This window comes from Cibotium barometz, chromosome 22, assembly GCF_041138505.1.
Source record: "Cibotium barometz isolate CiBa-2024 chromosome 22, ASM4113850v1, whole genome shotgun sequence".
Lineage (NCBI taxonomy): Eukaryota > Viridiplantae > Streptophyta > Polypodiopsida > Cyatheales > Cibotiaceae > Cibotium > Cibotium barometz.
The window spans coordinates 8,077,628-8,221,806 of record NC_141067.1 but is presented as its reverse complement, the minus strand read 5'-3'; the positions used below and the strand labels follow the sequence as shown (position 1 = coordinate 8,221,806).

Below are 144,179 nucleotides of genomic sequence, written 5' to 3'. Positions count from 1 at the left end.
TTGCAAGGCATAGCACCTGGTTGATATCCAATGAAGACCTCAGACAACGCATCTCTCGTGATGTCTTGCAGTCTGTTGTGCCTGCTTATCATGGCTTCTTGCAAAAATACTCCCATTTTCTTCAACCCACGTCAACTGCCCATCAGCACCTTACCCCTAATGCTGCCAGCCACCATAATCAACTTGATAACGAAATCATGGAGTACACTCCCCAGGCCCCTAACAGTTCCAATCACTTTAATCAACTTGATAATAGCATCATCAAATACTTGCCCGAGGCTGTAGAGCACATGCTTACCAGCATCTTTGAGCCAGCATTCCAATATCAACACCTTCACCATGGTGCCAAAAAGAAGAACCATACCACCACCAACAAGAATAATAGTGCTCACTTCATAAGTGCCTTCATGTCTGATTATGATTCAGCCTCCCTCACCTCTAGCAGTGACCTCATAGCACCTCATCAAAGAAATTCCTTCCAAAACCCTTAGAATAGATCACTACATGTTATCTTGCCCCATCACCTACTTGTTCCAACCATTTGCTCACTTTTATTCTTGTGCAGCTGCATTCATATAGTGCTTCGCACACGACAGTGCAGGCATAGAAGTTCATAGAGTCACACCATCAAAAGCGCTATAAAAACCATTGCTGTACATAGTAAAAGCCCATATTGTATTACAATTCTTTGACTTCTACAATTGAACCCTCCCGTAAGGGTATACAATAATACAATCCTAGAGAAGTAAAATGCTAAGGATGTATGCTATGTCCACTAGATACTACCTCAAGCCATGTGCTTTCTAAAAGGATTTCTTTGATTGACAAGTGTATGGAGACTCTATGGATGTCATGTTTCAATTAATATAGATTTCAGAACTGTGTACACTTCTAAAGATTTTTCCCTATTTGTCTCTACTTTTTTAGAAAACGTACTTCTCATTGGTTATTAGGTTTCAAAGAAATTTCCGTGAAGGAAGTACTCTCCACACAGGATAGTACTTGAGAATTTGATTGAGATCCATAAGAAGTTAAAACAAGAACCGGCATGACTTTATTTTCAAAGAGAGAGAGAGTGAGAGAGAGAGGGCGGGGGTGCCTAGCATAAGGTAGTTGAGAGAAAGAGAGCCTAGAAAAGACATGGATAGAACCTTTATATTAGACTACTATTAAAAGGGTCATTCCTCACACCATAAGGTCCATAAGGAGTGTGATTAAAGAAACAAACCTCTCAAAAAAAAAAAGGTCATGAATCCACTCAAGAGAAAAAGAATAGGTTAGAAAACCATGAACATAAAACCCTCAAATTGAAAGCCATATCAAAAAAAAATCTCATAATATCTGTAATTTCTTCATTTACACTAAGATAAAACTAGAATATCCTCCCATGGTAGTCATTTCAATTTTGTTGAAAGATCTATTTCTGAGCTTGCACACGCCATGTAGAGATCAATCACTATCACGCAGTCACAAAAAAACGTGTTTCGTCCATTCGAAACCTTTGAAACATTTCAAAACGAAGTGTTTCTAAAAAAACCTCGAAAAAACTCTTGGCCAGGTAAGTTTCTATATATGTATGTATGCATGTATGTATGTATGTATGTGTATATGCATATGTATATATGTATGTATATATATGTACATGATTTTTCAAAACATGCGGTTTTTTTAGCGACCGCACGAAACTTAGAATCACATTTTTTCAACTTTTTTTTATTTTTTCGTGAATTGATCCATTTGTAGTAGCAACTTGAGTGCCCATGTGTATGTATATATGTATGTATATATATGTATATGCATGTATATGTATGTATGTATGCATGCATGTATATATGTGTACATATATATATGTATATATATATATGCATGTATATATATGTATATATATATGCATGTATATATATGTATATATGTATGTATATATATGTGCATAATTTTTCAAAACCTACGGTTTTTTAGCGATGCACGAAACTTGTCAAAAATGCCATAACTCTAATACTCCAAAGTGGCTATCACACAACTTGTCATCCATTGGCGGCATATCAACCGTAATCTCACCAACCATGCCAGGGGCATAAGTGTGGAAGCTATCACCCAGATGGGTCATCAATGTCCACCGTGGCACTAGTTGAGCTCAATATCTCAACACCAATGATATCTCAACACCGTGGCACTAGTTGAGCTCAATATCTCAACACCAATGATATTGAGGGTTTGACAAGACGGAGTGAGCGTTACCTGCTTTCTTTCCAAAAGAAAGCTTGGAAGACTAAGTCCATGATCGGCTCTATCTTCTACATTGATCCTAGCAAGGGAGCTTCCCTCTACGGTTAAGCATTAGGAGTTATTGCATTACTAGCAAACAAGGACAAACCAAAGGATTTGGAGATGGGGATTAGTATGTATGCAAGGATTGGGGTATGTACATAGTTGTTCACAATGATAAAGTGGATGCAGTACCTTGGAGCTACTTTTTGCGAAGATTATATTCTACCTTAGGGGTGCACTACTAAGAAACCCTATGTATCAAGTGTGTTCAAGGGGTATTTTAAAAAACTCTTACCTATAAATTTTTGAATTTAAAAACCCCTTCATTTGAACTCATGTGCTATGCTTACATATTTTTTGGTGAACCCCCCAAGTATTCTACGAAGATAAGGCTATATACAAGGTATGTAGTTTTTTAAGGACTAAGAAGCAACAGCGAAGATGGACAGTGAGGGTGGGGTTGATTGTAATGTGTGAAAGCCACACACACACACAGAGAGAGAGAGAGAGAGAGAGAGAGAGAGAGAGAGAGAGAGAGAGAGAGAGAGAGAGAGAGAGAGAGATAACTCGGATGGAAAAAGATGAAACACCAACATGAGGCAATAGTGAAAGCTTGTGTATTTGTTGTTGACATTGACAAACCTCTCTCTCTTCTTCAAAATTCTTCTTTTCATGGGCAACGGGATTTTGGTGGGATCTGTTGGATTTTTTTAATGTCCTAGTACCATAATATATATCATCATTCATAAAATTTAGTCAAATGCCCCCAGTAACATTAGTACACCCTCAATCTCTTATAATCCAGAAGCCATTTCTTTTTTCCTTCAAAGAAATGTTTTGGGCTCAAACAATCCATGAACGTCCCTTGAGAATTCATCCAAGGAATGGATCCGAGGCATACAACCTCTTCTTCCACTACTCCATCTTTGTTTGGCGCCAATGTTAACCACATTGGTTAACATTGTTTTTAAGCATGGTTACGCTTCATGTAACTCATTTTTATGTAACCATGCTCACTAAGCACTTCATGTAAAAGATGTATGGGATGACCGAGCTTACGACTTGTGTAATGTCGGCCATAAGAATAAGCCTAGGTGTACATAGAGCTAGGAGATCAGTTTTGGGCCCCAATTGTTAAATAGGAAGTCGACCATTGTAAAAAGAGAGCTCATGTATATAAGTGACTTATGAAATATGAAAAGGGACAATCACATTATCACATTGGAGTTTTCCTTCTCTCTCTCTCTCTCACTCTCTTGTGGCTATGGAGGTATACTTGTGTCGGTTTGTGCTTGCTTACTTGATTGTTGGTGTGTGCATGTAGCTGATGCTTCTTGGCTTGCTTCTTCTTCTCCCTCATCTTCACTCTTGCACACATGAAGGCATAGAGTAAGGGTTAATCTCTCCATAGCTCCCTTTCTCTTTGCTCATTACCTAGCTTGTGGAAGCCCCATTTGAGCAACACAAATGGTAGTGAAGTGAGCCCCTAGTGGCGGCCTCACATATCTCTTTGTACAAGGAAGCATGTTCAAGTTGGTGAACATCTTTGGCACTCAACGGGGAGAGAATTTAGCTTAGGGTCCTCCACACCCTATCACTTGTTACTAGAGTCTTGATTTGCCCGATTAAAATGCAAATCCCCCGGTAGGAGTATGTTTTAATATGCATGTTTTTTTAATTTGATCTTTTTTTCTTTCAACTAATAGAGTTCAATGGAGTATGAGGAGCTTGGGAGTCTTCATCAAAAGCAAGAGCTACAAGTAAGTGCCTAATCTTGTTCTTGAAGTTCATGAATTTCTTGTTTCCTCTTCAAAATTAGCTTTAAATCTACATAAGTAGCTTAATCTTATAATTAATCTTAGGACATTAGGTTTAGTCAAGCATTCTAGGAATTGTTAGATAGCTTGGGGTTAGCCCAAGCCATCCATAAAAAGAAAACCATAAAAAAATATCAAGAGAGGGCCAAAATCACAAAGATCTCAAGAGGGAAACTGGGCGCATTCCATTTCTGCTAGTCTCTCTAATGGTCATTCACTTCTTAGATGTATGGCCGTACACTTCTTTGCCATGACCGTTTACTTCTTAGATGTTCAGCCATATGCTTCTTACGCATGGCCGTTCACTCCTCCTGTCCAGATCCTCCCAGATCTGCCTCTCATCAATGAGAGCAAGGAGCATTAAAAAGGAATAAAGTGCATTAAAAGAAGCATAAAGAGCATTGAAGGAGTGTATAAAGAGGGTACAACTCTACTTTCAGGGGAATATCAAAGGGCAGCTGTTAGGAGACACGTTATTCGAGTGCATTCAAGAGACTTGTCAGCCCTTGAAAGTGAATGCTCGTACCTCCACTGACGTATGACCGAACCTTCATAAGCCACTTCCGTTCCACTCTAGCCGTTCCTTCCCTTAGCAAACGGCCGTTTCCTTATTAGTGCATGTGTGCTCCTTCTTAAGTGTACGCTCATTCTATACCTCTACTAACGTACACCCGTTCCTTCCACTAAGCCATGCTCATACCAACTTATACGTATGGCCATACCCTTTTTAAAAAAAAACACAAACCAACTAGAGAGTCCCATGTTCAAAGGGTGAGCAGTACTAGTAGTTGTCACATTCATACACCTACGTTCAGGAAAATTGATGCGAAACAACCCTCTGTTCGATGATGTTGAGCCTTCCTCCACGTAATCACTTATTGTGAGGTCTGACCCTTCGATCAACACAGAGTGGAGTCAAACGATGTTAGTCTTTGATAGCACTAGCGAGAGAAAAGAACATCCTAGCATGGGGCACACTACCCCCTGACCTAGAGGCAGGAGGGTTGGCTACCTAGTGGAAGGAGTGACTTCCGATCCTTGCACAAGACCCTGAATCCCCTACACATTCGCAAAGAAGTCTCGCCCGCAAGGCTTAGGAACTTTGTCCTAGGAAAAGCACAATCAAACAATCCTCATCCTCCCAGGGATAGAGGCATGCAACAACACTAACTAGAGAGTTGCCACACCACTACTACACCCTAGGTAGGAGATAGGGAAAAGCAAGAGTAACTCGATCCAGACCAATCCAACAGTCTAGGAAGCAATACCAACTATTGTGCAATGAACTATAATTGACCACTCAAAGCATGGAGTGGCAACATGGGTGTAGAGGAGCACCACATCCATGTGCAAGGAGAAGGGCAAGATTGCAATGAAAGCTTGTTAGCTTCTAATTTTTTATTAGTATGAGTTAATTATGATTAGTAGTTCAGATTGGCCTATATACCATATTGGCCCTCTTTTTACACATCTTATTAATATCCACCCTACTTGGCCTTTGGCCCATATGCCTATGTCCCTCACTCACACTTGGCCCCTTGGCCTAATACAAGTTACGCTTGGCCCTTGGCCTCCTATGTACAATTTGTGTCCACCGCTTCATTACAAATCATCCCCACCAAAATATGTTTCGTCCTCAAAACATGCACAAAGTAAAACCACAGTATGGATGATTTGCATAAGCATCAAAATGCACCAATTCACACTTCTTTGCCAAAGCTATCCAAAAGAGCATGATTTAAGCCTTTGAGACCTCCAAAACTTCACGTGATGCTCCCTTGTCAATCATGGGTGGCTAAGAAGTGTATATGTTAATTGCATCCATTTGAGCCTCTCTTATGCCTCATAACAGTAAATTATAGCAAGTTGTTTTTCATTATTTTGACTCAAAAATCCACCTCCCCTCCAACAACATAGAGGCAGGCTGCATGTTGCTTCATCGCATGAGGTAAACCTTTCCACTTGACAAGGTATTCACGCAAAGTGTGGTTGCGTAACACCTTCTTTCTTTCTCCCAACACCTTCTTAGGAATGTAGTCCACCATGCCATCTTCACTCATGGGTGGAAGCTCATCCAATACTTGCACCTCCGGCCCAACATATGCCTTCAAATCTGATACGTGAAAGACATCATGTATCCTTGCAGTACATAGAAGTAGCAATTGATATGCCACTTCACCAACCCTTCTCAATACTTTGTATGGCCCATAATAATGGTGTGCAAGCTTTGTGTTGGTACCATCTTTGAGAGATCCATATCAAGTCTTAAGTATCCTCAAGAACACAAAGTCCCCTTCTTTGAGTTCCAATGGTCTTCGATGTGCATTGTGAAAACCCTAAAGATCTCTCTAGCTAATCACTATGCATAAACCAGGCATATACTCATCCACCCAACCTGTTAGATTCTCATAACACCACTACGGGCGTTACCACAAGAGGGGCACCACCCAACCATAGAGGAAGAATGAGGATTGCCCCTCATCCCCCACCAGGCTATATAGTGTGTGGCCTGCCGTCTACACTAGCCTAGCCGCCCATGACTCCGCATGGGTGTCTCTCCCACTGAACCCCGGATGGCCACGTCCTTGGCCATCCGGTCTACCGTCAGTCTCACAGGCGTTACAACAGCCTACGTGACACAACCACCCCTGAGCCCAATGGTGCACACATTAATACAATAAAGTACCACATACCTAACCTTGGTGTCCCATACCACCAAGAGGTATGACTTCAATCCAGTAGCACATAGCTCTAGCATGAAATGACAAGAGAGTAGATACAATTCTCTACACAACAGAACATCTCTTGAGAGTGCCCCATGTCCCTATTATATAGGAGATCACTTAAGTGACTCTTGAATCTCCATTTCCATGTGTAACCCTTGGTTTCTTGACCCTAACCTCAACCCAAGGTTAGACCTAACCCTTGCCCCACTAGAGCATGTTCCCATGCTCCCATGCCTAGGGTGGGTTAGCCTCCTAATATATGCACATATAATGTGCACATAACATACATCTTTATAATGCTTCATCTTCTCTTTAGACTTCTTGATATTACCTTTGCATGTTTGCAAAAGAGTTTGCATTCTTTCTGCTTCCTCCCTTTCATGTGGATTTGAATTCTCTTGCTTGAATGCTACGATCGGTACATGCACCTTGTAGCCATACATAGCCTCAAAAGGCAACATTCCAATACTACTATGATAGGTGTTATTATAGGCGAACTCTGCCAAATGCAACCAATCATCCCATGCATGTTGTGTTTCATAGCAATAATGCCTTAAGTAAGTCTCAAGCCACTTATTGACCCTCTTGGTTTGATGATCGATTTCTGGGTGATAGGCCATGTAGGAGTGAACATGTTACCCATGCTATCAAACAATGTCAAAATGTGCCCATGAACTTCACATCCTGGTCATTCACTATTTGATGTGACATACCATGCAACTTGAATACATTTTCCATAAATTGGTGTGCCACCATAGATGTCGAGTGTCTCACTTTTATTGGTACAAAATGGACAGCTTTTATCAATCGGTCAGCCACCACATAGATGGTATCCCATCCCCTCTTGGTAGAAGGCAAGCCGGTAATAAGATCCATAGCAATATGTGCCCATTTACCCTCCGGAATAGGTAAGGGCTGAAGCAAACCACCGGGCTTATATGTGGGATCCTTGTTGAGTTGACAAGGCATACACTTAGCAACATACTCTTTGACTTCCCTCCATTGACCTTTCCAGAAAGCTCTTCCTTATGGCATCATAGGTTTTGAACAAACCCAAATGTCCCACCATGGGAGTAGAATAGATCTCATCCATACCTTTTTCTTGAAGCATGAGTGGGTAACAAGATACACCCTTTCCTTGTGATAGAGGAGACCGTTTTATAACCAAAAATTAGGTAAATCATCACGAACACCATGTTGTAATTTCTAGAATATTTGTGAAGCCTCATCTCATCAAGCATGTATTCCTCTTTAATCTCCTCAATCCAATCATTATGCACTTCCATGATGGCCGATAATGAACATGACCACATTCATATTGTTAAAGGGTTGCCAACCACCTTCTTTGCTTAAGTGAAAGATTTGATTGTGATAGGAAGAATTAAAGAATCTTATGGTCACTTCACACACATAAAATTTGCTTCCATAAAGATATTGATGCCATTTCTTGATTGCATGCAAGATAGCAATCATCTCTTGGTCATACACATGCATCTCCATCTCCTTCTCATCAAGTTTGCAGCTTTTATAAGCAATTACTCCATGGTCTTGATACAACACGGCACTGATGCCTCTTCCACATGCATCCGCGCTAATAGTGAAAGGCTTGGAGAAATTCAGGCATACCAAGATAGGTGCCAAAGTAAACATCCTTTTCATCCCATCAAAGCTCTTTTGTGCCATCGTTAATTCCCAAAATAATGTCTCCTTCTTCAACTTATCCATCAAAGGAGCCACTATATGTGCATACTTCTCAATGAACCGATACCTAAGAATCCCCTCACTTGAGTGAGATTGGTGGGAGTAGGCCAATTCTTCACACATTCCACCTTCTTGTGGTCCACCTTTATGCCATCAATGCTCTCACAATGTGACCAAGGTATTCCACCTCTTTTGCCATGAATGTATTGGTCTCTTTGGCATACAATAGGTTGGCTCAATGCATCAAATACTTCCTTCACATGAACCAAGTGCTCCTCTTCACTCTTGCTATACACCAATATATCATCGAAAAACACCAATACAAACTTGAAGAGGAATGGTTGTATCCCTTTGTTCATCGATGCTTGAAAAGTGGCGAGTGCATCACATAGCCCAAATGGCATCACCATGAAATGATAGAGACCTCTTTCGGTACTAAATGCCATCTTGTTCTCATCCCCACTTTTCATTCTTATTTGGTGGTAACCGGACCGCAAGTCAATCTTGGAGAAGAACGTGGCACCCTTCAATTCATCTAAGAGATCATCAATTGGGTAGCTATTCTTGATGGTGATTTTATTGACATCCTAATAATTTATGCACATTCTAAAAGTCCCATCCTTCTTCTTCACGAATAAAACGGGTGATACAAATGGTGATTGACTCGGTTCCACCCACCCTGTAGCTATGAGCTCTTTAACTTGCTTTGCCACTTCGTCTTTCTCCACTTTTGATAATCTATATGGAGGTTTATCGACCAACCTTGCATTTGGCTCTAACTTAACGGCATGATCTACCTCCCTCATTGGTTTGGCAAAAGCACTTGGGCATATGAAGCTGCAAAACATATATATAGCCACTCTTTTTCAATTCTCTCTTGATTTGTGTGCTATTAATCAAGGTTAACTTTGAGGTGCCAAAACCATGCAATGTAATGGTCTCCTTCCCATGCATAAACCTCAAAAATCTTTTGTTGCAAATTCATAGAGAAGGTTCTAAGAGTTAATAGCCAATCAGACCCCAAAACCATATGAATCGACCCCATATCTAGCACCAACGATTCAACTATGCAAGTGTACTCCTTTGAGAGCATCAATTCCACATTTTTGCAAATCATTGTGTGCAATCCATGTTATCCCTGTTTGCCTTTTCAACTTTTCCCTTCATTGCTAATTCCTCTGGGTACAACTTGAGATTTTCCAATGATTTGTAATTCACAAAACTGTGTGTGCTACCACTGTCCACCAACACAAATGCTCTCTTGACCTTAGCCTTGAATCTCAATGTATGTGCCCCTTTGCAACTGATATAGGATTCATTAGATATGGAACAAAGAGTAGCATTGTGTTCATATACATTTGTAGCACCTAAAGTCCACCAACACAAATGCTCTCTTGACCTTAGCCTTGAATCTCAATGTATGTGCCCCTTTGCAACTGATATAGGATTCATTAGATATGGAACAAAGAGTAGCATTGTGTTCATATACATTTGTAGCACCTAAAGTATGAGGTAATCCATCATCGTAATCATAAAAATCACCAAGAGAACCACTAGGGTCAAAAGGAAACTCCCCTTCCGATTCTAAAGAATTATTGGCATCCAAGAAACTCGTATGGCTCATCAAGTGGCTCCATTTCTTTGTCATTTGTCTCATATCGACCACTTCCAATTGTGGCCTTTGCACTCCTTCCAATGCTCTTTGTGATACTTCCCCCATTGATTTTGATATTGTGGCCTTTGCACTCCTTCCAATGCTCTTTGTGATACTTCCCACCACATTTGTAGCATAGATTTTTGACCCTCATCTCATTGATGCAGTCTTCCCTCACAAATTTAGTCTTGGTAACCCCATCATTGGTTGGCTTTGCACCCATTTGTGAAGGCTTTTGAGAAGTATTCACATTTTTGAAACCTCATGCATTGTATGGTTTAACACCACTATCGTAGATGGTAGGAAATTTTGGTACATTAAAAGTGGTAAAAGGTGGCTTTGTGAAAGCATTTGACCCATAATCTGGTTGACGATTCACCCATGTATTTGCATACTTTTCCTCATATACCTCGGCCAAGATCATTGCATCCTTGAGAGTTATTGGTCTTGCGCCTTCACATCCGTTCTTCCAATTGCATTCTTTAATCCCTTGATATACTTCGCTATTTTAAACTCTTCACTAAACCCTTCAACATGAAGCATAAGTTTGAGAAACTTATGTGTATACTTCTTCACACTCAAGTATCTTTGTTGTAGATCGTCCCATTCACAAACCATTTTATCTTTGTGCATCTTGGAAGTGAATACTTCTCTCATATCTGCCTTGAATGCATCTTTGTGCATCTTGGAAGTGAATACTTCTCTCGTATCTGCCTTGAATGCATCCCAACTTGTGACCTCGTAATCTTGTGATTGGAGATGCCTCCACCATGCATTAGCATACCCTTCCAAGTGTAAGGTAGCAAAGTAAACCTTAGTTTTCTCACTCTGAGGGTTCATCTCAAAATAGAGATCCAATTTGTTCACCCACTCCTCAAAGATTTCATGTTAGTTCCTTCAACCACTAAACTTTGGAAGGAAAATCTTATCTTTCACACCCTTGAATTCATATCCATCCCCATGATAGTCACCATGCCTACGCATAGGCCCATCCATATAATCATTGTTATCCTCAAACTCACCAACAAGATCTTCCTCAACATGAGGTCTTGAAGCACCGCCTTGATGATTATTCCCCTTGAATGGAACATGACCATCACTCCTTGGGAATCCTGAGCCTTCATTCCTTGGGTTTGGAAATCAATGACCCTTGCCTTTGGATTCATTGGGGGTGTGTATGGAAACATTGGATTGTGCATAGCACCATAAGTAGAATGAAAACTTGGGTGATGGTTCTCTTTGTCTTCAACATAAGCTTGTCTCAAACATTATGAGATGGTCCACCCTTATCTTCATCCTTGCTCTTTATGTCATCACAAATGCCCCTAATCTCTTGCACAATTGGTTGCATCATGCTTTCCACAAGTGGTTGCATCATGGTTTCCATCATGCTTCTCATCATCATCATCATTTGTGACATGCCATTTATCATAGTAGCGGCATTGCTGGTGCATTTGCTCCTCCCAATTGATTTGATGCATTGGGCCACATTTGTAAAACTTGGCCCAACTTGCACATTATTTGTCCTATGTGTCATATTTACGTTGTTAACCCTTGTAAATTCATGTCCTCTTCACCAGTCACCTCTACATGATCTTCATTCACCATTTCCCTATCTTCTCTTATCTCTTAAAGTCACATCGCTCGCTTGCTTGGATGAACGCCCCCTTGGCATAATGGCTGAAAGTAGAAAATGGCTCATAAAAGGCTCAAATGGTGTCAAAAATTGGTGATATAGAGCTCTATGGATAGCTCTTGTTGCGTAGTATCCAAATATGCAAGAACAAAAAAAATTTGGATAGCCCTAATATTCTCTGTTTTAGGGTTTGTACAACGGTATTAAAATTAGTAATTTGGCTCCAAAACCCTAAAATGAGGCCGGAATTTTATCGGCAATAGCTTTTTGGAAAGCTCTTGAGTGGTACTATCCCTAAATCAAATCCCATTGCTTGAGTCAAAGTGGAGGTATTCTCTATTTTGACTTTTGTGAAAAGTCAACTATGTGTGTTGACCAAGCATGTGGTACCCATTTTTTTGTGCCATTTGGTAGGTATTAGGGAGTACTATAAGCATATATCCAACACTTTTTTGAGCCTCCGAAACCCCTTGGACTAAATTAGGGTTTTATACATACAACTTGCAAGCATCCTATCCCCTAAGGAAGTCCCTTAACAAGCACATGCGCAACAAGGCACTCCCGAAAGAAAAAGGGCACAAAGATAGGAAAAGGGGATAGATGCGTGGCCATAAAGAGTGGATCCGATGATGGGACAACCACCAATGCATCGTCTTCCTCATCTAATGAGGAGAAGATTCTACCCTTAGTCCCTCTAGTAGCCAAAGGGTGAATAGATCCCAACCAGCTACCCCAAAAGCTAGTTGAATACCCAAACCATGTTTTGAAGAGAAGGAAAGATTGAAGGCTGCTCAGGAATTGGTCAAGGACTGTCAAGCTCACTTCGAGGAGGAACCTCAAGCAGCGCACCTTGTAGAATTTCCCCCTATGCCAGACATACGACCAATTGAGGGAACCCAAGAGCGTAACAAAGATCTCAATAACCAAGTACATCCCAAAAGTCCTCAAATAACAGAGCTAGCAGCCATGGCAACTTTGCATGTGAAGAAGATCTTTACGAAGTATCTAAGAACCTAAGAGACAATCTCCTAAGAAGAACGGACATAGAAGCTCATGTTTCGATACCCTATACTCATGAAAGCCTAATTACAAACAATGGCAATTCCACCTAGGGATATGTATCTATTCCAAGAGACATTACTGGTCTTTCCTCCTTTCTTTCTTCTCAAATCCAAATCCCCATTGGCACCTTACTTCAAGTCAGCTGCCCGAGCTTATGGAAAGATTTAAAATATTGGATGAAAGAATGCCTCAGAGCAGGAATGGAAAAGCTCGCGGAACTAAGAAGTTCCAAGGAAACCGATGAGGAAGGATTCGTAGAACCACAGGGAATCACCAGCATCCCCACGGTCCGAGTCAACAAATCGGGGAAATACTTTGAAGGAGATGAATTCAACACAAGCACTACCCCTAAATTTTGATGGCCTTCAAGTCACCCCATCCTAGATGGAGAAGCAAGAGTGAGCATTGTTACCAAACAATGCTGGGAGAAATAGTGAGCACCTACCATGGATGACACAGCCTTACTCGTGAAACTTGTTGATGGAGCCACCGCAAGGCCCATAGACCTCTTGTGGGATTTGAAGATAAAGATCCTCATAACCAACTTCCAACACACCCTCATGGTGATGAAATTTGGTCAACAGCATATTTCTTACGTGGTGATGATTGCATCCTAAGTCGTCCCTTCATGAGAGAAACCAAAATGATTCATGAACTATTGGGACACGAATCATATCTACATCTAAAAGAAAGATCAAACACTAAAGGTCAACTTGCACACTTGGAAAGTCCATCCTATGAGTGGCCGACCTTTTGTGAGGATTTGATAACAAAATGACTACATCCACTACAGTCCACTTGTGCCAAACATGCCATAAAATGATCGATGAAGAGAGAGATAGCATAGAATTTTCACCCCTTCCAAAGCTAGAAGACTCTGAGAATTGGATGCACATCCTTGCTACCTTGGACATACTTCCAAGACGCATGAGTACCGGATTTGCTACGGTGGTAGATTGGTAAGAAATCAAATCCTTAAACATGCTCAACGTCGTGTGTATGCCCGATGCCACAAGCCATGAGCTTAGGAATGGCAGTGTGACGGGAAAACCATTTACACAGAACTCATAAACCCAATGGTTTTCCAGGAAAAGAGCCATACATCTTCTCGACCAAGTCGGAAGAACATTAGCTGAGATACGTTGAGGCTATTGACACACATGGATATTTTTGCCATGCATGGCAAAAGTTGACAGTATCCCCATTCCAGCTCATACAAAAACCGCAAAGTTGGAAGAACCAATCGATTCCTATCCTAAACCTCAAAAGATTTGTCGCTCTTTTGCGCACAAAGCGTGAAACAAAAAGCTTGTGCCTAGCATAAAAAGAAGCCAAAAAACTGATGGAAGAAGAAAGCGCTAAAGTTGAGGAGACTAAACAAGTCCCCAAGCACTTTAGGGCCTTTAAAGTCGCAGACCATTTTGTACAATATGACACAACCCAAAGAACCCATGATGGGAAGACAATAACATCTTATGATGGTCCCCAACTAAAGTCAAGGAAATTAACATGGCAGGACCATGCAAAGATCCAAGACCCATCTACCTAGGGGAAGACCTCTTAGTTGAAGAAACCTAGTCTTTCTCCTCGTAGAGGAGTTTCAAGATTGCTTCGCATGGAAGTATACGGACATGAAGGGCATGCCTCCCAAAGTGGTCAAACATACCATCCCTATGGTAAAGGGATCTAGACCAATGAAACAAAGAGCCTACCCTATGAACCCCAAATACTCCAAGACAATCCGTGAGGAAATCAAACGAATTATAGATGTTGGATTCATCTATGAGATAGAGCACACAGAATGGGTTTCACTCATAGTGATAGTGCCCAAAAAGAATGGTAAAGTGCAAGAGTGCATGGACCTCAAAGAGGTCAATGCCACCACAATAAGGGATCACTATCCAGTACCTTTCTTCATAGAGCATGTGCTCGAGAGAGTCAAGAAAGGAAGCCTACACCTTACTTGACGGATTTTTTTAGTACAATCAAGTGTTGACTGATCCAAAAGATTAACATAAAATAAATTTTGCTACTGAATGAGGCATGTATGCATACTGACTCATGCCATTTGGGCTGACCAATACCCCATGCACCTTCCAACACCTAATGTGCATGGCCCATAATTAAGGAATATCTTCGAAAATTCCTTAAAGGCTTCATGGATGACCTCTGTGTCAACTCTACATGGAAAGCACATTTGTGGTGTCTACGGAAAGCGCTAGAGAGATGACAACTCTACAAGATCTCTCTCAACCCTCTCAAATACTAATTTTGGGTCCAACATGGGGTAATCTTGGGACAAGGACACATTGTCTCAAATTACGGAATCTCTACCAATGATAGCGAGGTGCGACTCATTCTTGAGCTGCCACACCCAACCAATTTCAAAGTAGTCTACCGATACCTGGGACATGTTGGATAGTATCGATGTTTCATCTTCATGTATGCCAATATTTCTTGTCCCCTTTATGGACTCTTGGTAATCTTTGAATGGACAGAGGAGTACTAACAAGCATATGATACCCTCAAGAAATCCTTGGCAAAAGCACCCCCATCTTGTGATCTCCAGATTGGGAGGTCATATTTCATGTTCACATTGATGCCTCCACCTTTGCAATTGGATGCGTACTGGCTCAACCCAGCAAACACAATAAGGATTTCCCTATTAGCTTTGCCAGTCTCGCCAGCTCAACAAGGTATAATGGAACTATACCACCACAAAAAGAGAAGGGTTAGCCATGGTCTACACATGGTTAAAAAGTTTTGCCATTATCTTTTGGTGACCAAGTTCATCTTCTTTGTGGACCATCAAGCTCTCCTTTACCTCGTAAATAAACCTATACCACTAACCGAATCACTAGATGATTGCTGATTCGACCCACTAGACCGCATGAAGTTTGAGCAAGCCCTCAATATCCTACTCGGTGGATAACTCCAACAAGTTCCCATCACCAAGCTTACGGACCATATGGACATACATGTTCTCTAGTCGTACCTCGACACCAAGCACAACACATGGAAGCACCAACATCTACACCGATAGCGTGGTTTAAGCATGGTTATGATTTATGTAACCACGCTAAGTGCTTCATGTAAAAGATAGATGGGATGATGACCAAGCTTATGACTTGTGTAATGCATGCCATAGAAAAAGCCTAGGTGTACATAAATCTAGGAGATCAGTTTTGGGCCTCCAACTGTTAAATGGGCAATCGGCCATTGTAAAAAGAGAGCTCATATGAGTATATAAGTGACTTATGAAATATGAAAAGGGAAAATCCCATTATCACATTTGAGTTTTCCTTCTCTCTCTCTCTCTCTCTCTCTCTCTCTCTCTCTCTCTCTCTCTCTCTCTCTCTCTCTCTCTCTCTCTCAGCTATGGTGGTAGGCTACTTACTTGATTGTTGGTGTATGCATATAGGTGATGGCTTCTTGGCTTGTTTCTTCTTCTCCCTCTTCTTGTCTTCTCTCTCATCTTCACTCTTACACACATGAAGGCATGGAGTAAGGGTTGATCTCTCCATAGCTCCCTTTCTCTTTACTCATTACCTAGCTTGTGGAAGCTCCACTTGAGTGACACAAGTGGTGGTGGAGTGAGCCCCTAGTGGCCTCACATAGGGGAGTTAACCCTCAGTTAACCCTCATTAGAGTTGGCTTATTTTTGCTTGTTCTTAAACCGACCCTTGCATGGTGTTCTTTCTCTTTTTTTCACCCTCTCTTCGTGCAAGGAAGCATGTTCAATTTGGTGAACAACCTACTTCACCGATTACTGGCAGGGTCAACCTCAAGGTTGTAAGCCAAACACCCTCATCTATTCCCACAAAGAGATATGGTTTAGTGTGGAGTTTGCTGCCAAAAATGTACAAGTACATAGTGTCCATTGCTAAGTCCAAGCTATTATATTACTCATTGCCAATGCTACAAGAACCATGCCACATTGGTCCAAAGGAAACCCAATAGGGTGGACTCTGGTATCATGCAAGATGGTCCACCCCACCATCCACACCTCAACCTACATAGGATCCAGAGCCTACCTATCAAAACTGTTTTTTGAGAGGTATGTATAGACCACCATAGGAGCACCATAGATGCTATATACCACATCAACAAGAGAGAGAGAGAGAGAGAGAGAGAGAGAGAGAGAGAGAGAGAGAGAAAGACCTAGAGAGAGAGAGAGAGAGAGAAAGACCTAAACGTTGGGTAGAGAATGTATTAATAGGGAAGTGGTATGCATGAAAGAAATGCACATTGATGCTTTGATATTGTATTTTAGCACTCCTACAGGTTGGAGATGGGGCGTTGGAGATGGGGCATGTCACTAGGTGTATATGTATCTCATGTCATAAACTTAATTTTGGAGAGAGAGATAAATGTTTTTTAAAATATACATTTTTTATATTATAAAGATAGTTTTAAAAATCTCCATGTCATTACTTTTTGTCCAACATGAGCATAGAAGTGAGAGAGAGTATTATGTTTTTTAACATAAATATTATTCATACTATAAAAGTAGTCATGAAAATCTATATGTCCTTACTTTGTCAAACATAAGCATACAAACAATGAAATTTTTGCCTATGTACAAAATTTCAATTGACAAATTTTTATTTTTTATATATTTTTGAAATCACGTGTTTTTATATACGTTGTTGCATACATGCACATATCACATCGACATACATGTCATACATCTTACTATATATGTATATATGTATGTATGTATATATATATATATACATACATACACACCCACACACATACACACACACACACACACATATACACATACATACATATACATACATATATATACATATACAATGGGGGATTCTTCTAAGAGAGAGAGAGAGAGAGAGAGAGAGAGAGAGAGAGAGAGAGAGAGAGAGAGCTATGAGAGAGTCTATATGTGTGTGTTTGTCGGGGGGGAGAGAGAGAGATAGCTCTAAGAGAGAATGTGACAATGCTAAAGGGGAGAGAAAAAGAGAGGGGGGGAGGATTGCAGCGTACACACACACACAAAGAGAGAGAGAGAGAGAGAGAGAGAGAGAGAGAGAGAGAGAGAGAGAGAGAACTGCATGCCAAAATGACTTCTTTATACAATTGTCTTTTGAATGGTGTACCATGTGCCCATTTCCTACCCGTTCGAGATAGGCCATTACGTTAGTAATAATTATTTGGCATCACCTTTTAAAAATGACAATATATGGCCTTTTTTCTTGGTGGGGTAACGGGTTACATTAAGAGCTACCTTTACAAATTTCTTACAATATTACATAGCTTTTGATTCAATCAAGCTCCATTCATTTGTATTTACAATAAGACTTCTTTTATTACATGTGCTCAAACTAGATGGTCCACTCTCTCAAATGCTGGCAGCATCATCTTGGACACAGACAATATATGGCTATGTATTGGTGGGGTTACATTGGGAGCTACCATTATAAATTTCCTACATCGATCAATTTTTCTTTATTTTTCTCCAGAACTAGGCTTTATCAGAATGAACTCTATCTCCATTGATCTCAAACTATTATTATTAGTTTGACATTTCTCAACGTGTTCTTTTTTTTGCGGGAACAATAAGTATTTATATTTATATTAACAAGACAAAAGCTACCATTTACAAAAGGTCCATTTTATACCTAACGTATCCATCCTACACCAATTCCCTATTGAGTAAATTACAAATTTGATCCCACCCTCGAAGGCCAACAAAGATACCTTCCCAGCTCCACAACAATGCTTCCCCACAACTTGTTGATGGAGTGTTCTTATCTCTTCTTTCCATAATTAAGCATGGCAAAAGCTATAAATATAATCCAGACCTCCCAACAATGAGTGAACACTACATGCACCAAAAAATAATGGATATGTTGTTGGATGCCTTATGTCATCTCTTATAGGATATTGATGAGCAATAGAAAGACACAGGACTCTTAACCCTGGCACATCACCTCTGACCCGTAAACCGTGCTCCTACAAACTGAGCAATGAGAATCTCTATTTCCTTCCAAATGAGTGCTTCACAACATTTTCTCTTTGATTTTTGGAAGGGGATCGAAATATCACCCTCTTTCTATGGCTACTGGCACACACAAGAGTTTGGTAGTCGGCACATGGTTGGCCATTTGAGGTCGACCAGCTGCTTGGTCGAGGTGCGGCCACCTTAGGAGTCTCAGTGACATTGTCTTTGGGATTGCCCGAAGGCTCAGCAATAGGTTTGGCACAGCAATTTCTCCACATTTTCACGATCCGCATCATTTCATGGGGCACTACCGCATGGGCCACTAAGGCTAATCTTTCCATGGCCTCCTACGAGGAGAAAAGTGCGAGGCTAATCTTTTCATGGGGCACTACCGCATGGGCCACTAAGGCTAATCTTTTCATGGCCTCCTACGAGGAGAAAAGTGCGAGGCTAGCCCTTCAAGTCTCTCACCTTCATATTTCGGCAATATCAGTCCTAGCCCCATCTATTGATCATTAGACTCTAAGCTTGTGCCTGAGATGGAAGATCTGCAGGCAACATTGCAGCTTGTTGGCACATTTCGCGAGCTAGATGTAGTGAAGCCATCGAAGAAGGCACCCACACTCCACCTACGGAGTCCATCAGGTGCATCTGGCTTCATATCATTCATACCCTCTGCAATCAATGGGGGAAGTTATAGGGTGGCTCTAACCGATGTGGAAGCCACGGGGAAGCCTTCTTGAGGCTCTCGCTTTGGCCCTTTTCTCACAAATACTTGACACTACAAACCACATGTGTGGTTATTCCCTCCCCCTCTCCCTATATGAGATAGCCTTCTCCTCATAGAGTACCCATCTAAAGGAGAAAAGAACATCTTTCTCCACCCCTTGTTTTCTTGATCCTCACCCTGCACATGGAGGTGAGTTTGTATCTAGCTCTTCGTGTGTATTTGGCCCTTTGTGGCTGTTTTTTGTTAACTAATAGAAGGATCTTTTTCTCATTTAAAAAAACTCATGAGATGTTATGTGTAAAGAGAGCTCTCTTTATGTATAGCCCATGAGAGCTCATGCATAGTTCTCATTATACATAAGAGAGCTCATGTATTGCTATAACAAGGGCTCATGCATAGCTCTCATTAGACATAAGAGAGCTTATGTATAATTCTCATTGTGCATAAGAGAGCTCATGCATAACTCATGAGAGGTTATGATAAAGAGAGCTAATGCATAGCACTTATGCAAAGTGTTATATGCATTGCTATAACAAGAGCTCATGCATAGCTCTTAATATGCATAAAAGAGCATATAAAAGCTCTCTTTTATAGGTAGCTCTTATGCATAATGGCTCTTGCAAGATCCCTTATTTGCAAGAGCTGTATGTAAGATCCCTTATACAAGAGCCTTTATGGAGCTCTAATGCAATATTCCTTATTGAAGAGCCCTTGCATGACTCCTCTTGCTTATGCAAGAGCTCTTATGCAAGATAATGCATAAGAGATAATGTATAAGAGCACTGATGCATAGCCCTTATACATAAGAGGTGAGCTCTTATGCATTCTCTCTTATAAATTCTTTTGCATAAGGTCTCTTCCATAAGAGAGAATCATAAGAGCTCTTATATGTAGCCCTTAATGAATAAGAGCTCTTATGTATTCTCTTGCATAAGGGTTCTTGCAAGAATCCTTATGCAAGAGCTCTTATGCTAGAGCCCTTATACGTAGCTATAATTTAATAGCTCTAATGCAATAGTTCTTGTATGAGTCCTCTTGTTTATGCAAGTGAATTCATAAGAGCTTATGCAGACCCTTATGCATAACGTCTATGCATAATAACTCTTATGTGTATCTCTTATGCATAAGATCTACGAATAAGCTCACTCTTTCATATAGATAGCTCTCATGTATAAGGAGAGTTATGCATATGAAGAGAGCTCTCATAAGCTCTCTTATGCATTAAGAGAGTCCTCATAAGGAGAGTTATGCATATGGAGAGCTCTCATAAGCTCTCACATAAGAAGAGTTTTGCATATAAAGAGAGCTCATCCATAGCTAATGAACTATCTAATGAGAGCTCATGAATAGCTCTCATTATTCTCTACTTGAAAAATTTGTAAATGACCAAAACGATAATTAGAATCATGAATCAACATTATACACAAAAAGCAATATATTCAAAAACTATACGAAAATGTGGTGCCCAAAATGCTTTACATACAAAAGTCCCCATAAGCCATATAGTGGTCAACAAAAAATCTCATAAATATATAGTTGTGCATACCATGGATTGTCTTCTCATGTCTAGTTGGGCAACAATGTTCCGACGTGATGATACAAACTACCATGGATTTGAAAATTATACACACCTGTATTTCTATACCAAATCTTTCCTCAACATGAGCACCGAGAGAAAAAAAGCTAAGGCATTATTGTAAGCTCGTATATTCTTTCAAAATAACTTGATTTTGGCATCATTATTGAGCAAAAGAGATTTTATAGCTCATGCAAAGCTCTCATTATCTTCTATACTCTATGAATCGTAGAGTATAGATTAGATTAGGGAGCTCATGCAAAGCTCTCATTATCTTCTATACTCTATGAATCGTAGAGTATAGATTAGGGAGCTCATGCATAGCTCTCATTATTCTTTAATACTCTATGAATAAAGTATAGAGTATAGATTATAGTGTAGGAAGATCATGAATAAATATAAATAATTAGAGACACAAGTAGGGTATCATGAGAGCTTACCTTAAGAGTATATGGTAAGGGAGAATAGAGGCCACACAAGATAAATGGAATACCTACACATCAAAGAAACATGAGTAATATAAAAAAATTTATTTGTAAGAGAGCTTACGAGAGCTCATGCATAACTAATGAGAGGTTATGCATAAAGAGAGATCTCTTTATGCATAGTTCATGATAGCTCTCATTATGCATAAGAGAGCTTATAAGATCTCACTTTTAAAAATATCTCATGCATAAAAGATCTCTCTTTATATTCCATGCATGCCCAACCAAAGGCATATAAATAATACTATGCATAGAGTAGAGAGCTAATGCATAAAGCATTCATGCACATTATAAGGATAAACATAGAACAAAAAAGCATATAACCATAAAATAAAAGAATTGGGTTTAGGGTTAGCTAGCTAAAGAGAGCATGCCCTAAAGAGGCTTTTACATTAACACAAACCCAAACACAAAAAGAATATTAAATCAATAGAAGAGTGAGGGGTTGGAGAGGAGAAAAGGAGAACATAGAAAATATAAACTTTTTCATTGAAAAACATAGAAGGGAGAGGAGACACATACCTTATGATTGAGAGCACTATGCTCATGGAAGAGCAAGGAAGGAAGAAGATCAAGGAAGGTAGCTAGGTCATACAACTATGAGAGGTAGCTAGGTCATGCATTTGGGAAAGACAATGCATCATGGCTCGGGCGAGAGAGAATTGATTTTTTCCCAATCAACATGGCAAATGTGTAGCTGACAACAACAATATTGGTACACATGCGAATGTTGATACTAGCTGTGCAAATAACCATGTCACGGTCAGTGCCTCTGCTATCCATATTTACACCACTCTCTCACTACTTTCTCCCACTATTCTACGGCTATGCTTTAACACTCTTGTAGTGTGAAAACAAATTTAAAATCCTAATACACACAAGGGTACTGCATGTTTACATTAATAAGGGAAATGAGGAGGATCAAAATCTCACTAAAGAGTTTATTACAAATTTGTGGAAAAGGGTTGTTTTCTACAAATACACTCCTTACAAAAATAAATAAAAAATATGTGCTAAACAAACTCCTATTTGAGAAAATAGGCATGCTTGAAAGTTTTACATAAACCCTACAAGCATAAACCCTACAAGCATAAAGAATTTATTACTTAAATATTAATAAGAGGAAGAAGAAAAATCTCTTTCTTAGAGAAGTTTTACATAAACCCTACAAGCATAAAGAATTTATTACTTAAATATTAATAAGAGGAAGAAGAAAAATCTCTTTCTTAGAGGAGCTCTTCTTGTTCTTCTTAAATAAGATGCATTAGCTCTTAGAAAAGTATATATGTAAATCCTAAAGAAAAGCTTAGATGAATTATAGATTGTGCATAGGTCTTATGTGTAAGAGCTAAGGTACTATCACTTATGTATAAAATATTATACATTAGCTTTTATGCTCTAAAAGAGTTTTATGTGTAAGAGCTAAAGCACTATCACTTTTGTATAAAATATTATACATTAGCTTTTATCCTCTAAAAGAGTTTTCATATAAGATCTATTACATTGTATTAAAATGGTAATGCATAAGCTCTATTGCATTATATTAAAGAGGTGATGCATAAACTCTATTGCATTGTATTAAAGTGGTAATGCATAAGCTTTAAGAGCTTATAATAATGGATAAGCATTAATCATAGCTCTTAAAGCTTTTGTGTTAGATCCAATTCTTATGATTGAATAAGCTCTAATGCATAAGAGCTTATGCATAATAAAGTAATGGATAATCACGTAATATGCAAAGGTGCTAATGCATTAGAGCTTGTTCCTAACCCTTGTGTGTGATGCATAAAAGCTTATGCATTTTCTTAATTTCATTATTCATCTATATTTAAAAAAGATTTCAGCCTCTAATGCAAAAAAGAGTACCTTGTTGATGATAAGAAAAAGAGAATAAAATTCTTATCGGAGATTTTTTAGCAAATTTGAAAGGTTCGTGAATACCTACAAACAAGAACTTATTTTATAACTTTATGCATAGTTTTATGCATTTAAAAATCAAATAAATAAATCTTTAATCTTTTTATATTAATATAAATACAATCTTTAATTCATATAATAAGTTATTATTATAACTTTATACATAGCTCTATGCATTTTAAAAAGCGTCAAATAAATAAAATATTTATTATTAAAGATTTATTTTTTGATAAATAAAATCTTAATTATTATTATTATATAAATCTTAACACCTCAAAGGGGATTTTACAGACAAGAAATGATAAAAATAATAATTAAATAAAATTAGCATTATCTAGTTTTTAAAAAAGGATTTAATACATTACGGAGAGAGAAAGAAAAGAAAAACAAATTCACCTTTGCTTGCAAGGATTCAGATATGATGAAAATATGTAGATATCAAGATGTTTTTAACTATAATGGGTCTTAAACTCTAATACATAAAAGCTAATGCATAAGAGAGTTTGCACAAAAGCTCAATATATTAGCTAGTATGCACAATGTAAGAGCTATTACATAATGTAAGGGTTTGCACACAAGTTCTCTCTCTCTCTCTCTCTCTCTCTCTCTCTCTCTCTCTCTCTCTCTCTCTCTCTCTATATATATATATATATATATATATATATATATATATATATATATATATATATATATATATATATATATGCTATTATGCATAATTGAACATAAGTTTGCACACAAGTTATATATATATTATGCATAGGCTCTAATAATTTAAGAGGCTAATGCATAAGATCTAATGTAATAGCTCTTGATGCATTAGATCATATACATTAGCTCCAATGCATAAGAGTTAATGCAATTTCTCTAAATGCATGAGAGCTTATGGTACATTAGCTCTTATGTATGATCTAATTCATTAAGAGCTACTTAATTCAATCTAGTGTATTAAACCTTATACTTTAGTAATCTCTATGTGCTTCTTTTTGATGGAGATATTTGTGTCATTGTTTTGTATGTTGATGACCTTATTATTTTTGGTTCAGATACTGGGTTGGTCACACAGGTTCAGTCTAAGTTTTCAGAGACATTTGAGATGACTGATCTTGGCCTTCTACATTATTTTCTTGGACTGGAGGTTTGGCAGAAAGATGACTGTATCTTCATTTCTCAGCAGAAGTATGTGAGGAAGCTGCTCACGCCGCTTTATAGGTTGTCAGATTGTACACCACTCTCTTGTCCCATGGATCCCAATGCCAAGTTATCCAAGGAGGGTGATTCATCATTCACCCTTGGTGGATTCCATAGAGTACCGGCAGATTGTTGGCTCATTGCTTTACCTTGCCAACACCCATCCAGACATCTCCTATGCTATGAGTGTCCTCAGCCAGTTCACATCAGTCGCTCTTCGAAGGTCTCATTGGCAGGCAGCTTTAAGAGTTCTTCGTTATCTTCGAGGTACTTTAGATTATGGCATCACCTACTCTTGTGGTGCTGATTTGGTTGGCTTCACAGATTCTGATTGGGCATTTTGATTGGGCAGTTTGTATTGATTCTCGGAGGTCTACATCTGGATATTGCTTCATGCTTGGTTCTGGATTGGTTTCTTGGAAGTCTCAAAAGCAGAGGACTGTTTCTGCTTCTTACACCGAGGTTGCGTATAAATCCTACCTTCTCTCCTCTACTAAGGCACTTTGGATTCATCAGATTCTGGAGCAGTTGTGCTGTGCCGACACTCCTCGGTTACTATTTTCTCAGATTCTCAGAGTGCTATTGCTCTAGCATAAAATCCTGTGATATGATAGGGGGACGATCCAAGCATATTGAAGTGCATTATCATTTTGTACGCAATTGGATCGAGTTGGGCCTTCTTCGACTCGCCTACTGTTCTACCAAGGACAATGTGGCTGATCTCTTAACCAAACCACTTCTGAGAGCTACTATGGAGGTGTTACTTTCAGCGTGTTGGTATTGGACTGCCCCTTTTGTGCTGAAGAGGAGGTGTTGGATTATATCATCTCCAGAGGGTCTACATCATCTTTTTCATGCTTGTATTGGCCATTTATGAGGCCCTGAATAGGCATATCTTAGTAGAGATTATTCAGTATTTTTCTACCATTTTTGGGTATTTTTGGCATTTTATGTAGCATTTAATGCTACAGCCATGTTGTCGGCCTGCTATAGCTGGCCAACCAGCATACTGAGATAGTATATAAGGGCTGGCTTCCTTTCCCTCAATCCATCTCATTTTTTAGCATTATTCAGTTGAGGTCATTAGCAGCTGCTGCTACTGCTTCTCATCATTGTACAGCACCTACGAGCTTCCCTCGTGCTCAGATTTCAACAATAAACATCAGTTTCCAGCATTTATAGGTCTTGTACCTGGGCCTACATCTGTGTTTTATATTTGCTTCACTTTCTTACAGAGGTGATTAAAGTATGAGACAAGACTAATTAAAGCATCACGTTTTTGCATTAAGGGAAACGAGTTTGTTACATCTATTTGTAGTCCTCATAGAGTTCTCATTCACATGTTCCATGCACACTTATGTCATCTATGTGTTCATCATAAATGCTCACATGTTCCATGCACACTTATGTCATTCATGTGTTCTTTCTATCTTTAGCGGTGCATTTGCCTTATCAACTACTTATTTGCTGTACTAATTCTTTCCATTTGCTACTTCCCTTAGTGCTAGGCTTCATTATGGCTGAGTTTGCCCTGCATCTCCGGAGGTTTGACAGAAACTCAGTACGAAGGGCTTTGTGTGAATATATGCTCTTATGTGTTTGTGTGTGTGTGGAGTGCGTGTGTGAGAGCATATCTTGATACATAGTTCTACACCTACTATTTGAAAGAGTGCACAAAGCGGAAGCAGAGTGGCACTAGAATGTGCAGAGAGTGCAAGAGAGAGAGAGATATGGAGAAAACTATGTTGAATATACTAAAGCAAAACAGTCCAAGCAAGAGACACTACAAGTCTCATAAGTGAGGGAGCCAAACATGTACAAGACTAAATGAACAATGAGAGGCCAGCACCCACTATTTATAGTAGAGGTAAGCTGGCCGATTGGAGTTGCAAAACAGGCCGACTAGAGCTATTGGACAAGTCGACTGGAAAATGCCAGAAAAGCTGGGAAAAATCCTAGAAAAATACTAGAAAAAGGGGTGGCCACCCACAAGCAGCCCACAAGCAAGGGCCATGCAAGGACCAAATGGGCACCATAAAGGAACAGAATCTGGGGATGAATGTGCCAACACCCCCTCTCAGCACCAGATGCTAAACAAACTCCGAGAATCTAAAGATGAGGAGCCAAGGAAGCTTGAGAAACCGGCTTCGTGAATGAATCTGCAGCATTCTCCATGGAAGGACAATACTCCAAACGCAAATCTCTAGGAAGAACCCGTTCACAAACATAGTGATACTGAATCTCAATGTGTTTCGTACGAGCATGAAACAGAGGGTTCTTGGCGATGGGTGGCGATGCAACTCTGATTGTCACACCAAAGAAGAGTGGATCCGGTAGGAGGATAGCCGAGCTCCTCCAATAATCTCCGCAACCATATCGCCTCACATGCAGCATAACAAACTGCACGGTACTCCGCCCGGTAGAGGAAAGCGCCACAGTAGGCTGCTTTTTACTGCTTCAAGAAATGGCTCCAAACCCAAGTGAAAAAACACAACCAGTGGTCGAACACCGTGTATCTGGATCTCCAGCCCAATCTGAGTCAGCCAGTCTGAGTCAGACCATCCAACAAGAGTGCATCCTTGGCCATAAAAGATGCTAAAATCCAAAGTGCCACGCAAGTACCGAAGAACTCTGAGAGCACACTGCCAATGCTGCTGATGGGGTTTGGATGAGAAGGAACTCAATAAACTGACTGCGAGAAGCATATGTCCAATCGAGAGTAGGTCAACCATACCAAACAACCGACGAGGACCTGATACTATCCCTAATCAGTCCCTGGTGGAGAAGCATCAAGTGTGAAGAAAGCTTCTCACTAATATCCATAGGAGAAGATACTGGTTTGCACCTAGTCATCTGAAATTTATCGAGAATCTCCTGAGTGTACTGCTGAGAGAAGAAAATGCCCTTTGAGGTCTGCCAAATCTCAAAGCCAAGAAAATAATGTAAGAGGCCAAGATCCGTCATCTCAAACTCTCTCTCCAAAGCATCCATAATAGAACGGATCCGCATAGAATAAGAACCTGTAAAGATGAGGTCATCAACAAAGACCACAATGATAACAATCAACCCCCTCTTAAGGAGGATATAAAGGTTCGAATCTACGTGAGAACGGCTTCTGAAAGAACTCATCAATCCGTTGGTACCAAGCCCACGGAGCCTGCTTTAGACCATATAAAGCCTTCTTCAGTCGGTACAAATGATCTTGTTGCTCGGAATAACAAATCCTGATGGTGGCTGATCAATATAAACCTCTTGTGTAAGCTCTCCATTCAGGAAAGCCGACTTGACGTCCATCTGGAAAACGGGTCATCTATGATTTCTTGCAAGTGCAAGAACGGTGCGAATGGTAGGGCCGTCGGAGCGAAGGTCTCATCGAAGTCGACTCCAGGGCGTTGAGCATAACCCTTGGCAACCAGCCTCGCCTTGTGCTTGTCCAAGCTGCATCAGCTCAAAACTTTGATTTGAAGATCCAATGCACACTAATCACCTTATGCTACAGTGGCCGAGGCACCAAAATCCAAGTGCCATTCCGTTCGATAGCATCCAGCTCTGCCTGCATAGCACGACGCCAAGGCTCATGTGAAACAGCCTCGTCTACAGAAGTGGGATGAGAAGGACCATTAATGATAGTAGACATAAGAGCATAATTAACAAACATGATGCCCTCATGAATTTGTTTCCCTATAACTCTGGAAGAACGCCGAAGAGAACCAGGCAGAGGAGCAGAAGGAAGCTCACGTAACCCAGAATCACGAACTGTCTGGTAATACCAACCAGGTACAGATCTGCTCGAACTCATCAGAGGAAGAGCAGGGTCATCATCATCTGACTGAGTATCCTTAGCTGGAGGTGTAACAGAAGCAGCAAAAGCAGGAGGAGGAGGAGAAGGAGGTAGAGACGGAGGTGAAGGAAGAAGAAGCTCACCACCCCCCTCTGAAGATGTAGGAGTCTTGTCGAACACCACATCACGGCTCACAACTTTATCGACGTGAGGATCATAAAGATGATATGCCTTGGTGCTGTATCCGAGAAAAGTCATGCGTTGAGACTTCGAGCCCAACTTGGAGCGATGTTCCTTAGGCACATGAACATACGCCGTACACCCAAATATCTAGAAATGAACAACGGAGGGCTTCTCACCATGGAAAGCCTCATATGGAGTTTTATCATGGGAAGAGCAGTAGTAGGAGACCTGTTCTGAATGTAGACAGCAGTGGAAGCCGCCTCGGCCGAGAAACGTCGAGGTAGTGAAGAATGCTCAAGCATAGCAGGGGCCATCTCCATAATGGTCCTATTCTTCCTCTTTGCAACTCTATTCTGTGATGGATTATATGATGTAGTAAGCTGTCTTTGAATGCCATGTGTCTTGCAATATTGCTTAACCTCTTGGGATGTGAACTCACCCCCTCTGTGGGTCCTGAATGACCGGTCTATTTTCCACCTCAGCTCTCCAATCACAGAAGTGCTAAAAAGTCTCAGCCTTGGTCTTCAGAAAGAAAACCCAAGTATATCTAGTAAAATCATCCACCATCATAAGCATGTACAATGCCTTACTCAAAGACGTGGTACTCATAGGACCACACAAGTCTGCATGAATGAGAGCAAGTGATGTTGAAGATCTGTGTGTCGCCTCCTTCGAAAGGCGGCTCGGTGTTGCTTACTCTGTAAACAAGAGGAACAAGAGGAACAAGCAATAGACGGCTCGGTGTTGCTTACTCTATAAACAAGAGGAACAAGCAATATAGACGGAGCCTTGATGGTCGGTAATCTCTCAACCAACCCATCCTTCGAAGCTTGCTGCAGAAGTTGATAGCTCAAATGGCCAAACCGAGCATGCCAAAGAGCAGAAGAAGCACTAGAAGAAAGCAGAGCGGTCAACTTGTAGAGACAGTGCACTATCTTGGACTCCTTGAGCCAAGATGCTACCAGTCGCCTTATCACGAATGGTAATCTCATAACGAGAAAAGATCACCTCCACACCCTGAGCTGTAAGAGCACTCATTAACAAAAGGTTAAAAGCCAAATCTGGAATATACAGAACGTCAGAGAAGTACCTCTTGTCCTCGTTAGAACGGAAGATGGGGATAGTGCCATGTCCATGCACTGGCACAGAAGACGAATCACCCAGAGTGATCTCGCCTCATTTGGCAGTGAAGTCCTTGAACCAATCTCGATGAGGTGTCATGTGAGCAGTAGCACCGCTATCAACAATCCAAGACCGTGACTGAGAAGTCACAAGATCAAGTATACTACTAAGAGAAGAATGCCATCATCCTTCTTGGGTTGAGACACCGCCGTTGAGGAAGAGTTCTTTGTTGCTTCATCATGCTTCTTCTTGTGACATTGGGGTGACTTGTGACCCTTCTTGCCACAATAATGACATTCAATGTCCTTATTCTTTGAAGATTTGTTGTCTTTATCCTTGTCCGAATCCTTGGTCAGAACTCCCTTTTCCTTTCTTTTATTGATTCTTCCCTTTATCTCGCACTACCAAAGCTCCATCAGGGCCACCAGAGGTGCCAGTTTGCTCCTCAAAGTGAGACTCAATCTGCATAACGGAGGGGAGAACTTCCTCCCAAGTAACTGCTGGAACAGGATGAGGAGAAGAAACAAGAGACTGAAAGTATGCATCAAACCTCTATGGAAGTTTGGAGAGCAGCCGAATAGCCATGTCTTTGCCACAAACAGCAAGCTCGTCCCGTAGATCTTTCATCTTCGAGATGAAAGCAGATAAAGATGGAAAGGCAGAAACTGATAAGTTCATAAGTTTCTTTTCCAACGCCAAAATCTGACCCGGACACTTAATCTCATAGAGATCTGCAAAAGCCTTCCAAACTTCATGTGCAGCATTTGTTGTACGCACATGAGAGAAAACAGAATCCTGACAAGTCATCAGAAAGGAGAAAACGCGTCGATCATTCGACTACCAAATATCAATCTGTGCCCGAGTCGCACCACCGGAAGTAAGGGTGGGAGGGGTGGAATTGGCCGGTGTAACAAGCCAATCCCAAAGATCCACGCCATGCAAGGCTGATTTCACCTTCACCTTCCATAGGGTGTAGTTGGAACCATCCAACTTGTTGGTAGACTCAGCAAACATATGAAGAGAAGTCGGCGCAGCCATCACAAAAGCTTAGGCTCAATCTCAAGAAAAAAAATGTACAAACTTTGAAGTAGAAGTGTCCTCCACAAGTACCAAAAGTGCCACCAAAGCTTGAAACACCACAGACCCCCTCTGCAAAGGGGAAAGCCCATTGGAGAGGAAAACGCAGCACATAGAAGGCTGCTGTCCTGAAAAAACAGGCCGCCTATGTCCAATCTCCACGTGGTAAAGAAAACGCTGATCAAAGAGTACCTGATGGTTGTGTCGGTGAAGCCAAACTGTAGGTGAAAAGACCAGCAGGTGCTGTCCAGAAAACGCAGCAGCAAAGGGCTGCAAATCTGAGAGAAAACGCAGAGGAGAGGGTGCTGAAAACAGTGCTAAATTTGGGGCAGCAAAGAGGTTGCTAAACCGGGAACGATGATACCATGAAAGAGTGTACAAAGCGGAAGCAGAGTGGCACTAGAATGTGCTGAACAGAGAGTGCAAGAGAGAGAGGTATGGAGAAAACTATGTTGAATATACTGAAGCAAAACAATCCCAAGCAAGAGACACTACAAGTCTCATAAGTGAGGGAGCAAAATATGTACAAGACTGAATGAACAATGAGAGGCCAACACCCACTATTTATAGTAGAGGTAAGCTGGCTGATTGGAGCTGCAAAACAGGCCGATTGGAAAATGCCAAAAAAGTTGGGAAAATTTCCAAAAAATTACTAGAAAAAGGGGTGGCTAGCCCACAAGCAAGGGCCATGCAAAAGATACCAAATGGGCACCATAAAAGAGCAAAATCTGGGGATGAATGTGCTAACACTATTGGGCACTGATGTCGTTAGTGGGGATGTCGTAGTATCTAGTCTATACTATGCATAATGGAGTTGATAGTTATATAGTCTTGTGGGTTGACTACCACGAGTATATAACATGCACGTTCCTAAAAGGTGAATTTGGTCATGTTCTTGGATTCATCTAGGTATATAAATGCTCACATGCCTTGTGCACCCTTGCATCTTCCATGTGCTTACTTTTTGACCATTGATCACCTTTTATATTCATCCATTCACATTCCCTAATAACCTTAGCCTTATCCATTCCAATTTTATATCATCTTAGGCTCTATCTATATTACTCCCACATACATGTGTCCCATACATGACATGATGGACACCATATTTCAATAAAAGGGAGCCCAAAGCATGAGGAACATTTCCCATGTCCTCCATCATGAGGTCCAAGCAATGTGCAGCACATGGAGTCCACACAATGGATGGGAACTCTACCTCAATCATCTCTCCCATGCTCTTGCAGTTGGACACATTGATCGTAATGACCTGCACCACATGGAGTCCACACAATGGATGGGAACTCCGCCTCAATCATCTCTCCCATGCTCTTGCAGTTGGACACATTGTTCGTAATGACCTGCACCACATTCTCTGGGCCAATATCAATAATAGCCCACCTGATGTGCTGGAAGATGAATGCTACAGTGATCCTCTCCCCTGCCTTGCTTGCATCCACTGCACGCAAGAAATATGTGCCCATGCAACTAGAAACAAGGATGTTGATAATATGTCTTCTCCGCACATCACTCCATCCATCTAAAATGATACTATAACCATGCTTCTTCCAAGATGATACTACAACCATGCTTCTTCCAAGATGATCTTATTGGCTCTAGTGCATTCTCTATGCGCTGTTTCTCATCCTCTAGCATGGTTGTCCGCATCTTTTGATAGTCTAATCCAGTCCAGTTCTCACATGGACCTACATCAGAGACGGCTATTCTCTTCCACTGATTTGTGGGAAGGATATTGAAAGAGATGTTGCACTCAATGAGAGTGTGCTCTATCTCTATCTCTGCCTTTCGTTGCCTCTCCTTCACCCATGAGGATTGGTTCAATGTACCACGTAGAGTGGTTTGATGGTGTCGTCCTGCACTACCACCTGTTGCAATATTCTCCACATGAGACTGTCCATCATCTACTCTAGCCCTCTTTCGGCTAGGACCTGCACCTGAACCTGAACCTAAACCCTGAACCTGTGGATGGCCCTTCCACTGAGCTTGACTGTGACATCTGTCCACCCACATATGAACATGCTGGCCCCCCAACAGTTGATGGGCCTATATGCGCAAGTGTATCTAACTACTCATCCTGAATGATGACTCTACTATCCCTACCAAGTTGTGATTCGATGAAGTTCCCGTGGGTTCTCTCGCCGAATCTCATCAACTGCCTCCTGTGGTGCATTTGCACATGGTCCAATGCCGCCTCTCGTACCTTGGCCAACATGATAAATACCATGAGTGGATGTGCTAGTAAATATTCCTCTACAATATTTGCACTTCCACACGCACGTATTGAAGCGACTGACACCTGGGGTGTTGGGTGTACCTTGAATGATGGTGTGCCTTGCCTATACGGAACTCGGTGCATGAGGCATCTATGGCATATGCACAAAAAGCAATCAAGAAAATGGAGAAATGTCAAGACGAGTCACGACTCGAGAGTTTTAAAATATATTTCAAATTCAAGCACAATAGGAATAAAATTTCAGCTTGTGTGTAAGGGTCTGAGGAGGTGCAGAGAGAGTCAGAGCCTTGTGGGGGAGGGGGGGGGAGAGAGAGAGAGAGAGAGAGAGACTTGCAGTAGGGGGGAGAGAGACAGAGAGAGTTGCGGGAGAGAGAGAGGAGAGAGTGGCGGGGATAGAGAGAGAGAAAGAGAGAGAGAGAGAGACTTGCAGTAGGGGGGAGAGAGACAGAGAGAGTTGCGGGAGAGAGAGAGTGGAGAGAGAGAGAGAGAGAGAGAGAGAGAGAGAGAGAGAGAGAGAGAGAGACTTGCAAAAGAGAGAGAGTTGCGGCGCGAGAGAGAGAGAGAGAGAGAGAGAGAGAGAGAGAGAGAGAGAGAGAGAGAGAGAGAGAGAGAGAGAGACTTTCAAGAGAGAGAGAGAGTCTAGAGAGAGAGAGAGAGTGGCGAGGAGAGAGAGAGAGAGAGCGCCGAGCATGACCAACAAGCAACGAAGCCCAACACGAGCGCTCGTTCGTCGAACAGAGAGAGCCGCACGCACGTAAGAAACATAAGAAAAAAAAATGTGATGTTGATGTTCGCCCTTCATTTTTTTACATTAATCAAACTCCCACGTTCACTAACGTTTCCAAACGTTAGTGAACGTTTCAATTGTTGTAAATATTTGGATCCTATCGTTTGGATGCAACCTTGGCTCACTTCAAGGGAGATGGTGCTCAAATCTAGGAAAGATTAGGAAAGGCTTAATCAATCTTATGGGTCATGTTTAATGACTATTGGAGATGTACTCAAGCCTTATTGGACTTGCCTCTGACCTGCCAGAGAGAGAGAGAGCGCCAAGCACGACCAACAAGCAACGAAGCCCAACACGAGCGCTCGTCTTGCTGAACAGAGAGAGCCGCACGCACGTAAGAAACATAAGAAGAAAAAAATGTGATGTTGACGTTCGCCCTTCATTTTTTTACATTAATCAAACTCCCACGTTCACTAACGTTTCCAAACATTAGTGAACGTTTCAATTGTTGTAAATATTTGGATCCTATCCAAACTACGTTTGGATGCAACCTTGGCTCACTTCAAGGGAGATGGTGCTCAAATCTAGGAAAGATTAGGGAAGGCTTAATCAATCTTATGGGTCATGTTTAATGACTATTAGAGATGTACTCAAGCCTTATTGGACTTGCCTCTGACCTGCCCAAACAATTGTGCAACTTGTCTAGTTACCTATTCACCTTGTCTTTGGGTTGGCTATCACTACCTAATTTATCCACACGGTGTAGCTAGCTTAGCCATTGGAAAGACCTAAAATAGCTATTGACATGTGACAAGGCAATCACTTAATGCTCAGGGTACTTGAGATTTTCATCTAGAGTTTATTAGAGTGTGTAGAAATGGATTAAAATCAACATCTTAGCATGCTAGAAAAGCAAGAAAGAGACTAACACTGATGACAATGCTCATGACAAAAATGAAGCATAATGAAACAAGACAAGAGGCTTAGCGCAAAAGCTCATATATTTGATCCATTAGATAGAGTGCCTTTTTATAGGCTTAAGTACATCTCCCTTGGCCATTGAACATAGCCCATAAGCTTGATTAAGCCTTCTCTAATCTTTCTTAGATTTGAGCACCATCTTCCTTGAAGTGAGCACCCATTTGGCATCCTTTTTCACTTCTTCTAGACACCTACTTTTGGCCTTTACATGGGCTGGACATTTCTCATATTCCTCAACCTTTGGACTCCCTTTGACCCTTTGAACCGTAATCTATGACTTATGCAGCTCATACAAATGTTTGAAGGTCACATATCACTCCCTCTTGCTCCAAACATTTACCCCACATCACTTGCTATTTCAACACTCCCTCAAGTGCTGAACTACTACCACCATACATACACTAGACCTACACTCAGTCATTTGCTAGAGTGGTGTATCACAGGTGCCTCATAGGCTACAATGTTGGCTTAGAGCTTGTAGTTTTACAAGGGCAAGAATACAATGAGTGGATTTAAATACAAGGTGAGAGGGATACCCTCTTCTATCAACTAAAAGACTCTATATATACCATCATAAGGCCAGATAAATCTGAACTTACGAATAATTTTAAAAGAAAGAAGAGAATCACTAAAATCAAACAAAATCAAAAATAGGAAAGCTTAATATAGACACTCGAGAAGAAATAATAATAATAATAATAATAACTTACAAAAATAGATTTATACATAAGTAAATCACACACACCCACATACACACAAATTCTTTATTGAACCACAATAAAAGAATTTCTAACAAACAAGCTAAACAAATTTTTAATGACTAATTAGCAAAACAAACTTTAAATGACTAATTCACCAAAACAAAACAAGCAAAGACAAGAATACAAAAAGAGTCTTTCCAATGATTGACCTCCTTCTTGGGAAGCCCCTTGATTTGGCTCTTCTTTCGTGATATTTGCTTGAGTGTTGTTTAGAGCCTTCTTTTTGCTCCAACAATCTTTCTCTATGTGGCCTAGCTTGCTACAAAAGTAGCACTTCACTTTGGCTCTTAGTCCTTTGGGAAGCCCCTTCATTTGCCTCTTCTTTCGTCAAGATATTTACTTAAGTGTTGTTTGGAGTCTTCTTCTTGCTCCAATAATCGTTCTCTATGTGGCATGGATTGCCACAAAAAGTTGCACTTCACTCTGGCTCTTAGTCCTTTAGTGAAGAATGCCTTCTCCTTGTAGTGTGATGAAGATCCACCTACTTTGACATTGAGTCTCTTTTCTTCTTCAATCAGGGCTCCTTCAATGCCAGTGAAGGTTGGGTTGGATAGGTTCTTCAAGGTGGCTACCAACGGACTGAATGCTTCTAAGGTTATGCTTTTCAAAAGGATCGCTATGGCATCCTCCTCTTCCACCGAAGACCCAACACATGCAAGTTATTGCATAACACTTGTCATTTTATTTTAATGTGCTTGGAGTGACTCACTCTTTGATGTCCAACCCAAAAAATTAGATTTTTAGACTTATTTTGGAGTTCTTTTGTTTAGCACACTAAATAGCTTCTCTAGTTCATCCAATGCTCCTTCAAGGTTATCTTTTGATGCAATGTAATGAATGAAACTATTACCTAGTCCTAATACAAACATAGCTAGAGCTCTCTCATCTCTTCCAAGCCAAAACCTTATTTCTTTCCCTTCTAATCTAGTTTCTCTTTTCCATTTACTATCCTCAAAAGCCCATCTTTCATGAGAACAAACTTAAGTTTTACTTGCCATGTATGGAAGCCTTTATCATCAAGTTTATCTACTATGAGTAAATTCGACAGAGTTTCCTTATGGAGATGGGAAGGTCTTTGCAATAGGATTACCCAAAGCTAGTATTTAGTCTCTTACCAAAGTGGAAATATACATTTGATGTAATAATACTTTCCAAATTCAAAAACTATAAAACTAGAAAACATCTTGATTTAGAAGAGTGATTTGAAGTACTAAACCAAGAGACAAATTGATTTTGATGATGCACAAGTGTTTAGTAGCATCCCTATGGTAAAGTAGAATCCTCAATGGCTCTGAAAATTGGTTGTAATTAGCACTAATTACCATGTTAATAGCAGAGATAACTTTCTACTAGCAGAGCAGAGAATGATTTGTCTATTAAAGCTTTGATGATTATTGTTCGTGCTCAACACATCAATTTACACATTCTGTACAGTATATATGTTGAGCCCATGAGTCAATTGATTGAGAGTACGATGAGAAAACTAAAAAATGTACCCCCTCGTAATCATCGCCGACTACTGCACTCTTTTGAAGCTCTTGATTTAATTAATAATGCTCTCCTTTAATGTGTTGTAGCTCTTTGAGTTGTTGTATTAACTCCAAATGATGCCTTCTTGAAGGAGATGAACCAAAAAACCTTGGTTCTTGATGATTTTGGAGCTTGGCAAAAGAGAAAAATTTCTTGAAAACTAATCAAGAAAACTATTATTTTTCTAATCTAGACTATCCTAGGATACACAACTACTCAAAGGATGATGGGTGGCTCTGATCCCAACTTGAGATTTGCATCTAGAGTTGATTAGGATGTGTAGAAATGAATTAGAATCAACATCTTAGCATGCTAGAAAAGCAAAAAAGAGATTAACACTAATAACAATGCTAATGACAAAACAAGAGGTTTAGCTCAAAACCTCATATATTTGATCCATTAGATAGAGTGCCTTTTTATCATGTTGATTAGGACACATGATGCAGAAATGTGATTAATGATGGTTATTGTTAAGGAACAAAAAATTAATGCTAATCACATGTGCATGATGACTCAGAGGAGTAGTCAGGAGGAGAAGGGGGACTCTTTACCTAATCTACTTGAATACTACGTGAACGAGTAATTACAATGAATTGTAAATGCTATGTATGAACCATAGCTATTGGAGCCGTTCCCCAATCTTGGACGTTTTGAAACGGGCCCCCACAAGGGACGGCTAGGGGCAAATGTTCCCCACGGTCCGAAACATTCTAAGTTCAAAAACCCTTAAAAAAAGTCCAAAATGTTAAAAAAATGCATTTTCCTTTATTTTTTCCACTCAACTATGCATACATAACATAAATTTTCAAAGTTTTAGCCTATCCTACTTAAAATTCATAATTTAAAATGACATTTTTCAAGATTCCATTAGTTTTGTTTGTTGACATGGCGTTCAAAGCGTTCCCGTTCCCGTTCCCGTTCCCGTTCAAAGCGTTCAAAACGTTCCCCCGTTCTCGTTTCATGGTAACTATGGTATGAACATCATGCTTATTATTTTATTGTGGGTGTACTTGGTTGATCCAAATGTTGTGATTGCATGCACTTGGCTCTCTTGCCCTTTGGTCTTGGCGCTACATTTGTCTTTGAATGCTTGAAATGACCCTTGACTTGGTTTATGGGATTATTATAGCGGGTTTGTCTAGTAGGGCGGCTGTTCAGTCACTTGTGGTACTAAAGCCCATGTGGTCAAATTGTTTGTAGTGTGGAATGATCTGCTCTAATCAGGGTGTAGGGTCCTTCAACCCTTTTATATGGATTTTGGATTTTGATAGAAAATAAAAAGATTTTGATAGCAAGTCATATTTCAAGTCGGACAGCCCTTTTAGGCGTTATAAAAAATATCATAAAATGCGTTCATATTGTGCCCATGATGTCTCAACCATTAGTGCATATCTTGGGCATCTATAAGTGTTCGAGATTCTTCGATCCACACCTCATATCATCACATGAGTTGCAATTGCATGGGTGACTCCCACCTTGCACTATGAGGATGCAATACGAGGGTAGGCTCTCCGACTATTTGCAGGATTGACACAATTCCCACTCTTGACCTATCGTCTCACATGTGGCACATATCAGAGGTAAGAAATCATCAACAGCATTGCAGCATGGCATATATGGCAGGCCCGTTGTAATAAGGCCATCAAGGGCATCCTCCCCCACACAAGCTGAGTCCATCAATGCTATTTGAGCTGATATCATTCACACCATCTGCTGCTAATGGGCGAAGCTTCAGGGAGATTCAGCTCACATGCATAGGTGGCAAGACGGGCTTTTTTACACATAGTGCGTAGGGGCTCTTTCTTTTTGATTTGGATGGCAAAATCATTTGGCACTATAGGCCGCCTAATTTGGAAACACCCCCCAACCACCACCCGCACGTTATATGAGGTAGTCCCAGATTATCTCCCCTCATTTGAGGGTTCTAGGTATGGACATATAGCCTATGGCTGCTCGATTGTAACTAATAGAAGGATCTTTTTTCCCAAAAAAGAAAAAATTATATAGAAGGAGAATAATGGAAGAATTGCGAAAGCATGATCATCATGGAGGAACCCACGGTCATCCAGAGGCACTTTGTTCGTGAACAGTTCGTTTTGCTGATGACATCTTGCTAGAGTTTTGTACGACGGAGGACAGTACGGTGTGGACCTCCTCATCACGAAGTCGCTATCTCAAGATTTGCTCAGGCGGCACCCCAGCTCCCTGTGGTTGGTTTCACAGCCAGGAGCTGAGAGGGGATGTTAGAAGTCATCTCCTGTCTTTACTAAGACACCACGGCCTCTGTTGTGGGTGTGCTCGCCCTTGGAGGTGTTGTTCTCATTTTTCCTCACTCCCCGTATTTTTTCCCATTTTTTCTGTGGCTTGGAGGGCAGTCTTGTGGTGGCAGGTGGACCTCTGATGCTGGCCGACTGCATCTCTTTATGTTGGAGGTGGCCGATTGTCGTGGGACAAGTCGTGGACCTTTTTCAGATGCTAGCCGACTTGGGATAAATGGCTGATTGGTGCTTTCTGCTGGTCATGGGATATATGGTCCTGTCGGCTGCCTTTGACTGCCACTTAGGGGCCATATAAAATGGCCCCACAGCCCCTTGCCACTTTTGTATTGTATTCGGGATTCTTCTTGTGTATATATAGTAGAGTTATACGCCTCTCTCTCCATTACTGTCTATTTTCTACACTTGCTCTTGTGTTTCCAGATTCGGTAATCATCTCCACTGCGTATTTGACATTACTTTCCATCATAATGCACTTATAGACTACTGGGTACCTACGGACGGATGGTATCTTTTGCATGCTATTTCATATACCTACAAAATGTATGATTGATCATACATCGAGGCTTTCGGATCATGCACCTGTATGGCTTGGGTTATATTGATCCATGATCGTGCTTTACATGACAGAAGATTGTTGATGGTAAATAACAGCAGTTATCTATCGCATGCTTACTTCATATAGATGGTACATGCCATTGTTCATTCTCTTATGCTTCACATGAGGGGATTTGGATGTTGCTTGGTATGGTTTTGTGATGTGTATATAGGTTGTCATTTAAGATTATGATAGATGGTATATGGGGGAAACTAGGATGCGGGTGGCTCATGCAAAATGAGCCCTACAGTGAAATTAGCCAATTGTTTCCTTTGACAATTGATGAGCACCAGAATGTGGCATAAGCCAAATATTGTCTTGACCAAAATGATGCTTGTAAGTTGAACAAGTGGGAAACTTGAGCTCGACAAAAGCCACTTTTAGACAATGGTTGTTCTTCCAAATCCTTTTTTAAAAAATTTGCCACATCCAAACAAAAGCACTCTATTGCAAGAGTGAAACATTGATGGAACTTGGACATGTAATAAATCACAACTTGTTGATGTTTGTCATCACTATTTTGCAAACATGTTTGCTGCCTCTCAGCCCCCTTCTGAGGAAGTATTCCATGCATGTCATAAACTCTTGCAGTATGTTTAGCCTATTGTCACACCACATGAGGCAACTAGTATGGATGCATCTTTTACTGTGGAAGAACTCGATGCTCTCAAAAATCTAGGTAAATGAAAGTTCCCAGGATGGGATGGGCTTACGATGGAGTTCTTTCATGCATTTTGGGATGTTCTAATACAACCCATCCTCTTAACGGTTAATTAGTGTTGGTCTATTGAACAGTTGTCATATTCTTGGAAAGAAGGCTTACTAAAGGTTAATTAGTGTTGGTCTATTGGACAGTTGTCATATTCTTGGAAAGAAGGCAGGCTTAAATTGTTTCCCAAAAAACAACTTTGTGAAGGTTTAGCAGATTGGCATCCCATCTCTTTGATGCCTGTGGTGTACAAGCTTGTGACTAAGATGCTTGTGAATAGAATCAAAGGTATATTGCATGCTGGCCTTTATCCTAAGAAGGCAAATTATGGACAATATAACCAATGCTTATATAGGCATTGAATATGCCAAATATACGCACTAGGATATCCTCATTATGCAAGTGGACATAGCTAAAGCCTTTGATATTGTCTAGTGGGATTTTATAGCACAGGTAATGGACATAATGGGTTTTGGGTGCAAAATGAAAAATGTTGTTTTCTGGCTATATCGAGAAGGTACAACAAAATGCATTTCGGGAGGAGAATTTTTATTTTCTTGGTAGTTGGGCAAATTTGTCTTAGGCAGGGCGTCCTCTTAGTGCCTTGCTATATACCATTGCTATGCATTTGATACTCCTGTACATGGATAAGCTGTCAGGATGGCCTGCTACATGGAACTTCCATGGGGGATGGAAACAAGTTTGTGGCTCAAGCCTATGTCGATGATTCTTTTTTTTCCTCGGAACACAGAGCTTTATGTGAGGGTTCTCATGCAAGCTTTGTCACTTTATGAGTTGGCTACTGGATTGAATGTCAACTTCGCAAAGTCGAATCTGTTATCATTGAAAAATTATGATTAGCATAAATTACTTTGGTTAGGAAAAATTGTGCCACTTGATTAGATAGGTAGACATCTTGGATATCCCATTGGATGGGAGATCTCCCTCAAAGAAGAGATTGAGTGGGTGATGGAGAAGCTACATCATAAAATTGAATATTCGAAGTTGTCTACATGGCCATTGCATGTATGTCTTCGAATAGTGCAGTCTATAATCACAGTGTATGTGCAATTCTATCTCCCTTGGCTGCCTTGGTCTTGCACACAGATTGAATTTTTCATGTCTAACTAAAGCCTTGGAATGCTTGTGGAAAACAAAAGTGGATAGAAACGCCCTTCCTCTGATGAAGCAAGAATTGGTTTGCTCGCCTAAGATGAATGGTGGACTTAATCTTCTCAATATCCATTATCACGTCCTCGCAAGGAAGGCGATGCTTCTACTTGATTTTGTGGCACAAACAAAGCCATGGCTCACATGTCGGGCCGTATGTGTCTCTCCATGCGTACATAAGCATATGGAGTTTGGGTCACCCGTTATGATGATATAGTTTTTGGACATTTTAATGGCAAAATCATGGGTTCTCCCTATTCTAATGCTCTCATTCAAGATTGGAAAGGTTTGTTACTCCACCTACATTGGTCAGGCTGGTCCCCAAACCAGGGAAACTCTTTTACTATGGAGAGCATTCATTAGAGTAGGGTGTTTGAAGTGCCTCTTGCATTATCCCAGCCAGGGAAGGCCTATAACCTTTTTGTGTTTGGAATTTGCCACATACGAGATGTTATTGATGAGCATGGTATGGTTTTTTCGTTCCCTCAAGCAGTCAGACATTGTCATTTGGGATTGCATCATAGGTTGATTTAGAGGGTCATTATGGAGACGACGCAACCATTGCACCCGATGCTCGTAGATTCATGAGCATGCGAATCATCTATGGATGATGTCTAAATCCTTGCCTTGGTGGAAAGCGGCATTGGGACAGATATGGAAGAGCAAATTGCCCTTGAAGCAACGATTGTTTCTACGGAGGTGTATTATGGGTGTTTTTCTGGTGGGATTCTTTTGGCATGTAGACACATTGCTTCAGCCTCATTTAGGAGATTCTCTCACCCACATGAGATAGTGCCCCATTTTTTGTGTACTGCTCCCACTCTCGAGCCCTCGTGGACAGATTGTCATGGTACCTATGGGCACAATTTCCAAGCAGACTTTTTGGGAGGCAGTTTTGGTTTTTGGTTCACTCTTGTATTGTTCATGTCAAACCTTTTTCTTCTTTCGTAGTTTACTTTACTAGTCTCTTAGAGATTCTTTTGATCTTGGGGAGCTCTCTTTTCCGTAGCTGGCTGCTGGAGGTGTTTTCCCACTGTTTCTGAAAAAAAAGAATGTCTCTTTGTGTAAGCAGGGAAATGAGAATAACTCCAAAAAGGTCTCTTTGAGTGGAGCTGCGCTACACCCATCTTTATCGTAAGGCTCTTTACTGCCTACGTATTCATGCACTTAAATGTTCTTCAAACATTTACAAAACAGGTGTTTTCTTTGTCCCTTCATAGGAGAGCTTACATTGAAGTGTTGAAGCCATATTTTGAAGCGAAGATTCTCAGCAATCAGAACCTCTTGCAGTTTGAGGAAAGATTTGAGAATCTACTGGAAATGATACCGGATGATGGTAAATGTGAACTTCTTATGATTTGTGCATTGATCTGTTATTATCTTAGTGTCCGTAATCCAGCATGCACAGCACCCTGCTCTAGTAAAGTAAAGAAACGTTCTAGATCCTTCATCAGGTGTTAGTGCACAAGCACGTGACCGCTGGCAGAGCAATAGGCAATCCTCTTCTGAGAGTGAGATTAATGCAGCTCGATGGAAGGGGCTAACACGTCTACTTGAATCTGGAAAGAACAAGGTATGCACTCTTATGGTACATATCTTATGTTGTTACATAAATTGGGTGTGGTTTTGCTGGCCTTTTCTTTTGTTTTGGGTGGATGAGGTGGGGGAATTGGGGGTTGCACATTAGATTCAATGCAGGACCCACCTCCTCTTTGTTGGCACTGGCAGTCTAGGTATGTGGGGCGAGTTGATAGTTTGAAGCTACGCAAGGACATAACCTGAACCCTCCTTTGGCCTATGCAGGGATCGGCTTTGCGAAGGTCTATGGAGGATGTTATTCTTTCATACACATACCTCGCTTGGATTTGGAGGTTACTTTCAAGACCTTGCCATGCTAGAGCTCTGCCATAATCAATACTTTTCATGAATGTGTTTTGATTTTTACTTTTCAGGTTTCCAAGCATATGATTCATTTGCTCAAGGCACCCTTCTGTGTGCATCCCAAAACAGGTTCGTCTGGTTCTTTGTGGCAAGGGAGAAAGCCGCTTTACATGCAGCAATGACGGCTCTTGTTTTTGTGGGCATGACGTTTCATTTACTACTGAATTCTTTTCATATGGGCTTGACCATCTTGATTTAGTAAACGGCAGGCCGAGTTTGTGTGCCCATTGATCCTGAAGAATGTGACAGTTTTGACCCCACAGCAGTACCGTCTGTTGCAGAGGCATGTCTTCTTCGATTTTACCAAAATGCTTTTTATTACACATTTTGGTGCCTGGATCTATTTTCAGCCCCTCTTTCTATGGTAGTTCTGATAAATATGCTTGACATTTGAGGTTGGTGGAAGGCTTGGAAGTACATTTTTGGTAATGATCTGGTCGAGGCCCTATCCATCGTGAATATGCGGAGAATCCGTTGCCAAACTTGCTGAGCCTTTGGGCAATCCCAAAGACAATGTCGCTGAGACTCTTGAGGGTGGCCGCACCTTGGGCAAGCTGTTGGCCGACCTCCAATTGCCAACCAAGTGCCAGCCGCCCAGTTCCTGTGTGCCAACTGTCAAAGAAAGAGGATGATCTTTCTAGGCCGAAAATTGTCCCAAAGTCTCTTCCAAAAATCTGAGAGGAAATGTTGTGAGAGGCCTTGTGTGATTGCCATTGGCCAATGTGCTGCTGCTGTTGCTGCTGGGGTGCCATCAATCTCTCGCATCGGATCCTGTGGCCTAGTTGCGCTGAATATGCAAAAAAGGGGCATCCAAAGTCTCCTCCCGATCAGCGGGGTCATGCCAAGTCCACTCTCTCGGGTCCCACTAGAGGCGCGTGAGGGGTTGGCACTCCCATATCCACTGTGGATGAAATCCAATCACCCTCACCCTTTGTAAGGTGCAGCAAAGAAATCCTCCAAGGGGGGCTCAGATCTCTCTAATCTGCCATGGGATCCGATAGAAAAAGTGAGCAAACCACTGCCCTTATCCGCTCCGTGGACTGCCACAACGATAGTAGAGTTGATGTTGATGCTGAGCTTGTCTCTACTCTGGATCCTTGCCAAACATCTCTCCTGAACCTCCGGGAGTAATTGCCTGTGTGCAAGACAATCTCCAAGGGACCCGGCAGGTCCCAAGCTCATGATACGTGAGGTTGGGCCCCCAACATGTGGCCACTGGGTAAACGGATCATTGGGTTCTAGATCAATGGTTGCCGAAGACGCTCCTCTGAGGCAGCCGGAGCTAGTTGCTTGAGGGCCGGCCTGAGGTGGTCCCAAGCTCGGAGTAAACTTGCTGCAAATTTGTCTTCAAAAGTAGGACTAAATCTGCGGGCCCTCTGAGGCAGTCGGAGCTAGTTGCCTGAGGTGGTCCCAAGCTCGGAGTAAACTTGCTGCAAATTTGTCTTCAAAGGCAGGACTAAATCTGCGGGCCCTCATCACTGTGAAGATCCATTTGGTACTCTACGGCCAAGGGCCCCCTAGACTCGGGGTGCGGACTGAAATCCGAGCCAAGAGGAAGTCCTTCCAAGACTCACCATCGGGAAGGAGCCCTCTAACAATCTGAAACCGGCCTCTGATAGAAACCAGAGTGCGGTAGACTAGCAGTCACCCGTCCACTTGTAGTCTAGATATGAAAACAAAACAGATTAGAGCTAGAGTGCCCAAATCTGAAAACAAAGCGACACCTGTTGGCCCCAAAGCTTGGCGCCCCTTGCGGTATTTCTTTATTCAATTTCAAAAGTATGAAAGGCTGGGTACAACAAAATCAGCCAAGAGATTACACCTGTATGTCCAATCTGACAGCCCGAAGTACCTCTTCGCACAGAGGATTCACATACACAGATCTGTGTCTCAAAGCAACACACTGTGCCTCCCTCTGATCAGCCAAGATCATTAAGCAGGGCAGCCATGAGCATACATCTGGCATATCTCAAGCACATGATTCAACATCTCAGCTCATACATACATTCACTGTTCAACCTCTGTCTCCAACCTTTTCAATCTGTCATACCCCTCCTCTCACAAGGAGCCAGATAGCTCAAATTTGCAACAGACATAAAGCAATAGAGAGAGATATTGATGAACAAACTCAGAGCTTACCCAAAATGAGCTCGTGGATCTGCACTGGAGGAAGTAGCGGTACCAATCTGTACTTGCAGGCACTTGTTTCAACAACCTTGCTTCACACGTGTGAGTGTACTTGTCTGTACCCTCCTCCCTGTATCCACTTAGTGCTGTACCTGTCTGTACAGTCCTGAAAAACAGCACTGTACCAGTCTGTACTTGATTGTACCTGTCCGTACAGGACTGTACGGACTGTACTTGCAGTAACCAGAATCAACCCGCCTGCTGTCTGGATGCTGGACGCCTGCGCCGCATGAAACAGATGATGCCCAACAAACTGTACTTGCTGTTGTACAGCAGACACCACCTGTACTGACTGTACGGAACTGCAGACGACTGATCTGTCCGTACAGTTCTGCCCGTACTGCCTTCAACCTGTTGACTCTACTAGCAAGCGCCGCCAGAGCCAGTACCCAACAGTACTGCAGTCGCCTGACTGTATGGCCTGCAGCTACGTGGTCTATACAGCCGGTATGCAGTACAGCTTTGCACTCTTCACAGCAAAAGCAGTCGACTAGTTCCCCTTTCTCTTCCACGCTTGAGCATACACGCCTGTCTCCCAAAAGCAAGAGAGAGAGAGAAGAGAGAGAGGCATGGACTCCAAAAGTGGAGTTGCCCCTCTCCATATTAATCCTAGGGCCCCAACTTTAATTATTATTAAAGTTCCCTAGGGGCCACTAAGGCCTAGGGGCAACCTTCAATAAAACATTAGAATTTTAATGTTCTAGTTCCCCCCTTCACACCTAGGGATGTCCACACATCATTAACTCTGTCCGGGCACCCCCCATGTGAATCATTCAATATTTTGACTCAGCAACCACCATGCCCACACTTATGCTGTTCCATTTTCACAGGGCCATGACATACCCCCCTCTTGAAAAATGGCAAGCGTCCTCGATTGCATTCTGGTGATACAGCAAAATATCCAAAGTGAAATATACAATATGGCAAGATCAGCGTCCCAATCTCTCTAAGCCATGCACATGTATCAACATTCACTGCAAACCAATGGCATAGTAATAGTCCAAGTTGTATACCACTGTGAACCATACATATCCACAAAATCCCATGTGACTAGTACACATATATCATAGAAGTCCCATAAACAGATGTACTGTCAGCCTCAGTACCTTCGGGTGAGATAAAAAAAACTGCACCAAGCGACCTCTAGATGTCATCTGAGCCTGTCTGTATCAAGGGAGTGGAGGTGCTACCCCCCTCTTGAGCATCAGGTAATGCTCCAGACCCATGCTCTGTTGAACCTGAATGAGCCACAACAAGAGTCGGCTCTAACTCAAAGGCATCGAGATAATGCTGCAAAACCTGAGGTGAATCTGTTAAGTCACCTTCCTCCATCCACTTCGCATCCATCGGTGAATAGTTCTTGAACTTCACAAGATAGCGACGGGAAACTTTACCTCGTACCTTCCTTTTTTTATGTGCCAGTATCTGCTCGGGAATCAGAACCTCATCAAGTTCCTCAACTTCCGGCTGAGCCTCATTTGATACATCCTCCGGCACATCCCCACGGAAAGGTCTAAGGAGACTCACGTGAAAAGCATTGTGAATCCTCCAGTGATCTGGTAGCTTCAAACGATAGGCTACCTCACCAATCTTTTCCAATACCTGAAAAGGCCCATAATAACGCATGCTCAACTTAGGGAATAAGCGCTCTTTACCCTTCATCTTCTTGAGTCTAGCCTTTTCAAAGCGCAAAAGAACCCAATCACCCAATGCAAACTCTAAAGCACGTCTGTGACTGTCTGCGGCTTTCTTTTGCTTCTGCTGAGTTTTCTGGAGTGCCAACTTAACTCTCCGATAAGCTTCATCCATACTCTGCACATACTGATCAGCCTCAAAGATCTTATCCTTTGTATGCAAAATGGGTGGTACCTTCTTCCCTCCTTCCACAATCTCAAAAGGCGCCTTGCGTGTCGAGGTATGAACAGTGTTGTTTTATGCAAACTCCACCAAAGGAAGATACTTTTCCCATTGTTGCTTGTGCTCTGATACATAACACTTAAGAAGATCCAACACTGTAGAGTTAGCCTCTTCTGACTGACCATCTGTTTGTGGATGAAATGACGATGAAAACTTGAGAGTTGTACCCATGTTGTCAAACAACCCTCTCCAAAACAAACTCGTCATCCGTGGATCACGGTCACTAATGATAGACGTAGGCAAACCATGATATTTGAAGATGTTCGCCATGAACAACTTCACCATATGATCCACTTTGATCGTCTTACGCATGGGAATGAAATGAGCCTGCTTACTGAACCTGCATATGATAGTCCAAAGGCCATCATTACCCGTTTGTGTCGGTGGAAGATCAAATATAAAATCCATGGCAATGCTCTCCCAAGGTCTATCTGGAATAGGTAAAGGCTGTAATAACCCTGGTGTCTTTTGACGGTCAAACTTTACCTTTTGACATACGATGCATTGCCTCATGAAGGCATCAACATCTCTTCTCAAGGTTGGCCAATAAAAGAAAGTCTCCACTGCTTTTACCATGGCGTCAATACCTCTATGATCTGCATACGGTGGAGCATGACTTTCAATCATAACCTTGAGTCGCAATGGCCTGGTAACACACAGTCTGCCATGCATCAATAAAAACCCATCTCTGAGAGTATAGTGCTTATGCCGCTGACCCTTAGACATCTGATCATACAACTTTTCAAAGTCCTCATCATGGGCATACTGCTCTTTCATTTCATCAAGCTCATGATGATAAGCAAGTGAAACTGCAGAGACTTGTGGCTTGCGTGACAAAGCATCTGCCACTACATTCTTTTTGCCTTCCACATGCACAATTTGGAAGTGAAACATAGACAAAAAGTTTGCCCAATGCATATGCTTCTCTGAAAGCTTAGTCTGCATGAGGAAATAACGCAAGGTCTGATGATCTGTCTGCACAGTGAAATCAGCCCCAAGCAAGTAATGTTTCCATGTAGAAAGAGCGTGAATTACAGCCAACATCTCTTTCTCATAAACATGTAAATGCTTCTCGGCATCTTGCAATATTCTACTCTCATAGGCTATGACATGTCCCTCTTGCATGAGAACTGCACCAATGCTACTTCCGCATGCATCACACTGGACAACAAAAGCCTTTCGGAGATCCGGTAACACCAATACTGGGTCCGAAGTAAGCTTTTCTTTGAGCTTTTTGAATGCTGTAATTTCCTGATCAGCCCATCTAAACAGAGTTGCCTTCTTTGTCAAGGCATGAAGAGGCGAAGCAATTTCAGCAAAGTACCGTATGTAATGCGTGTAATAGGAACACAATCCTAAAAAGCTGCGTACATCATGCACGGTCCTCAAAGCTGGCCAATTAAGAATCGCTTCCACCTTTGCTGGATCCATACGGACTCCATGCTTAGACACAATATGCCCCAAGAAATGTATCTCTTGCAAAAAGAACTCACTCTTCTTGCCATTAACAACCAGCCTATGGTTTCTGAGTTCTGCAAACACAATGGTCAAATGCCTTCTATGCTCTTCCTCAGTTTGTGAATGCACAATCATATCATCAAAGAATGTGCCCACAAACTCTCTGTGAGGCCTGAAAATCCTGTCCATCATCCTGTTAAATGTGGCAGGTGCATTTGTCAAACCAAAGGGCATAACCAAGAACTCATACAATCCAAACGTGGTTCGGAATGCTGTCTTATGTACATCCTCGGGTCTAATTCGTATCTGATGATACTCGGTTTTCAAGTCAATACGACTAAAGACTGTGGAGCCTTGTAAGCGATCCAAAATATCATCGATCCTCGGTATGGGGAATCGATTCTTGATGGTATTCTTGTTAAGCGCCCTGTAATCAATACACATGCGCCAAGAACCATCCTTCTTTTGCACTAGGAGTACAGGTGAGCAAAAGGGTGATGAGCTAGGTTGTATCAACCCTTTATCCAAAAGCTCCTGCACCTGACTCATAATCTCTTCCTGTTGGGCTGCACTAACACGGTATGGCGGTCTATTTGGTGGACTACTACCAGGAATTAGATCAATGGCATGATCTTCTGGCCTCTCAGGAGGAAGTTCCCCTGGCAATGACTCGGAAAAACAATCTTGAAACCCACATAAGAAATGAGTGCTGTTCTTATCTAACATAGACAAATTAGACTTAGACTCATCATCTTGTGCATCCTTTACATAAATCAAGTACGCGGAAAGATGCTTTTTCATTACTGATGAAATCGCCGAAGCGGATACAATAGGAACAGATTCTCCTTTGAGTTTTACATCCAATACATGTTCTTTCCCTCTATGAGTCAGAGTGATTTTCCTATTGTAAGTATCCACCATCGCATGTACTCTGTGGCACCATGGCATCCCCAACAAAACATCACAGCCATCAAGTGGCATGATGAAGAACTCTTCGCTGTCCACATAACCGTGCAAATAAAGCCGAAGCTTCCCAATGATAGGAGTAACGGGTTCTGCATACCCTGGACAAGCCATATTAGGCTCATGTAATGGCCCCATCTCCTTTGCACGAATCCCCAATCGGTCAGCCAAATCTGGTGAAATGAAGTTGGCTCTAGCACCTGTGTCAAAGAATATCAAGGCATTCTGATCTCTCACTTTGCCCCATGCCCTGCACAACTCTCTCTCTTCAACACCTGGCTGTTCCCCCACAAGATCAGGAACTAACCCTGCAGAAGGCTTTGGTTTCTTTGACTTGGGCTCTCCTTTATTGTCAGAGTCCTTTTGGGACTTTCTCTTGGGACAATTGAATGACATATGTCCCTCTTCAGTACAATAAAAACATTTTCGAGCATCTCTCAAAGCCTGTCTTTCCTCAGAAGTCCTCTTGGGCATTGGCAACTTCTTATACTTCGTCTCTGAAGACCCTTTAGCATCACGTGAAGTATGCCCAGATTTTTCAGCTTTCTTGCTCGAGTTCTTACTTCCTTTAAACCCAGATGATCCTCCAGTGAGTAACGCATTAGCTGTCATAGCATTCTCTATCATCTGTGACATGTTCGTTACTCGAGTCTTGATACAATAATCTCGCACCTCTTTGGGCAGCCCACAACAATACTTCTCTACCTGTTCAGACAATGGCACTGCACGGTAAGAAGTCACTGGGAGTAAAGCTTCCCAAAACTTCTTGTTATAATCCTCCAAATTCTCACACTTTGAAGCATCTAACTTGTGCCAAGCGGTCATAACATCCACCTCAAATGTTGATGTGAGCCATACAGAAGAGAAGACCTGTTTAAACCATACCCACGTAGTGGGTGCTATGCCCTGCAAAAGAAGAGTAGACCACCACTGCAAAGCATTGCCCTTGAGAAAAGTGGCAGCTTTCCTCACCTTAGAGGACTCTGTGTAATTCCCACCAGAAAAAACAGCATCAAACTGCTGTAAAAAGGTTAGTGCTTTCAGTTTATCTTTGGCCCCATTGAATGTATCAAACTTCACTGCAGCTCCCCCTTCCTTGTAATCCTTCGCCTTTCCCATAGGCGTTAGATTATCATATGGAAGTGGCTTTACAAGATTGCTGCCCCCAACATTCATGCCCATCATTGGGTCAACATTTCCCATTCCCACACCAGGCATACCATACATTCCAGCCATGTTTCCAAACATTCCATTATGCATACCTAGCTGCATACCACCAAACATATTGCCTTGCATTCCAGGTTGCATGCCTCCAAACATATTTCCTTGCATACCGGACTGCATACCACCATACATATTCCCCTGCATACCAGGCTGAAAATTAGCTCCAAAAGGCTCGTGCATACCCATGCCTCCCTGAGGGTAAACCCCAGTCATAGATTGGAACACAGAGCCACCACCAAAATAACCTGGATGCATATTCTGCTGTGGAATTGATGGTTGTCCAAAGAAGTAACTCTGTGAGTTTGCTCCATAAGCATGCTGCATGTTCGGAAACTGGCCAAAAGATGGATCCTGTGGGATGGCACCACTATGACCTTGAGGAAGATTCTTAGAACGAACCTTCTTCTTCTTCTTCTCGGGCTCTGTACGGGATCTCATAAATTCAGCAAACCTCTCACTCTGTGTGAGCTGCATAAATACATCCATAACACCAGCCAAATGATCTTTAAATCGAGCATCATCATCCTCTTTACCAAGTACATCTTCTGACTGTGTTACATCCTCATATTGCTCAATATCTGCAGCCTGTTCTCCTGCATGAATATCCTCAGATACATCTCTCTCAGGAGAGGTCTCTTGCTCTTCCGCTTCATGAGAGAAGTACTCATCCTCTGTATCAGACATGTTTGCTGAATTTTTCAGCGATGGCTTTCTTCGAGGCAACCACGAGCTCACCCCCTTCAGAAAGTTGATGATTGGTCCCGGCAACGGAACCTTGAATGTAACGCGCGGAAGCTCTGGGTAGTCATCTTTCAGCCCTAAACACTCTTGAAGACCTTCTGATGCAAAAACGCACCATGATGCAAAAACGCAGGTAGAGAGAGAGTAGAGAGAGAGAATGAGAAGTGCTGGAAATTCAGTATATACTATGTACAAAAAAGGTACAAATCTGTACAGCACTTGGCTGCCCTCTTGAAAAGGTGATAAACCCTAATTCTGGCCCCCTACGGGACCCCTAAGTGACCCACACCCCTAGTGGGTGGAATGACTAAGACATTGAGCAAAGGGGCTATTTATAGCCCCTTGGATTAAATGATGAACTGGCCGACTGCTGGTCGGCCAGTTACAGCTTCATTAAAATCCCTTAAACTCAGCCGACTGGCTCTGGTACTTGTCCTCGATGCGCCGGCTGCTGCTACACCTTCTGGTACAGTCCACCATTCAGCCGACAGCCATCTGGTACTACTGATGTCAGCCTTCCTGCAGCCGACAGCCTTCTTGATCCAATCTTGGCTCCAAGTCCTGCTCCATGTCCATCTTCTATTGGTTCATAATCTTTATCTGCTTGCCTCTTCTGGATCTAGCCCTAGAAATGTCCATGGCATCTGTGATGCACATGACATCCCCCTCTGCTAAACTTGATGACGGGAATCCAACCTGCTCTTGGATGACTGTCATCATCCTAATCCTGTTCCGAAGTCCCTCTGTCATCATCCATCCCTGGCAAACCTTTTTCTCTGAAAATCCGTTCTGTTCTCCAAACCACTCTGTCTCTGATGAAGATCTATGCATCTGGTCTTCCTCTAGTCCACAATCCATTCCTGCCCTGGCTCTGAACACCGTCTTGGTCTTCGTTCCTGGAACTGAGTCTGGCACTCTCACATCACCCTTGGAGGATCAACCTCCCTTGGGACCGTTCCCTTAGAACCCATCTGGCTCACGGAACTGACATCCCCATCTGGCACTGTGGAACACCACCAACAAACCTCCTGGGAGTTCTTCCCGATCTGTGTTCCCGTCTTGGGCTTCGAATCCGTGTACTTTCCTGTACCTTGGACCTGTACACCATCATATGGGACTGAATCAGTGTTTAGCTTTGCTGAGCCTGATGCTCTGATACCAATGTAACGCGCGGAAGCTCTGGGTAGTCATCTTTCAGCCCTAAACACTCTTGAAGACCTTCTGATGCAAAAACGCACCATGATGCAAAAACGCAGGTAGAGAGAGAGTAGAGAGAGAGAATGAGAAGTGCTGGAAATTCAGTATATACTATGTACAAAAAAGGTACAAATCTGTACAGCACTTGGCTGCCCTCTTGAAAAGGTGATAAACCCTAATTCTGGCCCCCTACGGGACCCCTAAGTGACCCACACCCCTAGTGGGTGGAATGACTAAGACATTGAGCAAAGGGGCTATTTATAGCCCCTTGGATTAAATGATGAACTGGCCGACTGCTGGTCGGCCAGTTACAGCTTCATTAAAATCCCTTAAACTCAGCCGACTGGCTCTGGTACTTGTCCTTGATGCGCCGGCTGCTGCTACACCTTCTGGTACAGTCCACCATTCAGCCGACAGCCATCTGGTACTACTGATGTCAGCCTTCCTGCAGCCGACAGCCTTCTTGATCCAATCTTGGCTCCAAGTCCTGCTCCATGTCCATCTTCTATTGGTTCATAATCTTTATCTGCTTGCCTCTTCTGGATCTAGCCCTAGAAATGTCCATGGCATCTGAGATGCACATGACATTGAAACCGGCCTCTGATAGAAACCAGAGTGCGGTAGACTAGCAGTCACCCATCCACTTGTAGTCTAGATATGAAAACAAAACAGATTAGAGCTAGAGTGCCCAAATCTGAAAACAAAGCGACACCTGTTGGCCCCAAAGCTTGGCGCCCCTTGCGGTATTTCTTTATTCAATTTCAAAAGTATGAAAGGCTAGGTACAGCAAAATCAGCCAAGAGATTACACCTGTATGTCCAATCTGACAGCCCGAAGTACCTCTTAGCACAGAGGATTCACATACACAGATCTGTGTCTCAAAGCAACACACTGTGCCTCCCTCTGATCAGCCAAGATCATTAAGCAGGGCAGCCATGAGCATACATCTGGCATATCTCAAGCACATGATTCAACATCTCAGCTCATACATACATTCACTGTTCAACCTCTGTCTCCAACCTTTTCAATCTGCCATACCCCTCCTCTCACAAGGAGCCAGATAGCTCAAATCTGCAACAGACATAAAGCAATAGGAGAGATATTGATGAACAAACTTAGAGCTTACCCAAAATGAGCTCGTGGATCTGCACCGGAGGAAGTAGCGGTACCAATCTGTACTTGCAGGCACTTGTTTCAACAACCCTGCTTCACACGTGTGAGTGTACTTGTCTGTACCCTCCTCCTTGTATCCACTTAGTGCTGTACCTGTCTGTACAGTCCTGAAAAACAGCACTGTACTAGTTTGTACTTGATTGTACCTGTCCGTACAGGACTGTACGGACTGTACTTGCAGTAACCAGAATTAACCCGCCTGCTGTCTGGATGCTGGACGCCTGCGCCGCCTGAAACAGATGATGCCCAACAAACTGTACTTGCTGTTGTACAGCAAACACCACCTGTACTGACTGTATGGAACTGCAGACAACTGATCTGTCCGTACAGTTCTGCCCGTACTGCCTTCAACCTGTTGACTCTACTAGCAAGCGCCGCCAGAGCCAGTACCCAACAGTACTGCAGTCGCCTGACTGTACGGCCTGCAGCTTCGTGGTCTATACGGCCGGTATGCAGTACAGCTTTGCACTCTTCACAGCAAAAGCAGTCGACTAGTTCCCCTTTCTCTGCCACGCTTGAGCATACACGCCTGTCTCCCAAAAGCAAGAGAGAGAGAGAAGAGAGAGAGGCATGGACTCCAAAAGTGGAGTTGCCCCTCTCCATATTAATCCTAGGCCCCAACTTTAATTATTATTAAAGTTCCCTAGGGGCCACTAAGGCCTTGGGGCAACCTTCAATAAAACATTAGAATTTTAATGTTCTAGTTCCCTCCTTCACACCTAGGGATGTCCACACATCATTAACTCTGTCCGGGCACCCCCCATGTGAATCATTCAATATTTTGACTCAGCAACCACCATGCCCACACTCGTGCTGTTCCATTTTCACAGGGCCATGACACAATCAGCTTGCCTAGCAAGGCGCGACTTTGAATTGAGAATCAATGATGCCTAGGCCCCCTCTGTGTCGTGGCAATATGATCACTCTCCATGCCACCTTAACCCTGGCAGGCTTCCCGTCACTGTCGGCCCATAAGAAATTCCGGATCAACCATTGTACCTTACCAATACATGCTTGGGAGAAGGGCCAACAAGAAGTAATGTGCCACATGGTGGCAAGAAGGACCTGGTTCGCCACCACCACCCTACTAGGTAGGGAGAATCTCGCGGAACTCCAGTACAAAAGCTTCTTTCGAATGCTTACAAGAAGGGGGGCGAGCTGCTTCTCCTAAGAGATATGGATGCCCACCTGACATCCAAGATAGTGAATTGGAGTGCCCCTCAGAATCCACTGGAAAGCCTTAACTGGACGCCAAGTTTTGGCGGGTGCAGAGCCTACCCAGAAGCCACACAACTTGTGCCAGTTGATCTGCGCTCTTGATGCACGACAAAAGATCTCAATCGCCTCAGTGAATCTTTGGAGATTCCCCACATCTCTAGCAACGTAAGCTGCTGTATCATCTCCAAACTTTGAGTCTAGTACGGAGGCTCCCCCATGTGGACTTCTAGTGTAGGGGGAGTGACTTCAACATAATGGATAATATCTTTGCCTTTTGGGGGGTGATGACCTTTGCACAAATCCACCAGGAGGATCTGGCAGTACTTCTTCTTGATTTTGAGAAGGCATATGATAGAGTTTATTGGAACCTCTTGGAGGGCAACATGCTGTGGATGGGCTTTTTGATGGCTTGGATTCGCAAGTTTCAGCCCTCTACTCATCAGCCCATAGCAAGGTCCTTATTCAAAAGGCAAGGGGGGCCTTCTTTATCTCCTGTTTGATGCATCGATGCATTTGTTGGCCCTTTTCCTTTTCCTCTTTGTAGTGAAGGCAATGAGCTGTTTTTTTAATGTTCGCAGGCCATAGAACTCCAGGCGCTTAGCCTGCCTTTCCATGCTTCAAAGGAACTTTTGGATCCGAGCTTGCAAATGACAATGTTGCTTGCCTTTCTGGTTCGGAAGGGAAGCGTTTTGCCTTGCCTCTGTTGCGCTTATCAAGTGGCACAAGTCGCTTGGCTTTTGGGTGGCCCTCCCTGCCTCAATTTGTGGCCAATAGACGCTTTCCAGTGGGTCTGTAGGGGCAGCATGGCTTGGTATGCCAGGTAGGCAAAGCAGGAAGTAGCCCCCCTCCTCCTGAGTACTTGGAGGACGTTACTTGCAGGCAGAGTGGTGGCTAAAACCAGGTTCTCCTTGCTATCATTTGGTACATTATCTCTTGTTGGGTCTTCCCTAGGTTGTGCATTGGATAGGTCCAAGACCTTGTCCATAACTTTCTGTGAGTGGAAAGTGGTGGTTGAGCAGTTCAGGCCAAGCTGGCCTATCATAAAGGGGGTTTTGGCATCGTTAATGAGGCGGTATAGAGTAGAGCTTGCAGCCTATAGGCAGGCACATCTTTGTCCTCACCCCTCCCGTGGCGGATTGTCATGCGCACAAGGCAGTGCCATGTCTAATACTTGATCATATCCCTCATCAGGTAGCAATATTAGGTGCATTTGGGGCATCTTCATCAGCATGCATCAGGTCGGCAGCAGTTCAGCCCATATATCAGGTCGGCAGCAGTAGAATATTAGTTGGCAAAATTGTGTGAGAATCGACAGCATTTATGAGTAATTTAGGTGCAAAAGTTAGCATTTTATGCCACATATTTTATGTCAGAGGACAAATCAGCTGGCCGACAGCAGTTGAAGCTGGCCGACCAACATATCAGCATCATATTTAAGAACGTAGCATGATAGCTCATAATTCATCTCTTGCCATCTTGGAGTTGGATCATGTATAGGCAATAGAAGTAGTCAATAGCCCTTTATGGGAAGGCCTATGACTAAGCATACATGAAACCTTTTCTATGTACATGATATGTCACATTGGTATTAGAGCATTAGGTGTAGGCACATCACCAAGCAGTGCAAGTCCCACAACTTGACATCAGAATATGGAAAGTTTCCATACTCCCCGGACTAGTAGTCCTGCAAAGACTCACCCACCCCTACCTTCATCGTGCGAGGACCAACCTCCACCCTAGGGGCATCGTACTCGCACCACAAGGGCATTGCCGTAGTTCTCAAGGGCATTGTCAAAAGGGGTATACAGGTCCTAGCAAGGTAAATGCAAGCAGTTAAGAAGCATGAGGAAGGTCAGGCATGCATTAGATGAATCCTCAGCATTTAGCCCATGGAAGTTAGGTCCTCAAAAGGAGTATCTCAATGGCTTCTCGGGAACATGAGGAGTAGCCTTAATCATAAGTCAGTGCATTTAGGGACAAGGGTATGCATGCAAGGGGACAACATTGGAACAGATGCACACTCATGCCAGGGAAGAAGTATGACAAAGTTGGAATCGCAGAGCAGTCAAGGGATGATGACAATCATCCAAAGTCAAAGACAGAAAAAGTTGGGTTCCCATCATCAAGCTTAGTAGGAGGGGATGTCATATGCACAAGGCACTGCCATGTCTAATCCCTAATCATATCCCTCATTAGGCAGCAATATTAGGTGCATTTAGGGCATCTTCATCAGCATGCATCAGGTCGGCAGCAGTTCAGCACACATATATTAGGTCAGCAGCAGTAGAATATCAGTTGGCAACATTGTGTGAGAGTCGATAACATTTATGAGTAATTTAGGTGCAAAAGTTAGCATTTTATGTTTTTATGCTACACATTTTATGTCGAGGACAAATCAGCTGGCCAACAGCATATTAGCTTCATATATAAGAACGTAGCATGATAGCTCATAATTCATCTCTCTCCATCTTGGTGTTGGATCATGTATAGGTAGTAGAAGTAGTCAGTAGCCCTTTTTAGGAGGGCCTATGGCAAGCATACATGTAACCTTTTCTATGTACATAATACATTATATTGGAAAACATCTCTCTCTCTCTCTCTCTCTCTTGCGTTTTGCATTAATGTTCCTAGAGGGTGCTTAAGGGCTGTGATTAACTACATGAAGGCTTCCGCTATGTCACACAGACTGGTCAACAGGAATGTGGTGCGACTACACCTCTCCCTGTACTCTGTGCCTCTTTTGAGTACAAGTTTGTGGGGAGCTGCTTCCATGCCGGGGAATCCCTATGCTCCGCTCTCTTCCGGTTGACCCCACTTGTGACAAGGAGAGACTTTGGCAGTTTTTGGTGTGGAAAGAGCTCACCCCCTGCACTCCAGCCATTGCTTTGGAGCTCATTCCCACATCTTATGGTGTGCCTCAGCTTGGCTCAGCTCAGTTGGTTCGCTCTTGGCTTCACTTCTGAGAGTCGACGCTCTGCACGTAACATGGGGTGGCGACTGCCTTAGCGTCAACGTCTACTTGGCCTTTCCTCTGGATTGACACATCCCAGTGGCCTCATCTTCTTCTCCAACCTAGGTTGCCAGGCTTGACATTCCCTTGGCTGATCTTCGGCATCCGGGACACTGCTCCGCAGCCTGCATAGTTGGCAGCCAGGGCCAGCTACAGCCGAGCTCAGTATTTTCAGAGAAGGATTATCACACCCCCTGCAGTTCGTGCGGACAGTTGGATTTCATGACCGTGGTCGGCATGTTGATCCCTCCTCTCTTTGAGGTTGCAGATGACCCGTCTTGGTGTTTGTGGCTTTCAAAGAACCGTCCTCTTTGTGGTGCAGTGGAGTGGCACTGGAGGGCTCAGGGACACCACCATTCACCAAGAGGCCCCAAGCACCCCCTTATTCCAGTATTCAGCCAGATTGGGCCGTTGCATTCTGCTCCAGGAGATTGACGTTTTACCCGTTGCTGCCGCACATGAGCGGGTCCATGACCTCTCTTGTTGCTGATGTATTTTTGGCATTGGCTTTTTTTGGAGAGCTTCTTGCCTTGAACAATTACCATCTTCCTTGGGCTACTAGCTCACCAGAGCCTTGTGGTTAGTCTTTGCTGGTTGCGAGTTACTTGCAGACTGCAGTCATTGTGGTGCTCTCCAAGAGACTCAGTGACATTCGCGTTTGGGGATTGCCCGAAGACACAGGAGGTCTGGCGGAGGATTTGTCGCCTGCTCATCTCAGAGCCCAGCACACTCCAGTACAGATTGATTGCTTGGGCCATGGAGGTGGGAGCAGCTTTACTTTATGAGGAGGATGTCACTGGCCTTGCGCTCTAGCTTATGCATTTTTGGATTTCGGCCATCCCTGCCTCTTTGGTTCTGGCGCCTCACTGGACCAAGAGACCCATGTATGCGGGACATGGGAGCTCATCTGCAGCATCGTTGCCTAGCTCATATGGTGCGCTGATACATTGAGACGAGTGATGGTTCTGTCACCCTGCTCATGGGGTCTGTCCACTGTTGCATTTGAATGGACCTCATTCACATCCTCTGTGGATAATGGACCACCTCATTGGTGACTCAGACCAGATGCAGCATTGCAGAGCCACCTTCTAGCGGACATGGGGCTCGGCCCCCTGTTTCACTTGTGGACTCTGGACTTGTTTGGCAATATAGCGCGTGCCGCTCCCCATTTGTTATTTGGTTTTCCAACCTCGCTTGAGGGTTTTTTTGTAGCTTGTTCGTCTTTTGAGGGTTGTAGTCTGCATTGAGTAGGTGCTTTCTTTTTCGACAAATAGAAAGAACTTTTCATGGGAAAAAGTTGGATCCAAAGGGAAAGCGCCCAAAGGATGATATCCTCACTTCCTTCTGTTGAATAGTCTTAGGAAACAAGAAAATGAACTTAGGGGTGTGTTGTGTAAAAGAAATATGTCCAATAAGAAGAGGTGACATATATAAAGAAGTAATGCAATCAGTTTGTGGCCCGAGTTTTATCTTTAATTTAAACACGTCATCATCTTCCCAAAGATTTAAAAAAAACCTTTACAAGCAAATAATGCCATTGTTTTCCTTTGAAGTGAATTATAAAGTCACATGTAGAAGAAAAAGTTTGGTAGCACAGACAATGCATATCATAATCAAAACCATGTTGTGCAGTTAATGGGAGAGGTAAATAGAGGAGCAGCTCCTTCACAGGACTCCATGCCAAACTCCAAGGACAGGGGTACCGTCTCTCTCTCTCTCTCTCTCTCTATATATATATATATATATATATATATATACATATATATATATATACATATATACATATATATATATATACATATATACATATATATATATATACATATATACATATATATATATATACATATATATATACACACACATTCGACATGTCTTTCTTGCATGAGTGTATGACTCTTGCATGCTAAACGGCATCTTTCTGCAGATCTCATTAGGACATCGCTTCTGAAATCCGTAGAGTACTTCCGGTCACATTTTCTCAATCCACTCTTGAAATCCTGCAAAGTAAGGTCTCCCATCTAAATGCTTTTGAAAGTGTGAGTTTATTTGTCACTGCAGGCAAGTATGTTTACAAAAACCATAGTTACCGCGGAACGGGAACGTTCCGGAAACGTCGGATGCTAGAACGGGAGCGGGAATGGGAGCGGGAGTGGATCGGGAACGTCGCGGAACGCCACGTCATATGACATGTCAGCATATGACACAAAAAAATGTAACTTTTTGTATACGGATAGCCAAATATGTTTCATAATATTTTTTCCCCCAAGACATGAGCATACATTTCTGCAAGCAAAACTTTAAAAAATAAAAAAATAAAAAAATAAAATTTTTTCGGAACGTTTCGGACGTTCCGGGAACGTGCCTTCGCCCGGAACGGCGTTCCGGCGTTCCAGGAAGGCGGAACGACGTTCCGTGGTAACTATGACAAAAACAATCTTTGTTCCAACAGGTGCAGTTGGAAAGCGCATATAAAGAGAAAATACAGAATTCGGCTTCACGAACAACATTGGATTGGTAAATACAAGTGCATTGTAACATACTTATTATGAAGTGGCATAATATGCAAAACAAACCAGTCAGATCAAAAGATGGACAGCTCCAGTTGAAGACACTTGTCCATATTTCATCCACTTTGCACCTGGGCAAACTGCTCCAATGGTTCAATGAGATTGCTAATACAAGAGTATTGTTGTATATCAGTAGAAGACTGTAGTTGAGTTTCATTCAAAGATGAAAAACCTTGTAATGTTTCTATAAACACTGATCTATAGTCACAAGAAATGTTTTGAGGTTTTGAGGTTTCTAAGATATAGTGCTGCTTACATAGTCGGGTTCACATTATAGACCGACTATTGTATGTTGTTTGTAGGAGAGTAATTTTCCTTTATGTGTGCACTCTTATCTTCTAGTTATATGGTTGTAGAGAAGAGAATAATATAGAAGAAAATTCATTCATCCATCTCTCATGTCTTGCACTCTCTTGTGTGTGTGTGTGTGCTTGCAAGGTACTCAAGATCTCCCTCTCCCCCGCATTCTCTTTATGGTATTAGAGCTCTGGTTTGTGTAAGAGATAAGGAGGCAAGCAAGAGTCAAGAACATGCAAGGAAGGAAGTGGTACACAAATAAGAGCATCATTATCTCTTCCCCTTTTTGTTTAGGTACAACAACCCCTTGATAGCTCTAGGAGCTACACATCTCCAATTGAGGAGCTATCTTCGCAGGCTTGGAGTTGCCTATGTGGTACAAATTTTGTGGCATGATTCGCATTTTGGGTGCGTTTTAGTCTCTATTCAGTCACTGTAAGGTGTTTTTGGTAGTTTTGAGAAGTTCTGGTAGAGAACTGTATCTAATCGAAATCTAGTTATTACAGTGCAACAGTGCATTTTGGGAGTGCAGGCAGTGTTTACACATGTATTGTTGATATTGGATGTGTGTAAATGTATTGTTGATATTGGATGTGTAAATGTACTCTGGTCAGATCTCTGGTGACATACAGGTTGTGCTAAAGTACGGCTATAGAGTAGTTACAGAAGATACTGCTGTTTTGCAGGTTGCATATGTTATGGCTCACCCTAACCCTCCTTGAAACACATCCAAAAAGAGATTACTTGGTGAACCGCAACTATCATGAGGATCTTTCCAATGGCCGAGCTTGTAACTCTTGAGGTCTCCAAGCTCCACAACTCCTTGAGAAGCAATTCCACCGCATCTCTCGGCGAGCGTTGTCACACCGCCGCGTTGCACTATGGATCTTCATCCCTCCTCTCACGTCACTTCACTCACACACTCACTAGCATGAATTAGGGAGAGATTAGTAAGAGGATTAGCAAGAGCAAGACTCAATTGCACAATGGGAGAGTATGTTGTATTATGAGAGAAATTCACTTATATACATGGCCATAAGTGTTCACACTCACTTAAACTATGGTCGGCCGGACACTTTAGGCTCATAAGAGGTCTAATGCTATTACAATGACTACTCTCATAACATATCCATGAAGTACATCACTTAAGACTTCATTCTAACGTGCTACCACAGGCTCTTGAAGCGGGAATCGCCATAAATACTCCGTCACATCATTATGAGTCCGTCCAAGTTGTAGCTTTGGACACTATTGCTTTATATCTTGAATGTATGACCCTTTGGTGTATCTACCATGACTCCTTGATGTAAGATAATGGCGGTAGCTCTTGTTAATCCTAGAATTGGATTAACATTCTTCCCTTCCTGATGACGATCGCATCCGCGTGATCGTGTCGTTGAAGACCTTTGTGTGGAGAGAATGAACAAGCTTTTGTCGATGCTTGATGTTGAATGACGTTTAATGGTCTTTGTTCCTTCGAAATGAATGAAGAGGTTAGTGGTGTATTGGGAATTCCTAACGGGGTGGGGATTTTTACGAATGATTGCATTTTTATATTTGTGTGAGTCTTTTATTTTGTTATTTTTTTTTTGGCTCACTTTTTGGCAATCATCGGCAAGGTTACATGTGATTTTTGTTAGTGGGGACACTAAGAGATATTAATAATGGGAGAGAAGAGAGAAGGATCCGGAGGAATGTAGACTTAATCATCAGAACGAGGTGGTAATTCTCAGTTCCTCATTTGATTCATTGAAGCGACATTCATCATTTGAAGTAATTGGCTTGTGATGATGTCCCTTTGTGTGGCAGGATTCTTGTCAAATGTTGTTGAGTAGAACTTGATCTTGTCTGATGATGATGAGTTTAGAGTCTCTTGTGAAGTGGCTGTCGATGATGACGAGGCCTTTGAGCATATGCTGTGAGATGGAACTCTGTGAATTGTAATTCCGTGAATTTGTAGGTTTTGACCTTGAGTTTTTTGTTTTTTGGGTCTTTTAGGTTATGACTTGCAAGCAACAGCTTCTTGTGCGCTCATTTCTCACTACCAGAGGGGTGACAAGAGCATTGTTATTTTGTTCTTGATGTGCTCCCAAGTCTCCGTATTTGATCTTGAATTTGTTGCTAAAATGATATCGAAGCAATAGGGAAGACTGCTGATTCTTTGCTTGAACAGACAAGCTCTTATGTTGGTGTTGAATGTACGAGAGTGATGGAGGTATTTGCTTGCTGTTGCTTGGGATTCATTTTTGTCGAACTATAGGTGAAGTTGGGGGGGTTAAAGTCGGTGGCACATTATTCGATTTTGGCAACCATATGATGGAATTACCATCATAGTATCCTTGTTGTTGAAGTACATGCACATGCACCCATCTTTGATGAGAACACTATAATTTGGTTGCCAATGTGCTTGGTGTTGAGGCTTTCTTCTTTGTTCAAGCTTAGGGGACTTTGTGATGCGCTTGGGGATCCAAGCTTTGGTATTTCTTTGGTAGTACCCTTGTACTTGCAGCAATGTTTTTCGTACCCACACTTGTTGCATTGGTGGAGTTCTTTGCAGAATTCGCATAGGCTCTTATGGACGGTGTTGTGGAGTACTCTTCTTCTTCCTTGGCTTTCGAGTGCTTCGTTGAGAAAGAGTTTTTGATTCTCGAGGTACCCAAATTTGATTGGCACCTTCATAGTAGCCTTGAGCTACAAATAGCTGCTTCTCCACCCACATTTTGATACTATTAAGATATCGTGATTGTGGGAATCTTAGTGGAGTTTCCTTTCGGGTTGGTGTGAAAGGTTTGGGGACCTCCGTGACTTGGGTTGGCGCTGAGGCTGCAGGTTTGAGACTCATTGGCATTGTTGATGATGAGGTTAGAGTCTCTTATGGAGTGGCTGTCGATGACGGGGCCTTTGAGCATGTGGTTGTCTCCTTTGGTGAGGTTTGTTGATGAAGATGCATAGGAGCCGGGGCCTTTCCTTTGAGTTCCCTGTGAGAGTTAGATGGTTGGGCTTTGGGAACTTCAGGAATAGTTGCTGATTGCGAGGTTTTGGCATCAAACTTCGTAGGTGAGGATGGGGTTAAAGGAGTAGAGGCTTTATTGGAGTTGGTTGTTGACGCAGATTGTAGGTCATTGTGTAGAAGGGCTTTTGTTGGAAGAGGCTTGTATCCTTTTGCGTTCAGTATCATAGATATCCATTAAAGTTGGATCCTCTTCTTGGCAGTATGATATTGTCAACTTTTTGTCGTTGACTATTATGATGACTCTATCACCTAGCAAAGCACAGTGGTGCTTGGACAGCAACAATCCATTTATGCCCCAAGATTGAATCTGCTCCAACACATACTCAACCTTAAAAAACTTTCAAGTGAGGGGGTTAGTTTCAATATACATTGTATGTTCAAAGTATCCTAGACATGGCATGTTTTAATCTTGTAAGGGAATTATCGAATTCCTCACGTGCTTTCTCAAGCTTATAGTTCGTACACTCTGTTTCAAATGACTCTTCTGTGGAGAGTATGTCTTCCTCTTGAAAGGGAAAGTGGTACTCCTCTAGGCTTTGTATTTTGGTTGCTATTTTAGGTTTGGCATTATAAGGCTCAATCACAACCGGTGACCCTGTAAGACATTCAACCAAGCTAAGCATGCTCTCCTGAGCTTGCTTTTTGCATTCCGCATATATCATGTGATTATCATTATCCATTTGGGGTGGTTGGGTGGGTTCTAGTTTCTTGCTTGGTCTATGTGGTGCATTGAGCGAAGAGCAAGAACTTGTTTCATCCTCACTTAGTGATGTACTAGAACTTGTTTCATTCTCTGGCTTTCTTTGGTTTGTTAGTTTTTCATTGTGTTTACCCATATGCGATGAGATCGAATTTTCTTTTGGGTTTTTGTATCTTGTGTCGTACATATGGGTGTTGAGGTTTGTGTGGTGGTCTTTGATGTGGATGCTTCTGCATCCTGTATAGCTTTCGACTCTTTTGGGTTTATGTCCTCTTTTGGGTCTTTGTCCTCTGCAGGCTCCTTTTCCCTATCTTTTAACTCGACCTTGGTTTTGGTAGTTTTTTGTCCCTTGTATTTCTTGGGTTTAGAAGGTTTTGTTTTCTCTTTTAGGTTCTGTTTTAAAGCATGTTCTTCTACCCATGTTGAGGTATTGTCTTTTGCTTTCTTTTTAACTATTTCTCGTGCCTTGGCTTGTAAGCGTGTAAGCACATTCAAGAGTGCTGTGGCCAGTTGTCCATTTTGTACATTTAAGATGTTAAGAGTTGTATTTTGTGAGACAAGTTGCATTGAAGAAACTTGTCTTGGGCAATCTTGGAACATGTGATCAATGCCACACTGTTCACACATTGGTCGCAAGGTGTTAGTGACTATGGGCATGTTAGTATTCCAAACTGTGCAGTCTGTCACCTTGTGGGGTCCATGATAATAGAAACACTGAAGTGTCTGTTTAACTGCTTCTTGAGCAGTTTCTATCCTTTGGATTGTTTTTTGTTTGGTGCACGGGATATGGAGGTTTTGAGTCTATTGTGGATGAAGTGGGATATTTTTTACTATCATGGTCAAAGGTTTTACAATATATGAAGTATAGAAGAATAGGTGTCTTGTATGCACAATGAGGATTGGGATGGTCATATTGATTGCATTCAACACAAGGCATTTTGCTCCTCATTATTAGAGGCATTAAGGATGTCTGGTTTTGATCCTGTCTTATAGATGTCTGCTGTAATGTTTTAAGTAAGGCTGCATAAAATTTTGGAAATATCAATTTCGAGATCGATCTTTTTTTTGCCATTGCTTCACTTGATTTTGATCCTGTCTTATAGATGTCTGCTGTAATGTTTTAAGTAAGGCTGCATAAAATTTTAAGGAATATCAATTTCGAGATCGATCTTTTTTTTTTGCCATTGCTTCACTTGGTTTAGATGAGGACAACTCGTAGCATGATCAACTTCTAGCATGTTGTCGTCTAAACGTATTGCTTCTTTGCAACATTGATTGAATGTTTTCGGATTGGATACAATGATCAAGTTGTGTAAGCTGTTATTCTTTATGCCCATCATGAAACATCTCCTTAATTGAACATCGTTTAATTTTTTCCATGACTCACAATGTGAGTCCAAGAGTTTAATCCGAAGGATAAAATCTCTAATGGATTCATTAGGTTGACGTTCAATTGAATAGAGTTTTGTTGTTGCACTCCACCGATCACCTTGTCTGGACAAGCCATGTATAAAGGTTGATTTCAAGGTTTTGAAGTTGGTCTTGATCGCCGGCATTAATGCGATGAACCATCGACTAGCTTTTCCCTTTAAGCATAAGTTCAACGCATGTACCTTAGTGGGACAGTTGGGATTTCCAAAGGCTTCACATCTCTGTTCAAACATTTGAATGAATTGAACAGGGTCTGTTGTTTCGTCATATTTGTCCATAATTTTAGAAATTTATACGGCCTTATCTCTGTATGAGTCATTGAGGCCGTATGTGAGTACTCTTGTTGGAAGAGACTCACTGAGTCCTTGGGCCATCTCTCTTCCTAGACTAGTCAGTATGTCCAAGGTGTGGGCATCCAAGAAAGGGTTGGTACTTATAGGATTTGCGGGAATGTTAGGCAAGAAGGGACTAAAGCCTGGTAGATCGAGGTGATAGGAGGTGTAAAATCCGATGATACGCTTGTTATTATAGGCATGGCTAATGGCACTGGGAGGTGAATTTGTGGCATGGATCTCAATGGCTCGAAGATGTCAGCCATTGGGTGATCCCTGGCAATCTCTTCATCGTGGTCATGTTGGAGTGCCTAAATGCTCCTCAATAAGCAATTATAGTTTTTTTTAATTTTTAAACTTTCCCACAGCTTGTTACAGCCTCAAGAGGCTTGGCATACTTTTCGTTGGATCAAACGGGTGTCTTTATGCTAGGAACTTCCCAGATGGAAGAGGAGGTCCTAAAACCTATTTTCCATCACTGTCTCAAGAAGAATTTTTTTTGAGAATTTTTTTCTGTCTCGCAACATGTTTTTGAGGGTGTTCCAAAAGGAATTTTGAAAAACTCTGTATGAGGGAGTTGTAGTATTTTTGGAGTACTACAACTTTGTTTTCCTGAGTCGTCTGTAATTTTGTCGTCTAGACTCTTAAAAAATAGCCCAAACATGGCTCGTCGTCGTTTTTGCGCTGTTTTTTAACGATTTTTCGTGGTTTTTGGGTTGTTTTTTTACCTAGATTTTCGAGTCGAATTTTGAGGCTGCTGGTTGAAGTCCAAAATGATCAATTTTGGCTTCGGACGACCAAGTCCAAAGTCGAAGAGCTCAGTGTCAGCTTTTCGATGAGCCCTAAGGATGAGCCCTAAGGCGCCTTCACTTGGATATACGGTTTAGGAGATATGGACGGGTCTCAAAACAGGGGTGTTTTTCAGTCTTTTTTTTTCCCACGTGAAACTGGTATTTCATGTCGGATTTCACGAAAAATTAAATTTTATTTTATTTTTTGGTCGCATGAACTAGTGTTTCACATTGTGAAACAGTTTTTACGCCGTGAACCAGACTTCACGTGGAATTTATTTTTTTTTGGCCGCGTGAACTAGTGTTTCATGCCGTGAAACGATTTTCATGTGAACCGGATTTCACGTGAAAATTAAATTTTGATTTTTATTTATTTATTTATTTATTTAACTGCAAACTGGTGTTTTACATTGTGAATCGGACTTCACGTGGAAATTAAATTTCGAATTTTTTTGGGGGTCGTGAACTAGTGTTTCACGTCGTGAAACGGTTTTCACGTGTGAATCAGATTTCAAGCGAAAATTAAATTTTAATTTTAATTTTAATTTTAATTAATTAATTATTATTTTTTATCGCGTGAATTGGTGTTTCACGTTGTGAAATGGTTTTCATGCCGTGAATCGGACTTCACGTAGAAACTAAATTTTAAATTTTTTTTTGGGCAGCATGAACTAGTGTTTCACGTTGTGAAACGGTTTTCACGTGTGAGCCGGATTTCACGCGAAAATTAAATTTTGATTGATTGATTGATTGATTTATTTTTACTGCGTTGAACTGGTGTTTCACGCCGTGAAACAGTTTTTATGCTGTGAACCAGACTTCACTTGAAAATTATTTTTTTTATTTTTTTGAAGTCTAGTGGAAAATATAAATTTTTCTTTTTGGAGAGAATATTTTTTGAATTTAAAATGAAAGGAATATGGGTATTTTTTCCAAAAAGATGAGTAGAATAAAAAGTCAACCTTTTAAATGACACCCCTTATACCCTTCATAAATGACTCCCAAAATGGACAAATTGACAACTCATGAGCATCTTCTCATTGAGTGCTCATTAGCCTTAATGAGTTATGTAAAAAAGTGATTAAGGATTAATTTAAATTAATTTTTTCACTATTTTTTTTCTCTTTTATATTAATTAAGGACTCTAATTAATCACTAATCTCTCATTAATTCACACAAGTGAGCATATCATTGGATAGAGCAAGGAAAAATCAATTTGTGTGTATCAAAAATTGTGTAAATTAATCTAGATTAGAAAATTAATTAGACTCTTAATTATAGTCTCCTCTTTAATTCTAAATTAAGAAAAGAGAGTTAAAATTTTTTCAATTGATCAAAAAAATTGATGTGATTAGGTGTTTTGATGTATCTAGATGCTCTCAAAACACTCCAAAATCTCAATTTCGGCTACTCATATGATCAATTTAGATCCTAATTAACACATTTTCTAAAATTTTGGCCTCTTGAACAAGATTAATCACCCTTAATGATAAAAATCAGTCCATTAAGAGAAATCAGTCAAATTCAAGGATTTTTTGATGGTTTTGAGAAATGTTTTGAAAGATTAAGCTACTCTTAATACTTGCTAACACTCTAATCCAAACAATTTCAACAAAAAATACATAATTAAATTAGAATTAATGATCTTAGATCTATGTTTAAACTAAAGAGAGCTAGCTTGCACTAAGAAATGCATTCTCTTGTATTGTTTGATGTAATGGATGAAAACTAAGCCTAATAAAAACTATGTGCAAGTCTTAAGAACATGAAAAATCACAAAATAACAACAAATTAATCTAAAAATTAAGCAAAAAATATTCTTTTCAAAAACAAAAAAGAGAGCTATTCTACACTAAATCTCACACAAATCACCATCAAATACACATCTTTTTCATGGAAAACCACTAACCAAGATAATGGGCAATGGGTTATGCGTAGATTAGAGACAAAACGATGGAAAAAGCCAAGGGATGGCTCCGCGACAGCACCGACGCCAAAAATGTTATGGCTCACCCTAACCCTCCTTGAAACACATCCAAAAAGAGATTACCTGGTGAAGCGCAACGGTCGTCCTCGTGAGGATCTTTCCAATGGTCGAGCTCGTAACCCTTGAGGTCTCCAAGCTCCACAACTCCTTGAGAAGTAATTCTATCGCGTCTCCCCCATGAGCGTTGTCACATCGCTGCGTTGCACTACTACAGGTCCTTGTTCCTCCTCTCGCCTCACTTCACTCACACACACTCACTAGCATGCATTAGAGAGAGAGATTAACAAGAGCAAGACTCAATTGTACAATGGGAGAGTATGTTGTATTATGAGAGAAATTCACTTATATACGTGGCCATAAGTGTTCACACTCACTTAAACTATGGCCGATCGGGCACTTTAGGCTCATAAAAGGCCTAATGCTATTACAATGACTACTCATGATATATCCATGAAGTACATCACTTAGGACTTCATCCTAACTTGCTACCACACGCTCTTAAAGTGGGAATCGTTCCATAAATACTCCATCACACAACATTACGGGCACCCGTCCAAGTGATAGCTTTGGACACTATTGCTTTATATCTTGAATGTATGACCCTTTGGTGTATCTACCATGACTCCTTGATGTAAGATAATGGGGGTAGCTCTTGTTAATCATCCTAGAATTGGATTAACAGCATATAAAAATTATCCATTTGTAGATTTCTCATTGTTATAGGAAAACATGTCTAACAGACTCAATCAGATTGTTAGTGAGAAGCTAGACAAGAACAACTTGCATTCTTGGAAGTTCAGAATGACCAATTTCCTAATGCGTAAAGGATTTTGGGACCATATCAAAGGAGATAATGAGGAGCCTCAAGAGTTATCTGAGGAGAATGTCACTCTAGCAGATATAAATGCATTTAAGGACTGGAATTAGGGTGCTAGGAAAGTTGTATTGGCTTTCGATCAGTGTCACAAACACAATGATAAGACATATATAGGACACCAACACTCCAGTAGTTGCATGGCAGAACCTGGTGTGCAGATGTTCTAAACTAATACAAAGACAAGGAAACTGTAACTAAAACAAGAGCTGCATATAGTGGAAAAGAAAAGCATGTCTATCAATAAGTATGCTTTAAAGATCAAGGGCATTGTTCAATCCCTTGGGTTTATCAATGTATCTGTTACATTCCCGTAACGCCGCTACGGGCATTACCACAAGAGGGGACGGCCTCTGGCTCACCACCCAGCCATAGAGGAAGAATGAGGATTGCCCCTCATCCCCCAGGCTATATAGTGTGTGGCCTGCCGTCCACACTAGCCTGGCCGCCCATGACTCCGCATGGGCGTCCTCTCCCACTGAACCCCGGATATAGCCATCCGGTCTGCCGCCGTCGGTCCACAGGCATTACAGCCTACGTGACATTACCCCCCCCTTAAGAAGAGTTTTCGTCCTCGAAAACAAACTGGGGAAACCTTTTGGAAATTGCACTACGGCATTCCCAGGTAGCTACCTCCTCATCCCTATCTATCCATTTAACAAGTACCTCCTGGTACACTTTATGTCGGGTTTGTCTGTCTCGATACCCAAGAATCCTTTCCGATTCATGTGGTATCTTTGGTGGAGTGATCAATTCCACCAAAATCTCGGAGAAACTGCGTTCTCTAACCCGTGAACTGATTTCTTCAGTTTACTGACATGGAAGACAAGATGGACTTGAGAACTCTCCGGTAACTCAAGTTTGTAGGCTACGTCCCCAATCTTCTTAAGGACCTTGAAAGGACCGCAATATCTAGGAGAAAGTTTATCACACTTTTCCGTTTTCATGGTTGCTGACTGCGCAGGAACCTTAAAAAATACAAAGTCACCTTCTGCAAAGGTCACTTGTCTGCGTCCTTTATCTGAAATGTTTTAGCGCGATCCTGTGCGCTACGAATGCTCTCGCGTACAGCTTTGAGCATATCATTCATATCTTCAAGGAAATCCTTGACAGATTGAATCTTCTCCTTTTCTAGGCCTACAGCCATCGGAGATCTCGGCTGGAATCCATACATTAAAATGAATGGTGTAAATCCAGTCGTCGCTGAGTGTTTGGAGCTGTTATAGGCAAACTCCAATAAGGGCAAGTACTCTTCCCAATTAGATTGCTTCTTACTAACATAAGAACGCAACATATCCTCGAGTATTTGGTTAACTTTTTCAGTTTGACCATCAGACTCCGGATGATCTACCATACTCATACTCAGAGTAGTATCCAATTTTTTGAAGACTTCCCTCCAAAAATGACTGTTGAACTTTCTATCTCTATCCGACACTATATCTGCGGGCAGGCCATATAGCTTGTAGAGATGTTCAATAAAGAGTTTTGCCAACTCTGGCGTTTTTACAGTTTTCTTCGTGGTAATAAACTTTGCCAGTTTAGTTGTCCACTACTACCCACACCGAGTCATTCCCTCGACTCGTCTTGGGTAAATCGGTAATGAAATCCATGGAAATGCTTTCCCATTTCCTTTGAGGACTCTCCAGCTGATGGAGTAGTCCTCCAACCTTAAGACGTTTTGTTTATTGACCTGGCACTTACTGCATTTCAGCACATAAGTCTGGACGTTCTTAAACAAACTAGGCCAATAAAACTGTCTTTTTACTAGTGCATAGGTCTTCTGAATCTTAGGATGACCCGCACTTGGACTATCAAAACTATACCCCGAAGACTCGGCTAGCCTTTCCGGACTAACTCTCGCCTCGCTACCTGCCACACCTACGGCCAGTCTCTCCGGACTAGCATTACGTGCCGGCGAGGAAGGTGGGCGCGACTGTGACAAAGTGCGTACGCGTACAGCACGCCAGACCTCTGTAAAGACAGGATCATGCTCACACAAGCCATGATTTGGTATTTCAACCAAAACCTTAAGGCAAATTTCATGCCTTATTTTGCATCATGTCATTAGCACAGAAGCTAATGTACTGGAGAGCACTCTAGTAGCGCAAGTTCTTAGACTATGCTACTAGATATTTGTAGACTACGCTACCATGTTGCTTCACCAACTTGTTAAAACTTCTCCTTGGAAAGCTCCACGGCCATAGGAGAAATAAACTAGAGCCAATCTAATCATGAATCACAAGGATTAGTTCCAAAGCTGAGAGATACTTTCTCTCTTAGAGTAACATCTTTGCACAAGCATATGCTCTAGAATCTTGTTGAGTTTCTAACTACCATCAATCTACGGATGGTTAAACTCCACTCTAACTCAGAGTAAATGTAAGTTTTGAAGATTTCCCTTCAAATATAACAATCAAACTTCCTATCTCTTATGCCATACTATCTTTGCGGGGACCATATAGTATGTGGAGATGTTTGATAAAGATTTTGCACCACTACGGGTGTCTGGAGTTACATCCAATCACTTACAACTCTTTGTTGCTATTACCAGACACATCCCTTCAAGTATTGTCTGGACTCACACAACTATTCGAGTTTATGTGATATTTGAGGATATCCCTCCTTTCCCTCAAGAAAGGTTTTTGTCCTCAAAAACTGTACTCTCAAGCGGACTACGCGCTAGTGTCATAGGTCCAAGAACAAATCTAGACCGTGTTAAATATCATATGTTATATTCTTGAGTCCTTCCAAGAAACTTTTAAACATCTTGCAACGAAGATGTGGTATAGTGTCTACGCACATATGGTGGTACTATTGATAAACTGCTTTGCAACAGATCAGTGGTTTCACACTTGTAACAAAGTGCCTCATTGTTGCATATTATTACCCTTCATAAGCGGTTACACACTTATGAATCATTTGGGTAGGTTGTACCATCTATCAAGAAAAACTCCAAACTACTAATAACCACATTATCAATCCACAGATAATGATTGAGCTTGCTGCGAAGCCATAGGTTGCTAAATAATTGATGGTAATTACACAAGCCCAATGTCTCATTACATCATACATTCAATATAAATGCAAACATCACAGTACTTCGTGATGATGAACTTAGGAATTTCATCCTATCCCTGTTTGGTGTTGGTATGAAGTATAACTATGAGAACATTATTTGCTGCCTCCTCATCATAGCGGCAAAGCTACCTACCCATCACAGGTGGCAATCTCTACCAAGCTATAATTAATGACTAGCAAATAAACGAGTACTCTTGTAAGAACTTCATAACCATATCTCACACCAAACTCATAATCACTACGGATTAAATGCCAGGGCTTGCAAAATTGAATGTTGTCTGATAGGTAGAGGGGATCATCAAACTACGGATGACCTTGAGAACTCACTAGGACTAGTGATGTGTAACTTTTAAGTTATTCCACTCTCCTTGCTTATTCCATACCATCGAACAAATCGATCCCTCGATTTGAGCAACGTCAACATATTTATGAGTACCTCGATACTCATGAATTGTGGTTCGGTAATTTAAAATGTTGATCTAGAGTATCTTTCACTCGAGGATCTTAATGTTATTAGCAGTTATGTATTAGTAGTAAGTAACTGCGTACCCACTATCATCACACTAGTAGCTCCATACTAGTCTGTGAGTAACTCCGTACCCAATGGGCATTACCACAAGAGGGGACGGCCTCTGGCTCACCACCCAGCCATAGAGGAAGAATGAGGATTGCCCCTCATCCCCCAGGCTATATAGTGTGTGGCCTGCCGTCCACACTAGCCTGGCCGCCCATGACTCCACATGGGCGTCCTCTCCCACTGAACCCCGGATATAGCCATCCGGTCTGCCCCGTCGGTCACAGCCATTACAGCCTACGTGACAGTATCGGTGGAAGATGATGATTTGGTGAATGTCTGTTTGAATGGGCTTGGCAAAGAGTACAAGCCATTCAAGAGCTCCATTGTAGTCTGAGAGAATATTCCTAACTTTCGGGACTTGGTATCTATGCTAATAATAGAGGAAAAGTCTTTAGGTGAGGACTCTTCTTCACAAAGTAAGAAGAGTCTGTTTGAATGTCTGTTTGATTTGGTGAATGTCTGTTTGAATGGGCTTGGCAAAGAGTACAAGCCATTCAAGAGCTCCATTGTAGTTTGAGAGAATATTCTTAACTTTCGGGACTTGGTATCTATGCTAAATAATAGAAGAAAAGTCTTTTGGTCGAGGCCAATGTGGTAGACAACAAGGAAACTAGAATCCTGGACAACAATGATTTGTAGTTATTAGCAGCGGCAATTATACACAGGTGGAAGAGGTCGGTCTAGAGGAAGGGGGAGCCAAAGAGGCCAAGGTGGTTAGCAAAGAAATCAGAGTGCAAATAGCATAGAGTGCTATCTATTATTGTGGCAAACTAGGACACATGGCAAATGACTGCTATAAAGAAGTAGAATAACATTAAAAGTGAAAAGTTGTAGCAAGGTAATTATGCATCAACTAGTAAACATGGTTGGTGATGACAGAAGTAAGCAGCTGTTTATGATGTAGCACATGCTTAGTTCCACAATAGGAGATATTTCAGGATCTCAAGATATATGGTATGTGGATTTTGGTGCCTCTAAGCACATGACTAATCATGGTGAGTGGTTTAGAGACATGTAAAAAATAGAAAAACTAGGTTATGTAGAAACATGTGATAATACTGCACATCCCATTGCACATGTTGGTAAAGTGCCATTGTCTATGTAGGTTGGTAAAATGAAGTACTTGGTAGATGTACTTTATGTTCTAAATATTACAAAGAATGTGGTTTCTATTAGACAGATGGTTGAGCAGAGTTTGTGAGGTTTAATCCTTAAGGATGTTTTATGGAAGACTTCAAAAATCGGTATTGCTTGGTTGCACTTTGGTAACATAAATGACATGATGTTTACTTTGGATGTGAATATGCCTGAGGTAAAGGCAGCCATGTTTGCACATGTAACAGGTGTCATTGCAGACATATGGCACAAGCACATTGGTCATGTGAATATACAGCGATTGAAGTCTATGTAGGTCTAAAATATTGTTGCAGGTTTATCAAAGTTTAAGGTTGATGGTATGCATAAAAAGTATGTGAAGCATGCCAGCTTGGTAAGCAGGCCAAACATGCTTTCTCGCATGAAAAGCATGTCAGTGCAAGGCCATTAGATGTTATACATTCAAATGTATGGGGACCGACTAAGATTGCAATAATTGTAGATTGTAGGTATTATGTTACATTCATTAATGACCACATTAAGAAAGTGTGGTTTTACTTAATGAAGAAGAAAAGTGAGGTATTTGCTTACTTTCAGAGGTTTAAAGCTTGGTCGAGAAGGAAAAAGGCATGCAAAAAAAAGTCTAAGATTAGATGGTGGGGGAGAATAATTCTCCAATGAGTTCAAAAATTTCTTAAGAAAGCAGGGAATCAAGAGACAGTTTACATGCAGGTACACTCTACAACAATAGAATGGTGTTACAAAAAGAAAAAATAGAGCAAGGATCAAGAGATAGAAGCAATAGCAACTGCTGTGTACATTATGAACATGACACCCACTATAGTTGTTAACATTGTTGGTGGACAAAATAGGTAGCATTTTTTGAAAACGAGAAACATTTGGCATCTTTCAAGGATTCCATAAAAAAAGTTCACTTTTTTAACCTCTTTTTAAAAATTGGTTTACGCATGCGTACAACACTGCCAAAAACGATAATATTTTGGGCACTTTACACGTTTCTTACAAAAACTGACATGGAAAAAAAGACTTCGTTTTGCTTACTTTTTGAGATTATAATTGAAAATCTAATAATAAGTTTTCAAAAAACATGCCAAAATAGAGACAATGCTTATTATTTCCATCTTCAATCCACTAAAAAAATGATACAACTGTAAAAAGAGGTTATTTTTTAAACATATAGCTTATGGCATAGTTATGGTTCCTCATAATCATTGCTACACCATCACTAGTTGACGTGCCTTTCCCTGAGAAGGTAGACGAGGCATCCTCTTCTTCACTATCCACAAATATATTTTTTTTTCTTTTATGTGTACACTTGAAGCTGAGACTCCTTGGGTCATCTGCCATGTTAGCATGATTGAGGATATGTTACAAAGTGCAATTATAAAAAACTATTTGTATAATTATATTACAAAAGCGTTATCTTGATACAATTATTATCTTAATTATAAAATCCTATTTTGGCTCTTGATGAGAGTAGTATTAAAATCTATTTTGAAGCTCTTGAGTATCACAATTTCTTAATTGATACTATATACTTTTTAAAAAAGAGTTCTTTATGTATATATTAATTTTTAAATATCATGAATAAGCTATTTAAAAGTTGTATAATTTTGAAAATAATTCCACTCATTTTTAAAGAAGATGTGTCCTTGATGTGACAAAAAAGGGTTAAATGATAATTTTAGTTATTAAATGACTTTAGAAAGTATGAAAAAGCTCGCTTTAAGAAACAAAAGTTTATACTTTTCAAAATACTTTTTTGTAAAATATCAAGCAGGGACAGATTCAAAGCTTACTAGTTACTACACATAGTAAGGTTTTTTTAGCTTATAACATTTGTGGCCAACTTAACGCTGAGTAAAAACTTCTCAGAGCTAAGAGTTGATGTTTTCCATCAACTTGATACAAAACATCAACTTTTACGAAAATTTGATATTTTGCATCAAGTTGATGTAAAACATTAACTTTATATTCAAAACATTAACTTTCTATACAAAAGGTCAACTTTTTTACAATACTTGATGTTTTGTATCAATGTTATACAAAACATCAACTTCCCATAAAACTTGATGTTTTGTATCAACTTTGATGCAAAACATCAAGTTTTATGGAAAAGTTGATGTTTTGCATCGAGTTGAAGCAAAAAATCAACTTTTTCATAAAATTTGATGTTCTGTATATCAACTTTGATACAAAACAATAAGTTTTATAAAAAAGTTGATGTTTTGCTTCAACTCGATGTAAAACATCAACTTTTAGGCTAAAAGTTGATGTTTTGCATATCGAGTTGATGCAAAACATTAACTTTTTCACACAACTCGATGTTTCAAAACATTAATTGTACCATAAAAGTTGATGTTTTGCATCAAGTTTCAGATGTTTTTTGGAGAAGAAAGTTGGAGGATCGGAGATCGACTTTCACTGTAAACGGCTTGTTTTAGCGATTTCTTTCGTGAAGGCATGCTCAGACATCCTATTCCACAAATTTTGACTACCAACATAACTATGTTTCGATGCGATGTGCATACGTCACAAAAATCGCTTTGTGAGACAGGTCGCATTGAAACATAGTTGTGTTGGTACCCAAAATTTGTGAAATAGGACGTCCGAGCATGCTAGCATGCACGAAATCGCTAAGATAAGCCGTTTGTGAAAATCGTTCTCCGATCCTCCAACTTTCTTCTCTGGAGATTCTGAAACTTGATGTAAAACATCAACTTTTGTGGTAGAGTTGATGTTTTGAATCTTCGATGCAAAATATTGAGTTGTGTGGAAAAGTTGATGTTTTGCATCAACTTTGATATAAAACATCAACTTTTAGAGGGTTATTTTTCTTAACTTTGAAATATTTTTATATTTTTTATGAGAATTATTTTTATTTTTACCACCAATAAATCTGTAAAAGCTCATTCCAAATAGCAAATAGTAGCCAATAAAATCTCATTTTTAAAAAAAACTTATAAATAATAGAATTAAAGAAAAAATATACCTAGGATAAGGTGATATAAGTAGAACACATGTTTACGGCTAAGGACCTGAAAAAAACATATGGTCGTAACCTTTGACTACAAATTTGAGAGGAAGTCATTAAAAAAATGCTTGTCTATGTAACTATGTAACCTTTGTATCATAAATAATATCGCTACATAGTAGATGCCGGAAAAGCATGATAACAGAAGAGCTATATGAGATAATCCATGATGACCTGTAATCCATTGGTTTTAATCCAAATGTGCAAGGCTCCATTCATTTGGAATACCATGAGTCAATTGATTCACCAATCCTAATTTTTGTTTTACAATTTAATTTTAAAGTTGAAGAATTATAAGCAAATACACATGGTGCGACCATCTATGTCGAGGAGGGGGGTGCATGTGAGCCTGGACTCTGCCATGTCTATATGCAGTAGTATGCTCTCCAGCATAGGGGACCTTGAATCTACCGTTATCGTTGAAAGCTCCAAGCTCTTCTCTACTACCATTCCAAAAGCCCTAAGCTCCTCTCTTTTCTCTTTGTACACAAAGACAATGTCGTGAGCGAAGATTGCATCTCTCAGCATCCTTTGCATGTCCTCCAAATAATTATAACCAGAGTTCATTGTACACTACCCTTAGACATATCATCTTTCAACATCCTTTACATATGCTCTAAATAATTATAACTAGAGCTTACTTCTACACTACTCTTAGATATACCATCACCTACATTCATGATAATGGATATCTGGATCAAACATCAACATATGCATACTATGAAATTTTGCCACCACCACATATGTACATGATATAGGCTACAATTTCTTCCCGCCACCCTTATTCATATTGCATAACAAAAATTTCCTTCATGAAAACAAATGTTTATTTGAGTCAAAATTTACACCCATAGGCTATGTGATGTCTGCCTCTAAGATTGTCCTGTCGAAAAAATATTTTAATTTTCTACTCTTTTAACATGCTTAGGTTTAGTCAGAGCCTCCATAGTTACCATCTTCTACATATATATATGAATACAAGTCTACCTTTGCACACCTATAAGTTGACCTCTTTAAACTCTTAGCATTGGTTGTATATCATGCCTATATAAATAATAGAGCAAATAATTATGTCATGCAAACTGTCAAGGTAAGTATATACTAAAGGCTTTACTATTTGGGTCTAGAAATAGACTTAAGGATGTTTGTAGATTTTTTCATAAATTATGGAGCTTATATTGTTATGTATATACTAAAGGCTTTACTATTTGGGTCTAGAAATAGACTTAAGGATGTTTGTAGATTTTTTCATAAATTATGGAGCCTATATTGTTATGTATTCTAATATTTTTTGAGTGCTTATCAAATAATGTGCATATTATGCATAGTGGCAGAATTTGTCCCAAGAAAGTCCATTAAAAAAAGTGTCTTATATTCATGAAATTTATAAAATAAATTTTTATTTGAAAAAGATTGATATTTCTTTAAGTTATGTAGACTCCTATGTCATTTTGTAAGTTAAGTTTATTTTTATGTCACAAACAACAATACCACTCGTGAGATGCGAGTAAGCAGAGATGTTGTCTTTGATGACATGAGTAGCTAGTATGCAACACCAGTCGGCGAAGGCAATAGAAGATGTAGATGTAAGAAGAAGTGCTGATGTTGCACCACATGTATCACCCCATTTGCATGAGGCTCACATGGGGAAGACCAAGAAAGAGAGAGAAAGCCTCAAAGCCAGTCTAGAAAAGTAGAGTTGAAGGAGGAGATGCCTACAAAACTCGCCATGTGACAGGAGAAAAAGTCAACCTTCATTTGAATTTGAAATCAATTGAATGCAATGAAGAGAGAGAGAGAGAGAGAGAGAGAAGACGTGTAAAGGGCACCCAAACGTCTAGTTGTCTCATTAATATGAGGGAAAAAAGAGGCTAGCAATGTGGCATTGCTAGGTAGCACCCTTAATTTGAATTTGAAATCAATTGTTTTTTACCTTATGTATCACCCCATTTGCATGAGGCTCATGTGGGGAAGACCGAGAAAGAGAGAGAGCCTCAAAGCTAGTCTAGAAAAGTAGACTTAAAGGAGGAGATGCCTAAAAAACTTGCCACGTGGCGGCAGGAGGAAAAGTCAACCTTCATTTGAATTTGAAATCACATTTGAATGCAATAAAGAGAGGGGACGTGTAAAGGGCACCCAAATGTCTAGTTGTGTGGCATTAGCAACCATTATTTGAATTTGAAATGACTTGATTTTTACCTTACATATCACCCCATTTGCATGAGGATCACGTGGGAAAGATCGAGAAAGAGAGCGCGCCTCAAAAGCTAGTCTAGAAAAGTAGAGTTGAAAGAGAAGATGCCTAAAAAACTCTCGCCAAATAAAAGTCAGCATTGCTTCTCCTAGTAAAGAAGATGTGTAACAAACGAAACCTTTACGTGTTAGCATTAATATGCGCAAGCTTTTCGACTCACGGAGTAGAAAACGTGTTCGCATTAGCGTCACCAATGGGCAAGAGACACGTAATATGACCTTTGCTTGTGCCGGCAGCCTACTCCCCGTGTGTTATAACACGCTAGACATAACGAACGATGACGTATATATATATATTGAGCTTGATTGTATTCGTCGCTGATAAGTAAGCACAAAACAAAGCCCCCTCCCGCCCCTCCCCCCCCCTCCGGCCCTTCCCTTTTTGTAACAATTTCTTATGGGCCTGATTAGTTCCCCCCTTGTCTTTCATGGCAGTAGTAGATCAACGCTCTCTCTCAATCTAGGCGATCACATGACCACCGGGCCCCAATATGCTCTAGTGGGCACGCCTAGCGTCAGATTGATTGAATGCCTAGCTATTAATCATGCGCTTAGCAGCCAATTAAGCCTAGCAGTATCTGCACAATCTTGGAAGAAGCTCAATGCGGATGCTGCAGTCCATGATCAGAGAAACCTACGTCGTAGCTTGGCCCCTCTCGAGATGCAGTCCTCCCAAGGGAAGCTGTTAACGGCGATGATCACTGAGCGTCAGCCACTGGAAATGATCTCTCGAGTTGCCTCGCAGCAATTGGAGCGCCTGGCTGCCGCATCCGCATCATCATCTCATACCGGGCATTTCAATGCCCACGAAGGTATTCTTTACAGGTACGTTATTAAACGCCTATAATATATCGGGCGCAGCTCGATTAGTTGACTGTTGTTCAGACCGTTGCAGTTAACGGCCTGAATCATGCTTGTGCAGAAGGATTGCTGACATAAAAGAGAAAGAGAGATCGAGAGCATTGCAAGACATAATGTATGCACTCGTGGCGTCTAGGATAGTGGACGCCATCATGGCGGCATCGCCATCAGATCAGCTGATAAGCACACATTCATCAATTATGGTGGAGGACGCCATGATCGCAATGCTAGATCAGCGCTTGCTGCCAGATCAGCACCACCATCGTGATGATAGGTTGCAAGCCATACAGTCTCTAGATGTGAAGCCTCTGATCGAGCAACACGTGGCCATGGTTATCAATGGGAAGGATCGACCCAACCATTCTTTTGAGCCGCATGCATTCGCACGCGTGTGCAAGTTCGAGATGGGCAAGATGTACGCAGCCTCCGTGATGCATGGATACTTCCTCACACGTGTGCACCAGAGGTTCAAGCTTGACCGAGGGCTGGAGTTAGAGGCGGGCCGGCTCGCCACCATCAAGACTTACATGGAGGTTGGGTTTGATGCAAAGACCCTGCATCAAACGAGTAGAATGACATGTACCCACAGCGTGGATGTGATCGAGCGGCATGTTGAAGCACTATTTGGCAAGCCCCCCGTTGACATGCAAGAGCTAGAACATAGAAGACCCCTACACGGCTCTACCACTACCACCACCACCACCACCACCACGAACATACAGCTGGGTTTCGTCAAGAGCCTCATCCTTGAAGCATTGGCATTTGGTGCACTCTTGTGGGACGTGGAGAACAATTTCATCCCCCAATTTTTTCCTCTTTGCCTTGAGGATTAGAGACAACAAATGTTGCATGAAAAGAACTTCTTATGGGCCCCTAGGGGGACTATGTTGACAAAGGTTGTTTTATTCCTTGGCTAGACCTCTTTATCATTTGGTGTAATTGGGGTATTCACAATTGGATTCATGCTACTTTTTCTTGGATTCATGTAGCTTCTTCTTGAATCCTTGCCCTGGGGCAATACAAATGTATAATATCACAAGATTTAACCACCAAAATATATATATAATGTATACAAGGGGTGTATTAGTAGGACTCCTTTTTAGAGTAATTATATAGGTGGGGTTTCTAAAATATACATAAATTAGGCACTCTAATTATATAGGTGGGGTTTCTAAAATATACATACTTTAGATCCTCTAATTAAGAGAAGTTTATACAAATGTATAATATCACATGAGTTAACCACCAATATATATAGTGTATACAAAGGGTGTATTAATAGGACTCTTTTAGCGTAACTATATAGGTGGGGTTTCTAAAACGTAGGAGGATGAATGTACACATACATTAGACCCTCGAATTAGAAGGAGGGGGGTCATTTTAGAGGTCCTGAAAAAGACTCAAAAATGTATACAAGGGTTTGTTAATATTGGCTTCAATAGAAGTGATAGGAGAATTTCTTAAAGAGTGACCACCCTAGGACACTAGCACGTGTAAATAAGTCGAAAGCACTGAACGTAGATCTTACTTGCCCCCACCATGCAAGGGATCATTGACATTGATTGTTCATACTAGCTTGATCGAGTCAATAAATGATGTTAGCACCGAATCTACCACTTTACACCAACCCAACTTCTCTCCCACTAAGCTGCCTAAGCCTGTCGATAGCTCTAGCTCCAAAAGTCTCTTCTCTATGTCTAAGAACCATCGTTGATTTCAAATACTACAAGCTATATCTTGTGCATGCACACATGTTCCATGAGGACATGTCTTATTGGAAATTTCCTTTTTAAATTATAGACAATGTTTGTCTAAAACATGTAGGATTGGGGTGTGCCTTCTAGCCACCAATCTTGTATTAAATATTGTTTTGTATTATTGTTTGCCCTTAGCCTTCCCTTGCTTATGAAGGAAATGGAACTCTAAGAGGTATTTTTTTGTTCCAAGAATGTTATCAACATTTCACTGTCCAATATTAGTAGGAAAAATGGGAGGCCTTTGTGTTAAGCATCTTCCAAATAACAAAATGTTGGTAGCGTTTGACGTTTTTAGTGTCCACAATCAAAGGCTCCTTGGGCCTTATATGATTATGACAGGCAATCCATGCATGCAGCCTGTCACCTTTCACTAGGTAGTATGGGGCATGCACGAGCACATGTGAGAAAGCCTCCCACTCCCCCACGATCACCGCCACCTAGTACAGAAATAAATGCCACCTAGTACAGAAATAAATGCCACCTTAACCTACTCAATCTCCCATTCGCTAAGCTCCGCTCTCCATTACTATCTACTTTCTCTCCTCTTTTCCAAGTAGGTTGCTTGTTCTCAAACGCATCCTCTTCCCAAGTACTATCTACTTTCTTAAACAAGTTGCTTGTTCTCAAATGCATCCTCTTCCCAAGTACTATCTACTCTTTTTTCTCTTCCCAGGTACTATCTACTTTCTCTCCTACCTGGAGACCCTCAGAAAGGGAGATAAGTCATGTGTAAAATTTCCTATGGTTAGGTAGGGGATGCAAAGGTGTACAAACTCCCTAGCCTTGCTTGTAAGGTTTGCACGCTTCCAAAGTACAAAAGGAGGCCTAGGAGTTCCAAACATTGTGGATGTTGCAGAGAGAATGGCCGAAAAATGATAATAAAGAGTCTTCAAAACAAGGAGGAAGACTGAGCCATTTTTCTTAAAATGCATATGAGCAGATTCAGGATGGCAGATTGCCCAAGATGGAAGGACATTCCGCCAATGGACCTCCTATTTAACCTTGTAGCTATTAAGCCCTATGGCAGCCTTCTAGAGTGAAAGCTCTCTAGTGAAAGCCCTTTATTGAAATCTCTTTAGAAAAAGATAGGTGTTGCAAAACATAATAGCTATAAATTTGTTCATGCCCACAAACTATCTAAAAGATAGGTGTTGCAAAACATAATAGCTATAAATTTGTTCATGCCCACAAACTATCTAAAAGAAGGGGATCAAATGTTGGGGTAATATCTACTATAGGAACAAGCAAAGTTAACTCCCAGAGGTCGAACTAAAATGTAAATTTAGGTTGGAACACAAGGATGTGCATCTGATCCAAAGCAAGATGGCATTTTGGGACTAAGAAAATGCAAAACCATTGGGACCACATGCCCTTTCAAATCAAAGCTACATCCTAGAAAAGCCAGAGAAAATGGTGACCTATCTCCCAAATGCCATCTCAAAGCCCTACTCTACACTACAAACTGAATGACATATGGTATATCTTCTAGGACCAAAAGTAGTTGGAGTATTAATCCTCTAAAATTTGGTCTCCAATCATTTCTTCAAGGAAATCATGCCTGCTATGGCTAATTATGCATAGAGCTCTATGGACCAACTTCAGAGCACATAAAATGAGCATTGAAAGTGGCACGTGCACTAGATGAAATAAGGAACTAAAATCTAAAGCACACATGTTTATATCATGCTTGGACAATAGTGCATTACTTTGTTGCATTGATATGATGGATCTCTTACAAGAGTGCATATGCCATGTTTTAGATCGTGATCTCACTTGGAAGTACCTACACTTAGGGGTTCCAGTTGGTTCCTTCATAGCCATGTGGAATATCATTAGAGCTGGATACTTGTGGCATCTCTAGATAAATAGGAATGAGTGGATATTTTAACAAAGCAAAAACTAATATGCTTCAAAGCCTGAGAAGACACTTGCTTGTGTAGATGAAGTTGACAATTAAAGTTGACTTCAAAATGTGCAAAGCCCAATACACAAGGAATGATGCTGATGAAGCACTCAAAATGTCGAAGGCAAAGGATAAATTACAATAACATATCAAGTTTATCTAGCAAGATTGCCTGAAGAAGGACAGCATGGTTTCCAAATGAAGAAATCAAACTTATGTGACAGGACTTAGAAATGGCTAAATATATCGAGTTTGCTAACCCAGAAAGAATATCTACCAATGAGGAAATAGAGCAGCTTATGTGGCATGATTGAGAAATGCCTGAATACATCTTGACTTTGGTAGCCCTAAAGGAATATGTAGAGTAGAGATCTTTTAACAATTTTATCATGCAAAATTATGCTTCTTTGAGTCAAAAGCTATATGTACGTTTTCCTTTCTCCTGTTATATCTAATATAAACCAACTCCGGCACCGCCTCTTCTTTGATACATATAGAGCCTAGTTGCATGGGACTACGAACCAGTTACACAGTCGGGTAGGGTGGGCAGGGCAAAAAGCAAGGCTACCTGAAGTGCTGGTGGTTACAGCACTACAAGGAAAAGCGACCATAGACGCGTTTTTAGACGTGTTTTCACAATGTGCTTTAAAATGTTACGGGCGCGTTTATAATTGTGTCTAAAATCGCATCTATAGATAGGCGTCTATGTGCGCATCTATTTTGGTGTGTATTACGCATCTATAATAATATAAATGCACATATAGATGCGTATATAGACTCAGATGTAGACGCATATATAGACTCCAAAATAGACGCTTTTATAGCCTCTATTATAAATGCATATATAGACACAGATATAGACGTACTTATAGACGCATAAATTGGCACGCTTATAGATGCACTCTGGAATTTTTACATAATCTAGAGAGCTGCATGTGCAGATGTACAACTGCATTTTCTACACATGCAGGTACATTTTCTACACAGGAAGCTCTCTCGTTTAAGGTTTTGCTTACTTGTACATAGACGAATCAAGATCAGCAAAGATATCAACATAAAAACTTAAATTAAAGATAGATATGCACAAAAAGATTTGTGAACACACTTGATTAAAGAAGATGAGAAATTGCATTTTATATCCAAAACTTTCTCCATACATGATCTTAGCCACAAAAGACTTGAATAAAAACATAGATACATAAAGAAGATGAAAAATTTCATCTTATATCTAAGAAATTGTCCATACATGATGGTAGCCACATGAGGCTTGAAAAAGAAACATAGTTGCATAAAACACCAAAACTATACATGAAGAAAAACTATAAGGAAAACTACTCGGAGGAGTCATCACTCTCCGAGTCATCTTGTCCTCCTTATTGTCCACCTTGTGCGCCTACACAAAGTGAAGATATATATAAATAAAAATAGAAAGTATTATAAAGGTCGAAACATGTTTTGTAAATAAAAATAAAAAGTATTACTTGCATTGGTGTTCTCCTTGCTCGATTGTATTGCTCGTTGGAGATGATCCCTTCATCGTGAAGGTAATCCCATGTATCTCCTCTGTTGTGACGATGATGGTGGCCAGTCTCTGCTGGGGTAGGATCTCTACCCACAATGTCACACTACATCACAAGAAAAGCATTATAACACAACTCAAATAGAGAGAATACAAAGAAAAGACATGAAGTTGCACTATACATACAAACTCGGCCTCCCATGATGCACGACCTCCAGATCCAAAGTGCGACGATCCATATCACTCTATTTGTATTCGTAGCGCCACTCTTTGTTGCTCATTCACTACTCCTTCTAGGACCTCCTTCTTGCCTTTCTCCCACTCACCCTATGAGCACCTATTCTTAAGTATGTCTTTGATTTTGTGTTGCGCCCATCTACTGTTAAAGCTTTGGTTGTGAGGATTAGGATACTTCTTGTGGACAGCTTTAATGCAATCATCCACTAGGCTCTTCCTTTGTTGCTGCTTAAAATGTATAAAGCAGTCTTTATAATGTGCAAAAACTACTTGGCGCAAGTAGTTTACCATTTCCCTCCCCACCACGAGAGTCATCAACTATGCTGTCCATATCTGTGATATCATAATATGATATATCACCATGATGTGGTGGTGATGTGTTTCGCATTGTAGATATGTGAGCTCAAAGAAAATCGATCCATGAACACTTGACTATGCAAGGGTCATGGCAGTGGAGGTGGTTTGTTTGGTAGGAGACATTCCCAACGGTCAATTCTCACAAGCCAACTACATCTTATGGTTTATTTAATTGATCAGATTGCCATATGTGGCACTGTGCATGCTCGATGGATGTTCTTTCTTGAGCGTTTCATGAAGACCTTGAAGGATTTTGTAAGGCAAAATGCAAAGCCAGAAGGTAGTATGGCTGAGGGTTGATGGTGGCTGAGGGTTGGTTGGTACAAGAATCACTTGTTTATATCTTAGAATACGTTGCCGAAGTGGATCCCTCTCTCCCTTGCCTATGGAGCAATGAAGAAGACTTGAGGATGACCTCTCATGTTCCTCAAGGAAAGGAAAAGACCAAAGTCATGGATACAGAGATGCATAGTAAGCTCAATACCTTTTGTGTGCTTAATAGTGATGTGATGAGAAGATGGGTGGCAAAGTATGAGGATGAAAAGGCAAGAAGACAAAGTGAAAGGTTTGCATTCGGTAAGCACCATGGACGTAGTGTGTCATACCCCGAGCACCTACGATCACTTCCCAAGGATCTTAATGTAGATTGGCTACATGAGGAGATGGAAAGAGTTGCGCAAGATGAAAACATGCATATCACATTGGAGGAGTGGGAGTATGTCCGAGGATGCTTCAAAAAGGTAAACAAACTTGTATTCTCAATCATATTTTAGTATGTTAAACTTGCAAAAATTTATTTTGAGGTATTTATAATTTTTTTTGTCTTGGTATAGTGCACAATGTTTAATGCTTTGTGGTCAGAGGGTAAACATTTTCGCACACAAAGGATTGATGAGAAGAGGAACACCCAAGATTGTGGGGTAATTGCAAGCTTTGAGGGAGCCAATGGAGCCATGGATGATTATTGTGGATTGATCCAAAATATCATTAAGCTGCTTGACTTTCGAAGCTTCTTTGTATATATTTTGGATGTCAAGTGGTTTAAGGATGTGCTAGAAAGAGGTCCTAATGCAACAATCAAGCATCATGCAAGTCGCTTTGTGACCATTGACTCTACAAAGTTTTGGCAAGGAAAGGATGGGACTCTAGTGCTACCACAATATTCTGAATAGGTACATATACTTATTGGTAATTACAATATATGTATTTACAGATCAGTAGAGATGTAATTGTTTTGTATGATGTACCTTTGTGCTTGAATAGGTTGTGTATCAACCAATAATTGACAATAAGAGATGGTGGCATATAATCCCAATCTCACCATGTTCAAGAGCCATTTATAGTACATTCACCCACATTGAGCATATGGAGGAGCATGTCAACTCAACTATGGAGGGAGATAGCTTGGAAAACATTGATGATGATCGTGCAATTGGAGATGATGATATTGCCTCTCATAGTGATGATTCTAGTAGTGGGATGGATCTCTTTGTAGATTTGGATATAGGCATGGACATTGAGATAGATACTTTAGCAAGGGTTGACCTCATTGAAGATGAGGTTGAACTCTAGTTCTTTCATTGTACTTTTATTATGGCTATATTGGTCTTCCTTTTGGTATAGATTCATGCCTTTTTGAGATTACATGTATAGAGTCATGCCTTTTTGAGATTACATGTATAGATTTATTGTGATATGTTGCTTTTCGTGGCATTACTTAATCATTCCCCTTTGGATTGCTTTTCATGGAGGTTTAAGATTTTTTTTAAAAAGCTTCACTTTGATAAAAAGATGTGGGGATTGAATCATTGTCCTTTGGATTGTTTTTCATGGCATTACTCGATTTATACCTATTTCTTTTCTTTTTCCTTAGCATATTTTTCCTTGCAAATATGCTTTCTAGAGATTCATTTGTATATAAATGCACCAAAAAATCATGCATATTATCAAAATCTTGTGCACATAGTTCAGCAAATGATATTTTTGGGAATTGAAGATTTTATTTTTCTTTGCAAGGTCCACAATTGCAACTGTATAGGAAATTGTTGCATACTGCGTCTGTAATCGCGTCTAATCTCAAAGGAATTAGACGCGCTTATAGACGCGAGCATAGACGTAAACGTAACTTACGCGTCTATAAGAGTGTCTAGTTTCAAAGAAGTAGATGCCCTTACAGACGCGAGCATAGACGCTAGTATAGACACCCCCATAACTTGTGCATCTATGCAGCGTGTCTATGCTTGCTCTATGTTGTAGTGATGGACAACACTTTTTTGGAAAAATAAATAAAAAACATGTTGAATTAAAAAACGAGAGGGAGAGAGCCAGAAATAGACACACAATCTGCAACCTGCTTCTCGACAGAGCCCACAACCCATTAAATTTGTAACGTTTTGATTGGCTATTTCCTTAAAACAAGGTTCCTACTCTCTTCACAAGAACCCATTTCACCTTCATCACAAAGGCAAGAACCTGCCTCAAAAAGCAGGATGGTGGTACAGCATGTGACCTACTACTACCTGCCTTTTAACGCTGCTCTCTGCTCTCAAGGCTGGTTCGCTGTTCCCATGGACTAGGCTCATAAATATGACCATCAAAGGCCACCTCCACCTCCATCTCCTTCTCCCACCAGACGTGGGAGCTCCAAAGTTGCCGACAATATGAAGAAAAACCTCCCATCCCCACCCTTCCCGTGATTGGAGCCGTCGTAAATTATAATATAATACTAAAGGGGCCTGTGCCCGCAAAATACCGGTCGAGATGATCAGCAGCTACAGCCTATACGCATCTGTGGCTGCCGCCTTTCTATTTGTCGCCGCAATAACGGTACGATCGAGCGTCACTGCCACCATCATCGCTACGACGCTGCCAGCTTTCAGCGAAGACGGCTCATTGCCTCGGCCCGGGGGCCGGCCCAGTAGCAATGGTGCTTCCTGTCTACCTACACCCGAAAGAAGCTGAGGCAGGGCCACCGGCCACCAGTTGGCTCTGATTGCAGACAGCATGAGTTTAGTTCACTGTGCGCCCGCCAACGTCCGTTCTTACCAGCTTGACAAAGTCAATGAACGTCACTGCCCGGCACCAACTCTTCCACCATCAAATTCTCTGCCGCCCAAGCCTGCCGACAGGCGACAGCTCTAGACTCTTCTCTCCATGTCCAGTTTTCAAAGTACCATGCCAACACACTATAGCTACAGCTCGCACGTGTCTTTTGGTGGTGACTCCGGAGTCCATTGCCCCCAACGTGAAAACCCCTCTCCCATATAATTTATATAAATGTAGAAAACGTTGATGATCAGGTTTTTTGACTGTGTAACAGTAGCCCAATATTCAAAATCAAAGGTAAATTTCGATTTTCAACATTTGTAGAACACGTTGAGAAAATCAATGGAGATAGAGTTCATTCTGATACAGCCTAGTCTGGAGCAAAATAAATAAAAATTGATCGATGCAGGGAATTTATAATAGTAGCTCCCAATACCCATACAAAGCCATATATTGTTCACTTGGTTTACTAGCATAAAATGCCTCTACTAATCGGAAAAAATCATAAACTCTCAATTTAGAAAGAGGAAGACAAAAATAAAACCATAGATATTTTTTATTTTTCAAGACAAAAATTCCTATGGATTAAAAGTTGAGAGAAACATATTATAAATGTCAATTGGAACTCGACTTGCAAGTGTGTGTAGTTAGGATTCAATAGAGAGGGCTGCTCACATAGTTTCCTTTGAGAGGAATGGTCTGGAAAGAGGCTGTTTCGACATTGATGGGCCAGCCGATATGTTGATTGGGTGTGTAAAGTGGAGCTGCAACTCGTAACTCTTTGCAATGTTGTGACTGGGATGCAATTCAAATTTGGAGTTGTAGCAACTATCATTGGTACTTCAAAGAGGAATGGCACTATCCAAAGGAACACCATGTTGACTTTAGTTGGGATCCAGAAATACGCGTGTGCCTTTTTATCTGGACTATGTCAGGATTGGTACAATTCATTAGCCTATCCATGCATGCGCCTGTTAAATCTGCTCTTCATTCGTCCCTAAATATTGGTTGTTACCACCATCCACTATATATAGAGAAGCATTCAGGCCAAAAAGCTCTTCCTGTCACTCTCTACACCAAAGTAATACGAAAGTACGCTCATCTTCTTAGAATCTGGCAAGATCAAAAGAATCTCCTCCCACTCCTAGGACCTGTTCGTTCTCCACCCGCCTTGCAGTATGAAAGTTTTCTCCTACTGCAAAGAAAGAGAGGTGCTTGCTTGCACGTCGTTTTGTTCCTCCTACTCCCATGACGTGGTCATTCTACACCCACCTCGCACATCGTTTCGTTTTGTTGATAAGGTTTTAAAACCTTAATTTTAGATTCTGCTCAAACCGCACAAACCTTAATTTTAGATTCACTCAACTAATTAATTGATTTTATTTTTCCAACATTGTAGGTCCCTTTTGTTGTGTGTCCAACGTGTTTTGAGAGAGTGGCCCATCTAGTTGAGCACATATAGTAAAAGAAGCCTTATTCGTAAATACAAATGAATGGATCGTGATTGAATCCAAAGCTATGTGATATTGTAAGAATTTTGTAAAGGTAGCTCTCAAATGTAAACCCACCCAAAAAAAAACCATGTATTGTCATGTAACAAAAGAAGCCATGATAGCAGTAATATGCACAAGCTTTATGAAAACGTGTTCGCATTAACGTCACCCATGGGCAATAATACATGATACCAATAATATGCGCAAGCTTTACGAAAACGTGCTAGCATTAACAACACCAATGGGCAAGAGACACGTAATATGACTTTTTTTTGTTTGGCTTGTGCCCAACGTGGACGTAACGGTGGTGGGAGGATGCACATAAGTATTGTATTCGTCTTTGATAAGTAAGCACAAAACAGAGCTCAAACCCCCCTTGTAACAACAAGCATCAGTCCCCCCCGTCCCTCACGACTCACGTTAGATTTCGGGGGTGCCTGCATACGTGGCACCCCGCGGGCCCGATCACCCGGTCAATGACCGGTGACGGGCCCATTTGTAGACATATGTCCATAAAGTGTTATGGACATGTGTTTATATCACAAGTGTGAACGCAGTGTAGTGGATAGGAGCTTCGCCTCCCTTGGTAGGGACTTGTGTTCGAATCCCAACAAATGCAGCGACATACGGACGTGTGTTCATAACTCTTTTGCACACTGTCTAGACCGAGGTGACCGCTCATGCTGGGGCCCACGAGGTGCCACTTACAGAGGCACCCTGAAATCTACCTAGAGCCGTCCCCCAAGGTAGTAGATCAATGCTCTCTCTCAATGTACTCGATCACACGGCCACTGGGCCCCAATATGCTCTAGTGGGCAAGCCTAGCGTCAGATTGATTGAAGGCCTATCTATTGATCAAGCGATTAACAGCAAATTCAGCCTAACAGTATCTGCACAATCTTGGAAGAAGCTGAATGCGAATGCTGCAGTCGATGATCGGAGAAACCTACGTCGTAGTTTGGCCCCTCTCGAGATGCAGTCCTCCCAAGGGAGGCTGTTAATATCCACTTGAAATCATCTCTCGAGTTGCCTCGCAGCAATTGGAGCGCCTGGCTGCCGCATCCGCGTCATCATCTCGTACCGGGCATTTCAATACCCACGAAGGTATTCTTTACAGGTAGGTAATTCAACACCTATAATATATCGGGCACAGCTCGATATTTAGAGGACTATTGTTGAGACTGTAATTGCAGTTAACGGCCTGATTCATGCATGTGCAGAAGGATTGCCGAGATAAAAGAGAGAGAGAGAGATCGAGAGCATTGCAAGACATAATGTATGCACTCGTGGCGTCCAGGATAGTGGATGCCATGGTGGCATCGCCACCAGATCAGCTGATAAGCACACATTCATCAATGGTAGATCGCAATGCTAGATCAGCCCTTGCTGCCAGATCAGCACGACCATCGTGATGATAGGTTGCAAGCCATACACTCTCTAGACGTGAAGCCTCTGATCGACCAACACGTGGCCATGGTTATCAATGGGAAGGATCGACCCAACCATTCTTTTGAGCCGCATGCATTCGCACGCGTGTGCAAGATCGAGATGGGCAAGATGTACGCAGGCTCCGTGATGCATGGACACTTCCTCACACGTGTGCACCAGAGGTTCAAGCTTGACCGAGGGCTGGAGTTAGAGGCGGGTCGTTCTATGGGGCTCGCCACCATCAAGGCTTACATGAAGGATGGGTTTGATGCAAAGATCCTGCATCAAACGAGTAGAATGACATGTACCCAAAGTGTGGATGTGATCGAGCGGCATGTTGAACCACTAGGTACTGTTTGGCAAGGCCTCGGTTCACATGCAACAGCTAGAACATAGAAGACACCCACACGGCTCTACCACCACCACCACCATGACCATACAGTTGGGTTTCTTCATAAGAGCCTCATCCTTGAAGCATTGGCATTTGGTGCACTCTTGTGGGACGTGGAGAACAATTTCATCCCCCAATTTTTTCCTCTTTGCCTTGAGGATTAGAGACGACAAACGTTGCATCCTTCTGGTCCCAGAGGAGGACTGTGCTGACAAAGGTTGTTCTACTCCTTGTCTAGGCCTCTTTATCATTTGGTGTATTTGGCCTTGTATCCTTCCCCTAGGGCAATACAAATGTATAATATCACATGAGTAACCACTAAAACATATAGTGTATAAAAGGGATGTATTAATAGAATTCCTTTAGAGTAATTATATAGGTGGGGTTTCTAAAATATACATTAGATTCTCTAATTAAAAAGAGATTATACAAATGTATAATATCACATGCGTTAATTACCAATATATATAGTGTATACAAGGGGTGTATTAATATGACTTTTTTAGAGTAATTATATAGGTGGGGTTTTTTGAATGTAGGAGGATGAATGTACATATACATTAGACCCTCGAATTAAAAGAGATTTCATACATGAGGGAGTCCTTAAATGGGGTCATTTTAGGGGGCCCTTAAAACGGCTCAAAAATGCATCCATTACCTAGAGGTCTTTAAATGGGGGCTATTTTAGGGGTCTTTAAAAAATGGCTCAAAAATATGTGTAGTGGTTTTTAAATATGGAGTTCAACACATGTGATAAGATCATTTCTTAAAGAGTGACCACCCTAGGATGCTAGCATATGTATATAGGTAGAAAATACTAAATGTAGATCTAGCTTCTTGCACCCATCGTCCAAGGGATCGTCATCGGCATTATTGTCTATCCCCATCGTTCAAGGGATTGTCGACATTGCTGTTCATAATAGCTTGATTGAATCAATGAATGTTAGCACCAACTCTTACCACTTTGTGCCAACCGAACTTCTCTTCCACTAAGCTGCCCAAGTGTACCGATAGCTCCAGCTTCAAAAGTCTCTTCTCTAAGTCTAAGAAGCATCGCTGATTTCAAATACTACAAGCTATAGCTTGCACATGCGCACGTGTCTCTTCATGGCAAGTCTTATCATTTTTTTTCTTTTTAAAGATAGAGAATGTTTATCTAAAACATGTAGGATTAGCTAGTAATGTTGTGATAAATATTGGTTCGTATTGTTGTTTACCCTTAGCTTGCCCTTTCTTATAAAGGAAACGAGACTCAAGGAGGTTTTATTTTTTATTCTAAGAAAGTTTCATTGTTCAAATTAATAGGAAAAATGGGAGGCCTTTGTGTTAAATTTCTTATTTGTGCCTGCCTAGCATCTTACAACAAAGAGATGTTAGTATCAATTGAGGTTTCAGTGTCCACAATCAAAGGCTCCTTGGGCCTTATGTAATTATGACTTCTATTATGTGATTATGTTTGCTGCTAGGATATGCAAATTGAGAGATTTGATAGAGAAATATTTAGTTGTTTAAGTCACGGTTCCATAACAAATTAAGTTCAAAGTTAAGGGTGGTTATACAATAAGGGTCCTCACTTAGGTTCACCTTCGAAGAATTTTTATAACAAAAAAGAGCTTTCACTAAAAATGGCTAATCTCGCCCACTTGGCGAAGGGATTTGATATTGAGCTCTTTGAAGAAAACATCACACCATTAATCGTGTGCACTTAAACATATGGTCAGATCGAAAATCAAAAACTTTATCTGTAAAATTTCCTATGTCACAAATATAGTGTATATGGCATGTCCCAAACTTGAATAAGTAGAGAGTATGATCATAAAATGTTAATAACTCCAATTCTATCTCCACTTTGTACACAAGAAAGGTGATCTTAACTTGATTTTTTAAGTAATTTTTGTATGTAATTTTAATTTTAAATAAATTATTATATATTTTAAATGTATACAAAAGAGTAGTTTTTTTTGTACAGTACATCTTTATAACAAAAATTATTTATTTTTTACTTGATTGAATTATCCAAGGATAGATAATTATGAGAAAAATGTGACCATATGGTCAAATTATATTTTTAACTAGTTAGATTTTCTAAGATCTCGATTAGAAATTTACTTCAAAGTGTAAGAAAATATGAATATAATCAATAAATTAGTTATAAAAAATCATTTTTATGTGATAATGTAATAATTTTATGTGAGAAAGTAGTGGTAATCATGATGAATCTTTGCCAAAAAAATCTGTTTAATATGAGTAAGAAAACGTCTATTTTTATTCATTTTATGTGATAATAGCTTTATTTAAGTAGTTTCTTCCCTTTCAAGCCTAAACCCAAGCCTAAATAGGCTTGTTAATCCATTTTAGGTTATGTACCAAGCCTAGGTGGAGACCCCTAAGATAGCCATGCATGTGCCGACGTGTCTACTAACACGTCACCTACACATGGTATTCCATCTTAATGTACTATCTCAATGTGCCACCTCATCATTAATGACATGGCATGCCACCTCATTAGATGCCATATTACATGCATTAAGACATCATCCACTTTAATTTCCACATCATTAGTCTATTATCGAAACATCCACCATGGATTTATCACATCATCTTGAGTTGGTGCCACATGTCACACACATGTATGCCATGTAATCCATCCTACCATGTCATCATCACTCCATGCATAGTTGCATCTATTCATAGTTTCACATGCATGTAAAATATATATTTTTCGTTCATAGACAATCCATGTATATGTATGTAAAATACGCTTACGATATCTATTTTTAAAATAAAATATATGTGAATTAAAAAAAATACTATTCAACCTGTATAATTTTAAAAAACTTATTTCAAAATTAGCTATTTATTAATTTATGTTATATATATATATATATATATATATATATATATATAATTTAAAGGTATTTTTTTAAATCTTTTTTATTTTTCAAAGATAATTTTTATTTTTTTAAATTAATAAAAATGTAAATAAATTAATATATTATTTTATAGTTGAAAGAAATATATTCTATATCTTCTTCTTTAAAAAAAGATTTTAATTATTTTTTTAAATTATTGTTTTAAAAAATATATATTATATCAACTTCTTTCCCATTTTAAAAATCTAACCAAAGATATAATGTATATTTACTTTAAAAAAGTATCTATCAATCCATAATCATCTAGTTTAATAAGGAAAATCTTACCTTATGAATTAGAATATCCAATATAATGCAAGATAAGAGAGTGTTGTTTCCTAAAAATGTACACACTTCTATACTCATTTCATTCAATCATAGCTTAGTGTCCAGTCTTCATAGCATTTTAGAGAAAATCGGCTTACAAAGTCATAGGAGTAATAGATCTAATGAGCATAGAAACCTCCCCCTGCCCTGCTTGGTTTGGATGAAGCATGTGAGTCTTCCTTTCCTCCTCCTCCTCCTCCGAGTGAGAGCGTGGATGTAAGAGCCACCATAGACAAGCTAGCCATACATCATCGTGTATCCAAGATCATTCATAACTTTTTTCAAGATCTCACTCCCTTGTCACAATCTATTGTTCTCATATCCCTTATTGACCATCGTGACCTAGCCGAGTTAAAAAAAAAGCCTCCCATTTTTCCTACTAATATTGGATAGTGAAATGTTGATAACATTCTTGGAGCAAAAAAAACAACCTCTTAGAGTCCCATTTCCTTCATAATAAGCAAAGGTAGGCTAAGGGAAACAACAATACAAAACAATATTTACTACAAGATTGGTGGTTGGAAAGCACACCCCAGTCCTACATGTTTTAGATAAACATTCTCTATATTTTAAAAGCAAAATTCCAATAAGACATGCCATCATGGGACGTGTGCATGCACAAGATATAGCTTGTAGTATTTGAAGTGCTTAGACTTAGAGAAGAGACTTTTGAAGCTAGAGCTATTGATGGGCTTGGGCAGCTTAGTGGGAGAGAAGTTAGGTTAATAGTGTAAAGTGGTAGAGTTGGTGCTAACATTCATTGACTCAATCAAGCTAACTAGTATGAACAACAATGTGACAATCCCTTGCATGTGGGGGCAAGATAGATCTAACATTCAGTGATTTCCACCTATTTACAAATGCTAGTATCCTAGGGTGGTCACTCTTTAAGAAATGCTCCTATCACTTCTATTAAAGCCCATATTAACAAACACTTGTATACATTTTTTAGCCTTTTTCAAGACCTCTAAAATGACTGTTGTTTAAGGACCCATAAGGTATAAAACCTCCTTTTAATTAGAGGGTCTAATGTATGTATACATTCATCCTCCTAAACCCCACCTATATAGTTAGTACTCTTATATATATATATATATATATATATATAAACTAAAGCTTTTAGCATCAAAATATTTGGAGCCCTACATTTGTTTATACAGTCTGTTCAAAAGATCATTAATTAATACCCATCTCTCATCCTCAAACACAAAGGAGGATTTCTCCCATGAAATCTGATATCCAAGCTAAATGCAAGCTTCCATAAGACTTTCAGTTGTGCACCCTTTAGGTGTTAGTTGCTGCTCCAAAACCTCCCCTTTCTTGGACCAAACTTTAACCATTGGTCTAGTACCCAAAGGGTTCTCAACATGCATGCTACAAAGTTGTAGTCCATTTGTTTTACTTTCTTGTACCACCTTTTAGTTCTTGGCCCATATTTCATTGGCCTTTCCTTGTCTTGGGCTATGTACAACAACCTGAATACACCAACACAAAAAAATAGTTATGCTCAGCCTAGTGAGCCTGCAAATTTCCCCTTTCATAGGTGAGATCAAGAGATAGTTGCCTGAGATTTTGTATCATTTGCACCATCACATCCTTGTTCAACTTATTTACCAAATGAATAGACCAACACATATATATGCACGTATAAATCAATCCTATTGTGTCCAACCTATATCAGCAGCTTTTTGAAAAACAATGCATTTGTTCCAAATTTTCCCACAGACAGCAAAATCTTATAATGTTAAACACAGAGTCAACACATTCCTCATTTTAGCAGTCCATTTCCCACGCAGTCTGTCCTCCCAAGATCCATGTATCCCAATGCAACTATACACCTATCTGCATATTTTGGCCCAAGTACCTCTAATAGCTGGACAATCCGAAAATGCATGTTTCCCATCTTTAATAGCAGTTTTGCATCTAGGACAGCATCCACTAGTGAAGTTCCTTTGTATTAGCTTGACTCCCAAGCAAAGGGCTCCCATACATACCCTCCATAGGAAAGTTTGGGCTTTTGTAGGAATATCCAGATCCCAGATACTCTTTCAACTTTTCTTCCAGCTGTGAGGACCCCAGCTTGTTTTTCAGACCTTGTTACAGTATACTACATTATCCTCAGTCTTTCTAAGTTTCTTATATACACAATTAGTGTTCACCCTATATCAAGCTTAGTCCCATTAAACTAGGTCCAGTCCTTAACCGAACATGTGTCATCCTGAGCAGTGGATACCTAGCCTTTCTGTAACTCTTCTAGTATAACTCTGACTAGCTTCCCTTCCCTGTAATTCAGATTAAAGTCCTCATCCATCTGTTCAGGCTCTTTCCATCCCACCAAAACCCTATCCCAATAGTCAGATAGCTTCTTAAGCCCTTTATTATTCAACCTCCTAGCAATTTTGAGATCCTAAAGTGCAAGAGGAGGATTGAACTTATGAGTCCACCATATCCCAAGGCATAGCAAAGAGTTCCCTGAGGCCCTAGTGCATCCTTCCCACACTGTGAGAGTAAGGTTCTCTTCCCACTTGCTACTACTGAACATCTTAGCCAAGGTTGATATTGTAATTTTCAAAGGAGCATGTGAAAATAAGTTGTCTTTCTAATCTAGTCCTTACCAATTACCTCAAGAACAAACATGATGGCCTTCAACAATTTCCCTAAAGCATCTTTGTCTAGGTTTCCTCTTGTTGTAGGCATTTAGAAAGCAGCAGTGCAATGATGGCAGCTGTATGAGAAGGGAGGTGAAGAATGCCAAGGCCTCCTTCTTCCTTGGGCAATGTCAATCTATCCAGGCCAGCCAAGCTAGGTTCTGCTTACCAGAGTTTCCATTCCTCCATAGAAACTCTCTAATGGGTTTTATAGTTTTTTGCCAATGGCTTTTCCCAAAGTTTAATATTGGACATAAAAACATGATATAGGCATTTAATATTGTATTGCATATGGCTACTCTATCATGAAATGGGACTCTAATACCCTCCCACGTCTTAAATTTCTGTTGAAACCTGTCTAGAGCCCAATCAGTAAGCTGTTTGTTAGTTATATCCACTCCAAATGGTACCCCAAGGTGCCTAAATATTTGTCCTCTTCCGATGACTTCACAACCCCATCTCTCAAGATCAAAGTCATTATCCTCAAATAAACTTGTGATTTTTGACTTATGTATATTGCATTTGGATCTTGAGGCATCAGCAAAATCCTGAATGATCCCCAATGCTCTCCTAACATTCTCATTATTTGCTTGCAAGAATAGGAGAGAATCATTAGCAAAACATTATATTATCAGCTGCTCCCCATTAATACAGTATAGTTCGTACTCTAAAGGAGTCCTATTAATACACCTCTTGTATACACTATATATATTGCTCATATATTGGTGGTTAACTCATGTGATATTATACATTTGTATAGAGTGAGTGCCCCACTGCAAGGATACAAGGAACACAATTGTAAATATGCCAAATATACCAAATGATAAAGAGGCCTAGCCAAAGAGCACTTATATTTACCTTTGTCAACATAGTCCCCCCCCTCCCCCCTAAGATCTTTTATTTGGGGTCTCTAATCCTCAAGGCAAAGAGGAAAAAATTGGGGGATGAAATTGTTCTCCACGTCCCACAAGAGTGCACCAAATGCCAATGCTTCAAGGATGAGGCTCTTGACGAAACTCAGCTGTATGTTCATGGTGGTGGTGGTAGAGCCGTGTAGGGGTCTTCTATGTTCTAGCTTGTGAACGGGGACCTTGCCAAATAGTGCTTCAACATGCCGCTCGATCACATCCACACTGTGGGTACATGTCATTCTACTCGTTTGATGCAGGGTCTTTGCATCAAACCCAACCTCCATGTAAGCCTTGATGGTGGCGAGCCCCATAGAACGGCCCGCCTCTAACTCCAGCCCTCGGTCAAGCTTGAACCTCTGGTGCACACGTGTGAGGAAGTATCCATGCATCACGGAGGCTGCGTACATCTTGCCCATCTCGAACTTGCACACGCGTGCGAATGCATGCAGCTCAAAAGAATGGTTGGGTCGATCCTTCCCATTGATAACCATGGCCACGTGTTCCTCGATCAGAGGCTTCACATCTAGAGAGTGTATGGCTTGCAACCTATCATCACGATGGTGGTGCTGATCTGGCAGCAAGGGCTGATCTAGCATTGCGATCATGGCGTTCTCCACCATAATTGATGAATGTGTGCTTATCGACTGATCTGATGGCGATGCCAATATGGCGTCCACTATCCTAGACGCCACGAGTGCATACATTATGTCTTGCAAAGCTCTCGATTTCTCTTTCTCTTTTATCTCGGCAATCCTTCTGCACATGCATGAATTAGGTCGTTAATTGAAACATACTCAATAATAGTCCTCTAATCGAGCTGCGCCCGATATATTAAAAGTGTTTAATTACCTGTAAAGAATACCTTCGTGGGCATTGAAATGCTCGGTATGAGATGAAGATGCGGATGCGGATGCGGCAGCCAGGCGCTCCAATTGCTGCGAGGCAACTCGAGAGATCATTTCAAGTGGCTGACGCTGAGTGATCATCGCCATTAACAGCCTCCCTTGGTAGGACTGCATCTCGAGAGGGGCCAAGCTACGACGTATGTTTCTCTGATCATCGACTGCAGCATCCGCATTCAGCTTCTTCCAAGATTGTGCAGATATTGCTAGGCTTAATTTTCTGTTAAGCGCATGCTTAATAGCTAGGCCTTCAATCAATCTGGCGTTAGGCTTGCCCACTAGAGCACATTGGGGCCCGGTGGTGTGATCGCCTACATTGAGAGAGAGCATTGATCTACTACTGCAATGAAAGACAGGGGGGGGAACTAATCAGCCCCATAAGAAGTAGTTACAAAGGGAATTTGAGCTTTCTTTATCAAAGACGAATACAATCAAGCTCAGTGCTCGATCGTTCGTTACGTGCAAAAAAGAGAGAAGAGAAAAGACACGGAGTAGGCTGGCGTGTTATAACACACGGAGTCGCGTGCAAAAAAGAGAAGAGAAAAGAGATACGTGTCTGTTGCCCACTGGTGACGTTAACGCTTACACGTTAATATGCTTTCCCAGACAGTTGGCTTACACTTTACACTACTACGAGTAAAAAGAGGCTAGACCAACAACAACTGTCTGGGAAAGCATATTAATACTCTCCAATCTCAACGTTAGAGAATGGACACATTGACGTCTTTTGTTACACATATTTATTCACACATGACAATATATGGCCTTTTTTTTTTTTCTAGTGGGGCCTTTCTTTTTCGATTCAATCAAGCTCCATTCGTTTGTATTTACTAAAAGGCTTCTTTTATTACATGTGCTCAAACTAGACGGCCCATTGATATCAAACTATTAGTTTGACATTTCTCAACATGTGCTATTGTTTTCAAATGTTGAAAATGGGATTATGAACATTGAAACACTATTATACACTCTTGATTATCAAGATTTCATATATTTTTTTGTTTTTCTAGCCAAGGATAAGGGTAGCACAAGCCATTTTTGGACTCAAACAAAAAAAAAAACGTTTTTGTCATTAACTTTTCCTAAAACAGTTTCATTATTCCCTTAAGCATAGCCCTAGGAGACCTAATTGCTTAGACTTTTCCTAAAACAGTTTCATTAACCATGGGTTTGTAAGAGAGGTGTAAGAGTGGTCAAAGGGTGCACTTTTCCCCCCAAAGGGGGGGGGGGGAGGGGGGCAATTTTACAATTTTCGAACCTCCATAACTTCTACATACAAGCTCCGATTTGAGCGGAGATTACAGATCCGTGATCTACACATCAAGAGCTTTCCATAGATATGTTACATGATATGGTTTTATCCGCTAGATTTTAAATTCCATTTGCCTCCCAAAATTCAAATTCGAATAAAGCAGCCGTTTTGAAGCTTCAAATTAGAAAACGTTTCTTCTTAAGAGAAAAGGTTTGACTCCCTTAAACTGCCAAATAAAAGGGCCCAAGAAGACTCCATTGAGTTCCTAATGGGTTACCATCTCTATCATCTTGCTACCGAGTGGATTCTTGTGAGTAGAGATGTATTTATGGAAGATGCAATTCAACCCTTGATTTCATGTAAAAAACAGTAAAATGTATTTTTGCAGGTTTTATTCAACACTCTCCTTTCATTGTTCAATGTAGGACACATTGATGTAGAGTATTTGGGTACACAAAGGAATGCTGAAAACCAGTCCACACAAGTTAAAAATCAGCATGTTTTTTAGCCCACCGATCAGTCTATTGATGAGACAAATGTGGACGATGCATTTGATGAGGAAAGAGGGAAAATTGAGGAGTCAAAAAGTATGCCAAATTGGCTACTGCAAACACTAAGTGCCAAAATGGCTGGTGTAAACACTATGTGTGACAAATAAATTGGCCACTTGTTTGCCTAGTAAAACATGTGCATGTCTCATCTTGCATCTTATGTTGATGCAAGTCATGCTCTTATTACTAGTTTGTGTAATGAAGAGTAACTTATCCCCTTTGATGTGTGAAGAAAAGGAATCTGAACAATGGATGAGTGCTACACAATCTGAATATAATTCTTATATAACACCAAGCTTGACATTTAGTATAGGGTCTTAGTATTGAGCAGATTTATGCATAGCCTAGGTACAAAGCATTGGTAGTTTGTAAAACAGGTGTTCCGTTGACCTAAAGGACACTAAGCACTTTGGGTTGTTTTATCCCACGGGGATAAATCACAGCTGCATGCATTCATAGACTTAGACTGGGCTGGATGTTACGACACACAAGTGTCCACGAGTGGTTTTTGCTTTCGCCTTGGTGATTCATGTATATCATGGCTCAACAACCCATTGTGGCCACTTCTACCTGTGAAGTTGAGTAAATGGCAGCGTTTACGGCTACAGTTGAGTGTGTTTAGCTCACACCTTATTTACTGATTTGGGTATTGGTAAGTTTTTCGCCACTACCATCTTTATTGACAGTCAAAGCGCTATGGCAATTGCGAGGAATCCACTTTTTCATGTTTGCACAAAGCACATTGAGGTGCATTATCATTATATTAGGGAGAGATGTTTCACAGGGGAAATCAACTTATTTTTTGTGTTAACATAGGATAACATGGCAGATTTATTAATGAAGACTCTCTCACGAGAGAATTTTAAAGCTTTTCGTAAAACTTTGAACTTACTTTCCTTTGGGGATTATTTTAGGCTCCTTATCATAGTCCAAAGAGCTTGGAACATCTTTGTACTTTTAGTGCCAACTCACCCCTTATTCACATCATCACTCCCAAGGAGAATTTATAGCCATATGTGGCAGCTCATCCCTTATTCACATCATCACTTCCAAGGAGAATTTATAGCCATATTTGGTAGTGAACACATTGGGACTAGCGGGTACTTTTGGAGGTTTTTTCCCTAGTGCTAGTATACACCCATCTTGGGGTATACTTATCATCTTTATACAATACACATTCATTATATCTATCTATTATCTCATTATGTGCTCCCTTGAGCTTCTCCACTATGTGTGTGTGTGTGTGTGTGTGTGTGTGCATTCCTGTAACTCTATTTCTAACATAGTTCTAATCCATGTGTAGGAATTTCCTATGGTTAGGAAACAAAATCCCTAACATTGCTTGTTAAGTTTTTGGACGCTTCCAAAGAAAAATGCAAGCTTGGGAGTTCTAAACATTGTGGATATTGCAGAGAGAATGGCAGCCAAATGGGTAATCATTAGGGCCAAAAACATTAAAAACGGCTACGTTTTAATCACTTGTACCAGATTTGGATTAAGCTTTGGACCAATAGAAACACGACATTCAACCATAAATATATTGGGTGTCATATCCACTTTTTTACTAACTTCACTAGTTTTGGCTATTTTAGTGGGTTATCACCACTTTAATGTAGTATGGTGCAGCTATTTCAACTTCACTTTAGTGAGTTTCAACTTCAAGGGCCTGCCCCCACGTACTAAATGTTAGTACTTCAAAAAATAAAAATTTTAAATTTAGGTTCTCCCCCAAAATGAGTTGTACATTTGAGTAAATGCATTTCAAATTCCCTAGTCTAGTGTGATTGCACCTCTTTCTCATCCTCTTTTTGCATCATCCTCTCCTCTATTCATCATCTAACATGTTGAGACAATAGTCTAACCCGAGGGGCACTCCTAATGCCATTTCATCATACATCCTTCACAATGTTATAGATGATCAAGGTGTGTGGAAAGGCATAAACTTTAAATTAAACGATTGGGTGACTATGCAACCATCACGCAAAGGTCCTCATAGGATAAAAAGGCAAAGAAGAGGCTTACTACAATACCATTGGAAGGGGCATACATTGGAATTCAAGATAGTAAAAGATGGGTGGAAGGCAAAGGTGCAACATGCGTACGCAACAAGAGACATGCACATGCATCCTTCTACTCAGGCATCTACATTACAAGCTCCTTTAAGATATTTTTTGTAATTTAATTTATGTTCTTTATGATTCTATGGTTTATTTACATGTGTTGTATACTTGATAGATGTTTATCCATTAATAAGCATTGAGTGGTAACTTGTGGAGTCATTCACTAGGACTTTCGAAGCCATGCATGCTGATCTTGGTAAAGTATTATTTTTCGATCAACCATCTTCTTTTTTCATTAACAACCAGATATTTTTACACAACGCTAATTATATTTTCCCTATATAAGACCAGACGCTTATGTAAGACTAGAGAGTTTTCCTATACCAAGCCTAAATTCATTAGATTCGGATTTTCCAGAAAAAGGTACTCTATTAGCATTTAAATCCAAGATTTTCTTAGATATTTAGAAGTCTATGAAAGCAGGAAGGATTTCTAAGAGGAGTAGGGTATCATGGTTTATACCTCCGTGTCTACACATATATCTGATTCTGACTTAGATAATACAATTGGAGCAGAATGGAAAGTGAGTGAAGTCATCCATAGGGGTGATTTTATAAAATGTAATGCTTGCATTGATTCTGTGGTGATGGCATACATCTCTTGACAAACCTTGTACATCAGCTTAGAGTACAGACGATGAAAAAAGAGTAGCTCGGGACTTGCATGCCATTGGATTCAGAGGAAACATTTGTGCAGTATGACCTAATGATCAAGTTGAGTGATGGTGACAACATAGTTGTCCCTATAAATGCAAAATGGGCATTGAGAGGGAAACATTTGTGCATGCCATTGGATTCAGAGGAAACATTTGTGCAGTATGACCTAATGATCAAGTTGAGTGATGGTGACAACATAGTTGTCCCTATAAATGCAAAATGGGCATTGAGAGGGATGTGTGCACATCCTTGAAATTTCTATTAAATGCCATACCATTGGACTTGAAATTTTAAAATTTAAGATAGATGGTATTACGGTGAGAAGAAGATCCGAAAATACTTTTAGTTATATGAAATAACTGTCCCCTATAACCTTGAAGTTTTGTTAATACAATTTAATTTTGCACCCATCTGTCTTGTCTTGTGGATTCATTTTGTAAAATAGTTATTCAACATTATTAAGACAAGATGACCAGTGTTAAATGAGAAACTGAACTCAATATTAATTTCATATATATATTTATTACATTAGTATCTTTACAAATTGGTTGGTTACAAATCATGAGTACAATAAAACTTTCTATTGCCATGGCTCTTGCTTTGGCTGGAGCAATCAATAATAAGATACCCAAAATTGAAAAAATGGAAGAAATGTGCACTTCTTGCATGATGGAAGGATGGCATGAAGAGGACAATCCGATCACCTCTGATCGTTGCTATCGCACCATCTTTCTACTGGTTGTATGAGATCAAATAATGTGCTTGTATAAAGAGTGTGGCTAGAACAAGAGTTGTCGCAAACTAAGCCCAGGAAAGCTAGGACCTCTGCACACAAGGATATCGTATGAGATCAAATAATGTGTTTGTATAAGGAACGTAACTGGAACAAGAGCTGAACAAGAGTTGTAGAAAACTAAGCCGAGGAAAGATAGGACCTCTACACACACAACAAGAATGATGGCATGATTTGAACAAAGTGAGGAAGGGTAAATGCGCATATTGTGTCATCTTTCTACGTGCAAAAAAGGGGAAAAAAATCCTCCCATGCATTTATAGGGTGCGAGGTAGGATACACGTGGCAATACGGAGATAATGTGGCTATACGGGCACACTTGTATTTCGTACATGCATGTGTGGCTGTATATACAGACACATGGCTCGATAAATGTATACACACATGCAGCTCACATGGCTCGATAAATGTATACACACATGCAGCTCACATGTGTCTTCGATTTTCGTGCAACCACATGTGCGGGTCATACATACGGCACACGTGGCTCACGCGTGTGGAGGTACGAACATGTGGTATTCATACAGATGCCACATGTGGGCATACGGGCTTCATGCCTTTATAAATATGTGCAGACATTTTCCTCCAATTACTCTATTTGGTAGCTGAATGGTCCAATTTCTCCATCCACTTGCTCCTGATTGTTTTAACCACTTGCTCTAGCCATCCTACTTCCAACCACGCTAGCTTATTCAACCCCAGGTTTTGCAAAGATCACTGGATAGAAATAGGGCACGAAAAAGGCCATTGGAGGAGATCAAATTTTTATACTCACGCCATCTTTCGAGAGCAACTTTCCTCAATTTTAGCCATTTATACAGTTTCTAGATAACTTTTTCAAGGTACCTGAATTCAGAGTATTATTTTTCTGATATTTATTTGTTGTGGAAAGATGACATGAATATAGTCATCATATGACATTGGATGCACGAAATCACGCCATTCTCCAGACTTTACATTGTGACTGGTTTTGGTTAATTGCAAGTTTTTAGGTTGATTCCCTATTTGTTGAAATGGGTTCAAGTGATGAAGGAATTCCTATGGTAGAGGAAACACCTGCAGAGAAGCTCTTTGAATTTTTGCTAAGCAACAGGAGCACATGATATGTTTGTGTCTTATAGGGAATTCTTTTATGTAAATTTTGACTTGTTTAGTCATTGATCATTTCAAGGAGTACTACGAAGAAGAAATAGAAGCTTTCCTTGGCTTGATAGCTGATGGGGCTTTAGATATTGAAGGTGTAAAATTTGATCATCTGAGTAGTTTGGCAAATGCTTCTTTGGAAAAGGCCAGATTTCAAAAGAAGTATGATGCACTTCCTAAGCATGTGAATATCACTATGAAGAATTGCAGGCTACATAATAGAAAATGCAAGCTCTTGCAACATCATGTAGCCTCGCTTTTCTAAGTAGAAGATTATGTCCTTGTTCCCCCAGGTAGCCATAATTGTTTTTACAAGCGTCTTGATTGCTGTCTCAAACTGACTGCCTTCAGTCATTTGCTTACGTAAGAGTTTTATAAAATTATCAAGGTCTATCCAGACTCTTATACGAAGCTTTGTCATCCTTGAAACACTAGCTTGGTTACTTGTGTGCCCGTATAAAACCTTCTAACTTGTTTGTTCTCATAGTTTAATAAGAACCTCCTAGCTTTGGCTCCTCCCATTAACACATCTGCCAGAACATCACCAGTGGTACCTGATTACTTGTCATTCTTTTTAAGCTGCACATGATCACGATGATGAAAGCCCATGTTAGAGAGCAATATCTCACATTGCTCTAAACATGCAGCTCTGATGGCAAAATGGAATGAGCATAGTCAAGATGAAGCTTTAATAGCTTATCCAGTATTCTAATTTTTGCATGTAAAGTACAAATGTGAACTCTCTCTAGATTTATAAGAAGTATCCCAATTGGGATCCTCAGGCATAGTACAATGTTCACCCTTGACTTCAGCTATTTTTGTTGACTTTTCCTTGCTCCTGATCTTTGCTTTCCCTTGGTTTGGTCTTCATCACTAGTTACTTCCTTTTTCTTCTCTGGATGGAGGCTTTGTATAATCCATTGTAGGATTCCATTGTATAATCTCTACCTACAATATCACACTACATCACAAGACAAGCATTATAACACAACTCAAATAGAGAGAATACAAAGAAAAGACATGAAGTTGCACTATACATACAAACTCGGCCTCCCATGATGCACGACCTCCAGATCCGAAGTGCGACGATCCATATCACTCCATTTGTATTCGTAGCACCTCTCTTTGTTGCTCGTTCACTACTCCTTCTAGGACCTCCTTCTTGGCTTTCTTCCACTCGCCCTCCTATGAGCAGTAGATGGCTTGCCGTGTCCATTTTGACCGACATCTATTCGGGTTTTCTCCTCCTTTGCATGTCTCCTTACTAGAGACCTCCTATTCTTAAGTATGTCTTTGATTTTGTGTTGCGCCCATCTACTGTTAAAGCTTTGGTTGTGAGGATTAGGATACTTCTTGTGGACAGCTTTAATGCAATCATCCACTAGGCTCTTCCTTTGCTGCTTAAAATGTATAAAGCAGTCTTTATAGTGTGCAAAAACTACTTGGCGTAAGGAGTTTACCATTTCCTTCCCACCACGAGAGTCATCAACTATGCCGCCCACATCTATGATATCATAATATGATATATCACCATGATGTGGTGGTGATGTGTTTCGCATTGTAGATCTCTGAACTCAAAGGAAATCGATCCATGTACACTTGACTATGCAAGGGTCATGGCGGTGGAGGTGGTTTGTTTGGTGGAGGAGACATTCTTAACGCGGTCAATTCTCACAAGCCAACTACATCTTATGGTTTATTTAATTGATCAGATTGCCATATGTGGCACTATGCATGCTCGATGGATGTTCTTTCTTGAGCGTTTCATGAAGACCTTGAAGGATTTTGTAAGGCAAAATGCAAAGCCAGAAGGTAGTATGGCTGAGGGTTGGTTGGTATAAGAATCACTTGTTTATATCTCAGAATACCTTGCCGAAGTGGATCCCTCTCTCCCTTGCCTATGGAGCAATGAAGAAGACTTGAGGATGACCTCTCATATTCCTCAAGAGGAAAGGGAAAGACCAAAGTCATGGATACAGAGATGCATAGTAAGCTCAATACCTTTTCTGTGCTTAATAGTGATGTGATGAGAAGATGGGTGGCAAAGTATGAGGATGAAAAGGCAAGAAGACAAAGTGAAAGGTTGGCATTCCGTAAGCGCCATGGTGGACGTAGTGTGTCATACCTCGAGCACCTACGATCACTTCCTAAGGATCTTGATGTAGATTGGACTGAATCATTGTCCTTTGGATTGTTTTTCATGGCATTACTCGATTTATACCTATTTCTTTTCTTTTTCCTTAGTATATTTTTCCTTGCAAATATGCTTTCTAGAGATTCATTTGTATATAACTGCACCAAAAAATCATGCATATTATCAAAATCTTGTGCACATAGTTCAGCAAATGATATTTTTGGGAATTGAAGATTTCTATTTTTTTTTGCAAGGTCCACAATTGCAATTGCATAGGAAATTGTTGCATACTGCGTCTATAAGCGCGTCTATAATTGCGTCTATAAGCGCGTCTAATTTCAAAGGAATTAGACGCGCTTATAGATGCGCTTATAGACGCGAGCATAGACACAAACGTAACTTACGCCTCTATAAAAGCGTCTAGTTTCAAAGTAGATGCCCTTACAGACGCGAGCATAGACGCTAGTATAGACACCCCCATAACTTGTGCGTCTATGCAGCGCGTCTATGCTTGCTCTATGTTGTAGTGATGGACAACACTTTTTTTGGAAAAATAAATAAAAAACATGTTGAATTAAAAAACGAGAGGGAGAGAGCCAGAAACAGACACACAGTCTGCAACCTGCTTCTCGACAGAGCCCACAACCCATTAAATTTGTAACGTTTTGATTGGCTATTTCCTTAAAACAAGGTTCCTACTCTCTTCACAAGCAACCATTTCACCTTCATCCTCACAAAGGCAAGAACCTGCCTCAAAAAGCAGGATGGTGGTACAGTATGTGACCTACTACCTGCCTTTTTAACAGTGCTCTTTACTACCTGCCTTTTAACGCTGCTCTCTGCTCTCAAGGCTGGTTCGCTGTTCCCATAGTAGGCTCTCAAATATGACCATCAAAGACCACCTCCACCTCCATCTTCTTCTCCCACCAGACGTGGGAGCTCCAAAGTTGCCGACAATATGAAGAAAAATCTCCCATCCCCACCCTTCCCGTGATTGGAGCCGTCGTAAATTATAATATAATACTAAAGGGGCCTGTCACGTCTCTGGCCCGCAAAATACCGGTCGAGATGATCAGCAGCTACAGCCTATACGCATCTGTGGCTGCCGCCTTTCTATTTGTCGCCGCAATAACGGTACGATCGAGCGTCACAGCCACCATCACCGCTACGACGCTGCCAGCTTTCAGCGAAGACGGCTCATTGCCTCGGCCCGGAGTAGCAATGGTGCTTCCTGTCTACCTACACCCGAAAGAAGCTGAGGCAGGGCCACCGGCCACCAGTTGGCTCTGATTGCAGACAGCATGAGTTTAGTTCACTGTGCGCCCGCCAACGTCCGTTCTTACCAGCTTGACAAAGTCAATGAACGTCACTGCCCGGCACCAACTCTTCCACCATCAACTTCTCTGCCGCCCAAGCCTGCCGACAGGCGAGAGCTCTAGACTCTTCTCTCCATGTCCAGTTTTCAAAGTACCATGCCAACACACTATAGCTACAGCTCGCACGTGTCTTTTGGTGGTGACTCCGGAGTCCATTGCCCCCAACGTGAAAACCCCTCTCCCATATAATTTATATAAATGTAGAAAACGTTGATGATCAGGTTTTTTGACTGTGTAACAGTAGCCCAATATTCAAAATCAAAGGTAAATTTCGATTTTCAACATTTGTCGAACACGTTGAGAAAATCAATGGAGATAGGGTTCATTCTGATACAGCCTAGTCTGGAGCAAAATAAATAAAAATTGATCGATGCAGGGAATTTATAATAGTAGCTCCCAATACCCATACAAAGCCATATATTGTTCACTTGGTTTACTAGCATAAAATGCCTCTACTAATCGGAAAAAATCATAAACTCTCAATTTAGAAAGAGGAAGACAAAAATAAAACCATAGATATTTTTTATTTTTCAAGACAAAAATTCCTATGGATTAAAAGTTGAGAGAAACATATTATAAACGTCAATTGGAACTAGACTTACAAGTGTGTGTAGTTAGGATTCAATAGAGAGGGCTGCTCGCATAGTTTTCTTTGAGAGGAATGGTCTGGAAAGAGGTTGTTTCGACATTGATGGGCCAGCCGATATGTTGATTGGGTGTGTAAAGTGGAGCTGCAACTCTTAACTCTTTGCAGTGTTGTGACTGGGATGCAATTCAAATTTGGAGTAACTTGTAGCAACTATCATTGGTACTTTAAAGAGGAATGGCACTATCCAAAGGAACACCATGTTGACTTTAGTTGGGATCCAGAAATGCGCATACATGTGCCTTTTTATCTGGACTATGTCAGGATTGGTACAATTCATTAGCCTATCGAGGCATGCGCCTATTAAATCTGCTCTTCATTCGTCCCTAAATATTTATTGGTTGTCACCACCATCCACTATATATAGAGAAGCATTCAGGCCAAAAAGCTCTTCCTGTCACTCTCTACACCAAATTAATACGAAAGCACGCTCATCTTCTTAGAATCTGGCAAGATCAAAAGAATCTCCTCCCACTCCTAGGACCTGTTCATTCTCCACCCGCCTTGCAGTACGAAAGTTTTCTCCTACTGCAAAGAAAGAGAGGTGCTTGCTTGCACGTCGTTTTGTTCCTCCTACTCCCATGACGTGGTCATTCTCCACCCACCTCGCACATCGTTTCGTTTTGTTGATAAGGTTTTAAAACCTTAATTTTAGATTCTGCTCAAACTGCACAAACCTTAGTTTTAGATTCACTCAACTAATTAATTGATTTTATTTTTCCAACATTGTAGGTCCCTTTTGTTGTGTGTCCAACGTGTTTTGAGAGAGTGGCCCATCTAGTTGAGCACATGTAGTAAAAGAAGCCTTATTCGTAAATACAAATGAATGGATCGTGATTGAATCTAAAGCTATGTGATATTGTAAGAATTTTGTAAAGGTAGCTCTCAAATGTAAACCCACCCAAAAAAAAACCCATGTATTGTCATGTAACAAAAGAAGCCATGATAGCAGTAATATGCGCAAGCTTTATGAAAACGTGTTCGTATTAACGTCACCCATGGGCAAAAATACGTGATACCAATAATATGCGCAAGCTTTACGAAAACGTGCTAGCATTAACAACACCAATGGGCAAGAGACACGTAATATGACTCTTTTTTTTGTTTGGCTTGTGCCCAACGCGGACGTAATGGTGGTGGGAGGATGCACATGAGTATTGTATTCGTCTTTGATAAGTAAGCACAAAACAGAGCTCAAACCCCCCTTGTAACAACAAGCATCAGTCCCCCCCTCTGATTTTATATTCACGTGATCACAAAATTTTTTTTGTTAATAACATGTGTTAACATGTTATTAACATGTTCACATGTTAACATGTTCTCAAAAAAGCCGGTGGCAAGCGACCTGGTAACCGGATAAAATCCCGCCGGCTTTTGCTATACCCGGCGGTCCCGCCGGGATAAAGCAAAACCCGGCGGGTCCCGACGGGGTCGTCATCTAGCCCGGCAGGGTCGTCATCTAGCCCGACGGGGTACAATTTCCTATATATATGGGCCCGGGGGGCCCTTTGGGAGTTCATTGCTAACAGCATACACAGGTAATGAAACTTGTGTGTGTGTGTGTGTATGTGGGTGTGTTCGTGCGGGCAGCCGCCCATTGTCGCAATGCGCGGCAGGATGTGGGTGGTCCGCCACACGAGGAATGTGTGTGTGGGTGTGTTCGTGCGGGCAGCCGTCCATTGTCGCAATGCGCGACAGGATGTGGGTGGCCCGCCACACGACAGGTGTGTGTGTAAGGCCATTCTTCGGAATGGTGCTTACCCTGGGGCACTTAGTCGATAACGCGGCTAGTCTGTGTCCTATGGTAAGTATGGCACGCCGTAGCGGTACTAGTCGGTAATGCGGCAAGCATAGTATCGTTATGGCGATGTCACCTTCCCTTCCCTTCCCTTTGTCAAATGTGGACATATGGTCGGTAACGCGGCCAGTGTATGTTCGTATCCTATTCGTATTCCCATAGAATTGGGCGGCATTTTGTCGTTAACGCGGCAAGTTGGTGTCGTCCGCTAGTGCATAAATTGTTTTTTGCATATTGCGGCATTTGATCGTTAACGCGGTCAAAAAAATGTCATAAATTTGCTTGCATATTACGGCATATGATCGTTAACGCGGTCAAAAAAATATCGTAAATTTGTTTGATTTGACTTGTATTGTTTTTATTGTGTTTGATCCATGCGATACTTGGTTGCTAACGTGGCATGAGTATTTCATGGATCAAAGTTTACATCATATTGTCTAAACGTTTTATTTTATAATATCGTGATTCGTAACTCGAAAAATATGAATATCTCTCTCTTCTTACCCCCCTCTCTCTCTCTCTCATGATACACTTCACAACTCTTTCTCTCTCTCTCTCTCATGATACACTTCACAACACGATAGATGTGTAGATAATGATTTCTTTTTATTTCTCTTAAAATATACATAATTCCTAATAATTTCTTTTTTCTCTCTCTATTTACTTAAAAATTAAAACAGTACATTATTTTCCTCTTTAGGAACTCACAAAAACATTAAAAATGTCATCTAATGTTTCTTCTCTCTATCTGTCACAACTCTCTCTTCCTCTCCTCTCTCTCTCTCTCTCTCTCTCTCTCTCTCTCTCATGATACACTTCACAATTCTCTCTCTCTCTCTCTCGCAATGATACACTTCACAACTCTCTCTCTCTCTCTCTCTCTCTCTCTCTCTCTCTCTCTCATGATACACTTCACATCTCTCTCTCTCTATCACGATAGGTGTGTAGATGAGGAGTGCTTTAGGATTACAAAACATTATTTTTCTCTCTTTAGGAACTCACAAAACTATAAAAAATGTCATTTAATTTTTCCTCTCTCTATCTGTCACACCTCTCTCTCTTCCTCCCCCTCTCTCTCTCTCTCACATTCGATAATGTATACACTTCGTAAGTAATAATGCACTTGTTGTGGTTGTCTCACGTTCGATAATATATTGCATGATGTTGAGTTCAGTAATATTGTTTGATATATTCTGTTTTTGTTTGATCATTGATAAGTAATGATACACTTGTTGCTGTTCTCTCACGTTTGATGATGTATTGGATGATGTTGAGTTCATTAAAATTATTTGATATTCCGTTTTTGTTTGAACATTGATAAGTAATGATATACTTGTTGCTGTTCTCTCACGTTTGCTTGATGTTGATTTCAGTAATGTTTGATATTCTGTTTTTTTGTGTTTAGTGATATTTGCTAGATTTACGAAGACGACCAACATGCTTTCCCCCGAAGAGCGTAAAATCGTTCTGCGAGCAATTCGCATTGAAGCAGTCATCACAGTGTCACAATGTGCTGATGATGTCGTCAAAAAGATCAATGAGTCTGAGATACTCATGCGAGATCTAATAGACCAAATATGGGAAAATGCACAGCGTCGGCAACGCTGAGTTGCTTGATAGACAGAAGATAGCAGATTTCAACCATCAACACATAACACGAACCATTTTGGGGAGCATGCGTGTAGCATGCAGTGATCTTAGAGATGCTGCCCCGCTTGAAGCCAATATGCAACGTCTACAGTTATGGGACGTTGTATGGAGCGAGCAAAGAGCCAAGAGCAAGCGCATGAAGGCGTTGGATGCAGAGTCCCTCCCCAAAAGAGTGCGCATTGCCCAAGACGTCGCTGCAACGTCCAGCCAGGCAGATGCAAGTGGTACAGGTGTCATTAATCGTACCATCTACAATTCTATGTGCACACATCTCATTGGCATCCCGCACGAGGCTCTGTTCGAAGGGCGAACAATAGACTCCGGTGTTTTTGGCACAGTAAAAGAGTATACAGTTAAAGGTATATCATTTTTACCGGAGCACATTACTTTTTGCGGAAAGCACTACAAAGGAGAAGGCAGCGCCAAGTTCGAGAGCTTCCAGGCAAAGCAGGGTATGCAAGTGCTACATCCATCGATTGTCCGGTGTATTGCCTTCACAAAAGAAGCTCCTTGGATCACTATTTTCCCATACTATAATGGCGGCGCTCTTGGTGATACTCTTCTGAAGGTTCCCTTCAGATTCAGTGAGTTCACCAGAGCAATTTTTCGTTTGGATCGAGGATGGAGACAACCCCCGCCTGATAATATTCCTTTAAGTCATCTAGAACTTTCTAAAATAAAACAAATAGTAATAACCATGCCACATATTATGCATGCCCTGGTGGAAGGCCTAGCGACAGCACATCTGGCAGGAATTGTACATACCGACCTACATCCATTCAATGTAGTGTTGGATTTTACAAAAGAGCTAAAGCCACGCATAGGTATTATCGATTGGGGGTTACTGCTGAGAGCGCCCAAAAAACGGGTGTCTCTCAATTTTGTATTTGAAGCAGACAAGAATCCTGAGAAGGTGGCACAGGCAGTCTCGTACGCAGACAGAGAGCGAAATAAACGGCCGTGGATAGCCCTAGAGCTTTATGATCCATTTTTGGCAGATGCATACACTCCTGCATCTGATGTTTTTGCCTTGGGATATTTATTACAAACTTTATATGACTTTTGGCAGAAAGTGCAAGAGTTGTGGATGGATAATAGTTCCTATGACAAAGTTACCATGGATACTATTATTCATAGAGTCAAAAATTGGATGTTTCTGCCTAATCGCGATGAGCGAAAATCAATTTTGCAAGTAGTTGAATTTTTTAGATCACTAAATACTGACCCAACGAGGGCACAACGTCCTCTTGTAGAGCTATCGGTGTCATTCACCCCAACTTTGTAATGATACAGTATCAAGAGATTAAGTTTCAGGAATGGCATTTTGTTTCTCTCTTCAAAATTTGATGTGTCCATTGTTTGAAATATTATCTCATTGAGTCTTTGCAATATCTCTCTCCTCTTGTGGTGTTAAAGTTTATGTTTTCTCTTCAAAATTTGATGTGCGCGCATTGTTTGAAGTATTTTTGGAGTCAAGTGGATATTTCTCATCGAGTCTTTGCAATACATATCTCCTCTCGTGGTGTTTAACTTTAAGATTTTGAGAGTAATGGTTAATTTATCTTACGTTGATCTTTACAGTTCATTAAAATCCTAAAGTCATTTACGTTCATGCAGATATGGCAGAGGCGCAAGCGAACGAGCATCAAGAGTTAGCCAAGAAGGCATATGAGCGAATGAAGGCCCTTGCACATGGCCTGACAGCCCGCGAAGCTACAAGAACAGCATGCAGGTTGTCGAAATGGACAAATCCAACTTATGCCCAATGGAAAGACATAAACAAACGCGTAACCACAGAGATGATAAAGGAAATATGGCCATGTCCAGATGGCGAGATTAAGAAGGGAAGATGGAAGATTTCACGTTGCACTCACAATGATATCAAAACTAATGCCGAGCGCATTTTCTTGGAGGTGTACGGTCGTCCTCTCCATAACGCCGATGCTCCACTCTATTTTGCTAAGATGCTATATGCTCAATTTATCCTAGAAACTCCAGTGGACTTCGCCTCCAGAGAGGCCACTGTCAACACCCACGACATACGTGAAGAGACAGTGACATTCACAAGGGAAGAACTTGCTCTCATGGTGGAGGGCGCTGGATTGGAGTTAAACAAGGTCAAAGAAAGCTTAGGGGCACAGCTAGCAGAGAAGGAGAAAGAAGCTGACCGATTAACTCAAGCGTCAACTCCTCCCCCAACCAATAGAGGGATTCAAGAGCATCTAACAAAGATCAGCCAAGATGTGCAGAGCATCTCTTCACGTATTGCTCCTGTGCGCCAAGGAAACCACATCTCTCATTTTTTGATACATCCTGATCTTGTGGGAGTTTCTGCTGAGGCTACTAGTTCCTCCACCCCCCACAATGTCCTGTATGTTACAAAGTATTCGATGGGTGGAGCGGCCAGTATATACTACCATGTGGACACTACTACCACTTAATATGTTTAGTGAGGCAAATGCAAAATACTTCCACATGTGCATTGTGCAATGTCCCAATAAATCAAGGTATTTATACAGTGTTCGGCATGGCTAGCGAATATAAACCACCAGGACCTTTAGATGCAACTCCTAGTGCAATTCGTAATTTATTTCAAGATGAAAGCTAAGAAAAACAAATCCTACTTTTGTATTGATAATTTCTCCAAATATGATCATTTGTACAAGTACTTTTTATTAAATTAATGAAGTGACTTCTTCCTCTATGTCAGTATCTTGCTCCAAAATTCTTTCACCGTTTATTCTCTCGTCTGCTAAATTAAGCTCATCTAAGTCAATGTCTAAATTGTCTTCTATCTCAAGGGTGGTGCACAACGTGCGTCCAACATCAAAGTTCTCGTCTACTACATCATCACAATTGTACATCCATCTGGGCATATCTTCTTCATACTCTTCGCTTTCAATGTCTCGCAAGATCTTTTCATTGCAATACATGTAAACAAGTTTATCTGCTCGATCTGCAAGAAGTCGATTGCGAATAGTACTGTGAATATATTTGTACATGCTCCAGTTTCTTTCTGAGCCTGAGTTTCAAGAGCACTGACTTAGAACCTTCATCGCAAGGTTGCGCAATAAAGCATAATGCTCACCACCATTCATCATCCACCACTTCCATGCAGGTTGCTCTTTAGCCATTTGTTGAACAAGGGAGTTGGAAAATAAACCCTCTTTCAATCGAAATGAGATCATCTCCTTTATGCACTGTACACGATCATCATCATTATTATAGAAAGTGTTTACCACTTTATAAAAATCTTGCACCACCTCAACGTTGGACATCAAATCCATATTCCAATATTCAGGATCTAACATGTAAGCAGCACTGTGTAGTGGTAAATGCGCTCCAATCCATCTAGCATGAAAGTACTTCAATAGAACTTTTCTTTGTCTACTGGAGAATGGTACACGCCATTGCTTTTCCACCACTGAATGCTCTAATTTCTCAGGACACTCCAAACTCCGCTGGACAGTCCACCATTGCATCCATGCTTTTCCGAGATTAGGCGCTCTTTGATCAAGACTTCGTACAGCATACATAACAGGCATCATTACATGGTATGCATCCATCACACTGTTCCACCAACTTCTTCTCGTAAGCGCTCCCTTCAAGACTTTGATTTTCTCTTTCACTTTTTCAAGTTGAGTGTTCTCCCAGTCATGAAATGCCATGCATGTAAATGTTTCGCAAACTGCATCTTTATTTCTAAGAAGAGACTCAAAAGTGTAAAAGTGAGTGCAAAACCTAGTCTCCGCTGGAAGCTTTAACATAACTGACATGCGAGGTCGAAACATATCTAAAACTCTCTGTCTCTTGAGCATGAATTTCACAAGCTGGCAAGCAGTGTCGACGATTGAGGCAAACCATTTGGTATCATCAGATTTATACCAATCTTTTAATACAAGATTCAAACTATGAGTATTACAGCCTACCGGAAAAATATGTGGATATTGTCGCTATAGGATTTTGGATGCATTTTTACAATTTTTTGCATTGTCCATGACGACTTGGACTACATTTTTGGCACCCACTTCCTCTATCACAGAGGTAATGACTTGAGCAATGTAAGCCCCAGTTTTGATTGAACCAGCTGAATCCACGGCACGGATGAAAGTCTCACATCTAGGTGAAATAACCATTATATTAATTAATGGTTTTCTTTGCACATTAAACCATCCATCACTTACTATACTACATCCAGAAAGCTCTATATTGCTAAGAATTATTCTTTGTACATGTTCTTTTACTTGCGCATAACATTTCTCTAATAGATCATTTCGCATAGCATGGTACGTAGGCGGTGAAAACCCTGGTCCAAACTCACCAATTTTCTTCCATGCTCTCTTCCAATGCTCACTGTCCACCATCATCATAGCACTCCCAGAAAAGTAAATCGCTTCAGCAAGGACGAGTTGTGCATCATCGAGTCGACCTTGACGTAGGCTTTCTTGCAATGAAGTTTGACGCATGGGTATATTTCCTACGTCAAAGTTTCGCTTGCAAGAAGATGCACTGGGTAGATTACTTTCTGGTTGCACATTGCCGTTCGGGGTACAAGTAGCGGGAGTTTGATGATTAGAACAACAGTGTTCTTGCTGCCTTGATACATTAACGGTAGGAGTGTCATGTTTTCTTGAATCTTTCTTTTGAATTTCTTCTCTTATGCGTTTGGCCACTATAGGTGCAGAGGGGTGGGTACATGACTTTTTCTTCGGTCCGCCTAAAAAGTGTTCTCTTAGTCGAGGCGCCCCACCTGATTTTACTGCATGGCATAGCTTACACTCCCAATCTATGAATCGATCACCAACGTTAATTGCATATTGCCAATTTGACTCTATTGGAGGTATCACTGGATCCAACATTGTCCTCCATCTCAACAAATAACCTATTCAACCAAGCATATAACAATGAATATACAAATGAAAAAATAACAAATCACTCACGTATAACAAAACATACATTAGCAGACAAAGTACTTCGAAACTATCTTGACAAATACAAAAGATCATCACATAACACAAAACTACTTCAAACTATCTTGCAAGGTCTTACTACAAAACTACTTCGAAACTATCATGCACATTGTACTCCCAATGAAGGATGCCTTTTGTACCCAATTAAGGATACTTTACACAATCAAAGATCTATGCTTGCCCAATACTCTAGTATAGGACAATAGACCTTCTCTAACATTCACAAAGAAAATCAAAGATCTATGCTTGCCCAATACTCTAGTATAGGACAATAGACCCTTGTCTACTCTAAACTATATCAAGTATCAAGAACCAATACAAGCCCCTAAGCAGGACTCTTGGCTCCATCAAACCATTCATAAAGCAGAATGAGGTAGATTACGTACGTGGCTCAAATGCAAAGCTGAATGACTCCAAATTTGTCCCTAAATCTCCGCAAGTATTAGCTACGAACCACACCCTGCCCCCAGTACAAAGAACTAAGGACGAGTGGCTCAATAGCCTTAGGAGTGCCTACAAGGAAAGACGACAGCCCCTAAGATAAGGACGTTCTTCCCAAGAGGACACTTTTAGCAACTCGAGAGCTCTACAAGTACTTTGAGGAGAGATATCACGCCCCCAAAACAAGGACGATCTCCCCAAAAGTTGTACGATGGGTGTCGGGCAGTGTTTATATACAGAATAGTACCCCGCCGGTGTTCTTTATTTTTCTCGACGGCCCTGCCGGGCTTTTATCTTTCCCGGCGGGCCCGTCGGGATAAATAGTTTTCCCGGCGGGCCCGTCGGGAAAGATAAAAGCCCGGAGGTGTTACGGGACTAGTGGGTTCTGGCAGGTCATTGCTCAGGTCATGTGAATATACAATGTGATCACAAGTTTTAATATGTTAACAATAGGTTTTGTTAACGTGATCACGAAATTGTGAAGACGTTAATGAAATCCCTAGTCCCCCCTCGTCCCTCACGGCTCACGTTAGATTTCGGGGGTGCCTGCATACGTGGCACCCCACGGGCCCGATCACCCGGTCAATGGCCAGTGACGGGCCCATTTGTAGACATATGTCCATAAAGTGTTATGGACATGTGTTTATATCACATGTCCATAAAGTGTTATGGACATGTGTTTATATCACAAGTGTGCACGCGGTGTAGTGGATAGGAGCTTCGCCTCCCTTGGTAGGGACTTGTGTTCGAATCCTAACAAATGCACCGACATACGGACGTGTGTTCATAACTCTTTTGCACCACTGTCTAGACCGAGGTGACCGCTCATGCTGGGGCCCGCGGGGTGCCACGTACAGAGGCACCCTGAAATCTACCTAGAGCCATCTCCCAAGGCAGTAGATCAATGCTCTCTCTCAATGTACTCGATCACACGGCCAGTAGATCAATGCTCTCTCTCAATGTACTCGATCACACGGCCACTGGGCCCCAATATGCTCTAGTGGGCAAGCCTAGCGTCAGATTGATTGAAGGCCTATCTATTGATCAAGCGATTAACAGCAAATTCAGCCTAACAGTATCTGCACAATCTTGGAAGAAGCTGAATGCGAATGCTGCAGTCGATGATCGGAGAAACCTACGTCGTAGTTTGGCCCCTCTCGAGATGCAGTCCTCCCAAGGGAGGCTGTTAATATCCACTTGAAATCATCTCTCGAGTTGCCTCGCAGCAATTGGAGCGCCTGGCTGCCGCATCCGCGTCATCATCTCGTACCGGGCATTTCAATACCCACGAAGGTATTCTTTACAGGTAGGTAATTAAACACCTGTAATATATCGGGCACAGCTCGATATTTAGAGGACTATTGTTGAGACTGTAATTGCAGTTAACGGCCTGATTCATGCATGTGCAGAAGGATTGCCGAGATAAAAGAGAGAGAAAGATCGAGAGCTTTGCAAGACATAATGTATGCACTCGTAGCGTCTAGGATAGTGGATGCCATGGTGGCATCGCCATCAGATCAGCTGATAAGCACACATTCATCAATGGTAGAGGACGCCATGATCGCAATGCTAGATCAGCCCTTGCTGCCAGATCAGCACGACCATCGTGATGATAGGTTGCAAGCCATACACTCTCTAGACGTGAAGCCTCTGATCGACCAACACGTGGCCATGGTTATCAATGGGAAGGATCAACCCAACCATTCTTTTGAACCGCATGCATTCGCACGCGTGTGCAAGTTCGAGATGGGCAAGATGTACGCAGGCTCCGTGATGCATGGACACTTCCTCACACGTGTGCACTAGAGGTTCAAGCTTGACCGAGGGCTGGAGTTAGAGGCGGGTCGTTCTATGGGGCTCGCCACCATCAAGGCTTACATGAAGGATGGGTTTGATGCAAAGACCCTGCATCAAACGAGTAGAATGACATGTACCCAAGATGTGATCGAGCGGCATGTTGAACCACTAGGTACTGTTTGGCAAGGCCTCGGTTCACATGCAACAGCTAGAACATAGAAGACACCCACACGGCTCTACCACCACCACCATGACCATACAGTTGGGTTTCGTCACAAGAGTCTCATCCTTTGGCATTTGGTGCACTCTTGTGGGACGGGAGAACAATTTCATCCCCCAATTTTTTCCTCTTTGCCTTGAGGATTAGAGACGACAAACGTTGCATCCTTCTAGGTCCCAGAGGAGGACTGTGCTGACAAAGGTTGTTCTACTCCTTGTCTAGGCCTCTTTATCATTTGTTGTATTTGGCCTTGTATCCTTGCCCTAGGGCAATACAAATGTATAATATTACATGAGTAACCACCAAAACATATAGTGTATAAAAGGGATGTATTAATAGAATTCCTTTAGAGTAATTATATAGGTGGGGTTTCTAAAATATACATTAGATCCTCTAATTAAAAAGAGATTATACAAATGTATAATATCATATGCGTTAATTACCAATATATATAGTGTATACAAGGGGTGTATTAATATGACTTTTTTAGAGTAATTATATAGGTGGGGTTTTTTAAATGTAGGAGGATGAATGTACATATACATTAGACCCTCGAATTAAAAGAGATTTTATACATGAGGGAGTCCTTAAATGGGGTCATTTTAGGGGCCCTTAAAACGGCTCAAAAATGTATCCATTACCTAGGGGTCTTTAAATGGGGGCTATTTTAGGGGTCTTTAAAAAATGGCTCAAAAATATGTGTAGTGGTTTTTTAATATGGAGTTCAACACATGTGATAAGAGCATTTCTTAAAGAGTGACCACCCTAGGATGCTACCATATGTATATAGGTCAAAAATACTAAATGTGGATCTAGCTTGCACCCATCGGCCAAGGGATCATCATCGACAGTATTGTCTGTCCCCATCGTTCAAGGGATTGTCGACATTGCTGTTCATAATAGCTTGATTGAGTCAATGAATGTTAGCACCAACTCTTACCACTTTGTGCCAACCGAACTGCTCTTCTACTAAGCTTCCGAAGTGTACCGATAACTCCAGCTTCAAAAGTCTCTTCTCTAAGTCTAAGAAGCATCGCTGATTTCAAATACTACAAGCTATAGCTTGCACACATGCGCACGTGTCTCTTCATGTGGCAAGTATTATCATTTTTTTTTTTAAAGATAGAGAATGTTTATCTAAAACATGTAGGATTAGCTAGTAATGTTGTAATAAATATTGGTTCGTATTGTTGTTTACCCTTAGCTTGCCCTTTCTTATAAAGGAAACGACACTCAAGGAGGTTTTATTTTTTGTTCTAAGAAAGTTTCATTGTTCAAATTAATAGGAAAAATGGGAGGCCTTTGTGTTAAATTTCTTATTTGTGCCTGCCTAGCATCTTACAACAAAGAGATGTTAGTATCAATTGAGGTTTTAGTGTCCACAATCAAAGGCTCCTTGGGCCTTATGTAATTATGACTTCTATTATGTGATTATGTTTGCTGCTAGGATATGCAAATTGAGAGATTTGATGAGAGAAACATTTAGTTGTTTAAGTCATGGTTCCATAACAAATTAAGTTCAAAGTTAAGGGTGGTTATACAATAAGGGTCCTCACTTTGGTTCACCTTCGAAGATTTTTTATAACGAAAAAAAGCCTTTTTCACTAAAAATGGCTAATCTCGGGATTTGATACTGAGCCCTTTGAATAAAACATCACACCATTAATTGTGTGCACTTAAACATATGGTCGGATCGAAAATCAAAAACTTCATATGTAAAATTTTCTATGTCACAAATATAGTGTATATGGCATGTCCCAAACTTGAATAAGTAGAGAGTATGATCATGTCTATCTCCACTTTGTACACAAGAAAGGTGATCTTAACTTGATTTTTAAAGTAATTTTTGTATGTAATTTTAATTTTAAATAAATTATTACATATTTTAAATGTATACAAAAGAGTAGTTTTTTTTTGTACAGTACATCATTATAACAAAAATTATTTATTTTTACTTGATTGAATTATCCGAGGATAGATAATTATGAGAAAAATGTGACCATATGGTCAAATTATATTTTTAACTAGTTAGATTTTCCAAGATCTCGATTAGAAATTTACTTCAAAGTGTAAGAAAAATGAATATAATTAGTAAATTAGTTATAAAAATTCATTTTTATGTGATAATGTAATAATTTTATGTGAGAAAGTAGTGCTAATCATGGTGAATCTTTGCCAAAAAAATCTGTTTAATATGAGTAAGAAAACATCTATTTTTATCCATTTTATGTGATAATAGCTTTATTTCAATAGTTTCTTCCCTTTCAAGCCTAAACCCAAGCCTAACTAGGCTTTTTAATGCATTTTCGATTATGTACCAAGCCTAGGTGGAGACCCCTAAGATAGCCATGCATGTGCCGATGTGTCTACTAACGCGTCACCTACACATGGTATACATTTGACCTTAATGTACTATCTCAATGTGCCACCTCATCATTAATGACATGGCATGCCACCTTATTAGATGCCATATTACATGCATTAAGACATCATCAAGGAGAGAGAGCTTACACCTCACTTTAATTTCCACATCATTAGTCTATTATCGAAACATCCACCATGGATTTATCACATCATCTTGAGTTGGTGCCACATGTCAAACACATGTATGCCATGTTAGTAATCCATCCTACCATGTCATCATCATCACTCCATGCATAGTTACATCTATTCATAGTTTCACATGCATGTAAAATATATATTTTTAGTTCATAGACAATCCATGTATATGTATGTAAAATACTCTTATGATATCTATTTTTTAAATAAAATATATGCGAATTAAAAAAATACTATTACACCTATATAATTTTAAAAAACTTATTTCAAAATTAGCTATTTATTAATTTATGTTATATATATATAATTTAAAGGTTATTTTTTAAATCTTTTTTATTTTTTAAAGATAATTTTAATTTTTTTTAAATTAATAAAAATTTAAATAAAATAAAATATTATTTTATAGTTGAAAGAAATATATTCTACGTCTTCTTCTTTAAAAAAAGATTTTAATTATTTTTTAAAATTATTATTTTAAAAAAAATATATTATATCAACTTCTTTCCCATTTTAAAAATCTAACCAAAGATATAATGTATATTTACTTTAAAAAAGTATCTATCGATCCATAATCATCTAGTTTAATAAGGAAAATCTTACCTTATGAATTAGAATATCCAATATAATGCAAGATAAGAGAGTGTTGTTTCCTAAAAATGTACACACTTCTATACTCATTTTATTCAATCATAGCTTAGTGTCCAGTCTTCATAGTATTTTAGAGAAAATCGGCTTACAAAGTCATAGGAGTAATAAATCTAATGAGCATAGAAACCTCCCCCTCCCCCCCGCCCCCACCCCCGCCCCTGGGGCACACGCGCGCTTATGAGAGGCTCAAAAAGCCAAGAGAAAGAGGATAGCTCGCGAGTGAAAAAGAGAGTGGAGAGCATGCCAATGGACAGCCTCTTGAACATTGGTGGGCGACCACCACCCTCACCTCCTCCGTATGAACCTCTACTATTGCCCTGCTTGGTTTGGATGAAGCATGTGAGTCTTCCTTTCCTCCTCCTCCTCCTCCTAGTGAGAGCGTGGATGTAAGAGATACCATAGACAAGCTAGCCATACATCGTCGTGTATCCAAGATCATTCATAACTTTTTAAAAGATCTCACTCCCTTGTCACAATCTATTGTTCTCATATCCCTTATTGACCATCGTGACCTAATTGAGTTAAAAAAAGCCTCCCATTTTTCCTACTAATATTGGACAGTGAAATGTTGATAACATTCTTGGAGAAAAAAAAACAACCTCTTAGAGTCCCGTTTCCTTCATAAGCAAAGGCAGGCTAAGGGAAACAACAATACAAAACAATATTTACTACAAGATTGGTGGTTGGAAAGCACACCCCAATCCTACATGTTTTAGATAAACATTCTCTATATTTTAAAAGCAAAAGTCCAATAAGACATGCCATCATGGGACATGTGTGCATGCACAAGATATAGCTTGTAGTATTTGAAGTGCTTAGACTTAGAGAAGAGACTTTTGAAGCTAGATCTATTGATGGGCTTGGGCAGCTTAGTGGGAGAGAAGTTAGGTTAATAGTGTAAAGTTGTAGATTTGGTGCTAACATTCATTGACTCGATCAAGCTAACTAGTACGAACAACAATGTGACAATCCCTTGCATGGTGGGGGCAAGATAGATCTAACATTCAGTGATTTCCACCTATTTGCAAATGCTAGCATCCTAGGGTGGTCACTCTTTAAGAAATGCTCCTATCACTTCCATTAAAGCCCATATTAACAAACCCTTGTATACATTTTTTAAGCCTTTTTCAAGACCTCTAAAATGACTGTTATTTAAGGACCCATAATGTATAAAACCTCCTTTTAATTAGAGGGTCTAATGTATGTATACATTCATCCTCCTAAACCCCACCTATATAGTTAGTACTCTTATATATATATATATATATAAACTGAAATCCTTTACATCAAAGTAACCAGAGCCTTTAGCATCAAAATATTTGGAGGCCTACATTTGTTTATACAGTCAGACCCTGCTCAAAAGATCATTAATTAATACCCATCTCTCATCCTCAAACACAAAGGAGGATTTCTCCCATGAAATCTGATACCCAAGCTAAATGGAAGCTTCCATAAGACTTTTTGTTGTGTACCCTTTAGGTGATTGCTGCTCCAAAACCTCCCCTTTCTTGGACCAAACTTTAACCATTGGTCCAGTACCCAAAGGGTTCTCAATGAATGCTACAAAGTTGTTGTCCATTTGTTTTACTTTCTTGTACCACCTTTTAGTTCTTGGCCCATATTTCACTGGCCTTTCCTTGTCTTGGGCTATGTACGACCTGAATACACCAACACAAAAAAATAGTTATGCTCAGCCTAGTATGCCTGCAAATTTCCCCTTTCATAGGTGAGATCAAGAGATAGCTCCGTGAGATTTTGTATCATTTGCACCATCACATCCTTGTTCAACTTATTTACCAAATGAATAGACCAACACATATATATGCACTTATACATCAATCCTGTTGTGTCCAACCTGTATCAGCAGCTTTTTGAAAAACAATGCAATTTATAGTGTTCCAAATTTTCCAAAATCTTATAATGTTTGTTAAACATAGAGTCAACACATTCCTCATTAATAGTCCATTTCCCACGTAGTCAGTCCTCCCAAGATCCATGTATCCCAATACAACTATACACCCATCTGCATATTTTGGCCCAAGTACCTCTAATAGCTGGACAATCCTAAAATGCATGTTTCCCATCTTTAATAGCAGTTTTGCATCTAGGACAACATCCACTAGTGAAGTTCTTCTGTATTAGCTTGACTCCCAAGCAAAGGGCTCCCATACATACCCTCCATAGGAAAGTTTGGGCTTTTGTATCCAGATCCCACTCTTCCATCTTTTCTTCCAGCTGCTGTGAGGACCCCAGCTTGTTTTTCAGACCTTGTTACAATATACTACATTATCCTCAGTCTTTCTAAGTTCCTTATATACACAATTAGTGTTCCCCCTATCCATCTTAGTCCCATTAAACTAGGTCCAGTCCTTAACCCAACATGTGTCATCCTGATGAGCAGTGGATACCTAGCCTTTCTGTAACTCTTCTAGTATAACTCTGACTAGTTTCCCTTCCCTGTAATTCAGGTTGAAGTCCTCATCCATCTGTTCAGGCTCTTTCCATCCCACCAAAACCCTATCCCAATAGTCAGATAGCTTCTTAAGCCCTTTATTATTCAACCTCCTAGCAATTTTGAGATCCTAAAGTGTAAGAGGAGGATTGAACTTATGAGTCCACCATATCCCAAGGCATAGCAAAGAGTTCCCTGAGGCCCTAGTGCATCCTTCCCACACTGTGAGAGTCAGGATCTCTTCCCACTTGCTATTGAACATCTTAGCCAAGTTTGATATTGTAATTTTCAAAGGAGCATGTGAAAATAAGTTGTCTTTCCAATCTAGTCCTTACCAATTACCTCGAGACCAAACATGATGGCCTTCAACAATTTCCCTAAAGCATCTTTGTCTAGGTTTCCTCTTGTTGTAGGCGTTTAGGAAGCAGCAGTGTAATGATGGCAGTTGTATGAGAAGGGAGGTGAAGAATGCCAAGGCCTCCTTCTTCCTTGGGCAATGTCAATCTATCCCAGGCCAACCAAGCTAGGTTCTGCTTACCAGAGTTGCCATTCCTCCATAGAAACTCTCTAATGGGTTTTATAATTTTCTGCCAATGGCTTTTCCCAAAGTTTAATATTGGACATAAAAACATGATATAGGCATTTAATATTGTATTGCATATGGCTACTCTATCATGAAATAGGACTCTTATACCCTCCCACTTCTTAAGTTTCTGTTGAAACGTGTCCAGAGCCCAATCAGTAAGCTGTTTGTTAGTTACATCCACTCCAAATGGTACCCCAAGGTGCCTAAATATCTGTCCTCTTCCGATGACTTCACAAACCCTTCTCTCAAGATCAAAGTCATTATCCTCAAATAAACTTATGATGTTTGACTTATGTATATTGCATTTGGATCTTGAGGCATCAGCAAAATCCTGAATGATTCCCAATGCTCTCCAAACATTCTCATTATCTGCTTGCAAGAATAGGAGAGAATCATTAGCAAAACATTACATTATCAGCTCCCCATTAATACAGAAAGTTCGTACTCTAAAGGAGTCCTATTAATACACCCCTTGTATACACTATATATATTGGTGGTTAACTCATGTGATATTATACATTTGTATAGAGTGAGTGCCCCACGGCAAGGATACAAGGAACACAATTGTAAATATGCCAAATATACCAAATGATAAAGAGGCCTAGCCAAAGAGTAGTTTAAATATTTACCTTTGTCAACATAGTCCCCCCCTCCCCCCATAAGATCTTTTATTTGTGGTCTCTAATCCTCAAGGCAAAGAGGAAAAAATTGGGGGATGAAATTGTTCTCCACGTCCCACAAGAGTGCACCAAATGCCAATGCTTCAAGGATGAGGCTCTTGACGAAACTCAGCTGTATGTTCATGGTGGTGGTGGTAGAGCCGTGTAGGGGTCTTCTATGTTCTAGCTTGTGAACGGGGACCTTGCCAAATAGTGCTTCAACATGCCGCTCGATCACATCCACACTGTGGGTACATGTCATTCTACTCGTTTGATGCAGGGTCTTTGCATCAAACCCAACCTCCATGTAAGCCTTGATGGTGGCGAGCCCCATAGAACGGCCCGCCTCTAACTCCAGCCCTCGGTCAAGCTTGAACCTCTGGTGCACACGTGTGAGGAAGTATCCATGCATCACGGAGGCTGCGTACATCTTGCCCATCTCGAACTTGCACACGCGTGCGAATGCATGCAGCTCAAAAGAATGGTTGGGTCGATCCTTCCCATTGATAACCATGGCCACGTGTTCCTCGATCAGAGGCTTCACATCTAGAGAGTGTATGGCTTGCAACCTATCATCACGATGGTGGTGCTGATCTGGCAGCAAGGGCTGATCTAGCATTGCGATCATGGCGTTCTCCACCATAATTGATGAATGTGTGCTTATCGACTGATCTGATGGCGATGCCAATATGGCGTCCACTATCCTAGACGCCACGAGTGCATACATTATGTCTTGCAAAGCTCTCCATTTCTCTTTCTCTTTTATCTCGGCAATCCTTCTGCACATGCATGAATTAGGTCGTTAATTGAAACATACTCAATAATAGTCCTCTAATCGAGCTGCGCCCGATATATTAAAAGTGTTTAATTACCTGTAAAGAATACCTTCGTGGGCATTGAAATGCTCGGTATGAGATGAAGATGCGGATGCGGATGCGGCAGCCAGGCGCTCCAATTGCTGCGAGGCAACTCGAGAGATCATTTCAAGTGGCTGACGCTGAGTGATCATCGCCATTAACAGCCTCCCTTGGTAGGACTGCATCTCGAGAGGGGCCAAGCTACGACGTATGTTTCTTTGATCATCGACTGCAGCATCCGCATTCAGCTTCTTCCAAGATTGTGCAGATATTGCTAGGCTTAATTTTCTGTTAAGCGCATGCTTAATAGCTAGGCCTTCAATCAATCTGGCGTTAGGCTTGCCCACTAGAGCACATTGGGGCCCGGTGGTGTGATCGCCTACATTGAGAGAGAGCATTGATCTACTACTGCAATGAAAGACAGGGGGGGAACTAATCAGCCCCATAAGAAGTAGTTACAAAGGGAATTTGAGCTTTGTTTATCGAAGACGAATACAATCAAGCTCAGTGCTCGATCGTTCGTTACGTGCAAAAAAGAGAGAAGAGAAAAGACACGGAGTAGGCTGGCGTGTTATAACACACGGAGTCGCGTGCAAAAAAGAGAAGAGAAAAGAGATACGTGTCTGTTGCCCACTGGTGACGTTAACGCTTACACGTTAATATGCTTTCCCAGACAGTTGGCTTACACTTTACACTACTACGAGTAAAAAGAGGCTAGACCAACAACAACTGTCTGGGAAAGCATATTAATACTCTCCAATCTCAACGTTAGAGAATGGACACATTGACGTCTTTTGTTACACATATTCATTCACACATGACAATATATGGCCTTTTTTTTTTCCCCTAGTGGGGCATTTCTTTTTCGATTCAATCAAGCTCCATTCGTTTGTATTTACAAAAAGGCTTCTTTTATTACATGTGCTCAAACTAGACGGCCCATTGATATCAAACTAATAGACATTTCTCAACATGTGCTATTGTTTTCAAATGTTGAAAATGGGATTATGAACATTGAAACACTATTATACACTCTTGATTATCAAAATTTTATATATTTTTTGTTTTTCTAGCCAAGGTTAACGGCAGCACAAACCATTAACAAAGAAACGTTTTTGTCATTAACTTTTCCTAAAACATTTTTGTCATTAACTTTTCCTAAAACAGTTTCATTATTCCCTTAAAGGCATAGCCCTAGGAGACCTAATTGCCTAGACTTTTCCTAAAAAAGTTTCATTATTCCCTTGAGCATAGCCCTCGAGTAGCCCTAGGAGACCTAATTGCCTAGACTTTTCCTAAAACAGTTTCATTATTCCCTTGAGCATAGCCCTCGAGTACTCCTTTGTTGTGAATAACCGTTTTCTCCTTTTAAGACATAGCCCTGGGAGACCTAATTGCCTAAGCATGGCGCCCAGCTAGTCCTTTGTGAGGAGCCTTCCTGCTAAAACTCTCTTATACGGGCGAATTTTCCATAACGAATTGCAATACCCACATTGGGCGTCGGCTCAAAGATTAATATAAAACGTAGTAGCAAAAAGGATGCGTCATATCGGTAGTGTTTTATTTCATTTTCTTTCCGGAGTCACCAAGAGACACGTTATAGATAGCCTTCTAGAATGGTACTGTCAAAGTTGAAACCAGCGAATTGGACCTAGAGAGAGGAGTCTTTTGTTGAAGCTAGCGCTTGGGCGGGAGAGAAGTTGATGGTGGAAGAGTTGGCACTGACGTTGTTCATGGACTTTGTCAAGCTGAAGAGTTTGCTGCAGTCTGCAATCAAAGCCAACTGGTGGCCGGTGGCCCTGCTCAGCTTCTTTCGGGGGTAGGTAGCCAGTAACCACCATTGCTACTGGGCCCTCTTCGCTGAAAGCTGGCAGCGTCGTAGTGGTGATGGTGGCGGTGACGCTCGAGCGTACCGTTATTGCGGCGACAAATAGAAAGGTGACAGCCACAGATGCGTGTAGGCTATAGCTGCTGATCATCTCGACCCCTTTAGTATTACAATTTACGACGGCTCCAATCACGGGAAGGGTGGGGGTGGGAGGTCTTCTTCATATTGTCGGCCAGTTTGGAGCGCCCACCTCTGGTGCTGTGGCGGCGATGGAGGTGGAGGTGGAGGTGGAGGTGGAGGCCTTCGATGGTGATATTTATGAACCTACATGTGGGGATGGTGTATTTGTATCATGCGTGTGGAGTTTTTTTTTACTATAACGAAAGCATACACATTTCCCCACGAAATCAAGCAATAAAGGAATTCATACACAATGCTTTTTACTCGAGGAAGGGCGGTTAGATTATATTAGATATGACGGGAGAAAGGAAAACACGTGTACATAATGCTTCTGACTCCAAGACGCATAATTTTGCATGATAAATTTATTTAAAGACCTTTATCCTAGATATTCCTTCAAGACTAGCAAGCTCTGAATGTATTCAGCCATGTCTCAGTCCTGCCACACATAAGCTAGATTTTTTCATTCATAGCCATAACATCCTTTTTCGAGTAGTCTTGCTAGATAAACTTAATCTGTTGATTCGAATTCATCCTTGGCCTTCAACATTTTGAGCGCTTCATCAACATCATTCCTTGTTTATTACGCTCTGCACATCTTGAAGTCAACTTAATCGTTAGCTTCATCTCCACAAGCAAGTCTCTTTTCAGGCTTTAAAGTATATTAGTTTTTGCTTTGTTAAAATATCGACTCATTCCTACTTATCCCTCCAGACAGTCCACAAGTATTCAACTCTAATGATATTCCATATCTGCACAAGCAAGTGTCTTCTCAGGCTTTGAAGCATATTAGTTTTTGCTTTGTTAAAATATCCACTCATTCTTATTTATCCAGACAGTCCACAAGTATTAAACTCTAGTGATATTCCACATGGCTATAGAAGAACCAACTAGAACCCCTAAGTGTAGGTCCTTCCAAGTGAAATCATGGTCTACAACTGGCATATGCACTCTTGTAAGAGCTCCTTTACATCGGTGCAACATATAGTGCAATGTTGTTTAGGCATGATATAAACATGTGTGCTATCGGTTCCTTATTTCATCTTGTGCACATGCCACTTTCTATGCCCATTTTATGTGCTCTAGAGTTGGTCCACAAAGCTCTATGCATAATTAGCTATAGCAGACGTGATTTTAAACCAGCTGTTAGAGGATTAAAACCCCAACTATTTTTGGTCCCATAAGATATGCGAGCTGCTACTGTCATGCAGTTTGCAATGCGGAGTAGGGCTTTGATATGGCATTTAGGAGATAGGTAGATGTTCTAGGATGCAGCTTTGATTTGAAAGGGCATGTGGTTCCCATGGTTTTGCATTTTCCTAGTCCCATAATGCCATCCTGCTTTGGATAAGATGCACATCCTTGTGTTCCAACCTGAATTTATATTTTAGTCCAACCTCCCAGAGCCAACTTTGCTTTTCCCTGCACTAGATATCACCCCATCACTTGATCCCCTTTTAGATAGTTAGTGGGCAGCATGAACAAATTGATAGCTATTATGTTTGCGACACCTATCTTTTTCTAGAGAGCTTTCACTAGAGGGCTTTCTTTAGAGAAATTTCACTAGAGGGTAGCACTAAAGAAGAGGGCTAGGCCATTGACAGAATGTCCTTCCATCTTCGGAAATCTGCCATCCTAAATCTGCTAATATATATATGTTAAGAAAAATGGCCTAGTCTTCCTCCTTGTTTTGAAGACTCCTTCAATAGGGCCAAAAATGCAAAAAAATGGCCATGTAAGGATTGGATTCACTTTCTTAATCAAAGTGATTTAACTAAAATAGTGGAGATAAATAGCTATATTAAATGTGTCTCTTTTAATTATATTTAGAGGACAGTGTCTTTAATATGCCATCCATCACGTATCTATCATGTCTTTAATTCACCTATTCTTGGCGGCTGTCTTACCTAATTTACTGCGGTCATCTTACCTAATTTAGTACACGTTTTCTAAAATAATCTTATTTCAAATATTTGAATCCATAACATACTTCTCTCTTCCATAGGGCATGACATAAGTTTTTCTCTATCTTTTCTTTTTACTATCTTTTTTTCTCTTCTCACCATCTCTTGCTTTCTCTTTGAATCATTTTTACTGCTATGGCGGCTCCAAATGTTGATCCATTCTCAAAGAAAAGATACCATATCAACATGGTACTTCACTATAACACGTTGGGGACACAGTAGCGTTTCAGTAGCGCTTTTTTTGTTAGGATGTCGGGGATTACGTTCGCTGCTCAGTAACGCTTCTAGCAATGAAATTTCATTGCTGAGCAGCACTTTTAGCAGCGAAATTTTGTTACTATACTATGATTTCGCTCTGCTGAACAAAGAAGATAGCAGCGAAATTACGCTGTATTTTCACTGCATGAAACTCTAGAGAGTTATTAGATGCTGAATTTTGAAAGTACATGTCACATGCACACAGAAAATTATATATAGTTTTAAAATATCATCCATTAAAACCCTTGGCGCAATGTTTTGAGCAAAAAAGGAAAGATAGTTGAAAACTTTTGAGGAGTGAAACAATGTCAAGATCATGAATCAATCCCATCGTGTAATAAATCCATATGTGTTGCTTCATCAATGTATATCTAATGGAAGCTCAATGAAAAGATGGGGTTCTATATCGATATTAATATCACTATCATGATCCAAGGAAGCATTGTCATGATTGATATGTGACTCGTCATCTTCTTCCAATTGATAGGTGACTCATCATCTTCTTCCAATTGATGTTCCTCATGCTCTTCATCGGCACTGTCCAAAATGTTTTCTTCATCGTCTTCTTCCAATGAGCCGATTTGAGGTAGAACTTGCACCTCATCCAGAGATTCGGCCTCCACATCTTGATCTTGAAAGATATGTTTTGAACAAGGGAAAACTTGTATAACATACCACCCCTTTGGATCAATTCGATCGGCATGAAACACAACCTAATATCACAAAGCAAAGGGGTTACACTTTTATTATATTACATCAAGATTTAATTTGGGATTGGTTGGGTTACCAACCTGTTTGACAATGTTGAGGTAGTACGAAGGTATCCTTCTCATCATTCCAAAACTTGGTGTGGAATCAATTTGGAAGAACCCATTTGGATGTTTCTTCATGATTGCTTGAGCACCACTATATACCACCTTGAACCATTTGACATCAAAGATGAATAGACTAAATGCTCTAAATCTAACCTCAAGAATATCCTAAATAGTTCTACAATACTCAAGATTGTCCTCTATGACATTGGTATCATGTCTACTGGCTCGACTTTCTTGCTCAAAAGTTGCCATCACACCACAATCAAATGTGTTTCTTTTAGAATCCACATGCTATGTGCGAAAGTGCCTTCCCTCTAACCATATTGCATTATATAGTTTGTATTAACATTAACAAAAGCATGACATTTAGTATATATAGTGCATTAAACAAGGTATATACGTGAGATAGAGATGAAGAATGTACTTACTTGAGGGTCACATTCTCTTATATAGTGCATTAAACAAGGTATATATGTGAGATAGAGATGAAGAATGTACTTACTTGAGGGTCACATCCTCTTACATACTCATGCTCTTCTTTTATAATCATCTCTCCATTTTGCGGGCCATCGATATTGCCATACGAAGCCATTCTATACTAGATCACATTTGGTAGAGGTTCCAATCTAGGTAGGAATGGTAAGGGTCTATTTGCTCTTTTGAAAGCTCTTCTCTCATCCTTTCGTCTATTGATTTTATCCTTGTATCCCCAATCCACTTCTCCATGATGGGACTATTTAGAATGTAGAATGTATTCACCTTGTGGCGTAATGCTTCATCCAGTCTTCGTTGTCTTTCTTTTCCCTGAGGCACATTAGTGATTAGTCGGTCATCCTCCTCATTGCTCCATAATCGTGGCATGGAAGGATCTATGCGAGATAGATGTTTTGAGATATACACAAGCGACTCTTGCATCAACCATCCCTCTGCCATGCTTGCTTCTGGCCGTGCTCTTTATCTCACAAAGTCCTTCAAGGTTTTCATGAGCCTTTCAAGGAAAAACATCCATCGAAGATGAACAATGCCACACAATGCCACTTCATCACAACCAAATGCACCATAAGATGCAATTGGCTAGTGAGAATTGTTCTAGGGTAGTTTTTCTTGATCATACACACTGCCTCGATAGCATTGAGATGAGCCATCTCAATGGATGTAGGATCTATCTCCTTTAAGGATATGTACCTACATACATAGTAATTATGTGTACTATTTACCAATACATAACTTGTGAGCGCATGAGAATTCCAAATAAGCAATATAACTTAGTGAATTGAAGGGAAGATTCATACCTCACCAAGCTTCCCATTTTGTAAATAGCCTCTCTCACCTTCTTGTTTCCACAACCAACTATAGCAATTGGAAGAATATTAAACTATGCATAGAGAAAAATGGAAGTTAGTATATGAGCTTACAAATTATGTACCACAAAGAGAAAATAAAAAAGTAAATATTTATATACTTGTAATATCTTGTGCCAGTCATGTGTCTTGAGGCCATATAATTGTTTCTCTCCTTTCTTTTTGGTCTTTGTGAAGGCACCCTTTAATGAATGCATTACTCCCGTTGGGTGTACGAAAAGAGACGATCACACTTTTCACCTTATTATGCTCCCTCTTGGTTAATACCCATGGTGCGTTTTGGTAGGACTATTTTACCACTCTCACTTTCAATTGGCCATGCACTTTAAAGGCGTCCAATGTTTTGTAACTTATCCCTTGCACCCTTTGTATCTCTTTTAAATGGTCCCAAATATTTGTTGCCACATTCTTGAAGATATGCATGGGATCTAAGAGGATTGATTTTTATGTCACACCAATATGAAAGTCAAAAGAAGATTGAGTGTCTAGACATTCCATTTGGTGGTGGATTTGGAGTGCTTCTCCATGCTTGAAACCAATCTCTACCTCGCATCACAAGTGGTGATACATCATGTGGCACATACTTGGGATGTGAAGGAGGGAGAAATCAATGATGTTTGTCATACACTACCTTCTTAAGTGTAGAGGGTCCTTCCGAAACAAGTGATGGTCCGCAAATCAGACATGCATGATGTTCGGAGGTTACCAAACCTATTTTAAACTTGAGATGATTGAGATAGAGATATAAACTTAAAGTTTAAAGGCTAAAACTTATGCATATAAGGTTCAAGTAGGTACCTGAGCACTCCAAGAACCCGGGATAGTCATGCATCATCCAAAGCAAAACTCCTTTCACCTCCGCCTCACACCTATTTATTGGCCTTGAAACGTCATGTACTTTGATACCTTGTCATAGTGTCTCAAGATCCTTAATCAAAGGCCCGAGGTACATATCTAGGTTTGCCACTTTATATTTACTTGATTTATATTTACTTGGTACAAGGAGAGCAAGCATGATATGACCTTTCTTGATTGCCACCCATGGAGGGAGAATGTAATTCACCAATACAATAGGCCAAGTAGACCATGATGTGGACTTGAAGTCAAATGGGTTAACACCATCCATGCCTAAGCCAAGACGTAAGTGACGAGGCTCATCTTTAAACTCTGGCCATTGATGCTCCACATATTGCCATGCCAGTGAATCAGCTTTATGATCCTCATGATGCCATTGGTGAGTAGCTTTCGGGGAACTTTATCACCTTGCAAATCATCCCTATAGCGGCTCTCCCCACATTGTAGAAATTGTATTGCATCTTTATTAACCCCTCTAAATAGCATACGATCATTGGGACATGCATGTATTTTTGTGTAATCCATACCTAGCATAGAGAGAATTTTACAACACCCATCTCATGAGTTTGATAATAGATTTTGAGGGGGAAAAATCTTCTTAAGAAGCCTACAACATAGGGTAAGAAATCATGTCAAAATATTAGCAAGGAGAGTATATAGAACATGAAATATTTTCAACAGAATGAGGTGGTCTTATCGAAGAAGGCTTGTGACACTTGCATCACTCCATCCCTAAGTTGTTTGCAAGTTCAATAGCTCCAAGTTTGCTCGCAGTGTGGAGTACGAACATCACTCATACAAAGATGTGCTTGCCTCTCTATGCAAGGTTTCCTCCTCTTGTGACATTGGAGCTTGCTCACTATCATCTATGACCTCCCTCCAAAGAAGTCATTCACCATATCGTCCATGATGAGATTCTCTTCCTCCTCATATGGCAATGGTGGAGGCACCTCATTCATTGGTTGGAAAAGATGAGTCTTAGCCATGCTTTCCATATGTAGCCTTTCCGCATCCTACCCAATGTCATTGAATGGTGTGGCATGTTACCTAAAACTCTCCTACGGTTCTCCTCTATATCATCATCCGCACACTTGGTCATGCCACTACCTCATGAAGACCATATGTTCGGACATGCTCGATTGTTATACGACGTTGTCGTATATATTGGCCCTTGCATCGATCAGACACACATCAAAGTTTCTCTCTCAACCATGCCTCGGATCCACCTTTCGTCCTTTGATGATCTGTCACATCCTTAACCTAGCTAAAACTTATTTAGGATTCATACAAAACACACAACAACATCCAAGTACTGCAAAATTGTCACTCCTGCCTAAATTGTCATCAATGGTGGGTGTCAATACTTACCTACTTCCCTATTGTTACACATGCACAACTACGCCTTGCAGTAGTGCGAGTTTTCCTCCCACCTTTACTCATCCCTCAGGAGTCTTCAATCAATCAAGTCTCCCTCTCCAATGTAAGCTCTTCTTGCTTTCTTCCCTTTTTTATGCTTTTATATCTTCTTCCAAGCTTTCATGGAAAGCTTGGAAATAGGGTTTAGGTGAGCTTCTCTCCCTTCCCCTCTCTCCTTTTCTCTCTTCCCCTCTCTTTGCTCTCCCTTTCCCTAACCCTAACGTAATGCATAGAGCTCTAATAGAGAGCTTTGATGGAGAGCTCTCCATCAAAGCTTTCTATTAAGCATTCTATGCATTATGCATAGGTTTAGGCTTAACATAAACTAGTTTTTCCATTCACTTATGCATTAAGAGTAGGGTTTAGGGCACTCATCTCTTTTTTCTCTTGTTCTTCTTGCTTACTAATGTGTTAATGAGAACTAACGTTTTTATTTATAATGGTTCTTTTTTGTAGAATTATTCGAGTGAGCAAGGTTTTAGGCATAGCCTCTCATACGGTAAGCCCTCTTTCTATGTTCTTTGTGCTTCTTGTCTTTGTGTTTTTGCACCCTTGGGTGCCGGGGATTAGGGTTAGGTCAATAGGCTAGGGTTATGCATAAGAGCTAGGCTATGCATAGCCCTCTTTATGCATAAGGGCTATGCATAAGGGCTAGGCTATGCATAGCCCTCTTATGTATAGCCCTCTTTATGCATAGGGCTTATGCATAAGGGCTAGGCTATGCATAGCCCTCTTATGCATAGGGCTTACACATAGGGCCATACATAAGGGCTATGCTATGCATAGCCCTCTTTATGCATAGGGCTATGCATAAGGGCTAGGCTATGCATAGGGAGTATGCATAGGCTATGCATAGCCCTCTTATGCATAGGGAGTATGCATAGGCTATGCATAGCCCTCTTATGCATAGCCCTCTTATGCATAGTCTGCTTATGCAATAGGGCTTATGCATAGCCTTATTATGCATAAGCCCTATTATGCATAATGAATTAATGTTTTGATTTACTATGATAAGTAGGTCTATTCAAGCGAATTACCTCCAAGGGCATAGCCCACACACAGTTCATAAGAATTCGGCTAGTAGAGGTAAGCCCTCTTTGTTTATGCTTCTTCTATTTGTGTTTTTGCACCCTTGGGTGCCGAGGATTAGGTTTAGGTCAAGAGCCGTATGCATAGGCCTTATGCATACGGCCTATGCATATAGCATACGGCTTATGCATAAGGTTATATGCATATGCCGTATGCATACGGCCTTATGCATATGCCGTATGCATACGGCCTATGCGCATAAGCCTTATGCATAGGCCGTATGTCGTATGCATACGGCCTATGCATATGACCTATGCATAGACCTTATGCATAGGCTGTATACTGTATGCATAGGGCTTATGCTGCATAAGGCCTATGCATACGGCCTTATGCATAGGCCGTATGCCATATGCATAGGGCTTATGCATAAGGCCTATGAATACGGCCTATGCATAGGCCTTATGCATAGGGCTTATGCATACGGCATACGGCCTATGCATAAGAAGGCCGTATACATACGGTCGTATGCATAGGCCATATGCCGTATGCTTACGGCTTATGCATACAACCTATGCATAGGATGTATGCATAGGCCGTATGCCGTATGCATAGGCCTTATATATATAAGGCCTATATGCATATGGCATATGGCCTATGCATATGGCATATGGCCTATGCATGCATATGGCATATGGCCTATGCATGCATAGGCCTATGCATATGGCATACGGCCTATGCACAGGGCTTATACATAGGCTGTATGACATATGCATAGGTCTTATGCATAAGGCCTATGCATAGGAACTATACATACAGCCTACGACCTATGCATAAGGCCTATGCATACAACCTTATGCATAGGCCTTATGCCGTAGGCCATATGCATATGGCCTTTACATATGGGTTATGCATACGGCCTATGCATAGAGATATGGGGCATTGTTAGGAGTGGTTATCCTCGAGTAGGTGGTTATAGTGGAGGGGGAGCCCTCAATCTTCTCACTATCCTTCTCTTGCAAAAGAGAAGTTGTCTTTGGCTTTAATAGTGGGGAGCTTATGGTGGAAAGTCCTCAGAAGAAGCTATCATCCAAAAGGGGCATTGTCCACCCTGCTTGTCTAAGCAGTATTATAGGAGGTCATAACAATCTCCTAATATCACAAGTTATATTTTTTGTCTAAGCTTGTATTGTTGTTTTCTCTTGGTTGGCTTGACATATGCGAGGTAAGTGGCCTTATTCATTCAACCTCATGTTTATTGCACCCTTGGGTACCGGGTTTAGGAAATGGACTTATGCATAGAGATATGGGGCATTGTTATATGCCATCTAGAATGCTGCTTATATGAGGTTATGAGTGGTTGTCCACGCGAGTAGGTGGTTATAGTGGAGGGGGAGCCCTCAATCTTCTCACTATCCTTCTCTTGCAAAAGAGAAGGATAGTGAGAAGCATGTAGAAAGTCCTCAGAAGCTATCATCCAAAAGGGGCACTATCATCCTTCTCTTGCAAAAGAGGAGTTACCTTTCGCTTTAATAATGATGAGAAGTGTGTAGAAAGTCCTCAGAAGCTATCATCCAAAAGGGGCACTGTCCACCCTGCTTGTCTAAGCAGTATTGTAGGAGGTCTTAACAATGTTCTAATATCACATGTTGTATTCTTTATGTAAGCTTTAAGTATGGCTTGGGTTAGATCAATCGTGTTTTGTTGCCTATGCATGTATGTAGCAGCAATGTCAATCGACCCATCACACAAGATCCCGATGTGGCCAATCCACGCCAGAGATTCGCGATAATCCTCCTCCCGTTGTTGTAGTAAATCAATTCACTATAACGCGAGGAGGATTGTTTTGCATTGACTGGCTCTTAGTCTCGCGTTATGGTGAATCAAATCACTATAACGCAAGATCAAAGCTTAAAGGATGCACGATAATCCACCTCTTATTGGTGTCAATTAATTCACCATAATGCGAGGAGGATTATTGTGTTTCGGTGGGCCTTCATCTCGCGTTATGGTGAATGGATTCACCATAACGCGAGGAAGTGCATATTTCTTTCTTGGCCACCCTCTCTCACTTTATGGTGAATTGTTAATCGTGTACTACTAAATAGCTAAGTTTTCTGCTCTTGCTTGCATTTTTAGATGGCTCGTGTAAGATGGCTCGTGTAAGACATACAGCTAGACCCATTGACAATGCAGGTCCCTCATCTAGTGGAAAGAAGATGGGCACTCTGAAAGCCTCAAGATCGAGGAAATCAAGCAGTCCTTCCCGATTATCCAAAATGCAGCCTAGACTAAGGCGTTTCGCAGAGCATTCGTCAGCTCTGCCAGAAATCACAAAATTTATGAAGCACCCGACTGCTACTATCCCAAGATTGCCTTTCCAGAGGCTTGCCAGGAGAATTTGTGAGCAAAATGGAATTTTGTTTAGGTGGAAGGCATCGGCCCTGTTTTGCTTGCAGGAGGCCATAGAAGATTGGATGATTGAATTTTTCTGGATAGTTACGTTCTTGCTGCCCACGCACACAGGGTGACACTGATGAACAAAGATTTTTTTAGCCTAGTAGCCCTTCGTTTTAGATATGATAAGTTACTTAGACCAGTTATATTTACTGATGCACGAATGGTGCAAATTTTGGATGTCTGTCCTGTACAAAAAGTGAGAATTGAAGAGGTGACCGAGAGAGGTCCAGATCATGAACATCAGACTCGGGCAAATTATCTGACAAGCGCTCAAAGGAAACATCAAGTGGCAATGCTTGCATTGCAAACCAAAAGAGAAAATGTTCGCGCACTCCACGCTATGAATCGGGAGGCGCTTCAATTTTTATTGCCGGAGTTCTATGTACCCTTTAATATAAGAGGGAAAAGATGTTATTTCCTGATTCATGTAGAGGAGATAAACATTTTGTTTGATCCTAAAACTGAAGTCAACGACAAAGTGCTCAGATGTGTTTTAAGGTATACTCTTTTCTCTGTCCTCCCACAATTTTTCATTCTTGGCTCTTAAAGTTTATGCCTCACTCTTGATATGTTTCCTTGTGAAGTTTTGTTATTTCACAATTGCCCGAGGATGTACAGCAAGGAGTTTTCCAGATTGATTCGCTGGTCTCAACACTGTTACTAGTAGAGTCAGTTCCGTACCTCGATGTACTGAACTGGTTTCGGGAGGTCCAGCTGGACGATGCTCGAGTATTTTTTTTGGCATATCATGAAAAGTGAGTTTGTCTCTCTATCTCTCTTGCATGATGTTTATACGAATCACCATACACGAGTTATATAGTGCTTCCTTTGGATTGAAACTAATAGAAATCTATTTGGATGTGATGTAGTTCCCATTGGAGTCTTGTACTAGTCGATGTGCAAGACAATGTCATTTACCTTGCAAATTCGACATCTGGTGTCCATGGCAATGTTTTGCTGTAAGTTAAAACCATTATGATACATATTATTGTTTGAGTTAGAAGTCCAGATTGATCAGGATAATGATTGGTCTTTGTTTAT

General features: G+C 40.8%; 5 protein-coding genes and 1 pseudogene across 6 annotated transcripts in view; 3 read left to right on the top strand and 3 right to left on the bottom strand.

The window, feature by feature from the left end:
• Positions 1–823, top strand: part of LOC147626223 (exocyst complex component EXO70I-like) — a 3,160-nt gene extending 2,337 nt beyond the window's left edge. Inside the window, exon 1 of the mRNA XM_086816897.1 lies at positions 1–823. This exon is cut by the window's left edge and continues 2,337 nt beyond it. Within this exon, the coding sequence (XP_086673023.1) occupies positions 1–491 (491 nt within the window). The 3' untranslated portion in view covers positions 492–823.
• Positions 824–38,026: 37,203 nt separating this feature from the next.
• Positions 38,027–61,444, top strand: LOC147626221 (DNA primase small subunit-like; annotated as a pseudogene).
• LOC147626222 (uncharacterized) lies at positions 46,103–51,770 on the bottom strand. Its single transcript, XM_086816216.1, has 2 exons — positions 50,636–51,770; positions 46,103–46,458 (listed from the first exon to the last, which is right to left on the bottom strand). The coding sequence occupies exons 1-2, from the start codon at positions 51,768–51,770 to the stop codon at positions 46,103–46,105; spliced, it is 1,491 nt and encodes a 496-aa protein (XP_086672342.1).
• Positions 61,445–81,340: 19,896 nt separating the features above from the next.
• LOC147626220 (UV-B-induced protein At3g17800, chloroplastic-like) lies at positions 81,341–82,819 on the top strand. Its single transcript, XM_086816896.1, has 2 exons — positions 81,341–81,801; positions 81,899–82,819. Exons 1-2 carry the CDS (start codon positions 81,374–81,376, stop codon positions 82,668–82,670), a joined length of 1,200 nt encoding a protein of 399 aa, XP_086673022.1. The 5' UTR covers positions 81,341–81,373; the 3' UTR covers positions 82,671–82,819.
• Positions 82,820–100,561: 17,742 nt separating this feature from the next.
• Positions 100,562–102,115, bottom strand: LOC147626219 (UV-B-induced protein At3g17800, chloroplastic-like). Its single transcript, XM_086816360.1, has 2 exons — positions 101,615–102,115; positions 100,562–101,521 (listed from the first exon to the last, which is right to left on the bottom strand). The coding sequence occupies exons 1-2, from the start codon at positions 101,995–101,997 to the stop codon at positions 100,765–100,767; spliced, it is 1,140 nt and encodes a 379-aa protein (XP_086672486.1). The 5' UTR covers positions 101,998–102,115; the 3' UTR covers positions 100,562–100,764.
• Positions 102,116–127,587: 25,472 nt separating this feature from the next.
• On the bottom strand, positions 127,588–131,487 carry LOC147626218 (UV-B-induced protein At3g17800, chloroplastic-like). 2 transcript variants are annotated; one of them, XR_015268561.1, is made up of 3 exons: positions 130,991–131,487; positions 130,089–130,897; positions 127,588–128,079 (listed from the first exon to the last, which is right to left on the bottom strand). XR_015268561.1 is itself a non-coding variant. In XM_086816359.1 (2 exons), the coding sequence occupies exons 1-2, from the start codon at positions 131,419–131,421 to the stop codon at positions 130,141–130,143; spliced, it is 1,188 nt and encodes a 395-aa protein (XP_086672485.1). In that variant the 5' UTR covers positions 131,422–131,487; the 3' UTR covers positions 128,347–130,140. The 2 variants fall into 2 exon arrangements, 1 of the variants encoding a protein (XP_086672485.1); XM_086816359.1 differs by lacking the exon at positions 127,588–128,079 and having other exon boundaries at positions 128,347–130,897.
• Positions 131,488–144,179: the final 12,692 nt, after the last annotated feature.

What these genes read in the sequence shown, in the direction of transcription:
- LOC147626222 (XM_086816216.1), bottom strand. Translation starts at nt 51,770, where the DNA reads ATGGGTATGCACGAGCCTTTTGGAGCTAATTTTCAGCCTGGTATGCAG. An exon ending in TCTTGTGGGGGAACAGCCAG is followed by an intron (nt 46,459 to 50,635) that starts GTGTTGAAGAGA and finishes CCGGCTGTATAG; the next exon opens with ACCACGTAGCTGCAGGCCAT.
- LOC147626219 (XM_086816360.1), bottom strand. Translation starts at nt 101,997, where the DNA reads ATGCTCTCTCTCAATGTAGGCGATCACACCACCGGGCCCCAATGTGCT. An exon ending in CACGAAGGTATTCTTTACAG is followed by an intron (nt 101,522 to 101,614) that starts GTAATTAAACAC and finishes ATGCATGTGCAG; the next exon opens with AAGGATTGCCGAGATAAAAG.
- LOC147626220 (XM_086816896.1), top strand. Translation starts at nt 81,374, where the DNA reads ATGGGCCTGATTAGTTCCCCCCTTGTCTTTCATGGCAGTAGTAGATCA. An exon ending in CACGAAGGTATTCTTTACAG is followed by an intron (nt 81,802 to 81,898) that starts GTACGTTATTAA and finishes ATGCTTGTGCAG; the next exon opens with AAGGATTGCTGACATAAAAG.
- LOC147626218 (XM_086816359.1), bottom strand. Translation starts at nt 131,421, where the DNA reads ATGGGGCTGATTAGTTCCCCCCCTGTCTTTCATTGCAGTAGTAGATCA. An exon ending in CACGAAGGTATTCTTTACAG is followed by an intron (nt 130,898 to 130,990) that starts GTAATTAAACAC and finishes ATGCATGTGCAG; the next exon opens with AAGGATTGCCGAGATAAAAG.